The 121,896-nt window shown below is 33.4% G+C and overlaps 14 protein-coding genes across 44 annotated transcripts; 3 read left to right on the top strand and 11 right to left on the bottom strand.

Moving 5' to 3' along the window:
* Positions 1–819: 819 nt before the first annotated feature.
* LOC118038569 (RHOMBOID-like protein 13) lies at positions 820–2,826 on the top strand. 3 transcript variants are annotated; one of them, XM_035044962.2, is made up of 2 exons: positions 820–972; positions 1,068–2,826. In XM_035044962.2, exon 2 carries the CDS (start codon positions 1,432–1,434, stop codon positions 2,239–2,241), a length of 810 nt encoding a protein of 269 aa, XP_034900853.1. In that variant the 5' UTR covers positions 820–972; positions 1,068–1,431; the 3' UTR covers positions 2,242–2,826. The 3 variants fall into 3 exon arrangements, 1 of the variants encoding a protein (XP_034900853.1); XR_012168518.1 differs by having other exon boundaries at positions 882–2,423; positions 2,601–2,826; XR_004685782.1 differs by having other exon boundaries at positions 882–2,457; positions 2,601–2,826.
* A 1,205-nt stretch (positions 2,827–4,031) lies between these two features.
* On the bottom strand, positions 4,032–7,384 carry LOC118038568 (protein ENHANCED DISEASE RESISTANCE 2-like). The gene is made up of 3 exons (XM_035044960.2): positions 7,153–7,384; positions 5,354–6,306; positions 4,032–4,348 (listed from the first exon to the last, which is right to left on the bottom strand). Coding segments are annotated over exons 2-3 (948 nt in total). The 5' UTR covers positions 6,301–6,306; positions 7,153–7,384; the 3' UTR covers positions 4,032–4,347.
* A 2,855-nt stretch (positions 7,385–10,239) lies between these two features.
* Positions 10,240–12,145, top strand: LOC118038573 (protein STRICTOSIDINE SYNTHASE-LIKE 13). Its single transcript, XM_035044966.1, has 4 exons — positions 10,240–10,694; positions 10,985–11,269; positions 11,359–11,526; positions 11,746–12,145. Exons 1-4 carry the CDS (start codon positions 10,327–10,329, stop codon positions 12,143–12,145), a joined length of 1,221 nt encoding a protein of 406 aa, XP_034900857.1. The 5' UTR covers positions 10,240–10,326.
* A 3,700-nt stretch (positions 12,146–15,845) lies between these two features.
* Positions 15,846–23,156, top strand: LOC118038570 (electron transfer flavoprotein-ubiquinone oxidoreductase, mitochondrial). Its single transcript, XM_035044963.2, has 18 exons — positions 15,846–16,372; positions 16,526–16,602; positions 17,069–17,175; positions 17,833–17,914; positions 17,997–18,105; positions 18,582–18,628; positions 18,729–18,803; positions 19,162–19,278; positions 19,545–19,613; positions 19,850–19,942; positions 20,184–20,286; positions 20,615–20,739; positions 21,237–21,286; positions 21,416–21,482; positions 21,835–21,914; positions 22,292–22,420; positions 22,516–22,582; positions 22,877–23,156. Exons 1-18 carry the CDS (start codon positions 15,985–15,987, stop codon positions 22,958–22,960), a joined length of 1,869 nt encoding a protein of 622 aa, XP_034900854.1. The 5' UTR covers positions 15,846–15,984; the 3' UTR covers positions 22,961–23,156.
* Positions 23,157–24,434: 1,278 nt separating this feature from the next.
* On the bottom strand, positions 24,435–28,969 carry LOC118038572 (probable transcription factor PosF21). The gene is made up of 5 exons (XM_035044965.2): positions 28,828–28,969; positions 27,717–28,736; positions 27,058–27,190; positions 26,759–26,843; positions 24,435–25,059 (listed from the first exon to the last, which is right to left on the bottom strand). The coding sequence occupies exons 2-5, from the start codon at positions 28,397–28,399 to the stop codon at positions 24,683–24,685; spliced, it is 1,278 nt and encodes a 425-aa protein (XP_034900856.1). The 5' UTR covers positions 28,400–28,736; positions 28,828–28,969; the 3' UTR covers positions 24,435–24,682.
* A 1,223-nt stretch (positions 28,970–30,192) lies between these two features.
* LOC118038574 (F-box protein SKIP16) lies at positions 30,193–35,611 on the bottom strand. Of its 9 annotated transcripts, none has more exons than XM_073405935.1 (8): positions 35,293–35,611; positions 34,356–34,503; positions 33,781–34,262; positions 33,142–33,351; positions 32,906–33,000; positions 32,223–32,329; positions 30,957–31,486; positions 30,193–30,719 (listed from the first exon to the last, which is right to left on the bottom strand). In XM_073405935.1, exons 1-7 carry the CDS (start codon positions 35,494–35,496, stop codon positions 31,482–31,484), a joined length of 1,251 nt encoding a protein of 416 aa, XP_073262036.1. In that variant the 5' UTR covers positions 35,497–35,611; the 3' UTR covers positions 30,193–30,719; positions 30,957–31,481. The 9 variants fall into 9 exon arrangements, with proteins under 9 accessions (XP_073262036.1, XP_073262030.1, XP_073262029.1 ...); XM_073405929.1 differs by having other exon boundaries at positions 30,193–30,561; positions 30,637–30,719; positions 33,781–34,503; positions 35,293–35,610; XM_073405928.1 differs by having other exon boundaries at positions 33,781–34,503; positions 35,293–35,610.
* A 1,416-nt stretch (positions 35,612–37,027) lies between these two features.
* Positions 37,028–48,367, bottom strand: LOC118038575 (flowering time control protein FPA). Of its 6 annotated transcripts, none has more exons than XM_035044971.2 (7): positions 47,990–48,367; positions 45,531–45,776; positions 45,067–45,141; positions 43,822–44,738; positions 42,364–43,345; positions 41,943–42,225; positions 37,028–37,421 (listed from the first exon to the last, which is right to left on the bottom strand). In XM_035044971.2, the coding sequence occupies exons 1-6, from the start codon at positions 48,293–48,295 to the stop codon at positions 41,959–41,961; spliced, it is 2,793 nt and encodes a 930-aa protein (XP_034900862.1). In that variant the 5' UTR covers positions 48,296–48,367; the 3' UTR covers positions 37,028–37,421; positions 41,943–41,958. The 6 variants fall into 6 exon arrangements, with proteins under 6 accessions (XP_034900862.1, XP_073261732.1, XP_034900866.1 ...); XM_035044975.2 differs by lacking the exon at positions 37,028–37,421 and adding an exon at positions 37,487–37,826; XM_035044972.2 differs by lacking the exon at positions 37,028–37,421 and adding an exon at positions 38,040–38,551.
* A 1,958-nt stretch (positions 48,368–50,325) lies between these two features.
* On the bottom strand, positions 50,326–54,700 carry LOC118038577 (hydroxyacylglutathione hydrolase 2, mitochondrial). The gene is made up of 8 exons (XM_035044976.2): positions 54,534–54,700; positions 53,679–53,861; positions 53,362–53,565; positions 52,985–53,108; positions 52,240–52,340; positions 51,616–51,690; positions 51,427–51,525; positions 50,326–50,663 (listed from the first exon to the last, which is right to left on the bottom strand). The coding sequence occupies exons 1-8, from the start codon at positions 54,585–54,587 to the stop codon at positions 50,517–50,519; spliced, it is 987 nt and encodes a 328-aa protein (XP_034900867.1). The 5' UTR covers positions 54,588–54,700; the 3' UTR covers positions 50,326–50,516.
* Positions 54,701–56,164: 1,464 nt separating this feature from the next.
* LOC118038578 (calreticulin-3) lies at positions 56,165–60,458 on the bottom strand. Its single transcript, XM_035044977.2, has 13 exons — positions 60,187–60,458; positions 59,893–60,088; positions 59,545–59,803; positions 59,364–59,420; positions 59,218–59,265; positions 58,847–58,933; positions 58,696–58,753; positions 58,196–58,263; positions 57,565–57,657; positions 57,413–57,469; positions 57,230–57,301; positions 56,880–56,912; positions 56,165–56,518 (listed from the first exon to the last, which is right to left on the bottom strand). Exons 1-13 carry the CDS (start codon positions 60,419–60,421, stop codon positions 56,507–56,509), a joined length of 1,275 nt encoding a protein of 424 aa, XP_034900868.1. The 5' UTR covers positions 60,422–60,458; the 3' UTR covers positions 56,165–56,506.
* Positions 60,459–63,924: 3,466 nt separating this feature from the next.
* Positions 63,925–69,298, bottom strand: LOC118038579 (uncharacterized). Of its 2 annotated transcripts, none has more exons than XM_035044979.2 (4): positions 67,189–69,298; positions 66,455–66,763; positions 65,647–65,741; positions 63,925–65,083 (listed from the first exon to the last, which is right to left on the bottom strand). In XM_035044979.2, exons 1-4 carry the CDS (start codon positions 68,125–68,127, stop codon positions 64,234–64,236), a joined length of 2,193 nt encoding a protein of 730 aa, XP_034900870.1. In that variant the 5' UTR covers positions 68,128–69,298; the 3' UTR covers positions 63,925–64,233. The 2 variants fall into 2 exon arrangements, with proteins under 2 accessions (XP_034900870.1, XP_034900871.1); XM_035044980.2 differs by having other exon boundaries at positions 65,647–65,738; positions 67,189–69,296.
* Positions 69,299–79,753: 10,455 nt separating this feature from the next.
* LOC118038580 (protein TRIGALACTOSYLDIACYLGLYCEROL 2, chloroplastic) lies at positions 79,754–83,213 on the bottom strand. 3 transcript variants are annotated; one of them, XM_035044981.2, is made up of 6 exons: positions 83,076–83,213; positions 81,911–82,864; positions 81,469–81,798; positions 80,583–80,698; positions 80,268–80,358; positions 79,754–80,159 (listed from the first exon to the last, which is right to left on the bottom strand). In XM_035044981.2, exons 2-6 carry the CDS (start codon positions 82,433–82,435, stop codon positions 80,067–80,069), a joined length of 1,155 nt encoding a protein of 384 aa, XP_034900872.1. In that variant the 5' UTR covers positions 82,436–82,864; positions 83,076–83,213; the 3' UTR covers positions 79,754–80,066. The 3 variants fall into 3 exon arrangements, with proteins under 3 accessions (XP_034900872.1, XP_034900874.1, XP_034900875.1); XM_035044983.2 differs by having other exon boundaries at positions 81,911–82,603; XM_035044984.2 differs by lacking the exons at positions 79,754–80,159; positions 80,268–80,358 and having other exon boundaries at positions 80,583–80,709.
* Positions 83,214–88,794: 5,581 nt separating this feature from the next.
* Positions 88,795–90,725, bottom strand: LOC118038581 (large ribosomal subunit protein eL38z/eL38y). The gene is made up of 3 exons (XM_035044985.2): positions 90,567–90,725; positions 89,284–89,467; positions 88,795–89,001 (listed from the first exon to the last, which is right to left on the bottom strand). The coding sequence occupies exons 1-3, from the start codon at positions 90,567–90,569 to the stop codon at positions 88,979–88,981; spliced, it is 210 nt and encodes a 69-aa protein (XP_034900876.1). The 5' UTR covers positions 90,570–90,725; the 3' UTR covers positions 88,795–88,978.
* Positions 90,726–96,837: 6,112 nt separating this feature from the next.
* On the bottom strand, positions 96,838–98,588 carry LOC118038582 (protein SHORT-ROOT). Its single transcript, XM_035044986.2, has one exon. The coding sequence runs from the start codon at positions 98,424–98,426 to the stop codon at positions 97,101–97,103; it is 1,326 nt and encodes a 441-aa protein (XP_034900877.1). The 5' UTR covers positions 98,427–98,588; the 3' UTR covers positions 96,838–97,100.
* A 7,402-nt stretch (positions 98,589–105,990) lies between these two features.
* LOC118038599 (uncharacterized) lies at positions 105,991–111,089 on the bottom strand. 13 transcript variants are annotated; one of them, XR_012168295.1, is made up of 11 exons: positions 110,935–111,089; positions 110,653–110,838; positions 110,151–110,393; positions 109,993–110,069; positions 109,497–109,625; positions 109,267–109,309; positions 108,706–108,737; positions 108,524–108,612; positions 107,786–107,927; positions 106,819–106,902; positions 105,991–106,491 (listed from the first exon to the last, which is right to left on the bottom strand). XR_012168295.1 is itself a non-coding variant. In XM_073405594.1 (11 exons), the coding sequence occupies exons 4-10, from the start codon at positions 110,065–110,067 to the stop codon at positions 106,436–106,438; spliced, it is 501 nt and encodes a 166-aa protein (XP_073261695.1). In that variant the 5' UTR covers positions 110,068–110,069; positions 110,151–110,393; positions 110,653–110,838; positions 110,935–111,089; the 3' UTR covers positions 105,991–106,329; positions 106,410–106,435. The 13 variants fall into 13 exon arrangements, 7 of the variants coding, with proteins under 7 accessions (XP_073261695.1, XP_073261697.1, XP_073261698.1 ...); XR_012168296.1 differs by having other exon boundaries at positions 105,991–106,329; XM_073405594.1 differs by lacking the exon at positions 107,786–107,927 and having other exon boundaries at positions 105,991–106,329; positions 106,410–106,491; positions 108,524–108,605.
* Positions 111,090–121,896: the final 10,807 nt, after the last annotated feature.

Raw genomic sequence — 121,896 nt, 5'->3', positions numbered from 1 at the left:
GATTTTTCAACAATAATAAATAAATTAAACTCACGACATTTAAAAAATTAAAAAAAAATAATACAAACTTAGACCCATGGGCTGAGTTGGAAAGCCCATGCACCAGGGCTATTTGTTTAAATGCCCATTCTCATGTGGTAGGGATTTTTTTTTATTTTACTATTTTATGTTTGGTTTAAAAAAATTAATTTGAGATGACTTTTTAATAAAATATTAATTTTTATTGGTTTTATTTTTTAATATTGAATTAATTTAAAATTAAAATTAAATTTTTTTTTTTAAATTATTCCCGTGAATTTCAAAAGTCGGCTCAAGTTAATCTAAATGGATTAAATGTTTTATTTATTTATTTTAGTATTAGATCTAAAATATCATTCAATTTATAATTAAAATTTTTTTAGAAGAGATATTACTGATATCTAGATTTTTTTTTGTATTTTAATTTTTTTTTTCTTGATTTATGAATTAGTGTGGACAAATGTAATAATAAAAGCTAAAGATTGAAAAAAATTACTCTTCAAATAAAGTTAAAAATCATATTTTATTAGGCAAATCATTAGTTTCACATGGATTTAGATTTTGGATATCCAACCCTATCAGATTTGGAGTAACTATTTAAATACTCATTACTTAATTACACAGCAACTATTTTTTTCTAAAAAAAACAAAACCTAAAACACATAATGTCCATCATCAGTGTCCGTTCGCAAATAGCTCCTAATCACAACTTGTGCGTTTGTCATGTGTCGTTCAAACACACAATGCAAACTACACGTCATTTGTCCTTGATTGCCACCTTTGGGCCATAGGGGACAAGCATCAATGAGGGGAGCCATGTCTCCTTGCTGTTCAAAAGGTGTGTACCATATATAAGCTTTCAAAACCATGACACCTGTGCAAAAGACAGAAACACCCAGAAAGACAGAAAACTAGAAAGCTCAAGCAACTTCTCAATCAATTTGAAGCAAAAAGGTGACGAAATTATCTCTCTAAAAAATTTCTTTTGTTCTCTTACTTTTTGGTGTACAAAATCTGAACTTTCTTTTCTATTATTGTTCTTGCAATAGGAATTTCAGAACTTTAGTACCATTACCGGGATTTGCGTGTAGAATTTACTTGTACTTTATGAGGAATTAAGTGTGAGAAAAGGGTTGGTGTTTGATTATATAGAAAATCCCGATTTTTATTCATGTTGGATTGGTTAGATGTGTAAAGTTTAGGTTTTTTGGTGTTATTTTCATTTGGGGTTATTCAAATTTGATAGATTTGAAAAGGGTTTGTGTTGTCTTATAAAGTTTTGATCTCTGAGGAGAACCCACTTTTTTTGGAGCTTTGGTGGATGTTTTGGTTGTGGAAAAGCTCTATCTGGTATTGCGTTGTTGAGTAACTTGTGGTTTTTAAGAGAGGAAGTGAACAAGGGCTTTGTCATAGATGGGGAGGCCATTGTTTTATGAGATTGTGGAAAAACCAGCTACAAGTTGTATAATTGGAATATGTAGCGCTATATGGTTTTATATACAGAAGAAAAATATCGGGTACTCTCATGTGGGATTAAGTTATGAAAATGCAGTTGAAGGGCACCATTGGAGGATAATTACCTCTGCTTTTTCACATATTAGTGTTATTCATCTTGTTTTCAATATGAGCGCACTTTGGAGTCTAGGGGTTGTAGAACAGTTGGGGCACATTGGCCTTGGAATGGCTTATTATCTTCACTACACACTTGTGTTAGTCGTATTGTCTGGGGCACTAGTACTGGGGATGTACCATATATTGATACAAAGATTCAAATTAGAGTATTTTCGGAGAGTGACGGCTGTTGGGTACTCTTGTGTTGTATTTGGGTGGATGACAATTCTTTCTGTGAAGCAACCATCCTCGAAGTTGGATCTTTTTGGATTCCTTTCACTTCCTATCAGTTTTGCGCCTTTTGAGTCATTGATTTTTACATCAATTATTGTTCCACAAGCGAGTTTTCTTGGCCATTTATCTGGAATTGTTGTTGGATATGCTATAGCATGGGGTTTGATACATGGGATGAACAATTTCTGGGCAATATCAATGCTTGGATGGATTGTGCTTTTTTCTGTGGTCAGTTTGAAGCGGTCAGGTGCTTATGATTTTGATTTTATTGAGATTGAATCTGTTATGGATCCTTCCCTGCCTTCTGTGCGGTTTCCTGGAACTGGTAGAACATTGCAGATGAGTGCACTACCAGTTGAAGGTGTTGAAATCGTTTAACTTCTGTTAAAGATGTTATCCCCATTTGTTAACTAGGGGCTTTACTTTCTGAAGAGTCAAATCTCGATACTATTTAAGTATGCTCTGTCAAGCTGGACTTTTACACTGGGATTTGTCGCATCTTCCCGGCCATCAAAGCTCAAGCTGGCACTCATTTCTGCTGTAGACTTGCAGATTTACAGGTGCAGCTTTCGCATTCAGTCATTTATTAGAATGGTAAATGCTTGTTGTTGTAGACCAATGTGGTTTGAGATTATCGGCCATTGTTTTGTCCTCTAGTTCCTTGTTTGTTGTACTGCAGCTTTTCTTACTTTTGAAATTCTTTGGTCTTCTGATCTCGTGATTTTCTTTTTTGTTAGGCACAATATTATTCAAGAATGATGAAAAGGAACTTGTTCACAGATCCGTTGTAATGCAATGAAGATATTACTGTTCTATGTAACTATAAAGCTTAAAAACTGAACATGCTTTTTTGTATTCAATCTTTTGTGCATCAGTTGTCGCTCAACTCTCAACTTGTATTTTGCACTCTGACCATTGTTTGACTGTGATGCATAAGTTTTCTTTTCTTTTCTTTTGGATGAATGCTATGCTTATAGTTATTTATTGCATAAATTAATGGCTAGGGCATCTATGCACACAATGGTTGTTTGGACGATGTTTCCGGATCACTATCAATCATCATATGCAAAGTCGCATCCAATTTAGAATCGGGGAGGCACTGTTTCCTACTTGGCTATGGCAAAAAAAATTGCTGGGAATGAGACTTTCCTTCGATTTCTCAGTCTGAGATTGATGAATTCTTGGATTATTCATTTACGAAGCACTCGGGTTTTGGCAACAAAAAAAAGGGGGAGGGGGCGGGGGCGTGTTTTGATCTGGTAAACAAAACACTTGCTGAATGTAGTGATGGCAGCTATTCCAATCGTTTATATTGGATATACTCGACTTCAATGCTATCAATGTCATTGTTTAAGGGTCTCCTGCGGGTTCTCATGGATTCTTTTTGCATGGAGATCACTTTGCTCGGTTGTCCTAGCCTTGAATTCTCATTGTTGAATGGCCTTATCATTCAGATTTTAAGTATTTCCTGATGGAACAATTAGTTCAGCTGATTTTTGTTGTCTGCTGGATTATGCACTGCTTGGGTTAAAAGAATCGAAAATACCATAAATTTAATAAGCTGTTTCAGATCTTTGGACCGAGCTTACCTAACCTCAAAGCTCTAGAATGGCAGCATACTTCATCATCTTTGAGTGCCATCTATAGTGGCTAAAACTGCTTTGATTGCGTTGCCTGAGCCCCACTAGACACAAGAGTGATAACAATCAACATAATCCAATCCTTATATTAAGCTATTAAGCCAGAAAGAAGGTAACGTGTGGAGTCCAACGGGCAACAGTAGACAGATTACATCAAAGCTGAGATATGTTTCATCCCTACCAAAGGTGACGCTGACAGTAGCTCCTGCAGATGGCCATTGATACCCGAAAATAATTGACACAAAGTTTCAAGTTTTGCCGTATTACCATGAAGTTTACAGCCAACTACACAGGAAAGGGGCTTAACAAGCTCAACCAACTACACAGGAAAGGGACTTAACAAGCTCAACGAAAAGGCAATCCATAATAAGATGCAAGAGGTCTAGATCAAGAAACAGCAAGGTACCAACCACTAGGACCACAGCCTGCGGCAGTGGAAGAGCTTGAAGCTAATCGAGGAACAATTCCAACTTGCTAAGGAAGGCTACACTGTCCTGCCTCGATCATCTCCTCATAACCCCAAGTTAATAGCAGAAATGAAATTGGCAAATTCAACTCAGCTTTTTGTGGAAATAATACTTTTGAATTACAAATGTATCAGAATAAGCTATCAACAATTTTAATACTTGCCAATAAATAACATGACTCTTTGACTGCTCGCCCATATAGTATATTCATAACTACAACAAATTGAAAGAATAAAATGGCACGACTAGGACTAGCAACCAAGCACTTGAATGCAGTGAACATTGGCTACTTGTTACCACTTAAATCATTCTGTGACTTCTAGATTAAGCAACTCCAACACCCACATATACACTGTCCACCAGGAACATCTGATTCATCTGCAAATATTACAGTTCATCAAAGGATAACAGTTAGTTCAATGCTCGACCACATTGATTGGTTAAAAGAAAAATGGATGCCAATTAATAATTTTAGAACCAGCAAGGCAAATAACTTTATAAGAATAGATTATGATGCACCATGACAAAAGTATCACATGCATGAAATGAAATATCTGGAACAATTCTTAAGAGAAATTTGATAATAAACGAGAGCCTTAAAAAATCTGTCACATGAAGTTTCTGCACTTCACTTTTATAGAGTATCTCAGAGCTTTAATCAATCTTTAACTAATTGCACAAGAGGCGCAGGATAAGTTGGATGCAGTTATTGAGACAAGGTACGTGTGGGAATATAGCCAATTTCTGGAGTAACCGGATTTTGTAAATTAGGGAAATGGTCTTGGGAACGGACACTGATGACGGACTTTCATCAGGAGGAAAATTTTCCAAAGCATGGACTATGAAGTAGGATCGAGAATGTGGTGATTGATAATACTTGCATACTCAACCAAGATAGAATTTGACAGGAAAGCAATAATTAACACAAGGAAGAACAACCCTAGTACTGGTATTAGAAAAGGAAAGGCGAGCATGAGAACAGATTTGGAGATAAGGCATTGAATGGTTTTGCATGTTATACAAGTATTATAAGTTAACAACCTCCAGATGATGGAAACAAATCATAGATTGCGTGCATCTTAGGTTTAAATACCATCAATCAGCACATGTCAATATGACATACAAATGATGAAGTTGCATGCAAAGAGTTTAATTACGCATGCCAGATCCCTGTCCATCTGATTTCTGAAAAGGCAGATATTCTATGGATAAAGCCACCATGACATTATAATAGTCTTCTTGTGATGCAAACCAAAGATATTATTGAAATCTTTAGATCTTTTCTGTGAGCTCACTTTTACATGGCCCGAAACATACCAAAATTTAAACCTTCACTCATTCAAATGTAAGAATATGAAGGTAATTGCAATTCACAACTCTTACCATTTCTTTGTGTCTTCATTGCCCTCTTTGAGCTCCGAAGTTTCATTACCATGGGTTGTGCCAGAGGCAGAACTATTTTCTTGAGCCCCTGGCACGGGATGAAGGAGTTGAGAAAACCCCTGTCCAATTGACTTCCATAAGCGGGTCGGCAATGAGGACTGCAAATTATCGGTACTTCCATATGACAGTTCATATAAGGAAGCACAAGCAGGGTTTAGATCAGAAAATCTGACGGCGCCTAAGAGTCGTTCTGGAAGCTCTGACTCACTTTGAGCCTCGATGAGAAAAGCCAGGTCAACAGTCAACATTGAGATGTAACCAAACGCCAAATGAACTATTGCACTTGCAACCATTGAAGATCCGATATCCACATCCACTTCGAAGAAATTCTCTGCAACACAGTACTTGGAAGAAAGGGCACGCCCAATAATGCACACAGCCTGCTCTCCGACTGCCTTTCTTACTATCCAGGGGCCTTTGACAATGTTGGCAATCAGTTTAAGCCTTGAATTTCTAAACCCATCATCACCATTCAAGAACTGATCAACTAAAGATCCCTCAGGAAATGGCTCTGTGGCTACAAAATACGCCACAGCACTATAGTTGTCCTTACCCGGGAGTTGTAGATTAAATGCCCAAACAAAAGGCTTATCACCATCTGGAAACTCTTCTTCAATAACCTTCCTCACACGGTTTTTTTGATTCTTCAAAACCTCTGCAATCTTATTAGACCCTTTAATCCAGTCAAATCCAAGAGGCTTTAAAAGATATTCTCCACCAGGGATTTTAGTCTTAGTTGTCAAATACTCTGGACCTCTTACCATGAAATAGTCTCCAGGTGGAGATGCCCAGCCATTTGAACAATTATCTGGATCAAGTAGTGGAAAAGCCCCCTCTGATTTTACTCTCTCTAACCATTGATGCTCCCCATCACCGAGGCTGGCCATATGACTCTGTTTGGACCAAACATATCAATTAACCAAACGTGACAAAACAAAACCAATAATGGGAAAGATCAGACATGTGCAATCTGTGGCACAGTTCTATAGATGCTCCTGCCAACTCTATGAAGGTAAAAAACACCCTCACGTCATAAAACAAAACATGCATTGAAATGACTAAACATTACTCTCTCAAACCCATCAAAACATAACCAGATAAAGAGATCGCTATTTTCAGAGTCAAGAATCTCCATACTACATTAGTCACTGCAAAATTTTCTTTAAAGGGTTGTTCTATGAGCTTTTATTGACCTGAATAAAAATCTTATCATCAAGAACTAATAATTCATCGTATATATCAACACGTATAAGTGATAAGCTTTGGTACATATAGTTATATGAACACAGTTTTCATGGAAAATGTTTCCAAATCTACCTCGCTTTCATGAAAACAAATTCACATGAACTAAACACACAACAACATCATTGAAACCAGCAAAGAAACCCCACCAAACCAAAATCCACAGCATTTGCCAAGAAAGTAAACTACACTACACCAATTACATCTAAAACCGCAAAAAGAATCAACAAATTATCAAAATCAAAACCAAAACCAAAACCAAAACCAAAAGAGCCACCATTAAACAAAAAAAAAACCACACAAGTAAACATGCTATTATCTACACAAGTGTAAATTTAGCAAGAAACCCACAATGGGTAGCTACAAAATCCTACCAGATTTGCAACCAAAAACATAAATCACTCAATAACTAAAATCCCCACAAGCCAACAAAAAAAAAAAACAGAAACACCAAAGAAATTAAGCTAAAAAAGCAATTAAAACCACAAAGTTCTAACCTTTTTTGTGGAGAAGACAAAGGGTCACTCAAAGAATCAAGATTTCTGAAAAAAACCCAAATTAGAAACAGAAACACAAAGGGTTTTGTCTGCTTGATTTGTCTTTACAAGGAAGCTTCAAAGACAGCCTTCAATAAAGGTTAAAAGTTGTTTGCTTTTCGTTTGTATGGATTTTGATATTCCTTGCGAAGAAAACTTGCTCTGTTTTGTTATTTACTGAAAACTGGCTAAAGCAGTTGGTCTTTGAGAGTGCGAGATGATTATGACATGGAGGAGATACCGGATAAACCGGTACCAAGTAAATTTCTGACAGATTTAATGATGTTGACCAATCAGAAAAGCTCCACGTCTCTCGGGCTACTTTGATTATCTCAAGTAAATTGTTGCATGGAAAATTAGTTTTGATTAACATGTAAGTTAGTTCTAGGATATTTGATTATTGAACTAAAAAAAATACCGTCCTCACTTTCAAACTTTAAAATCCTATAAATGCTTGGAAGAAACAGTTCATTTTTTTTTAATTTTTTTTATTTGCAACCGAATGACAACAATTTATTTTTTCAATTTTAACTTTAAGAATCTACATTGGGTTGACAATTAAAATTGGAACCGAATTCACTAAAAAAACTAATTTGCCGAAGTTTGCAATCGAAATTAACAGAAATAATTGAAGAGAGGAAATCGCTATTTCCCTTCTTGTAAAATATTGATCAGAAATAATATTTTGTTTTTTTTTTAATTTTATTTTATAATATTATATTTATTAAAAATTAAATTTTATAATTTATTTTATTTTTTATAATATTATTATAGTTGGATGCATCAAGTAACAAGTTTTGTGCATTAACTTAATTGACTCAATTTTTTTTATTTTTTTTTATAATTATTTTTCTTTTAATTTTATTTTTTATTATTTGAATTGCTCAAAAATTATTTACAGGCAGTTTTGTGAATTGGATTGATGATGTTAACCCTGCTCATCTTTCTTTCTACTCGATGAGACATTAAGTTGCTGATTAAGAGAGACAGGTAATGTACACCGAGACTTGTAGCCCAGCGGTGATAAGGATTTTCTTGTTTTTGTATTTTGGGTTCAAATCTCAATGTGTATGTTTGTCATTTTTATGGTGTTTTACATGTTTACTGGGTTTGCAGAATGTTCAGTGAGCCTTGAGATTAATCTTGGTGCATAAATCGAAAAAAAAAAAAAGAGACAGGTAATGTGTTGCGCAGCATGTGTTGAGAGAAGATATACGATAGTGTTGCAGGTTTTTTTAGTTGATTTGGGATGAACAAGAGTTACCAAGGCAGTAGTTGGCTTCTGTTTCGCTACAGAAAAGACAGTTATAATAGAAAAGCACGTAAAAATATATATAAAAATTGTTTTTTAAGTGAAAATCACTTTAAAAAAGCTACTTTCTTAATCAATCTAATTAGAAAGATTTAGTCACTCTGATGACAAGAACCTGGCTGCTGCATTTGAATGGAGTTCCGAGCTTTCATCAGAACTTTCGGTTTCTTTCTTCCAATTCGAATTTGTGCATTTGGTTTTGAAATTGAGAAATTCAGATTATTCTCATTGCTGCCGGATTTTCGAGGTAATTATAAATCAAGCAGTAGCTGTAGCAGCAGAGAGAGAGAGAGAGAGATGTGAGACCATTACAGAGAGTGGGAGTTAAGTTGAGGTGTTGCTCCTCCTCCATTGTCGTAGATTGTAGTTTTTTTCTCTATATAATGAAATTGGCTGCTCGGCCTGGACATAGAAGATTGCTGAACCACATAAAATTGTTGTGTTCTGGGCATCGATCACAGTGTTGAGGGAACTTGGACTAAACTACTGCCTGTCTTCGATTCCAAAATCAGATGCTGGCATTCATCCATTGGATGTTCAAGTGATGGATTTCTTAGAGAATGGGAACCATGTCTATCCATCCTGCTATTCCTTTTCAGCTGCAATATGATCTCTGTACTATATTTAAATCAGTAGATGGGTTATTGTTTTTATGCTGATCATTCATTGTTTCAAATAACATTCAAGTAATTGACATTTTACTTGATGGATTTGAAAGTTGTTCAGTTCTTCGAAGCTGTTGAGGATATTATTCAATCTACTGGAAATAATATTAGTACTGAAAATAAACATGATCAGGGATTGCTATCATGATTAAGGATTAATATTACTAAAGATATTCATGATCTCTGATGATATCTACAATGAAAATAATAATGATATTAAAAATAAATATTTAAAGATTATAATTATGATCAGGGATTCCTGATACTGAAAAAATCATGATCAGGGATCGTGATTTCTGATCATACCTGCACAAGAGATTTTTAAAACTAAAGATAATTATAATCATATCTGCAACAGATATTCTAGAAATTAAATGTATATTTTATCATTAATTGTATCCTTAATTATAAAATTTTTTGAATCAAAGATTGTAATAAATATAAGACCATAATGTAATAGTACAAGATACTAAGAATGTATATTTTTCTGTATCTCTTATTCTACACATCTGTCTCTTTATTCTTCCTTTCTTGAGAAACCAAGGACAAATACAGAAAAAAAAAAAAAAAAAAAAACAGAAACGTATTTGATTAAAGAGATGGAAATGGAACATAAAGTAAATGCCTTTTTCGTAGTTTTTAAGTAAATTTCTATATTTTCAAAACAGGAAGTATATGCCATATCTATATCATCTCTGTTTTTTTGTCCCAATACAGTAAACAAGATACCCAAAAGCTTTATCATGATGAGGCTTATCCTCTGCAGTTGTCCTATAAAAATTGTTTTGTACAAATTGCATTGCTTGTGTATGCAGCCAACTTACTTTCATCACTAGTTAAAAAGACTCCATTCATGGAGGCAATGCTTGCATTTGAATGTTTCGATTGAATTAGATTTATGGGTAAAATTCTATTCAGTTGCCAGAGGGAAATCATAATTTCTGGTTTGTATCTCAACAGTAAGAAGAAATGCAAATAACATGGCCAACAACAGACAACCTACTTCTGAACTCAATGAAATCACGAACACCGCATGCTCTCTACTTCCTAACATATGAAAATCAACTAAGTTGTGTCCTAACGATCCACCATTTACACCCTCACTGGATCTTTCCTTCCCGCAACACACATTCTCTCGATCTAACCAAGTTCCTCGAGATGGAGAAGAAAGGATCGCAAAGAGATGGGACATTGTTGCAGCATCCACTTCTCCTAGTTCTTGCTCTAGCTATAAGTTTTGTTATAATGGATCCGTTTAAACTGGGACCTTTAGGAGACCATGATTTCAAGCCTTTTAAGCATGACCTTGCCCCTTACAAGCAAGTCATGGAAAACTGGCCTAGAGACAATAGAAGTCGATTAGGGTCCGGAAATTTGGAGTTTGTCGATGAAGTTTTTGGCCCTGAATCGTTGGAGTTCGACAGCCTGGGGCGAGGCCCTTACGCTGGTTTGGCCGATGGACGCGTTGTGAGATGGATGGGACAGGATGTTGGATGGGAAACCTTTGCACTTGTTTCCACAAACTGGTGAGTTCTACTAATGACTTGATGAAAACAGAGAAAATATGTATTCATCTACTCTGAAAATTCTTGTAGATGTAGATGGTTTATAACTTGCATATACGAAAATTCTTGGCAATTGGAGTATATGCCAAGTAATTAGCTTGTGTTGAGGGAAAACTTTCTCTAATGAAGTTGCTAATTAAGATCAATAAGTTAGTGAGTCAAATCAAAGAAATCTGGAACATGAATTTGTTCTCTCTTTTAACATCTCCTTGCTGATATATACTAACTATTCTTCGAATTGGCTTTGAAAGGTCAGAGAAACTTTGTGCTAGAGGAGTTGACTCGACCACATCTAAGCAATGGAAGCATGAGAAACTGTGTGGTCGTCCACTGGGTCTAAGGTTCCACAAAGAGAGTGGAAATTTGTATATTGCTGATGCTTATTATGGCCTTCTGGTAGTTGGGCCTGAAGGAGGGCTTGCTGCTCCTTTGGCAACTCATTTGGGAGGGGACCCAATACTCTTTGCAAATGACCTTGACATACACAACAATGGATCCATCTTCTTTACTGACACCAGCAAGAGATACGACAGAGTGTAAGAGTACACAAAAATGGAATCTGTTCTTACAAGATTTGGCTATTTCTGTACAATTTTGGAGCTGTTGATATGACTTTGTTCTGCAGGGACCATTTCTTCATATTGTTGGAAGGAGAATCCACTGGTAGGCTTCTCAGATATGACCCTCCTACCAAAACAACTCATGTAGTGTTGGATGGCCTCGCATTTCCAAATGGAGTGCAGCTATCTGTGGACCAAACTTTCATTGTCTTCACCGAGACTACCAATTGCAGGTAATGTTCATACATCCTTGTAAAGTTGTAATTCTACAAAAAAAAATTTCAATATTGTATGATCCAATTCGATCGTTTCGGCGAATGTCTAAAAGAAACCAAATTGGTACTCCATTCAAAGATTGCACTATGAACATCATGGACAGTAGTGCATGATGAGTAGGAGGTTATGACAAGCTTGGTCATTTGGTTTAACATGCATGGCAATGAATGCCACAGGCTAATGAAATACTGGCTGGAAGGACCGGAGACCGGGAGGGTGGAACTTGTCGCAAACCTGCCTGGTTTTCCGGACAACGTAAGACTTAATGATAGAGGCCAATTCTGGGTTGCAATAGATTGCTGCAGGACAGCAGCACAGGAGGTTCTTACTCGGAATCCATGGATGAAGAGTGTTTATTTCCGGTTACCAATCCAAATGAGGTACTTAGCCAGGATGATGGGCATGAAGATGTACACAGTCGTATCCCTCTTCAATGAGCATGGAGAGATCTTGGAAGTTCTTGAGGATCCAAAGGGTGAAGTGATGAAGCTAGCGAGTGAAGTCAGGGAAGTAGAAGGGAAGCTGTGGATTGGAACTGTGGCTCATAACCACATTGCTACCCTCCCTTTTCCTTAAACAGCACAAATCCTGATAGTTATTTTGTTCATCTTTTGATTTGGATTTTCCTTTATTTAGCAATGGTTTAACAAATTGAAGACTCCTCTGTCACTTTCCTAGATCTGTACCCCCTTGATGTTTTTTTTTTTAATTATTATTATTATTTTATTTTAGATTATTCATCCCTTTGTGATCAAGATGTTTTGTTAAATTGTTCGACGAAAAAACCTGGAAAAAAACCCGAGTTATTGAGTCACTTGTCAATAATTTTTATTAAAATTATAGTTTTTTTTTTTCTTGCATGTTGATCAAGAAGCATTTAAGCCATGTTCGAACAAAGTTATTAAGAACATAGTTACATATAAAGTAATTAGTTGGGTTAATATTTTGCTTTTGTTTGATTAACAAAAAATCCAATTATATTTAAGCTCTCAATTATAAGTTTATCAAATCAATTTGTTAATATAAACCGAGTTTAACCACTATTAAATTTTAAGGGCATTTGGAAACGTGTTTCTAAAAATTTTTTTAAAAAAAATTATTTTACTAGAAATTAATATTTTTTTATGTTTTAGATGAATTTGATATACTAATCTCAAAAAAAATTAAAAAAATATCATTTTAATATATTTTACCATGAAAAATATTTTAAAAAATAACTGCAACCATACTTTTAAAGAGACCCTTATTTGCATTTTTAAGTTATGAAAGGGTTTTTTTTATGAAAAAAAAAAAATATTGACTCAAAATAATACTAATAAAAATTGATTTTTAACTACAATCACAGACCACATGTTATTTCTTCACCTCTCAATATAATTAATTCTCTGCGTAATTAGAAAATAACTAGATTATTCACTGTAAGTCAAGTTAAATTTCTACTTAACATAAAAAATATATTTAGATATTATTAATGTTTTTTTCTAGTTAAAAAAAATTAAACTATTTAGGGGTTGAATTTATGGATTCAAAAGTAATCCAAATGACTTGTAAGAATATAATTTGATTCAAAAAAATTTCAAGATGACATTTTTTATATTAAAATAACAATATAGTGGATTAACTCGGGTTAACACAAGTTAACATGTCAAATTCATAAACCAAGTTATGAGATTATAATAACCCCATAAAAAGAAAATCAAAACAAATTATAAAGCTTAATTCTTAATCACTCAAATATTGAATAATAAAATTGAAAAAAAATCAAATAAATAAATATCTAAAAACACAACCCGAGTTAACTTGTTAAACTCATGATCTGGGTCATAAAACCGAGATTACCCCATATAAATTAAATCAAAATAAATTATAAATTTCAATCTTCAATTCTCAATCAGTGAAGGATGACATTAAAAAAAATCAATTAAAAAAAGAACATAAAAAACAACCCGAGTTAATTCATTAAACTCATGGCTCAAATCATGATACCAAGATAATTTCATAGAAAAAAAAATAATAACTTAATTTAACCCGAGATAACCTGTCAAATCTACTATGCTGGTTATGAGATTAAGATAATATTATAGAGAATAAATCAAAACAAATCATGAATCTCAATTGCTAATCAACTATGTCAGGTCCAATATTGAATGATAAAATTTATAAAAATTTTAATTAAAAAATAACATAAAAAATAAGTAGAGTCAACATAGGTTAACTTGTTAAACATTATTCTTTAGTCATAAGGCTGAAATAACCTAATAAAAAATAAATCAAAATAAATAATAAAGCTTAATTCTTAATCACATGTAATAGTAAATGATGAAGAAGAAAAAAAAGTCAATTTAAAAAAAAAAAAACTTAAGGCATGTTTGGGAACGCGATGCAAACCGCGTTCCCAAAAATTTTAAATTTTTTTACTATTTTATTTGCTTAATATATATATATATATATATATATATATATATATATATATATAGATTGTTTTGATGTGCTGATGTCAAAAAATATTTTTTTTTTAAAAAAAAAACTTTATTTTAATACGTTTCTAAACGAAAAGTACTTTAAATTGTCATCGCTACTACAATCCCAAACAATCCCTAATAGTTAACTAAGTTAATCTATCAAACCTGCAACTTGAGTAATAAGATGAAGACAGCCAAATAAAAAGCAAATCAAATGTTGAAGAATTCCTAATCCAGATTGTGAGACCGAGAAAACCTTTAAAAAAAAAATTAAAGAAACAACCTAATTTAATCGGGGTAAAAATACCAAAACTTGTGACCTTGATCATGTGAACAAGATATCCTCATAGAAAGCAAATTAAAACAGATTATGAAACTCAATTCTTAACCAACTCAATCTTGAATGATAAAATTAGGAGAAAAATTCAATTAAAAAAAAACATAAAAAATAACTCCAGTCAACTCGAGTTAAACCGTTAAACACTATTCTCATGTCATAAGGCGATGATAACCTAATAAAAAGCAAACAAAACAAATCATAAAGTCTAATTCTTAAATAACTTAATATTAAAAGATAAAATGAATAAAAAAAAGTTAATTAGGAAAAAAAAACTTGAGTTAACTCATCAAACTTATAATATATATTGTAAAAGTGAGATCACTAAATAAAAAAAAATTAATATTATAAAATAAAGAATAATTAATTGAAGAAAAAAAAATACAAATAACCTTTTGCTTTGTGAGGAGAGGTAATGAAAAACCCTATCCTAATTAGTTTTTTTTTTTTTTAATTTTAATTAATGATAATCTTAGAAAAATTATCTCCCACATTGTCTAATTTCATCGAATGGATGAATCTAATTCATAGAATCTTTAGATAAAGACTAGGTAATTCACTCATGCAATGCTGTAAATTGAATTAAATTATTTTTAATGTAAAAAATAATATATTAATATTGCTAATATTTTTTCTAGTAAAAATAAATTATTTATAAATTTATTTAATGTAACTCGATTGTCATGATAAATCTAAAGATAATCTAAATAACTATAAAAAAAAATAGTTTTAAATTAATATAATTATCTAGGATGAGATTTTTTTAATAAAAATAAAGATAATAACATATTGAATCGATTTATATCAACTCGGGTTAACTTGTCAATTCATATGCTAAGTCATGAGATTATGATAATTATATAGAAAATAAATTATAAAGCTTAATATCCAAAAACATAATGTTAAATGATGAAATTGTAAAAAAAATCAATTAAAAAAATAACCTTAGTCAACTTGAATTAATTTGTCAAACATATAACTCGTAATAAAATCAAGATAACCCAATAAAAAAACAAATTAAAACAAATCATGAAATGTAATTATCAATCAATTTAGTGTTGAAAGATGAAAAAATATATATTAAAAAAACAAAAAATAATTCAAGTTAATTCGGATTAATTCATCAAAGTCACGATACAAGTTATAAATAGAGATAACATTATAGAAAGAAGATCAAAATAAATCATGAAATCTAGTTCCTTATTAATTTAATATTAAAAAATAAAAATTAAAAAAATAATTAAAAAAAGAAAAGGAGGTTCACGCGTAAATTTATATAGTTTGAATTAAAATTTTAGAACAATCTCATAAAATATTAAAAAATTTATACTCTAATATTAAATAATAAAATTAAATTTATAAATATATATTTAAAAAATAAAAATAAAAATAAAAAAAATTCAAGCGTATAGTATGATGAGAGGAGATTATAATAATAATAAAAAATCCTCCTTATGTTCACCACCTGTCATAATGGGTCACATCCATGATCCAACATGGAAAGATGAACATGGAACGTCAGCTCATCATCCTTAACCAAACAAGCTGTGCAATAAAAAAGATTCAAACTTAGCTTCTCAATCACCACATTCTATCCATCAATCAATCATTAAATTATGCAGAGACTCATTTCACTTCGTTCAAAGTCCAATTCTCTTAAATCTTTGTTCAATCCATTGAAATCACCTCAAAAACACTCAATCTCTGCAGATTGGTCTTCTTGTTTCCATCAAAGCTGGAGTCTTATAGCCTCAAAAGGATGCTTCAACCGGGTTTTTTCATATGGGCTTTGGCCAAGTTGTGCTAAAATGAGGAATTTTGATAAAAATCAAGGTTTTGTTAGGAGGTTTAGTAGTGAAGCTCAAAGGGAGTCTATAGAGTATGATGTTGTGATTGTTGGTGCTGGACCGGCTGGATTATCAGCTGCAATAAGATTGAAGCAGTTGTCTAGTGAAAAGGGTGTGGATTTATCGGTTTGTGTTGTTGAGAAAGGCCCTGAAGTAGGTATTTGTCTAAATTGCCGGTAGTATTTTTGGCTTCCGAGATTGTATTAGTGTTAATAGAGCTTTTGAAATGAGTTTATTTAATTCTTTTTCTTTGATTTTATTTATTTGTATGGCTCTTTTTTTTTTTTTGGGTTATTCAATGTGGTTGTAGGTGCTCATATCTTATCCGGCAATGTGTTTGAGCCCCGAGCACTGGATGAACTTCTACCGCATTGGAAAGAGGAAGAGGTAATTTTTCATTGATTGTCTATGGCATTCGTTGCAATTCTTGCCATTGTTTTGAAGGTTAATATGATATAAGATTTGTATTCAAGAATACATACAAGAATCATACAGTTAACGATGGGAGTATAGAATGAAGCCTCATCCTGCTAATGTTTCTTACCGGTTCTTCATTGATTAAATGTAGTTGATTTGTGTTTCAAGTTGGATGAAGGATTCAATTAGCAATAAACTTTTATTGAATATGTAATATTTCTAGCAGACTTTATTTTGGTTCCAGATATATTTATGATTCCTTTTTATTTTCTTAAAACTTTTGCTTGGTGTATAAATCTGACAGTAATTGTGTAGTGAAGCTTTTAGCTGTTGCTAAAAAAGTACACTGAAGTAGAATCAATACATTGCAAAATGTATCACCACCACATACCTCTTTTGATTCTTGTATGCATTCTTTGCCAATCTGGGTTTGCAGGCACCAATCAATGTCCCTGTATCTTCTGACAAGTTTTGGTTTCTTACAAAGGATCGTGCCTTTTCTCTTCCATGTCCTTTTGATAACAAGGGGAACTATGTTATAAGGTAATTAATGTGATGTCCTCCTGTTTTGCCTGGAATATTTGTGTGATGATGCAAATCTGATTTTATACGATTCTGAATGGTTTCAAATCCTGTTTCTTTAAGATTTTGTCTTTGTTTCCTTCGCATCATGAATGAATTCTTGAGAATTTATGCAATTTACCTGAGAACAGTTTTACAAATAGTCAGACTGAGTACTTGATAATCTTTTATGTATATGAAGTTTCTGTTGGGCTGGGCCATATACTGTTCATGCCATTGTCATAAAGTTTTTTTTTTTTTTTTTCTGACTTTCTGAACAATTTTATTAAAGTTTGATTATCAGTCTATGGTGGAGTCATTGCAGCCTAATTGACACACTGCATTTGATTGTCACACCAGAAAGGAGGTTGTAATTCTGTGGAGTAACCACTTCTTGACTTGAATTTGAAATTGATTCTGTTTGCATTGTTGGTTCACTTCTTTGGAAAGGAAGCTGGTCATGTAATAGAGTCTTACTGGCTTGCGAGAACTTTTAGGTCATCTTAACACTTTGCATCTTAAGATATCTGACTAAACTGTCTCTTCCTTTGTCTCTATTTTACAACAATTAGTACTTGCTCTGCAACTCTTCTTTTTTTACTCTGTCAGTTCATTGTCATTGTGGGTCCTCTGATGCAGTTTAAGTCAATTAGTGCGTTGGATGGGGATAAAAGCTGAAGAATTTGGAGTTGAGATATATCCTGGCTTTGCAGCAAGTGAGGTACAGTTAGTTTGGCTCTCGTATTTTTCTCAACAATTATATCACTGCAGGAATGTATTTACAAGTTATGCAATTTTACCAGATCTTATATGATGCAAATGACAGTGTTGTTGGCATTGGAACTAACGATATGGGAATTGCCAAAGATGGTTCTAAGAAGGATACTTTTCAACGTGGTGTAGAGCTGAAAGGTCCGACACCCTCTGTTATCTAAAATCCTTGAAATTTTACCAGATCTAAGGTGGTTTTTTTCCTGTTTTTAGTTTCAGTTAACAATGAAGAATTGAGCAAGAATTGTTCTTTTTTACCTCTTCTCTCTAGCCTTACTATATGGAATTTAATAATGCATCCTATGAGTATTTCTATTCCAATCTGGACACATGACTTTACCCTTTTGGGTTTTCTTTTCAATAAGGCCACAGACCACTCTTAGCTTCCAACAAAATAAGATGTCTATCCTGCCTTTCCCTCTTAAACAGCCATGAAATGAGAGCCAACGTATCATTTTCCTCAATGACCTTAGATACACCTCGGATGGCCATTTAATCATGCTCATTTGTTACATTTATATCAGACTTCAATCTAGTATGTTTTTTTTTCTGAGAATGACTAGTATTAAGTTTTCTGTGGTTTAATTAATGGTTATAAGGGTGACATGAACATGCAGGTCGCGTAACGCTTCTAGCTGAAGGTTGTAGAGGATCTTTATCAGAGGTTTGTAGAAATAAGTATTTAGCTGTAGTAGACACCGTTAAACTTCTGAGCTAACCTACTGATAATTATGCTAAGGCTGGTCTTATATTTGTTCTAACAGAAACTAATTAAAAAATACAAATTGAGAGAGAAGGGGCATGCTCAACATCAGACTTATGCTTTAGGAATTAAAGAGGTAACCTATCTTCAAGCAAATTTTATGTTCTACTGCCTTTTTTAACTTTTCAGATTTCTATTTTTCCTTTCCCTTTGACGCAACAATGTCAATTTTCCTTGTGTTTACACTAGAAATTGTAACAAAGCACTCACACTAGTTGTATAGCCACTAAGGTTAGATATATTAATGAAATTATAGTTGTTGCAATTGTCCTTGTTTTCATGCTTAGTTCATAGTATCCTTCAAAAATGTTTTGATTGTTATTGATGGATTTTTTGAAGGAAATTTTCTTGGTTTAATGCCATACATGAAGTCTAATCAAGCCATTTTCATTCATCTAATTTATTTTGATCTGTTATTTTATTGGTTCGATCAGGTTTGGGAAATTGATGAGAGCAAGCATAAACCTGGTGCTGTTCTTCACACGATAGGATGGCCTTTGGATCAGAAAACATATGGGGGGTCATTTTTGTACCATATGAAAGATAGGCAGGTAATGTGTTTTAATCAAACTCTAAAAACAAGACGAGGTTTTTGAGTGTTGCGTTTCTTGCCAGATTTTTATTTCATTCTTTGTCCTGCAAAAGTAATTGCTGTTCAAGTTTTAAAAATCATTTGACAATACTGTTCTTTCAACAATTTCTCACCTTGGAGCTATTTATCACCTTCTTTCAACAGTTTCTCACCTTGGAGCTATTTATCACCATTTATTTTGATAACTAAAGCTCGTAATTATATTTACCTCGATTGATCAAACAGGTTTCAATCGGATTGGTGGTTGCTTTGAATTATCACAATCCTTACTTGAACCCTTACGAGGAATTCCAGGTGAACCATATTTACAGGTCTTTTGTCAAGCTTTGCATTCAATATCTCCCATTTTAATTGTAGGGCATGTGCACACGGATCTAGGTTATCATATCATTTAATGCTTCTCCAGGTTGCTTGTGTTATAAAATAGTCAAAAAATGTTGTCTTATATTTCTGGCTTTTAACTTGCTCATCCATGGAGCAACAGTTCTTGGAATCTTATTCAATTTCCACTTATTGGATTTTGTTCTTAGAAATTTAAGCATCATCCCGCCATCAGACCCCTTCTGGAAGGGGGAACTGTAATCCAATATGGGGCTCGCACTTTAAATGAAGGTGGTATTCAGGTGAGTCGGTAATCTCTAATTTATAGGTGGCTTGCAATCTAACGCAATTTTTGTGTGCCAAAAACAATGATTTACAAATCTCTTGGAAGGTGTACATGTTTGACACTTAAATTTGGAAGGATGCAATTCCAAAAGTTCACATAAACTATGGATCAAACTGTTCATGGATATACGAGGCATAACATCTTCTGTCCATTATTAAATGCTATACAATAAGAATATGATGCTAGTTAAATTTCAGTCCATTCCGTATCCAGTTTTCCCGGGAGGAGCAATTATTGGATGTTCAGCTGGTTTCTTAAATGTACCAAAAATAAAGGGAACACACACTGCAATGAAATCAGGTACCAATCACATTAATCATACAGTTTGGCTTATCTTCGCCTAACTTTCCTATTTAAGTATGTTCTGATTAGGGCATGTTAATCAATTTAATGAACCGTGTGATGATGCAAAGTTTGAATTAAATACTGTTAGAACACTTTAGACTGGCAAGTTACTTCAAAGGTTACAGTAAATAGATGATCTTCCTGGAGTATGTCCATTTGTGGTTGTAGTATGAATCTAGTTTACCAACTTTCCTAGAAGAGAAACAGAGATTTCAGAATATTACCATCCATCTTTTAGGTAACAGTGAATGTCTAATTTATTTTTCTTGCTTTCTTCGTATAGGAATGCTAGCAGCAGAAGCAGCATTTGGTTCTCTTAGGGAAGGCACAAGCTTGAAATCATATTGGGAAACTTTAGGGAGTTCTTGGATATGGGATGAACTCCACCGAGCTCGAAACTATCGACCCGTATGTGCGCCAATTCAATCCCTTCTTTTCTTTACAAACAATGTTCTGTTTGTTCACCTACAAATAGGTCCGTCTACTATTGTGAGCTCTGTACTTAACTTATATGACTCTTTTAATTGATGAAGGGACCTCAACTGAGCATACATATGTTACCTGAATTATTTATTTCATAGATTACTATAGCATGAAATAACATAGACTCGTGCAGACAGTATATAACAGTTTTTTTAAGTTGTTATCGGCTTGGTTGTCAAACACTAGAGAAACCACTGTATGTTCAGTCTGCATTGGCTTGGTTGTCAAACACTAGAGAAACCACTGTATGTTCAGTCTGCTTAAGGCTGTATTTATACAGTGCACAATGATTAATATGGTCCCTTAATTGTGCAAAAACTATTGGTAATATGGAGTTTGATTGAGTGAATAAGAAAGGGTGTTTGTTGAAGTTGCATATATAGGGAACCCTTTCATTCTGAAATATGATTTTATCACTGCAGGCTTTTGAATATGGGGTTATTCCTGGACTGGCCATTAGTGCATTAGAACGGTAAGATTTCACCTTACTGGTTTTGTACTTTAATCATTTATTTCTTGACTGCTTGACCTTTGAAAATTTCTAATTATGTAATAATTTTTTCTTTGCAATCTCATTTAGCTGAATTTTTCTGTCTGGCAGCTACATACTAAAAGGAAGGTCCCCATTCACACTGAAACATGGGAAACCTGATCATGAGGCAACAAATGTAAGAAGACACTTCTTAGGAAACAGTTTGCTCTATCACACATGGTATTTTAATTTCTTCAGCAATCGAACACTGCAAAGATGGGGAATATAATTTGACCATCCTAAGTTTGTTGCTTTAGCATTATCACTTTTGCTTTAATGATGTGCTCAATAAATGTCTACGGAGTTACTCTCCCAGTTCTATGTGTCAAAAAGAGTGAAGAGCAAGTGGACTCTGAGTGAAGAGGAAGTTAACTCTTTTCTTTCTTTTATTATTTTTGAGTTTAAGTAACACTATAAATTCTTAGTATAGACTAAGAGTAGGAGATGGAACAATTGAATGCTGACTGATGAACCCTCATATTTTTCAGGCTGCACGGTTACACTCTCCAATTGAATATCCAAAGCCTGATGGAGTTTTTTCTTTTGATGTGCCAACCTCCCTCCACAGGTTTGTAAATATACACTGTGATTATTCTGTTCAGTTATCATTCAATTTTGTTGGGTGGATAGCCTTGTCATTTTCCAGGATCGTTACCATGGGGATGCTATTATTGTTGACTTTTCATGAAGGATGTGCTTTTTGTAGCATTTCTAAATTAATTACAAGAACTTGTGGTGAAATGTTTATTTTTAGGATGCTATGAATATAATACATAGGGGAAGGGTCTCTGCTTCTTATGACTGGAAGGAATAACATATTGTAATAAAGTTCCCATTTCTTTGGGCTCCGTTGATGTGGAATTTATAGCACATTTTTCTCCTTTTCTTTTTCCTTCCAATTCCCTTTTCTTGTCTTTTCTCATTTTATTTTTTTTGCTTGTTTAGGAGCAACACTAATCATGACCACGATCAGCCTGCTCATCTTCGTTTGAAGGACCCCAAGATTCCTGAGACTCTGAATTTGCCAGAATATGCTGGACCAGAGTCACGATATTGTCCTGCTCGTGTATATGAGTAATACACATTCTTGATATGGCCTGCACTTTAGGTTTCCTTTTTCAAATGGATTGTATATGTTATAATTCCTTTCACTTTTCTTTGAAACACAGATACGTCTCCGATGAGAACAGTCAGCTGAAGTTACAGATCAATGCCCAGAATTGCCTGCATTGCAAGGTATTGTTTAGACCATTTTCTAGCTTCTTCTTTTTTTTTTCCTTTTTCAGTCTGTTTTGAGGGTTCCATTTTCTAGCGCTTAGAAATTACCTCCAGCCTCCGGAACCATCATAAATTATAAATATGAAATGATAACTCTAATTATAAGCTAAAGTGATGAATTTTCTTTTTTCTGTAAGCATTGAAGAGGTAACTTCAACCAGAAAAGGATCAATGTTGTGCTTGTCAAATGCCTAATTTGATCATTCAACTTCCTTCGTTTCTTCATTAACTTTGCTTGAATACTATTTTCAGGCATGTGATATCAAAGACCCAAAGCAAAACATTGAATGGACAGTGCCAGAAGGGGGAGGTGGCCCAGGCTACTCAGTCATGTAGATTATTTACTCTGTGACCTTCATTGAAAAAGGACATTTCATGTATAAGTTTTCAGAAACAAAGCAACCCTAAAATAAAGAGTATTTTCCTGTAAATACCTCACAGGAAACAAGCAAAGCTTGAATCTCATGATGCTGATATATTTATTTGATATCTTGCATAGTTGACACAGAAAATGGAAGATCCCTTGCTGATTGATTGATTGTATTAGCTATAAATACAGTATCAAATAATCAAGAATGATTAACATTATCGAAACTGACTTGAATCCTTAAGCAAGCTATAAAAACCTTTTTTCGCTATGATTTGAAGCCATGCTATTTAGGCCATTTCTCTATGTTGCGCATTTGCAAAATTTTGTCTGAGCACTGATAAAGAAAAGATTGTCAATACAATCTAAGGGAGTTGCCATGCAAACTAGCATGAAAGACTTATATCATTTATTTCTGTTTTTTGATGGATTGGGAATATAGTTGTCAGAAAAAAGTCTAGCAACTGTTTTTATTAAAATGATTTTTTTTTTCTTGGTGTGTACTAGATCTTTATTAATCAGTTTTTTAGGTGAATATTTATCTATTAATTTTAATTACACTTAGGTTATGCTTTGACTCCCATATGTTTTAAGTCAACTTGTAGGGTCAAATTTAATAAGTATGATTAGGAGAAGAGCTTAATCTCTTGTTTAAAGTCTTACCAAGCTATTGTCATCCCAATTCTCAAATAAATTCATTCCTAAGGTAATTATTCCCGAGCAAGTAAAGATACTAATCAAGACTTGAGTCTAATTTCTTTTCAAGCCAGTTTGAAACCAACAAACATGATAATATATATATATATATATAGTTTGTAAATCATTTTCAATTCCTTTCTATATATTCACCAAAATAATCATCAACCAAAAGAAATAAACCAGGAAGGAACGATGAAGGTGATGTAGAAAGCGGGGCCAGTATTAATTTATTAGGTAACAATCCCTCCAGACAACTTCATGAGCTAGTTGCAGTCCCCATCCACTTTCGCCAACAATAATTAGGCAACCTAAGAACATCTCCTCTTACGTATTAAACTTAACCTCCGACGACAAAACATTTTCTTACATTACATTGGCAATTTAGGACCCACTTTTGTCCTTGCTCTAAATTCTGTCACTTCCATTGCAGCTCCAAGTGGGGAACTGGATGGCATAATACAGTCAGGCAAGTACCATGAGCACCGCTAAAAACAACATAACCCTTTCTGTTTTCTTTCTTTAATGGGGTGTTGGGTTCAAATGCCTCTTTGGTCCACACTGAAAGCAACGAAAACGAGTAACAACCAGCGAAATTTGTACTTCCCATTTGAGACTCTGGTATAGAAACAGAGGTGACCAAGCACATAAACATCAATAAGAACTTGCATGTGTAAAAACCCATATCGGACAGGAAGTGGAGTTTTATGGGTTTTGGTGGGGTACAACTGAGGACACACCTACGAATTTCGAATCAACAAATCGCCAACAAAGGCCCATGATTGTAATAAAGGTTCTACATAGACTATACCATATTAAACACTTAGAGCAAACTAGAATATAGAGCTGCCTAGATGAAATGTAAGGTAGAAATGTAAGGTAATGTGTATTAGAAGGACTGGAGATAAAAGTAAGGGAAAATATCCTATGTGACAACAGATTGCAACTAGTATGTAAACAACAGTAGAGACCATTAAGTAGCTGCCTTCTCTTTTTCAATCCTTTGATGAAGAGGAATTAGCCTCAGATCCATTGTCTTTCTGACTTGAAGAAGTCAATGATCCTCTCATTTTCAAATCCCCACCTTGTTGCTGCTGCTGTTGCTCTTGCTGCTGTTGAAGTTGTTGCTGCTGAAGCTGATGTAGCTGGAACTGCTGCTGCTGCTGCTGCTGTTGCTGCTGCTTCTGGGAATGAATTTGGAGCTGTTGAAACTGTTGTGCAGCTAAGAAAGTATGCATTGCTTGATTATTGGGGGGGTATAATTGCTGGCCTCCTCCAAAAGATGCATAGTTCATCATGGGTCCACCATTTGGTGTTTGACCAGTCAGTACCTTCAGATGCTGAATTTCTTCTTTCAGTGCATCATTCAAGGCTATCACAAAACAAAAAATCATCATTAAGGCCTGTAACAAAAGAAGTTGAATCTGAATAAATTCAAAATTAATATGCACAACCAAATTCATCAACGGCCCTATCGATGGAAGATACAGGGTACAGAAGCTGCATATGGATGCAATTGCAAGTTTATGAATGGCCACGTGAGCAAATTTTGCCTATGCTAAGACAGAAGTGTCTCTACCATGTGTCAAATAAAACTGGTGCAAAGTTTATCGACTTGCTTCTATTTAGCAGTTCTAAACAGCTATGCCTCCACTAAGTGCCTAACAAGTCTTACAAATGAGGAAATGCTTATATTTGGAATGCCCACTCAAAGCTAGTTCACGTCACAAAAAATAAAAAAGGCGATTCACACCCCCAAATGAGAATAGAAACTACCTGCTCCCAATACAAGGTATAAAACTCGAATAATAAGGTTAAGTTAGCAATAATTTTTGGGCATTCACGAGAAACCATTCCACAAAATAAAGTGCTTGCATAAAATTTGGAAGTGGAAGAGCTACTTGAACACCAATTTATAGACAACAATCACTTCTGCAATAAAGTATCCATCAGCAAGCTTACTATAAAAACAAAATCCCTATAACTCAATGCATAGCATCCTTGAGATCTTTCACATGCAACTCAGTCTACACAGGCTACGTCATGCATCATCTTTGGAGCTTTAAATTTATTTCCCCAATGTAGTATACATTTCTTATTGTTATCCATAACTACCTATATCACAACAGTATCGCATCCCATGCCAAGCACACCATTAGTTGAATGCTATCAAGTGCCAAGTGCACATTTTAAGACTTGAAAATAAATAATACCCAAAATCCCTGACTCTAAGACGACTGAAGTATGCACATTTTGGAGGACAATTTCCGAGCTGAAATAAATAACACCTATTATCTTCCTAATTTAGAGAAGTCAGCTCAATTCCCAGTCCTAGGTCTTAATCCAGGGATGAAACATGTAGCCCACAACTGTGGTTTTAATGCATGCCCTTGGCCATGCAAATATCAACAAATAATTAACCAGTTGACATTTTAATCAGCCATGTAAAGAAACACAGCTGATCCCGTATTTAACTCAACAAAAACAACTACAAAATCCTCTGGCATGAAAAGTGTCCTAAATGACAAGTAACCAAATTAAAAGATTATGAACATTCCTGGCCACTAGACAGGGCATATTACAATTCCTTTCCTGATCAAATGAGTGAAAGAAAGGGGAAAGTTTAGCAATTGCAGACGCCATATTGAATGACAGTTCTAAGCAAAATCTAGATTGTGTACAACACAGAAAATGCATAAGTGGAAAAAAAGATGTAGATCACAAAATAACAGTGTTTACAACCAAAAAAAGTTACCTATATATATATAATGAAAAGACTTCTGTTTGTGGCAATATGTAAGTCGTAGGATGATGAATATACACAATTAATACCAAATACCCAGACCATGCACACGCTGACATTGACAGTATATTGCTATTAGAAGATACGGGCATGAAGAGATAAAATAGGGCAACATTGTTTGTGGATCACAGCATGCACTCATATGCTTTTTATACATATCAAAATGCCTCTTCATAAAAACCATATACAAATAACACAAATATTAATGGAAAAAAAACATCAACTAAAATTGGCAATTGTATTTAGAAAATTCAGGGGAGACCCTTACCATCTTGCAAGTGGACCTGCTGCTCCATCGTTTGCAAACGCAGTTTCAGTTCACTATTTTCAGCAGTCAGGCCATTTGTATCCCTCTATCAAATCATAAGCAGCAATATCAATTTGACATGCATTAATGTGTTCCCGATGAAACATTACTTATTAAATTAACGTATAGAAAAAAGGTAACATAGGCTATATTAAATTAACGTATAGAAAAAAGGTAACATAGGCTACAACTTCCATTGGACAATCAAGTCAAACCAAATACAGTTCACAAATAAATAAGAGTGAGCTTATGCAACTTGCCTGAAGAAGAGTCAATTGAGCAGACAACGACGTCGCTTCTGTTTGGAGTGTCTGCACTTTCCTTTCAAGTTCAGCTATGTAACGCATCTTCCTCTCCTTGGACCTTGCAGCAGATTGCCTGTTGGCCCAAATCCTATAGATGGAACAGAAATGAACATGTCTGACGTCAATCTAAAATAAATAAAACAATGGAAATGTCTTCTCTCTCTTTTTTTATAGAAGGAAATAAAATAAGAGGGATGAAAGAGGAGAGAGATGAGTCCTTTGCAGCAGGGGAATTCAAGACCATTTTTATACAAGCAGAAAACTTCATTTGAGCTTAACAAAAATTCCATGCTATCTGTATAACAAACTATTCCGAAAAGAAGTCCTGTATATGCCAGGTATGTTCACTACAAGAAGTACCTTATGAACAGTGAGTGCAATTAAATTCAGTGCTTCATAAGACTATTTTTATGGAGCCAATAACAAACTCAAGGATGCCCCATAACAAAATGTTTCAAAAACATTAAATTTCATGGAACGGGCACGAATTTTTAATTTCACGCGAAACAGACATGATATTGCTACCACTGAAACTAGCATCATGAGTAATCCCATAACTTAACAAACCACACCTTGAAAAATAGAAAGATTTAAGAGAATGAGAGATGGGATACCTTTTTGCACGCTTGGGATCTATAAGTGCAAGTTCAGCTAGCTTCGCAGCAGATACAGCTTTCTTAGAATCTGCAGGAGAGGCCTCTTCAGAACCTGACATGAGCATCTCCGGCTTGATAGTTGTTGAGCCATCCATTGACTGGCTATGTTGATGCCTAACTCTAGGCCTTTCACTTGGACCAGCACCCAAATTCACTGTAGCAGGCAGTGGTGCCATTGCTTGTGCTCCCATTGCTGGAGCCAAAGACTCCCCAACTTGAAAAGTAGATGTGGCGGAGGACGAATTGAACTTATCCATATCAAGGTACATCGACAACAAATCTTCCTCAGTTTCATCAGAAAAAGTTGGCCCATCAGCACCACCACCCACGACACCAAGATCACTATCAAAGCTAATATCATCAGGGAGAGTGAGGATCTCAGAATGGGCCCGACGGTGGCCCAAATTCTTTGGTGGGTTATCAGGCATTCGGCTGATATCATGACTAAATCGATTAGAATCCGATCCATGACCGAAATGATTAGGGTCTGAACTACTACCGGGAGCCATTGGAGGAAATGTAGAAGGTGATTGCTCAGGTTTCAAATTAAAGGAGCTCCCAGAGGGTGAAAAACTAGAGTACCTGCCTGGAGGTGGTGGTAAACCACTACTATGGTGGCTAGCAGATTTATCCTTGTCCATCTTAATAAATCACAAAAACCCCAAAACCCTAATCAAACTTTTGGGCAGCTAGTTCAATAACTCAAGAAGGCACAAACAAAGAGTCCACAAAATGAAGATTTTGCACGCAACAAACAGGGAAATGCCAAAAATTCTTGATTTTGAAGCTACACGACATTCAAACGCCTAAGAGAACACAACCAAACCCTAATAAACACCCAAATTACACTTCAAAACAAAAGATTATCCACTCTAATTCCCACAAAACACTACAAACTAAGGACACGCAAACAACAAACCTAATAAAGTATCAAACTTGACACAAAGTCTCTAACTTTATACATAACAACAACAAACCCTGTAAAAATGAGAGAGATCTGATTAAAACGAGAGAGAGAGATTCCACAAAACAGGAAGGGAATATTAAAAGAAATGAAAAGCAAGCAAACCCAAGAAATCAGACAGCTGAAAGCTCCTTGGGATTAGTGAGACAAATTTCCAGGGAAAATCTGATAACTTTGAAGGAAAATATTTCAGACATGAATTCTCTTTCCCATAGAGATTTTGGGGGCCTTTAGATCTTCTAATTCTAATTTTAAAAACAAAAACCAAAAGGGTTAAAAAGGTCAAAAACAAAAGGAGAACTATTCAACTCACCTCACATGCTCTCACCATACCTTTCGTGTATACATATATAGTATTTCTTTTATACACCATACATGTATTTATACACATACATAATATACGTATTTATGTAGAAATAAAGAATCTTCGTAGAGGGTGAATGTAGCTATCAAAATTATTGAGCTTTACCCGTAGTCAATCCATTATAAAATTCAAGTCATGAATATGAATATATTTTATTGCATTATGTAAATATTAAAATATGTATATATTTGAACCGGTTGTGATCCCAGTTGTGTTACATTAATATTAAAATATGTATATATTTTATTGCATTATGTAAATATTAAGATATATATATTATATTAAATTTTAAAAATTTTAAATATTTCTGTATATATCTATATAATGCAAATATATATTTTGGGTTAAGTTTTGGGTTAGGTTGTGACAATATTTGTGTTTTCTGTATTTATCTTTTCTGTACTGAAATATTAATTAAATTTAATTTAAAAGGAAGATTTCTTAAGAGAGTAAATGGGGGAATAAGTTGAAATGCACCTTCTCATGGTATGTTTGCGACAATTGCACGTGTCATCCTTGGAAGGTTCTATCTTTGTGGGTTCATTTGGAATTTCTAGAAGCCAAATTCCATGTGAGAAGAAGACTATTTTATTATGACTAGGATGTTTCAGACCCCCGTTTTCTACACTTTCAACTGTATTTAAAAAGATAAAATTAAATAATAAAATGGAAAAAATTAAAATAATTCACACCACACGGTCAGTAGAATCTATTGACTTTTTTCTGTACTGTGATAAAACTATGTTTTTTTATAAATTTAATTTTTTTAAGAATATTTTAAATTAATATTTTTTAATTGTTTTAATAGGCTAATTGTAAAAAAAAAAAATTATTTTAATATATTTTTAAATAAAAATTACTTTAAAAATAATAATCTTGCATGTGGGGGAGGTTGTTCACAGTCAAAGATATCAAGTAGTCGTTTTGCCTTGTATAATACGTAAATTTTATAAAATTAAATTGAGAAAAAATAATTGAATAAAAATAAATCCATCCTGTATTTCTTTGCATCCATGCCGCTTCCTTTAAAAATTTTAATTTTTTTCTTCAAATTAATTTTAAAATATTTTAAAATAAAAAATACTTTAAAAAAACAAATATCATCATAACAATAACAAACCCTACCACCTCCATAGAATTCTAAAGTAAAATTTACTGAACTTGCTCACAGTTCTTGAGAGTTGAGACTCCAATTGAGTTTTAGAGTATTTATCAAAATAATATTCCCTCCCAGCATCTTACATAAGATGAGGAAAGTTGTGTCGTTTCATGTACCTCACCATCTTATTGTGTTCATGTTAAGAGATCCTACTGGTACCATGACCACCCAACACTCCAAAACCAAGGACTGTCTCCCTGTCTTCTGATAGAAGAAACAGAAGGCCCGAGCTACCATGGTGGAACCCGCAAGGAAGAAGAAGTCAACTCCATTGGCAGATAGAAGAAACAGAAGGCCCGAGCTACCAAGGGGGGGCCTGCAAGGAAGAAGAAGCAAACTCCATTGGAGAAATTCTAGTGCAATGACAATAACACTACAGAAATAATCTTACTCAATGTGACTCCCATAGTGATGCTCTTTGCCTGTTGCTTCCTCGTCGAAGGATCTCTTAGATACAAACCCAAGGAATAGGCCCTAACCCCAATTAAAAGCAAGCTCAAAAAAATACTATCATGAAGGCATGTAGTGCTAGAACACCCAACAACTTCTCACGTACCTTGGCAACTACCATTTCTGCAAATCATTTGCAGAAAAAATATTTGCGAAGGCATATTGAAAAAATAGTTGCGAAGGCATATCAAAGTTGTTCGGAGCTCTAATACTACTTTCATTTTTTTCAGCCAGCTCTTCAGCAAGGCTAGGAACAATTACCTGGGTTTACTGTCAGAGATCCTTCTGATGAGGCAGCAGGCATCATTGTAGGAGCCGCAGTAAGATTATTTTTGCAGTGATTACCAGTATTTTTGTTAGGATTATTTTTGCTGTGATTGCTATAGTATTCTTGTTATTGCGCCACAGTTGCTCACATGGAGTCAGCCTTTTCTTCCTTGCGGGATCCACATTGGTAGTTTGGGTCTTCTATTTCTTCTATTTGCCAGAAACTAAAGTTTGGAAGACATGGAGGGAGACACTTTTTAGCTAAAGTTTCTGCTTCTGGATGTTGGTTTTGAACTGGGATTTTGGTTTTGGAGTTGTGTAATGAAATGTGTTTTCCCGGCAGGAAATGCAATAAGGTTTTTTCCAAGACACCAGGGCTTTGTTACAATTATTAACAAGGAAACGATTGTTCTTTATTGAGGACTTTCAACCTGGTGAACGATCATCAGAAAATGTAGTCTGGCAGTTGGAGGGGAAACCGGGCAACTTCAGCTTCAAATGGCCTTCCTTGTGGATCTGTCAATCTTGAGGAACCAAAACGAAAATAGAATTAAAAACGAAGAAACAAAAGGAAAAAAGAATTACAAACAAGGAAACAAAGCAACATAGTTTTGCATTAGAAACTACTGTAAGAAAGATGTGATTATTATTGCTAATATCATTGTCAGACTAAGATGAGCAGTTTTTAAATTTCTTGTTCAATGATTAAACTAAGATAAGCAGTTTTCAAATTTCCTGTTCAATGATAAAACCCCATTAAATAGGTTTTAGCAATCACAAAGCTACAAAAATTCAAAAGACTTCACTTCCTTGAGCAGTTTTCAAATTTCTTGTTCAATGATTAGACTAAGATAAGCAGTGTTCATATTTCCTGTTCAATGATAAAACCCCATTAAATAGGTTTTAGAAATCACAAGGCTACAAAAATTCAAAAGACTTCACTTCCATGCCACTGCAAACATGAATCAAGCATAACGATATGTGAGTTTTGAGGGCACGGCCTGGAGTGCTTCAACAGATACATTTAATGATAATTATCTCTACCAGATTCTGGTATATGAGATTTAAGTGTTTCTGTCATGTGATAACTCAAAAATCAATAGTGTGGCAAATCCACATAGCAATAGAATGTCATTATAAAAAGAAAGCAGGTCATTTTTGCAAGATCATCTCAAATACATCTAGGATTTACAATCCCTGCTCCTGTAAAGATTTGAAAGCAATGTAACTCAGAGGATATCATGGATCCATGCGGAATACCTGCCAGGGACAAATGTGAAAGAACCTTCAACAGAGCCAGTAGGAGATCGCAGAGGTGTGCAACTCTCATAAACAAATTCTTTCTCACCTGGAAGCAAGAGTGGGAACTGCAAACATAAAAGATAAGTCTGAGATTCTGCACATTTTCCAAACATGAAACAAGGCATCATGGTGTGGATTTATAAATTTAACATACAGCAAACAAGTTACTAAATTCACTTTTTTTCCCTTTCAAAAACTGCTTCATATGTAGGCACAGAGAAGTTCTTCTTTTATGTCATGATTGTCACTGTGAATTCCCAGTTCACAGCATATTATCCATGGAGATCAGTTACCTAGAAATCAAACTCGCAAATGGGCAGAGTCAGAAAATACCAAGAGGAACTACAGCAGTTCCTATTTTTTCCCTTCCTTGTTTGGACCAAGAAGTTGCAATAGTACAGTATGATTTTTCCATTACCTAAGCTCATGTTGATTAAATCCAAGAAAATAAAATATTATCATGCATTCATCTCTTTTCTGGAGTTTGGCTGTCCAGGAAAGGGTGGACAACCATGTACAAGTTGCTAGAAGGTAGATATTACAATGGCTAATCCATGTTCAGCACAAAATCCATTAGATTCAGTAAGGTCATGTGCACTCTCCCCAGAAGCTGTCTTAAATCAAGGGAAACTAAGCATTACATAAGATTCAAATCATCGACTTTGTCACCAGTAGGCCCTTTTAGAAGCTCCCAATTGTTGCATCTAGAAGGCCACACAGGTGGACCTTGAGAAGTCTACGAACAAAGTGAAAAGATAAGGGAAAAAAAGATTGATCAAGTGCAGTTCAAACTCCAAATATTTACCCAAGAAACAAAAATAAAAATCTCATTCGAAATAAGTTAGCAATATCAACCCAAGAAATTCTTAAGTGATACCTTGCCTATCACAGCCTCTGAATTGACATTAGATACGACAGTATCATCGGCTCTGATAACCCAGTGCCTCAAATGCAGTTGGCAAGAGCTGAAGCGCATTCCATTGATGATGCATCCTTCTGGTGGAAGGGACATGCGGATTGAATAAGCAAACAAGTATTTTCTAGAGAGATCAACAGCCTCTGGCACAAAAATAGCAGATGCGCGGACCTGGAAACAATTAAAAGCTCTTTTGATCTGATACAGAACTATTTATATAAGGAATAAAAGTAAATATACACAAGTATGAAAGAAATGTAAAATTTTCTCATATTTCTTGCAAAAGTGATAATGATAGTCATAATTCCAGTAGGGGAGACAGTGTATGCAAACAAAAATTGCAGTAGCAATACGTTAACAAAGACAGGTATGAATAAACATATTGCTAAAGAGCCAAAAACATGTTTGTTAGTTATTACTTTGGAAATAAACACATGATATTAAGTTGTACATTCCAAATAAATTTGACAACCATATATTTTCGACAAACCTTGCTGCACAAGGAACAAAAAATCATACCCCGAGCTTGAAGAGGAGAAAAGAAGAAAATAAACACCCTGATATAAAACTATGTGTGCATGGCCATATTCAATTGCTTACCTTTACACCATTGGTTACAGCAGTTGAGCAGAGAGGAGATTCTTCTGGAAAAAGAGAGATACTTTTGATATTTCCTTCATCCCGAAGTTTGATCATGCCATTGTGCAAGCGATGGCCATGCTCTTCTAGCCATAACAACATAGCATCCTGTTGTTGGTCAATGTTGAAATCATGGACTGGACTAATTAATGTCTGAGGTACACATGGGATCATTTCTCCAATTGTCAGAAGATTCTGAGTCCCAACATAAAGTTGGCCATCAGAACAGTTCAGGAAGAAAAACTTTCCAATGTATGAGGATGAGGCAGCAACAACAATAAACTGTGATCCATTGGGTAAGTCCAGGTGGCGTACTATCTCCCGTGTTTCCAAGATCACCTCATGTAGGGGTAATAAGTAGACATTAACCAAGTGATCATAAAAACAGTAGCCACCTATCAGGCCCAATAGACAGTCAGCCGCATCAGTGTTCAAATTTTCACCTGTTAAGTTTTGACCATCATGAAAGCGGTAGAGAAGCCTCGTGGGAAGAGGCAGCTTAACTTTCAAAATTCTTTCAAGCTCTTGAATCTCACCTTCTGATGCACCCCTTCCAAGAGTAGCTTTAACTTCAGGAAAGTTTGTGGTGAACCAGCTATTGAGTCTGTCCCAACAACTTTTAACTCGCTTTACAAGGGACCATGGATACATGCAAAAAGCTTCTCTCCATAACTTATAAGTTGCCTGGAGAGAGAGAGAGTGTAAACATGTATGATGCAATAGGATGATTCCAAAATACGTGCCAAAATTAACAAACAAGGCATTAGTCCAAGCTACAACTTAAGGGTTAGGGCCATCAACTAGAGACCCTCTTTCAGTAATCTCTATCCAGGGATTTACATGAATAACACACAAAGTCCACTAAATTCTTGTAAAAGCAAATGAGCAAAACATACCCAATAGAACTTTGAAAATATGCACACATGTTGAAAAGTTTCAGCTTTTCAACTCGATGAAAGTAAAGCTGGACGCCATCCCACCCAATTTATCATATTTTGAGATCAACAAGTGATTCTCATAAGAATTAACAAAAAAAAACCATATTTCCGTTTTGTTTGTATACATGTCAACAAAGATATCAGCCACAAAAGCAAATTCACAAGACAAAGCATATGATTGATTACCATTCCAAATTCCACATCTTGACAAACAATCTAGTACAAACAACACTACAAAGCTTCAAACTTTTTTTTCGAGCAAAAACAAAGACCCAGAAAGTAAAAATCATTAACAAAAGCAAACAAGCAAGCTACAAGTCCAGGGGGCAAATCAATGAATTGATTCCAATTCCAAATGCCACATTTTGACAAACACTTCTGTACAATCAACACCCTATAAAGTTCCAAACTTCAACAAATTTCTTCAACAGCAAGAACTAACTGTAAGGTTCCAAACTTTACCAAATGTTCATCATATATAGAAAAACTAATAAGAACCCAGAAAGAAAAAATGATTGGATGTATTGTCTATTACCTTAAAAGAGGGTAAAGGGTTTCCATGATGGTCAAGAGGGGCAGATAGATCTAGATCTCGAAGGCAAAATAATGACCAGAGAGATTCCTCAGAGGCTAAATCCTTGAACCTCTTGCTTACAGATGATACTTTTGCTGTCTCTTTTGGACCCAATTTTGTTAAGATTATGTTGAGAGCTAAATCTCCCACTGAATCCAAACCCATGTCTCTGTGTATTCTAAATTTTGTGTAGGTTTCTCTTGCTTATTAAGATGTGTTCTGCTTTTAGTTTCTTGGTTTTGTTTGTTCGTCGTCTCATCGTCTGCAGATAGAAGAGCCCAATAACTTAATTGATTTTGTGTTTTAAATTTTTATCTATTCATTTTAAAATTTTAATTATTTTTTTTATATTTTATATTGTTTTAACTATTAACATAGATATTAAAAATAAATTTTATAAAATAAAAAATATATATTATTTTCATATATTTCTAAACAAAAAATATTTTAAAAAAATAATTACTGGCACAATACTAAAACTAAAGACAAAAACTAATGCATGTGCTTTTTATTTTTTATATATATTTTCAAGCAAACCCCTTACCTAAAATTGATAAATCAAAAATGAAAAATGTCTGATTGAAGAAATGATAATAAAAAAGAAAGATGGTTTAAGATGGAGATAATAAACTTTTAAAAATTTAACTTAAATTTTGGTCGAAATAAAATAATAAATTGATACATGAAATGTCAACTCAGTGACGAATCGCATAAATTCTCCAGCTGGGTGAAATAATTATTATCTAAGGGAAAAATTTTATGTGTTGAGGAGAAAAAAAAGTGATACAACAACAACGATAACAACAATAATAACAGAGTGGGATTCTAAGAAAAAAACAGTGTATAATTTTACACGTGAAAACGTTTATTGTCGGTATAAACAACATGTACAATCGTGTTATTTTGTAACTAATTAAGATGTGTTTTATTCTCTAAAAGCATTGTCGTGTTTTAGAATAATGGTATTTAATAAATATCGTGTTTCTGAAACGCGATAAGATGAAAGTACAATTATTTGACTTAACCAATTGGTTTGTTAGTAAAAACAATCTCCAAAAACTTCTGTAAACACTTGAACCCAATCCAACAGTCATATAAAAAATAGTGGTCATTTTAATTTGTTATTTTAGTATGACGTGATCAAACCTTTTTTTAAACTTAGATCTATCTCATTAGTTTATAAAATCATGGTTTTTATGTGAAATGATCAACTAGTGTCACTAATGATTACAAATTAGTCGATCAGTTAAGTCAGATAATTGGATTTTCATTTTATTGCGCTTCTAAAACGCAAGAAAATAAAAATGTTATTTCAAAAAAAAAAAAAAAAGTCAAAACGTATTCCATCGATGTTTTATGTTTCCTGCGCTAATTTGAAAGAGAAAAAAAAGCCCAATGTTCTCTTGATTTTTAGATGTTTGATTCAATTTAATGTTTTGTATTCAAAATTAATTATACTGCTGCTGGGGAAAGCAGTTGAGAGCCTCGGTTATTTCACTTGGCAGGTAGGTTAAAAAATCTTGCCGAATAACTTGAAGTCTTGAACCTTCAAGGTGTCCTTCTTAGCAATTATTAGCTCCGATCCGACGAGATAGGACCCAAGCATCAATTTTAAAATAATACTGTTTTTGAGTAAAAATTTATATAAAAAAATTCTTTAAAATGAACTCAATAAATCTCACGAAGTCTCACCAAATCAATCAAATAACGTATGAATAACTCGAATTTAGTTAAATTAATGTTCAAACCTGAACTAAATTTGGCTAATAGGATACCAGTACGAGTCTGGAGAGAGAGGGAGAGGAGAGGGAGAGGGAGAGAGAGAGCCTCAGCAGCTAGAAGAAATCAAATCATTGAAAGAAAGAAGGAAAAGAAAAAATCCGATGGCATCATGTTGAGAGAGGGGGACAAAACCCATTTACATTTCCTGAATTGACTACAAACAAAGTCAACCCAACCCAATCCTCCAAACACCAGACAGCTTTGATCTTGCACTTCCTCCTTGATATTTACAGGCAGAATAGCCAATCCTAGAGGTTGATTCTGTACGGATGGATGCCACTTTGAGAGGAAAACAGGGCTCCACTCACCTACACAACACAAAAACGAAATCCTCATCAGGTGCTCAAAGACGCCCATCACTGCCATTTCTCACTTCCAGTCACAGGCACAGGGACAGGCACATAGGCCACAGACATGGAAATATGCTCCTCCTTTATATGCTTAGCATTTGTTTCCTACTTAATTATATGACAACAGCTCATTTAACAAACAGGAAAAGTATCAAATTCTTCTGGGATAGGAGGCTATCAGCCAGATCTCACCCCAAATTTATGTCAATTCTTTACTCTGCTCGAGCAGAAAATGACACCACACCACATCAAGGAGCTTCAAGTGCCACTGCTAGAAGGCACCTCCAGCAATTGCCATCACTGCCATAATTGCGGGTCCGGATAGTTTTGATCGATATGAATTGACCAACGTCGTCTGCCTCGCTTTGATGAGACAGAAGATTTAGCATGTCTGGTACTTTTTATAGTTGCGAGTAGAGAAATATAAATTTTAAAAAACCTATAAAATTAAAGCTTTTTCTTGATCAAGATTTCAAGAAACTATAATGGTCAAATGGAGCCTTAGTCGAGATACACGAAAATCGATATGCGAACAGCAAAACCAACTGAAAATAACTAGGAACGAGCATGTTGGTATTTGCTGGGAGCTGAAATTGGATTCTCATTACTACCATTCTACCATGATATGATTGTTCAAAATATACAGGTTAGAACTATAGCCAAAGCCTGTTTGCTAAAACAAATCATTAATAGAAAGTGGAATATTGACCTCTAATTGCACTCGATTCTGAGAATTTGCTAAAACAGAACGCTAGACCGATGATTGACAATGTTCGTTGTTATCGTTACAATATCTGAAGTGCCCTGATTGCCTTTCGGAATAAACACAAAGCGGTAACAGTCCTCAAAAGCTGTTTGCAGCCAAATATATTAAGGTTTTGCCTCTCCTTACATTCCTCTCTCACACGCACGAGAGATAAAGGAAGAACTGGATACTTGGAAATACCCAGTGAACTAGAATGACTGCTAGCTAATTGGGTTGAGCGCAGGAAGATTTCCAATGACAGCTGATGAAATTGAGTCCTGGTAAAGCACGTCCAAAAACCAAGAAGGATTTTAGCAGCTCCCAGGCTGTTGCATTTATGTTCCTGTCCAAGAGCCAAGGGATGGTCTTGATTCTTGAAATAATGGGGATCTAATAAAATCTATAACAATCTCAATTAAAGATGAACACGGATCAATACAGACATTTCTTGCAAAATCTGTCGCTTATCCCTTTTTGATTGTCCATGCGAGGTTCTAAAGTTTGCTCTGCACTGTTCTGAGTTCATTTCATAAGCTAAAGCAGAATCGAATAATTAACAAGCTCTACCTAACTGTTTTTCTTTACATTAGAAAACCCTAAACTAATTAGTTTATGTTAGACTGAATCTGGAATCAAAAACAAGAAAAGTGTAGTGAAAAGAAAAGGGCTGATTCATCTTTAGCTAAGCTTTGTATCAAATGTATATACTTTAGAGGACAAAGGATCTCCAGTCACCGACAATAATTCAGTTTTGTCTCTTCGCATATTTGGGGAGGGAAACTTTTCAAATACTAATAACTCTAATTTTGTCATGCGAAACCAGTAGAAACAAATTTCCAAGTAACAGCCCTATAAATTAATTTAAGTGGGACAGATCCAACATTTGCAGACCTAACAAAATCGACCTAATATGAATTCCCATCGTGATTAATTCATTTATCTATCACAAACTCAGTAGTGTTGTTTAATGTTCGGAATTGACTCGAATAGTAGTAGTAAGATTACCAATACAGAATATCTAACCGAATCGGAACATAGCTGTGGAGCGTGAGTTTTCATTTTTGATGCCTGCTGTGACACTTATTCAAAGACCTTACATTTACCTAGGTAGTTTATGCAGTTCCTTATCCTTGAAACCATACAAGTTTCTACAGCACGAACATGAACTAAGTTCCTCCTCGTGTAGCATTTTGTAGTAAATGGTTCATTTGAATGGATGCACTAGGTTCTAATTCTGTCAATGTCTGATGTAGAGGACAATACGGTTCTTCCAACTCAGTTTGCATGGGCAAACAGTTGAAAAATAAGTGTAAATGTCTATTTAAAGGTGAAAATGAGCTCCAATATATCAACTCTCATCATTTTTTATATCTATAAAAACTTCTAGGGCATACGTTATTGAGTGTATTGATTTCAAGGGCCTTTTAACAAAATTAAGACTCATTTTAGGAAACATCCTTGGTAGACCATATTTCAGGAAATTCAATAGCAGATGTCTTAAATATTTATGTAAAACCAACTCTTACAAAGTACAATTACATCTCATGGTTGCAATTAAGCAAATCCAACCTAAATTTTGGTAACATATATGAAAAGTCCATGAAAAAGAAAGAGCTACACGGTCACAGAGAAATATAAGCTTAGATAATAGAAATGCAAACAAAAAGGGGGGGCATATGACCATAAAATATAAGCATATAAAAAGAAACATGCATTTAAACAACGAAAGCATAGCCATCTGTTCAGGCATTCAACATTAAGCATCAACAAACAAACAAATACATCTAATCAGCAAGAGAAAAAACTTGATAGCAGTAAAGATGAATGATGATGCACAACATAATATAATACCATAATTGGTCATGCAATGCAAAGAAAGAAAGATTATACGACAGGTTTGATAGAAATAAAAATGACATGCATGTCAACATTGAATGCATCAGGATTCAATGACTAACAGAATTTAAAGCATCAAAAGCATGAAGGTATGTTACAGTGCGCAAAAACTGCAGAGCACCAAAAGAGCAGAGTTGATTGTCATGTTCCATGGGCTAAAAGGCGCAACCTAAGCAAAAAGGCCATCCAAAGAAATAGAATGCTTGGACTCAACCTCTTTAAACAGCTGCCCATTCAGTTAATCTCATAATAAAAAATATTGTTCCTAATTTCATTATCAGTGCCACTGATTGCGAAGTGAACATTATAACCCTCTACCAATATCACCCTCATTTTGCCGCATTATCATTTCCAAGGCATGGTTCAAAATAGAATAACCAATCTGCTGTCATCATTGCTGCTAAGTTACAAGCAAACCTTCTGTCCATAAACTGCAGACATGACCCACAAATGACTAGGAGATAAAAACATCCCTTCCACCTCAAATCCCCATGCATTACAGCATGCAGTTGATTTTATATGGCTTTCCAAGTCCTATTTCTAAGCTTAAAATTCAGTCCCATAAAATTTAACCTTAAATCTATTAAGTGCCTGATTTAATGCTGCATCAAGCACTAACAGATTGCCTTTAAGAAAAAATGATGCTTGCTCTTCAAACTATGATACATTTAGAAGATCGTAATGGAATGTGATTGCCCTGTAGTGGAGAGAGGAATATGTTCCTCTCTATTAAATTGCATTCATTATTTGGTACCAAACATTACCTTGAAGACAAGAATAAATTCCCTTTTTTTTTTCCTTTGGCTGTTACAATCATTTTACAACGCTCACTAGAGTTGAGAGGCAATTTTCTGATTAGAATATAAAAATGAAATGAAACATGTCTACAAATCCCCAAAACTTAAAAAAGCAACTTCTACCAATAGAAAACCAGTTTCAAGGTTATTTTAATCATTGAAAACAAGCTGAAAGCCATAGAAAATCAGCTTCAATGTTAATTTAAGCAAATAAAACAAGCTGAAAGCCAATATCCCAGAAGAGATGATGATTGAATTACCCAATAAAAAACAATTACAGGCACAGACCAAAACCAACCGATTCGACCTAAAACATACCACTGTTCCTTGAAAATAACAGTCTTGAAAGAAACACTGTTGAAGCATAGTCAGCTCTCCAGGTGCCAAACTGCAGCATATGATGCCAGCAATCATCTTCAGAAGACTATCTTCCATATCAGATCCCTTCTATCATTATTACCAAAAATAACTCCAAAAAACTAGTTCTAACTTGATCTAAAATCGTCCATTTCTTCCTGAATGAAATCCCTTGTATCATCAATATCAAATAGAACTCCAATAATTAAGTCCCAACCCAATCTAAAGTAAGTCATCTCTTCCTGGGCACCTTACAGCAACTCAAGCTCTTCCAAACAGCCATGAAAATTCTATTTCTCAACATCTAATGTTACCATCTTAAATGTAATGTACAAGACTACAAGTATGTCGATGAAATTACTCATGTGCACATCGATGTTTTCTATATCAGAGCAGACCCTCTATCAAATAACAATCATAGCAGATCTTGCATTCAAATGCTAATCTATCTAAAAAGGTTTTCAATAGATATGGGCAAATAAATTAAGGGAAAAAAAATACATGAAACAACACAGTGTTCACTTTACTAGATGCTGTACTATACCTGCGAGTTAAGATCATAGACAAATAACAAACACATTAAATCACTTGAACATTCAAACCACACTTACAGCCGCAATATCACTTTATTCTAAAAGGACTTAACAATTGAGTTAATAAAAAAGTCATAGCAGGAATAATTACCTTGATGAGAGCAAACTCATTGCTGATTTCCAGATCCGTGTGCAGCTGGGTTGGTAGCAGTCTTCTGCTGCTGCTGCTGCTGTATCTGGAGCAGGAGGTTGGCTGCAAACTGCAGAGTTGACTGATAGCGCTGATTCTTGTCAGCCTCGACCTCTGAGGTGCCCTGCCCAGATCCAGAAAGAGCAGGTTGGAATTGCTGCACTTGATTGGGGAGCTCCCAGTTCCCTCTGTCTGCAGATGGTGGGATCCCAGATTGGGTCTGAGAATAATTCGTTCCCTGAACCTGAAAACAAGGTATCAGTATGATTAGGTTTCTGAATAATTGAAGGGGGCTACATGGCTCCGGAACATCTGTTCCATGGAACACCCCATGGCCCTTCTGAGTAGCATGAGGGACTTTGAGCAGATTTTTCTGGCTGACCTGTGGAGACAAAGCAAATTGTCCACTTTGAGAAGGCATAGAAAAATTAGTCAATGGTCTGGATGAAGTTACACTCTGATGCGATAGGCTGGCAGTAGAATCTTGGACCTGACTGTTGCTAGGGACCACAGTTGCTGAATGGCTATATGTGTTGGGGACAGATGGGTAAGGCTGGAACTGAGACTGAACCTGAACCTGAGAATTGAACTGGTTCCCCATTTGTAAATGACTTGCATTTCCAGAAACTTGATTATCATGCTTCCATCCCTGAGAGGAAATTCCTCTGTCAGGTGCAACTGAAGAAAATTGTGGCCTGACAATAGAAGAGCCCAATGCTGGTTGATTACTTTCTGAACTAGATGACTGCTTATTGGTGGGCAATAAAGTTGCAAGAGTAGCAATAAGCTCAGGTGTCAAAACTCCCGTGGTGGATGGTCCTGCACTAAGATTTGGCGCATATTCTTGGGGAACTGGTGGCACTGCAATGGACTCTGTTGTTGAAGGATAAAATGATTTTGGAGGAAGCTTTGAATCCTCATGCAAAAACCTGTTATGATGGATTGGCATTACTCGCTCCTCCCCCTGACGAAGCTGATTGTAGTCAGCTTCTGGTGGTGGAATCTGATTGTCTGCATACTGAGAAAAATGGATGGGCTGAGGCAATTGTTCCTGAATTGATGTGTTGCTAGGGACCTGCTGTGGCAACTTGAGAACTACACCATACAAGCGTTCAGGTCCTGCAACTTTCAACACATTCTTTAAGAAATCGGATGGGGGCACAAGAAATAGAGTGGTCCCATCATCAAACTTTGCTACACCAGCCCGATTCTTCAAACCCAAATAACGCAGAAATTCTGTATAGGAAGCAAAATCTTCTTCACTATCCGGCAAGAAGAAGACAATGTCAAACCCAATTGCCTCAGCATAGTGTTTAGCCAGCATATCCAGCCCTGTTCTTGCTGAGCAATTTATGACATGAGGTCTGCAAAGTAGGAAGATCACATGTTAGGATGTGAAAAGGAGGTTATTGCTGAAGTGCTTGATGGAAAATGTGAAATGCTAGTGAGAACGGAGCCATTATTGAGTGACATCATCCATTGAAAGCTAAGTTTGAAGCCAGAGGAGAAGAATTGGAATTTATCAGGAAGGAGTTGGTCAAGTATGTTGCATGTCCAAGAGTTAGCTAAAGAATATTTATGAGGCATTATGAGCAACTTTATGCAAATAATTAAGGTGAGGAGATTTTGTAAATTTCAAGGAAATTTGGCAAGCCAACCCAGCCATGTGTCTCAGCTTCTACAACGAGCAGAAACAAATAATCCTGTAGGGTGAAACTATTCCACGTAAGAACGCATGTGCTATAGGCAAACAAAATTACATACAGGCTACAACATTTAAATGGTTGCGATGTGCAAAATGCACAGACAAAAAAGTGCTAAGAGCAAATTTCATACTCACATCTCTGATTCTATCCCTTTCCCTACTGGGACACAACGAGCATGGCATACAGGCGTTCCACCCTTGGCCACAATCCCACGCCATATGAAATCATTATCAAAATGACCCTTAAACCTACCACCAACTGGACTAAGACTACTATTCCCCTGGAGACTTGGATATGCACCTCTAGGACCCAGCCCATATGATTTGTCCAACCCCAGATCACGATCATCCATCTTTCTAGCTGGAAAAGAATCATCATCAATAGATGGAGCAGCATCAATCCTTGATCGCTTGGCCTCCCTAGGAAACTGGCTGGGATCAAGCACATCCCAACCACTAGAAACCGACCTCATGGATGGCCTAATACCAGAACCAGGAGAAGGAAGGATCCCAGATGCAGGATCTCGAGTGCTATGTGATGGAGCTAAATCGTTAAACTCTCCACCTTGAAGTAAAGTGTCAAAAACACCTTGAGGACCAAAAGGCCGTACTGGCAGGTTAGGTCTATGAATGCCACTAGGTGGAAATGGACCACCAAAATTTCCTGGCCCCCCAGGTTGATCAAACATGACATCCATGGGTGTGAAAGGATGTTCATTAAACATCTCTGGCCGTGGACCTTTAACTCCAGGATAAAAACTAGAGTATTCTTTCCCAGGTGCCAGCCCACTACTTGAGAACATAATTGTGATACGAGGATCATTGAAAAGCCGCCCTTGCAGGCCTTCTTTAGCACGCCGGGCTTCATCAACACTCCTAAATTCCACAAATGAATAATGCCTTGAAGGAAAGCTTTTGATTCTCTCAATCTCACCAAAAAGAATCATGGCATTATGTAGCATTTGTTCATCAATCCGCACAGAAGGAGGATAGCCTACCCACAAAATATTACTGGGTTGACCGTCCTTCCGTCCTCCCAAAGACTGAGGTAGCTGCAACATGAAAAATGAAAATTCAAAATATAATCCATATGGACAGACTACTATCAAACAAAATTTGGCTCAACTAAGTCAATTTAAACATTACTAGCCAACTAAAAATCTTTTCAAATATCATTACGTGAAGCCCAAGTTTCTCCCAAAAAATCATTGAACAGGTCTAGGCTTAATTGTTTTAGTTTGCAGTATAAGTTTCTTAAGGTTGTGAAATGAGTAAAAGGGTATGCAAACAGCAGACATATAATAACTTAACATGCATGATTAAGGAAATGAGAAATGAGAGATTTTGCAGTTGTATTAGAGTTAATTCATGATTTATCACCTGAGGTCGTCTAACTCCATAATGTGTTGCTGAAAACTGATCCTCTCTTGAATCAAGAAAGTCGGGTAACTGTTCCTGGAGACGGTAAAGAAAATGTCAGCTATGTTTATACAAATGAATAAAAGGGAAAAATAGAAAAATACTAAAGCATGTTGAATCCATTTGAAAAAAAGCAATCAGGTGTATGAAATAAAGTGATGGGTGTCATAGGAGGGCAAGCACATTTAATATGTTGCTGGAATCAGTTTAAACACAAATCATTGCTCTAGCTGGCATCCAAATACAAGATTAACTCATAACAAAAGTCGGAGAAATTTGTTGTCAAGAAAATGTTGAAATATTTGGTGGGGTTCATTCAGAATTTTCAACAAACTCTAGTTTGTTTATATAATGGAAGCTCTATCAGTGAAGATTGCCCTCAGCACAATCACATGTATATACACGTCCAAAATATATCAACTTACTCTTCTTGTGGATTGTGATCGAAGAAAATCCACACGAATCTGATCACCACCAATTTTCTTTCCATTCATGTTTTTCATCGCTTCAAAAGCATCTTCCAGTTTCAAATACTCAACATATGCAATCTTTCGATCTCTAAGAAACTTAAAATCCTCAATTTTACCAAACTTAAGAAACTCTTCTTCCAGCCGTTCCTCAGAAACTGATGAGCTTATTCCACCCACCCACAGATACTTGCTAGGTTTGGCCTGGAAAAGAGAGGGAGGGTTAAGAATAGAAAAAGAAGAAGCTCAAGTGACACATGTTCTCGTGGGAAAAAAGATGCCGGTATTACTACTTTCTGAATAGTTAAAACGTAGAAAATGCATCAATAACAACTAAGAAGAAGAGAAAAATATCGATACATCATGAATTCTACAGATCTATAAAAGGGCAACCTTAGCATTGAACAACTTGTTTACAACACTTACAATTTCAATATTTTCTAGTACTATCACAAAAATAACTTCATACTGACCAACTAGTCAGATTTCCATTATAAGAGTACTACAGAAAACAGTCAGATTCTAGAAAACTTGCCACCGTATAATGACTGAGTTAAAACATTAGCATAATAAAAAAATCACTACTAATATCAACAAGGATAGTCCTTTGGTAAGAAAAGGTAATGTTATCTTTCTTTCTACAAGTTTTTCAGGTTGATAGCCATGAAACATACTAAGGCTTTCAGACAAAGTAACTCCATTTTCTTTCCTTTTTCCTAGCCATAATGAATGAAGACTGTGATCTTTAAAAGACGATCTACCATACATGCTTCAACATTATGAATCGCTTAGTAATTGTCTTTGAACTTCCTCCAATATGAAGTCATATTGAATAGTTCGCTTTTGGAAGTTTTATCACCCATAAACCAAATTTCTAATTGGAATATTTTGAAGGCTTAGATGGTATAGTATCCATCATGCAAAGCAATTGATTATACAATTTAGCTAATAATCCTAAACTATTCACGAGGTCAAATTGTATACCTTGTCAAATTCCAGAGACAAACCATATCCGATCTTTACTTTCTTTGCTTGTTAGGACTTATCTTCTTACTCGTACAGTTAAAACTCTTGCATGTACCCAGGTGACAACATTTCAGAGTAAACTTGATATTTAGGTTAAGGATCTAAACGGGGCTTTCCCCAGGCATCCAACATTCAGCAGCCTGCGATTTTGGTTATCCATCTTTCCTGAATTGGCAGAAATGATGACTAGTCGCTCCCACCCCCCCACCCACCAGCCGACACACGATTATGACCTGAAGGGCGTATGTAAAGTGCTAATATTACTTTATGCACGTCTTGGAATGGCAAATTCACGTTTGGAAGTTTGCTAAGTTTCCAGGAAATTGTCCCTTTTCTTTCACCTTCCTCTTGATCATTTTAGTATACTCAATAATCGTGGTAAAGCTCTATCATCTAACTAGCAACGCAAAATATTTATCATGTGAAGAAAGGAAAAACCGCAGAACCTATTGGTCAAAAGATTCATAATTGATCCTATTAGGAAGCTTGTGCGCAGAAATATATTTGACAAATAATTGGCTATCTCATAGTAATTTCACGAAATCCATTGAATTGACTGACTGACTATTGGATTTAGATTGGCAGCCATTGACACTACCGTCAATCATGAAGTGACATTCATTGACGAATCCAATGGTTAGGAAAGAGAATTGGGCAACAGAGAATTCATTTTCCTTCTCTATTTCTTGGTTACGGAGAAATATAATGGGAAGTTGATGATTGCTGGAATGGGATACGAATTTTTTCCAGCAAGAAGACGAGGGAGTACAACTCCGTGGATATGAAATTATTGTTTGAATGCATCGGAAATCGGCTGCGAGTACAGCTTGATATGCCTAATAATGAAGTACGAGATGATCTTCCATTGGAATATCAATGTAGAAATTGAAAATCTAACCCCAGAATGGTTTGAGAAAATGATTTGAAGGTCTTTTAAAATATATATATGTTTTATTCCTTTTAACTCCTTTGTCAAATGTTATTGCCCAATTAAAAAAATAAAAAGTTTTTTAAATTTCAAATTAACCAAAATTTCCTCTCCAAATCACTTAAAAAACCCAATCTTAATTGAGCGTTTCGATTTCAATTTTGATAAAAAAAAAAAAAAAAGGCTCGCACGTTGAATCAAAACGCCCAAATTCGCAAATCCTCTCTATTTATATTATAATTTTAAAAGGATTAATTTTTTTACGGTCGGGGAAGGAAAAGGGGGTTTTTTTGTGGTTAATTCTGTTATCATCATCACCACACAGACGCAAATAAATAATATTACACAACAAATCAATCATCAAATTCAACCCAAAATCCACAAACCCATCATCAGTAAAACCCAAAATCAAATCAAAATTATGAAAAATGATAATAGTGATAAGATGAAAAGAACAACAAACCGGTCTAGCAAACTCGATTTTAATCTGATTTCCACGAAGAGAGCTCCCTTGCAAGGCATCTTTAGCTTGTTTAGCATCTTCAACATGTTTAAAGTACACAAACGCATAACTTCTTGCTGAATACGTCGTTACACTATCAAGCGCACCGAATTGCGCAAACAACTCCATTAGATCTGAATCTGCTACTTCTCTCGATATATTCCCTACCCATAGATTGTTCGATTCTTTGACTTCCGCTGAATTCTGTTGGTCTGTCTCTGATTTTAGCGTTCCTGCCTTGTTTGATTTCATTGGCGGCGGCGCCATTAGAGAGTTTGTTAGAAAATTAGGGTTTTGGCGATTTTGAATAAAATTAATTTGGGAAATTTTTTTAAAGAAGAGAAGCTGATGACGACGAGTGGCTCTTATTTATAGGAGGCGTGAGGTTGGGAAACGGTTTGTCGTTTTGGGGTTTGTTGTTGGGTTAAATTGTGAATAATTTCGAGAGTTTTTTTTTTTTAAGGGTAATAAGATGTGTTTTTTTTATTTTTTATTTTAAATTATTTTTAAAAGTATATTTATTTTTTAAAAAAATGTTAAATTAATATTTTTTAATAATTTTTTTATGATTTTAATTTGATGATGTTAAAAATAAAAAATATTTTTATATATATTTAAGTGAGAAATACTTTTAAAAAACACTTGTATCACAATGCTAAACATGCTAATTAATTTATCATTTGAGTTGAAACTTTAAGATTATATTTTAGTAAAAAAAAAAAACAGAGTTACTTAATGTTATTCTTAAGAATAAAAAGTTAAGAAAAATAATTTTTAAAATGTGAGTTATTGGACAATTTAAAAGAATAAAAAATGATGAGTCTTTTTATTTTTTTTTTCTTTTTATTTAGGTATTCTCACATCCTTTTTAAAAGATAAGACTAGTTTCATTTGAGGTTCATAGTTGTCCCTCCTAATAAGTATGCTTTTTGGATATTGAACTTATATTCTTATTTTTATAAGAATTATGAGTGTCTTAGCTGTTAAACCAATATTTTATTGGTTAAGTCAACTTGTATGTATTTTTAAAGATTTTTTTCATATTTATAATTTGTATTTTTATTTTATAATTATTTTGGTAAAAATAGGATTGGTGAACAACAATGTCAAAATCTGTAAAGTGCTTTTAACACATTGTTCTCTATAATATTACAATGGGCTGGTATTGTTTTTCTGAAAGATTTCCTTTTATTAACTTCATTTAAAAGCAATCTAGTATTAGATCTTGTTCATACAGCCTAAGAATGCAGAGGAATACTTCTGCTAGAAGATTACTAAATTCCACACCCAAATAAATTCCTGATAATTAATTTTTATAATTTATTTGGCAAACATAACTATCCGTGTATTTGTTAAAAAAATAAATTTTTATTTTTTTATATATGATGATGTTAAAATATATATTTTAAAAAAATATTATTTTAATATATTTTAAAATAATAAAATATTTTTTAAAAGTAACCCCTGCTGCAAAACCAAATAATCTCTTTAATCTTGTCAAGACAAACACAAGGTTCAAATAACCTTTTGAGAATTCAAGCGTAAAACATAGTTTTGAAATCCGGTCTGGTTTAGCGGATTGATCCAGAATTAGAACTGAGCTAAGTTGAAAAAAATAAAGGAAAAAAAAATTCGATGTGATCTAGTGACCTGATAAGACCCAACCACAAATCCGTTGATTTTTTTTTTATTATTTTCTACTAAAATAATATTGTATTGATTTTAAAAAAAAAAAATTTAACCTAACTAACCGATCTAGTTAATCAATCAAAACTCAAAACCTAAATTTTAAATCAGGCCGACCATCAGGTGCATATTGTTGGATTCAATTTTCAAGAATACATGAAGTGGCAGAGCAGATAAGGTTACTTCATGACTGCCCCTGTCAAATTGATGGGCATGGTGCCATTAAGTTTAGTGGGAGAAGGGAACAATGTCTGGGTTTTGCTTTATTCGATAAACCCACCCATTCTTTGTACAGTGATTTTCAAAAACTTTGTTTTTTTCCTTTAAATTAATTTATATTTTCTAATTTTAAATAGTGACGACCAAGTTTTTAACTCTCGTCTTGAGATTCCATTTTCTGCGAAGTTTTCTATTCAAAGAACACTGACCAAAGGGATAATTCAGCTCTCCATCTTTGAACAAGAGCAAGGAGCAACACTTGTTGACCGATAAAGTCAAAGCTCTTGCCTAGCCTAACTTTAGTAAGTGTTTTACACCATGGTATGAACCAGAAAGAGAAATGAATACCTTTATGCAATATTTTCAAAGCAAAAAAATGCTGCACCAGTACAAAATTAAACCAATTTCTCGAATAGAAGAAAGCATTTGTTACTGGCAACTGGATTTGCTGTTTCTTGTGGTTAAAGAATCCAAAGGAAATTCAAGATATCATCACTCTAGATAAAATAACATATTGGCAGAGAATAATACATGGCGGGGTCACCTATCCTATAGACAAGCAGATATAATCTTGCAAGTGATCTTAAAAATTGTCCTTTGCTTGGCTGATAACGCCTAACGCTTCTGAATCATTTGCTGTTGCTGGAATATTTAAGGTATCCCGGATTGCTGTGCTTGAAGTGCGAAGGAAAGGATTACAAGCCTTCTCAACCTTTAACTTGGTTGGAATCTGACGAGACAGAAAAATTCACCATTAATGTGGAACTTTAGGAAGATAAAACTTAAAGTTAAATGATAAGAGGAGAAAATAAAACACACAGGACTACCATATTAAGTCAAGTCCACACTCATTATGAAGATTGATAGTGGCTAAGCAACCCAGCTTGCTTGCCACTTCAACCTTTACTGAAACTGATCACCATTCCAAGGCATACAATGAGGAAGCTTGTGCGATTCTACGAGGTTCCAGGCAGGAAATCTAAGGGCGTATAACTTTGAGTGCTTCTATAAAGCTAAAGAAGGTATGTACTGTTGTACAGTAGGTGAGCATTGCAAAAGAGAAGTTAACTTCAAAATTGGATAATTGCATGACATGCAACTGAAATTGGTGCATATATTTTCTATCAAAAAGCAAGATACCTTTCAAAAGTCAATTTCAGTTTAAAAAATCAAAAGCTCAATCATGGATAGGAATGTCCAACACAGTGACGAGCTCCATGAGGGTTCAAGACCAAAGACTGATAAGAGGCACAAATCATAAAATCATTTCCTTTCTAGATTAAAAAAAAAGTCAGAAAATCTGGTGGCGCATCACTTAGTTGCTAAATTATCCTGGTCTTATACTAGACACAGGATAGAGTCCTGCTCTCATTGTGAACTCAAGGTAGGGTAGGGGGTGGGGGGGGTTGGGGTTCAGGGAGCGAAGGCTTCTCTCATCACAGTAGCCCATCATTGGCCCGGTATTCAATAAAGTAAGAAGGCTTAAGACTCACAGTTGGCAAACTCTTGCTGCGAAGATGTGCCACATGGGCTGCATAGGACTGGAGTGCCTCATTATTTGGATCTATGGACAGTGCAAACTTCGAATTACTCTGTCAAAAAACATGCATCATGGCATTTAACTTTGATTTTTAGTAGATAAAACAAGAAGAATATGGAAAACAAATATATAGATGACCAACCAACGTATATTCATGGCCGCAATATATATTTGTATCATCTGGCAGTGACATGATTTTCCTGAGGGATGAAAGCATCTGCAACAAAGAAAATCAGATGCTATAGTATTCAATCATCATGAAATCAGGCAACTAAGTTCTTATCAAATATGCTCTTTTGGTTAAGAGAGGCCTGCTGGGCTCTGGACTACAGTTGGGGGGGTAATTCTATCCCATCCTCCAATGTTCCGCTCATTCATTTCAATATTTGACAACAGGACTGTCCACTTGTGACTATAAAAGATTTCATCCAAACATCCAACTTGCAAAGTAAATACAAAAATAAACATATATTTTTTCAGGAGGCTTTAAAAACACAGAATTTTATGTTTTTTTTGTGGTGGTAGCTTGAGAAAATTTTCAACTTTCAAGTTCAGAAAACATGTATCATTTAACAATTCAATACTCTTTCTAGTTAAAAAGATGAAGTGATATTTTAAAGAATCATTTCACATTGAGGATTCAAGCGCTGAAACTTTGTCTAAATAGTAAGGCTCAATCCAATATATTCATCTCAATATTGCATCATCAGATATTATTTCCGACCTCAAAATTATAGCATAGTGAAGAACGCGTATCATGAATTACCTGCTCAGGTGTTCCTTCAAAAAGTTTGCCACATGACAAACTAAGTAAAGTGTCTCCTGCAAAAATTGCCCCCGAACCAGGAAAGTAGAAACTTACATGGCCTGCAATTAAATGAATGCTGAATGTCAAGACATCTATTGACTCAGTAGCTGCATAACCATAAAGCCTTGTGCTCTTTACTAAACCCAAAGCCCACAAGAGAAGCCAGCAAATATCCCACCATCCCACTTGAAAATACCCAGATTCTCCATGTATGCAATCACTAGAAAGAATGAGGACACAGACAATTTAACCAACAAAAGTGCTACATTTTCTTTCGTTGGCTTAGCTGAAACAACAAAAATTGTTTGTTTGCTTCATTTTTGTATTGAATGCATGCCACATGTCCCCCAATAACTAGATAATGTCCAAGCAGAAAGTCATAAAGATTCAAATTTTAATGGCATGGAGGACATATATCAGAAGGTATAGCCTGTTGTGGCCTTCCAACTGTTTCATATGACTCAGACTTTATATTGGTGTTCTACATATTTCAAATGAGTTTTTTTCTACTTAAAATTCATGTATCACAGGTTCATGCTTCTAGGAAATGCATTATTTTTTATTTTTTTGGAGCTGCAACTAGACGCGTTGATTTTACATGCCTTTTCCAGTTTCAACAGAAGAAACAATTGCATTTTGACATTATAATGGCATGTTTCTCACGAATAGGATTTCCTAATGTAGATTGATAAGGAAATCAAACCTCGGGTATGGCCAGGAGTTTCCATTACTAGCACCTCATGGCCTCCAAACATCCAGTTATCCCCATCATTCAGAACTATATCAATGCCAGGAATCCTATCCCTGTCAACTCCTGAACCAATTACCTACAAACAAAAAGCAAAACTGTAAAAACTACACAATTTTGAGAGCCACTTTACAAACAGGCATCTAGGTCCCTCTTAATACTCAGATGGCAGACACAGCATTCACTGAAAACCTTTGTCTGAGATTTTTTTTTTTTTAGAATTAGACTCAATACAAGCAGATTTAAAATGGTGAATAAAAATGCTGGCTTCTTGTTCTTTATATCAATTAAATGCTTGGGAGAAAAAAGAACTTGGTAACACCGTCGCATACCTTTGCACCATACCTTGCTTTCAACTCTTCATTCCCACCCGTATGATCATCATGATGATGAGTGTTTAGTATATAAGTCAAATTTCGGTTTTTCCGACTTAAAGCATCAATAACAGGTGCAGCTTCAGACGGATCAATAACTCCAACTGTGCCTGTATCCACGTCATGTAAAAGATATGCATAACTGTCCTTAAGACATGGCACCTGAAGCAATGAACGTAACAAAAAACGATATAAGGCATCCATTCACAATAAGAACACTAAATATTTCAAAACTATAACAGAGCTTGCAAAATAAAAACATTACAAATTCTTACCAATTCAATTTGCAATGAAGAAGACATATTGGAAACGCTGCAAAATTGAGCAACTTTAAGTGTTCGACTTGCTCCACGCAAGGTTTTGAACGGTGTGGACAACAAACGCATGAATCCATACACAAGAACTTTTCTAAGGGAAAGTTGTCTCGTGCCTGGCCTTACGCGAATCCCACTCCTCACCTAATAATACGAGAGAAAAAAAAAAAAAAACAATAAGGTCCTAATTCTCAATCTCCACAAATTTTGCAAGCACATCTACTGCACCAAAGGCCAGAAACAAACACCAAAAACCTATTCCATAGAGATGGAAAAGCATCCCCTGCGGTTCACAACAAAAGGCACCAGATGGAAACTAATAAATGGATCATATCCATTAGAAGGCCAAACAATATACATGGAAGGTTAACTTCTCAAAATGATTTCCTTTCATCAAAAGTTCATATGTCAACATACATGTCAACATACAAGTCACCAATCATGCCATCTCCTTCAACTTTCACTAAAAATAAAATGTCCATTGCATCAAATCACGTGATTCTTTACCATCCAACCTCCTGAACTTCTACCATTTGTTCTACTATCACTATCAACACCAGTACAAAACGGTAAATGGGCTTTCTTTAAAACAGTTAAAAAGAAAACTTTAAACAACAAACAAGCAGATAGTGCATAAAAAAATCAGAAGCAAAGATTTTCCAGTATCTCAAATGGGTTAAGACATCAAGATCACTCATTTCTCATAAAAGACTGAAACTTTAAAGTTTAAACAACCACTAAAGCACAAAACATAGAGTAAGATCAAAAGGGTTTGGAGTAAACAAGGAATGGAAACAAACAAGAAAGTAAACCCACCCTAGAGCAAGGAAGGGAAGCCATGGCACAAGATGCTTTGGAGATCATCTGCATCGCTCCCCTTCTTTCTCTTTCCCTCTTTTATTTTTTATTTTTTTATTCTTTTGAGTTTTTTAGAGAGAGAAGAGAGAGAGAGAGAGTTATTGTGGATGTTTGTGGGTTGGCACTTTGGTGGCACCTGTCACTTGAATGATGATGATGATTTATTATTAATGATACTTTGTTGACCAACATGGAAAACAGTCACCTAAATTGGAATTCTAAACACACACACAAGAATAGAATAAATTAAATTAGGGGGAAAAAAAAAAAATTAAAAAATTGATTAAACTAAGAAAATAAAAAAAAAAATCTAAAAAATAAAATTATAAAATTTTTTTTATAAAACCAATTAAATTTTTTAAAAAAATCAACTGTTCAGTTCGATTTCGATTTTATAAATAAAACTGAAAAAATAAAACTAAATTCAAATAGAAAAAAAACGAAAAAAAAAACTGAGTCAAACCGGTTTGAATTGATTTTTTTTCTAAAAAACCAAACTGAACCAAAACTATTGGTTTGAACTGGTTTTAGTTTTTTTTTAAATTGATTTAATTACCTTTTTTAATAAGAACTTAACCGAAAATTATCATCTCTATTTAATTATTATTAATTCAATATGATACTATAATTATTAAGACTCAATGAACTAACAAATATTTTTGAATTTTATATACTTGATAATCTAAAAAAAGATAAATTAAAATATTTGAATGTAATTAAAATTCAATACATATTGTTTTAATATATGATTGATAAAGTTAAGAAAATGTTATAATTTATGATTATATATATATATATATATATATAATCCAAACATTTTTATAATGCTCAATTGGAACTATAGATGTCGGTTTTTTAAATATTATTTTCCTCTTATTTTTTATTTTTATCAATTTTTATGGACTGCAATTTTGTTTTCTTCTGTATTATTATTATTCTACTAGCTTAATTTATGTTGCTTTTGTTCATTGTAGAAGAGATGATATAGTTACACGACGGGGAGGAACGTTAAAAGGAAAAGGTGACGGAGACCCTTTACGTGTAAGTGGCTGTTCGGAGTGGAGAGTAACGTCACTAACTGCTTTATGCTGGGCCCACGTGGCAGATTACGCGTCAAGTCCGATCCATCCTTTCCTTTTCCTTCCCAAAATTACCCTAATCAAGAATTTTTTTCTTAGCCCTAATCAAAGAATAATCATTAGAAATGCTTTCAGCAACAGTGGAACATAACGAGAACACACACACACAGCAAACAAGAACAGAAGATGTTAGGTCTTAATAGTGTTTTTAGGCCATGCTGAGATTCTTGAGAACGACCCGAGATCCAAACCGACTTGGTAGATCAAACCTGACCTGGCTCGGGTCGGGTTTTGTAATTAATAATATATAATTAACTTATTATAACCCAGTTAAAAACCCAGACAACAGACTTTCAACCTGTTCAACACCATAAGAAACTAATTGACTTTTTTTATATAAAAAAAATAGTCAAACTCACCAGAGCACGTGATTTAATCTTTGCTTATTCAATGGAAAATTGAGCCATTGTGGAGATGAAACCCATATGACCTATTGTATAAGTTATCTACTTAGCAGCACAAGTTGCTATCTTTATACCGCAAAAAGGTTTCATACAGCCAAATCTTAACTAATAAACAATCCTGAATCCATTCAAACCATGAGGACTTTCAATGATTAGAAGACTCAAAATTGTCCATCAATTAACCGTCAACTCAAGTTACAAGAGCCCACATAAGCCTTAACTTGGTCAAGTTATTTGGTGTGGTAGGTCTCTTATGGTACAGCAACAGTAATACAACAGGAGGTACAACAACATGACATGCTTGAGACTGAAACATGCTGCCTTTTGAAATCTGAAACTTGATCTCTCTAGCCATTGTAAGATGTTAATGGAAGCAGCCATGGACAGTTTATAGTTCATCCTGCAAAAGAAAAGTTCGGGGGGAAACTAAAGTATTTGAGCTGAAGCATGAGATGATTTTCCAGTGTAGATCATGCATGATTGTTGAGAACATCTCAAGCTGCATACTGTCTTCATTGCTAAGAAATTGATGTTATTACAGCTTACCATAAAGTTGATCTGCTTGTGTTGCTTTATATTGATTGGAAAAGAATATAGGTACCTTTTTTAATAAAATGTGATGGAAAGTAAAAGGCTCGAGCTAAGTAATTCATGCCTACTGTAGAGAAAGCCTTGATCTTTTACCATTTGCTATGAGTTTATTGAAAACAGAGTGAATTCAATTGGGAAAATGAGAGAAAGAGAGCCGAAGATATGCTTACATGGTAATCATCCATGTAGTCCCGAGGATCATGCTGCAAAACAAATTTTTTATGTTATATCAACATTCACCGAACCAATAAAAAGCTTCACAATAAATAAATAAAATGACGTTTTATTTTTTATGATTCTTTAGCTGTTCATCTCTCTTTCTCAAAGAAACATGATGAAAAGGTAATCTGAAAATGGTTTATTGTGTTGTACCTTACTTCTTTTAATGGTTTGGAGCATCATTCATCAAAATGATTCTATTAAATGGATACCATTAAAAAACTCAAGCAGCTGCATTCAAGAGATGCAACATTGAAGTGGCAACTAAGGTTTGATTAGAAGATATCAAGAGATATCATACCCTTCTGCGAGGCTTCCTGTAGCCCCTTTCTTTCCTCCTCTTTTCACCTTCCTCTCTTGCTCTTTGAGCTTCCTACTCATGCAATGATTCAAATCCATTGGATAATGCTAAAAAAGAATGGCTAAAAGTAGAGTCATAGGACAAATTGCAAATTCCCAAAAGCAAGCAAACAAAGGTAGTCACCTCTTCTTCTCGAGCTCTCCTCACTTTCTCTGCTTCCTCAAAGGCATCCTTTTCTATCTGGCATATACATAAAATGAGAATCCAAATACCAAATTTAAGCCATGTTCCTTGGAACCAAGCAGCCATTATGGATTCTAAAATCAATAATTCACCTCTCTATTCTGGAAAACATCTTCTACAACTTCTCTTGCATATTGTGGGTCATCACAGATCAATATGTTGTCAAAAATTGATCCAGCCTTCACCTGCAATGCAATATTTGATGTCATCAAATCAAGGTAACTCAGAGCATTTTTTAGTTGAGAGTATAAATCCAAACTCAACTGAAAACACAATGATGGAAGAGATTAATCTTTCTGCCAGGAATGTACAATGAGAAATTCAAATCTGTTTCAAGGTAAGGCATCTCAGTTGTTTGGACAGATCAAAAGGTTGAGTACAAATCCTAACTCCACTAAGAGGGTAGATATAAGTCAATAAACCAGTACAGCGAAAATGAATTATAATAAATGATTTTCCATCCAGAATGAAAGGCTGGTCGATACTCAAACAAACCAGTTTACCGATACTAGTATAATAAAATCTACTATCTTGATTTCAGATAAACAAAGCCAAGTTAAATATGAGAGGCAAATGTGTTTGTCAGATCAGATAATACAATCATTTGTCATTACAAAGAACTAAATTTTACTTTTTCCTGGTATCATTAATGTGCTATTTTTCCCCAAAACAATAGGTTGTATGAATGATCTCCAGTAGAGGTAAAGAAGTTATGAGACCTACCTGCCAAACTTCGATACCCACATATTTTGTTGGCTTCAGCACATAAAGGTCAGGATCATCTTCAAACTCTGACAAAATGAAAGGAAAAGAGGATTGTAAGCATTTACAAAATGAAAATGGATACTAAAATCAGGCACATCTATTAGATCGACCACATAGTTAGAAAGACAACTGATACAAACTTGTTGGAGGACTAGTTGCCTTTAATACCAGCAAATGTTCCTGCTACAACATAGAAGCTAACTCATTTACTATGCTCTGTTAGCATCCTATATGAAGTTTCCATTTTTTATACAATAAAAGACTTGTCTAAAACCCAGTAGCAAAGTTCACCACTTGGAACATACTGTCTACTCCATTATTTGGTTAAATGCTGGTATAAAGGCCAAAATGCTCATTTTCCTATTTCTGAGCATTTGTATCTGCCAAAATGTTCCAAAGCATTCTTCCCCAAATGAGTGATAAAAATAACCATTTGGTCTCAATGGAATGATTCATACCTGGGTTATCGATCCATGGAGTCTTCCATTTTCCCTTATAGTTAGGGTTCTTGATTTTCTACAATATCAGGATAACAACTTAATTCAATAATCATTATTAATCAGCTAAGATATTTTGTTCAAACTTTTGATTAATAGTATGGATGCACACCTTTCTTTTCCATGGTCCTTTGTAAGCTGGATTCGGTATCTTGGATGGCCTCCATATTCCATCCTCTTCTTCATCCCAATCATCGGGCTATTCAAAGCAGCAATAGAATAAGGCATTTTATATTTTGTCTTCTAGGCCGTGACAGTTAAGTAAACGACAAACCTACATATCTCTTCTTATTTATAACCTAATTATCCAACAATCAAGTTGAATAAGCGAGGGCCAAAAAGAAAGACATTTTCCTAGAGCCTTGTCATTGTATAAAGGCAAGTTGATCCATGAATAGTCTAATCACATGTTTCAAACCCCAATATGGTGAGAACAAGAAAATTACAGAAGAGATTCTAAAATGCGAAAGGCAATGAACAAACCTCTTTAGCCTTAGGATCAGGAATCTCCCGGGGAATAGAATCATATCCCTGCAACATCAAAGCAAATAGTTAAAGTACGAAATGTACCAGGAACATATATAATTCACTATTTCAACCATAGTATTAAGCAGACTACCAGGCAATACCTCTGGTTTGACATCATTAGGATCCTCGATATATTCTCTATCATCCCAGTCTGCCGGCTGCGAAACAGTGAAAGTCAACCTTTTCGGGCTAGACTAAAAACTCCAAACTATCAACAATGAAAATCACCACATTTTCCTGCAAAAAATGGAACCAAAATCCAACCCCAAGTTCCTATCGTACCTTCTTTGCTTTAGTATCTTTAATTTTTGGTGGCGGAAGAATATCCCAATCCGTATACATGGTTCCTGATTCCCTCTCTCTATTATCAACCAACACACTATAAGATGCATCAGGCCTAAGTATAAATGTATAGAAATGAGTCAACTTATCAGTTTCACATTGCAAATCCTTCTTGATAGGATAATTCTGTCCTTGATAAGACAATATAACATGAAGCTTCTTTGTTTGTGTACCGCATATATCTGGTCCAAACATAAAACTGCAAAGACAAAAGACACGGCAAGCTTTAAAGTTGACCACTTTCCAATTCTCAAACCTCAAAAGAATCAAATGGGTCATTTTCTTTACCTATAAGGAGTATCACCACCAAATTTCTTCTGATTAACATAGCCGGAAAGCAGCTTAATGTAACCACCACCACACTCAATATCTTGCTCAAACTTAATAGAATACTGAACCACTAAAGTCCTATTCTTGTTACTAAACTCTGGGGTTATCTTTGCTGATATAGCAAAATGCTTTGCATCATTATATGTTTGAATACCTGAAACACCATATTTCCACACAAATCAAACGAAAAAAAAACTCAAACCTTAGATAACAAAAACACAAAATGATCAAATCTTTAACATGTTATTGTACCTTTATCATCTGGATCACCAGGCCACTTCCCCGCGGTGTACTTAAAAGTACCAGCTTTGCCTTCACTTCTTTTCCAGTCTGATAAAACCCATCTACCTTTCCAACCATCTTCAAAACGTTCCTCAAAGAAGATTTCTGAGAGAGTGAAAGGGAAGAGGAAGAGAGAGTGGACAGCGAAGAGCAAAAATAGTTGCTTTAAGGCTTGAACGACATGTAGTTTTGGCTTGTTCTCCATTTCTGGTAAACCAGTTGGCCAAGTGCCAGTCTGCCAGAGATCGAGTGATAGGTATAGCAGGGCGAGAGAATCTAGTATGAGCAGTGATTTTACATAAATAACCCCTCTACAAATATAAAGTTTTTCAATATTCGGGGTTTTTTTTCTTTCTATGAATTTATTTAAAGTCAAAATTTAATTTCTTAATATTAAGAAAGCTGTTTGTAAGTTAGTTTTAACATGTTTTTTCTTTATTATTATTAAAATTTAATTTTTTTTATATTAAATTAATATTTTTAATGTTTTTGATTATTTTAATGACCAGTTATTAAAAATAAATTTAAAAAATAAAAACAATTATTTTATATTTTTTAAATAAAAAATATTTTAAAAAATAATTATTATTGTATTCTTAAACACTTTTTAGAAAAAAAATTTCTGGAATTTCTAAACATTTTAGTGTGATAACATTTGATTTATATTTAAAAAAGATTATATTTTACATATCGGATCAATGCTAAAAATAAATTTTAATAAAATAATTAAAATTTTCTTTTTCTCATTTCTTCCCTCCTCGCAACTTTCTTCTTTCTTGTTCCCCTCTCTTTTCATCTATTCTCTTTTCAAAACATCTCCTTTTCTTAATTTTAGGTCGATTTCTTCTCTTCCTTTGAAAAAAAAGAAGGTTTTGAAATTGAAAATATAATACAGATTACTTCTTGAATCTAGTGATTGATGCCACTTCAAGTTTTCAACAGTTGGAGTGTATCTTGACTTTTATTTATTTTACAGTGTGATTGTGAATATTTTTTTTTAATTTTTTTTTATATTAAAATAATTTTTTTATTTTTTAAAAATTATTTTTAAAATTAACATATTAAAACAATCCAAAATACAGATTGAACAGTGTTTTTAAACTCAATAAAAAATTCATGAAATTCTGAGTAATTGTCCAAGATAAAAGGCATCATAGAACAACTTTCTCTCACTCAAACAAATGGCAATTTTGAATCATTTAACATTATGTCATCATTTTGTAGAAATCAACTAGTTTCATTCCTCGTGCTCTGTTAATGGTATGAATTACGAGGTGTCAATAAGGTTCATGTGAGCTTATTTTGCAAACATTAGGAGTAATCTCATGTCGAAAAAAGTTAACTTGGTATGAATAAGAACAATAAAAGAAGAAAACCTTAAATGCTGTTGTTTTCTTGGGCACACAAAAAAATAGTTAGGCAATGGAAAACTTTTGATAATGTTATCATAACTAACCTAATGATCAACTTAATTTTAAGCATTCTAACCTGATAACCTAATTACATGTATAGCTCGAGAATCAAATTAATCATGTCAAATACATTTGAAAAAACAAATACAACTTGAATGATTAATAATAACATGAAACTGATTAAAAAGAAAATTAATATATCATATTTAATTATGTTAATTTTGAAATAAAAATACAATGAATCACTTTGTCGACTTAAGTTTAAAACAAAAATCATGACTGGTTAGGGGTATAATTACAATGCGTTAAGATAGTTGGTTAGCTTTTTTTTTTTGTTTTCCTTTTTTTATTTTCTCTTCTAGTAGGCCTTCATTGAACTTCAGTTAGATGGAATTCAAGACTAAATTGAAGAGATTTTTTTGAATAATTAGAGATTAAATTGAAAAGAAAAGAGTTTAGATGCACGTGAGATGAAATTCAAGACTCAATTGTGCTTATAAAATCATGAAAGTAAAAAAAAATAAAAAAATAAAAAATTGTGGTAGCTGGTCCTCCCACACGCTAGGGCATGTTAACCAAGCTCTAGCTATTGTGGGAATTGTATTTTAAAAAGTATTTTGTTTTTTTTTTTTGTCTCTATAATTATCCCAACATGTTTTTTTATGACATAGTAGCGATTTATTTATTTATTTATTTATTCTCCCCTTGAAATCCGCAAAGTTATTTAATAAATGAATGAGAGAGCAACTAAAACAGCATGCTTCAAGTCATCAAAAGCATTTAGAATAATATCTGAAACCTTCAAAGCTTTCTTTGCTGCTCTGATCACTTATTTTACCATAACCTCATCTTGTTCTGTTGTGAGAATGAAGCTGGGGAAGTCCTTTAGATGAAAATCTATCATCCTTGGAATCCTCTCTATTTTGGTCTCTAAAAGCCAGTTTGTACAAGTTGCTGCTTCTGTTTTTTGGGTTGAAAAGCATCGTAAAAAGCATAAGCTTAGATAAATTAGGCTACGACAAAATAATGCTGGTATACTACTAGTTTTGTTTACTCAAACTCTAAGATTAGAGATAATTATGATATATTTTAAAATATAATAATTCATAAAATATAATATAAGAATTGTCGCAGCACGCGGAAGAATTATGGAAAAAGAACAGATTTCTAGCATCTTTCTTTTAAATAGGAGTAGTATTATGATCACTAGAAACCCTAACTGGTAACAGAGATTTTATGGCTATTGGTTAAAAAAGAAAAATTCTGCCTAAGGCAGACTGCATTGCTGGTTTTGTCTTAAAAAATGTTTATTAGTTTATGCTATGACTGACTAGTGAATAAGCTCGAATAATTCCAAAAAAATTCAGCTGAAAACATCTCAAGTCTAATTAATTTGGATATGATCTCAACTTCAACAGGTTGGGCACAACTAATTTGATCCATTATAGAAGTAGGTTTGTAGAACGTGCTGGTCAAATCTCACCATAATCCACCAGTTGTATTAAAAATTATACTTGTTTTTATGCATGTGTATAGACTTTTTGTTAGACTTGAACTTATTGATACATATCCTGTATGAATTATGGAGTAAGTTTAGGATATTTTAAAGGAGTGATGCCTTCTTCTATGAGATGTTTTATAATGTGAATAGGCTAAGAAACCATATAGGCTTGTAATCCACAAGCAGACAGTAGGAAGTTTGAGTTCCTCCGTAGCTACAAGACTGAAGAACATGCCAGCAAGCATCCGAGACTATGCAAGTCTCTAGCGGGACGACTACGTTTGGTGAATTGAGCTTAGCAGGAAGATCAGGAAATGGGACTCAGATTGACAGTAGGAAGGTTCAGTTTGTTGTTTGCAGGACTTCAAATCTATGTTTTATGTGAAATTAAAATTATTTCAGTTTGTTGGCTTCAGGTGCATTCTGATGCCAATTATGGTGAAACATACCACTTAGAATGACATTGGAATTGGAGAAGTCCAGCAGTCATTATTCTTCAAAACATTCCTCCATTTTGTTTTCTAGACCATGACATCAAAACAGGATTTGGATAACATGTTGATGACAGACTCAGCACCTGCATTTGTTGTTGATTGGCAGAAATTGATCAACTGTACCATGATATCTCTTTATGCTATCTATCCTTGGAGGTTGAGAAGCTTGCCAGTTTACAAAACTAGCACCCATTAAGTTTCAAATTCGCATTGGAAGTGTTCAATTTCTTGAGCTAATTCATATCCACAGAATGCAAATACGAGAACATGTAAAAGGGACATATTCTGATAGAAACTTGCATAAGCATTCCAAAAGGAGATAAAATATTGATTTTCCAGCTGATGGAACTGTTTATTGTGTAGCTTTCAGGGAAAAAGACAAACAAATTCCTGTGAGGATAAAAAAAACCCTGCACTTACAACAAATGCTTTCTTTGATAATTATTAGTGATCTATACCTCAAACCCATGTAGGATTTATGTACATTGATTAGAACACTGAGCTCCTAAGCCCACTTGGTTTGGTTGCTAAGGGGCACAGCTCCAATGGTATGTTACTATTATATGCATCACCAACACTGCATGTGGCCAAGCTACAAAAACTAATAGTATCACCTCTTTGTTTTAGTGTCTACAGTTCGGATCGCCAGTGATGATTGTGATCCACCACCTAGTGCTGCAGCAGCTGATTCAACGTGTGTAAGAAGATACTCGTAAATCTTCTTTCTTAACCTGTCAACAGTCTCTGATGAAACATGGGGTGCTTCTGCTTCATCCTTGTTCAATCCAATCTCATCTAACCAGTCATTCACACTTTTAAGCTGCGTCAACATCCCTGCTATTTGGCCATTATCTGACAAAGCTGAGGTATCCACATCGGCATCCAAGAACCTCTCAACAAATCCCAAGAACCAATCCTGGGATTCCATCCGCAACATTTCTGCCAAGTCCACTGCCTCGTCAAGGCCATTTCCTTTGATCCACTCTGGTGGAGGTTGGGGTGGCACCTTTTGAGTAATGGCAGAATTATCCCCTGGTTTGCGAAAAGCTCCTGTTGCTACAAGCTTGGAGCCAACCACTGGACGGGCTTTCCCTTGAGTTTTTGTTGAGGTATTCTTCGAAGAATTTTCAAGTACTAAAATGGATTGATTGCTGGCAGTAGGCTTTGTACCAAGAGAAGGAGTTGTAGAATCTTTGGTAAACACTGAAAAGGACGACAGATTGGTGGTCAGTGCAGCTTGGACCCAAGAGGCTGCATGTTTACGTCTATCAGACATGACCTTTAGTGCTTCTTCAGATGGATTGTCATTGGAATCTGGGGATGAACCAACTAGAGTAATTTTAAAAAGAGAATCGGCAATCAAGTGAGAATTATTCAAGTTCGCATGAAGATTTAAAAACTGCTCCACAGCAGGTTTTGGGTTATCTTCCTTAGCAGAGCAAGTCAGGTCCGCGTACATGCTGCAAGAGAAAAGAGACACAATACAAAATGTCAGAAAAAAATAATTAAAACTGAAATGTTCATACACTAGAAAAAAATTGAATATAGATTACACATCCGAGATGTCAAATCAAAGAATCCCCTGAAAATTACTTTTCTCATATTCTCAATATTTTAATCATGCAAGTAGAACTCAAGTTGATCTCGGTTTGTCCAACATTTCTCAAATATGGACTGGATGCAGTCCAAGCTACAAAGAAATCAGAAGTGCAACTAGAAAGTTTTGACATTTTCTTCTTCTTTTTATAATTAACCACGCTGTTTGCATATAACTACTCTTTGATTCATAGAACCTTCAACAGTATTTGCTATGAAGTTTCATATTAGCCCGGGAGTCTTTTGATCAATGCATGAGTTCATTTTTCTTGCAATTGATGCCTTATAGATCAAATGAAGCTGTCTTCATTTACCAAGACGACTGCATCATTCATCCTAAACCAAGCTATACAACTTGAATGCTTGCTACAGCCTAGTGATCTAATACTTCTACCCTTGTTGCTACTATTTCTTTGAGTAGTTATACCTTAGACATCGAAGTAAGCTCTCTGCAGCAGTTGCCTCTTGAATAGCGTCTATTGCTGCCATCTGTGCAGCATCTCTATGCTTCACAACTTCCTGCTATAAAAAAGGTGTACAGATATGTGAAAATTGAAAATATCAAAGTAATTAAATTTAATAAATCTTCTAGAAGACCAGAAACCAATTGAACTAAATGTTACAGATAATAACTGTGGAATCAAAAGAATGGCTCTTAACCACTAAAATAATTAACGTATCAGCAGTGTCCCTAGATTATGTGGAAAACTTGCATTTCCCATGAGCAAATCACTTAGCTACAGAATGTATGATGTGGCGTTGTATTATACATTGATATTTACTTACAGTCTGTAAGTTACAGATGACTATGCTGCTATGAGCAAACAGCTGAAAGCAGAAGATCAAGGTTTAAGTGGCCTGAGGCCCCTGCCTCCCAGGTTCAGGCCATGTATTCTGTTATCATTAATTCAAAACTACTTCATGAAGAAATGCTGGCTAAAAAGTACATCACACTTTCTGTTTTGAATTCTTTTGATGATGGGATTGTTTGGGAGCGACACATTTGGACTTTCAACCTCCTTGTCAAAGGAGGTGTGGCTACTATGTTATGCTCGGGCCATGCATTATATTATAAAATAGCTCAACAGAATGCTCTTAAGCAGCACAGTGATTCAGCACTCAACAAACAGGTAACGTTAATAAAGTCTAGAAACTCAATCATATATAGCACTATCTTTTTTTTCTCTCGGAAAACAGAAAGAAAGCCCATGAACTTGTCAAAATTGAAGTTTTACCTTTCCAAGTTTGGCAAGAGAAGAGGGTAGTGAACTCCATGAAACACTTCCATCAGCCAGTCTTCTGCTATTTATCGAGACCTTGACCAGATTTCCTGGTAACCCATTGTTAGCATGTTCTGATGATTTCTTTCCAACACTTGTTCTTAGCTTATTTGACTTGTCTTGTTCATCCAAACTTCCATTTGCAACATTTTTCTTGGTAGATATCTGAATTTTATTCTCCTCTTTAGACGACTTGGCAGATACTTGGGCCCTATAATCCTCTTTAGATGGCAATCTCTCACTTGATGTACTTTTTCTCGGAGTCTGCCATGAACAATTAGCTTAGATGGCGAGCATGATAATTCGACAAGCATGAGTTGGGAAACCAGTGACAGTGAATTGGAGAATTGCAGTAAAAAGCACAACATTTCCAAAATCTCCTTTGAGTCCCATAGATTCAGGACCTTTTGGGTCACACAAAATCAGGACACTAATAAGAGTGAGATAAATCAATTCAACAGTTTACCAATCAGAAAGGATTTAAGTTTGAAAAAAAGGCTCAAGTACTGAATATTTAAGAACGTTGAAAACCGATGATCAAGAAAAGAACGAAATCAGACTTGGCCTGCCTGTTACTCCAAATTTATGACAACATTTTACATCTAAACTGAAACAGGACATTTTTTCAAGTACATCTCAACCAAATCACAGTCTGCTTAAAGACAAAATCCATTTATAATGATACTTACAGAAATACTCCTAGCTTCAGGCTTTGAATCATGTCTGGCAGCTCTCAATTTCGAATTCTCTCTATGCTTCACCTCCACATTCCCCTCCCAACTTTTCCTCAAGGCTTTTGCCCCCAACTCAATCCCCTGAACAACATTCTTGATCACCGGCTCCCTCCTTGCAGTGGGACTGGCCCCACGAACAGAGCTTGCCTTTTCTACAATCCAAGGTGATCCCTTGTCCAGTCCCTTAACCTTTGCCTGCAGCCGAACCCCATTTGAAAACTTCTCAAATGAAGTAGGCAAGGAATAACAACTAGTCGGGGAAGAAGGAATTGATCTTGAACTCGTTGACTTAAATTTTGCCACAGATTCCTTCTTCGAATCCAGATTTAGTGTAAGTTTTGACAATTGAGACTTTGATCTAGTCAGAGTCGTCTTCTTATCTGACAAAGCATCCTTATTAGAATTACCATTCAGTCTAACCCCCACTGATTTATCCTTTTCTCCAACATTCGATTTCGCACTGCTCAAAACACCCCTTCTAGGTGATTTGGCTTTCCCCACGTGATTATTATTGAGAAAACCAGGAGACTGTGTTGCTACAATATCTTCAGGGCTCCCTACACAAGGGTGCCTCCCTGGTACTGGCCTAACCCCTCTAAGAATAGGTACTGGTGAGGCTGATTGAAGCCTTTCAACATGAATAAATTGGCCTAATTGGATTTTATCACTAAGAATTAAATCATCATGCTCATCAGGCAAAGACACATAAGTCGCATGAGATGAATCTGATACCTTAAGATAAAACCCTTGATTAGCAAATAACTCACCACCTGCTAATGCTGGCACAATGCTCACCACTTGCAATAAAGATGACCTGTGTTCCCCAGCAACCTTGACATCTGTATTCATGTGCTGCAAAAGCTTGAGTAACACTCCAGGTACAAGACTTGCCATTTGTTAACAGGCCTTCAGTTTGCATCACTCAAAGGATACCACAGATGGAAAACTTGAAGAAATAGGTGAAAAGGAAGAGTTTTTGCCAATGCCCAGATACTCTGAGGATACCCCAGATGGAGAACTTGAAGAGATAGTTGAAAAGGAAGAGTTTTTGTCAATATTTAAAAAAAAATGCAAATTTGCAATCAAAGATTTTTACTTTTCTTCAGAAAAGGAAATAAAGGATCACCCTTTAGACCCAAATGAAATTTGTTACCACAAAAAGCTTTAAACCACATATCAGTTTCAAAAAAGTGAGAGAAATGGAATGCTCAAGATCCAGATTAGAAGAACAAACAAGATACCAACCAATACATAAACTAAGAGCAAAAACAAGCCCCAATAATCAAGAACCTAACTAAAAGTAAATATTAGACACCAAAACGGAAGGCGAACGGTACGACGGGGGAAGCCTGCCTAGCAAAACCAAGCTTGGAAAGACTACCAACCAACAAGATGGAAACTTTTTTCAAGAAAATACATTAATCAATAATAACAAAACAAACCCAGGAACTGAAAACTCCTTTAAAGATGCTTTCAGAAGCAATAATGGTGTCCAGCTTGGCAGAGGCAACTGAAGTGCGTGCTCAAAAACTCAACAACTCAGAAAGAGAAAAAGGAAGACTCATAAATAAGATTTGGTCTTCCTTTTGCTAATAACTCATTACAAGAGACAACCAAGATAAGGAAAACCCAAAGGCAAGTTTGCAAATTTATTTTGTAAATCAAAATGGAGTTAAAAAAGGCAACCTTTTTTTTTAATACAAAGCACACAAAGAAGCTAAGCTAGTTCTTGACAGGTGCAGCATGTAACATGGGATATGATATCATGTGATCATAAGAAGCTGAAATTTTTGCAACATACCGATGAAAAGCTAAAGAGAATAATTGATGATGCCAGGCTTAATGTATGATTGGTATGTATTGCACAATCCAGAGAGAGAGGAGGTGTCAGAGCCTGACACATTGACATATGCACAACAACTTGTAATGTGTCCAAGAAAGAAAGATGAAACCTGACCCACTTCGACTAGCTCTCTTTGATTGGATTGAGGATTTCAATCCATGAATATAAAAAAGGATTTGTAGATTGTACTTAGTGAATTGAAAGTGTTTGTTTTTGTGGATTTGGACTCGGTGAAACAAAAGTCTCTTGAATTCTTGCAGAAACTGTTAGAGGAATATTACTGTCATATAGAATGCAAGGATTAAGTTGCTTATTTTGTCAGTAATCAATCTATGGAATTTTTTAAATAATTAAATTTATTCCTTTATAATTCCTGAATTTTAAAGAATTCGATGCTTTTAATTTAACATTAGTCCTTGATAAAAAAAAAAAAAAAAAAGTTTATGAATTAAATGGTATGAACTCATTAAAGGTAAGAAGATGAACAGTTTTTTTTTTTTTTAACTGCATGTAAATGCATTGAATTATACACATACTTACAAATATAGTTTATGACTTGATGTTGTTTGAGTAGTTTTTTTTTAAAATATAGTTTGGATTTACAAGGAATGAACACTGGCTATCTTGAGCATTAGTGAGCACTAGGTGGAGGTGGTGTTTAAAAGTATTGTAATGATTGTTTTTTTTAAAATGTTTTTTATTTATAAATATATTAAATTTTTATTTTTTTAAAAAAAATTATTTTTCATATCAACACATTTTAAAAATATATAATTTTTTTTTAAATTTTAATAAAAAATAAGTTGGCTCATAAATTTTAAAACAAGATATATTTAACAACAAATACATAATCTTGAAAAACGAAAACTGATTTAAGAATATCATCACCGATTAAGTTATATGTAACATTCAAAGAAAACTAAAAAATAAAAAATAATAATTTTGGATAGTGTATGTTATGCGTATGAGAGTGCAAATGGGTGCATGTGCTCCGCAATTGGGGGTGTTATTTACAAGGTAAAGGTTGTCGGCTACCTGAAAAGGTTGTCAAATCCCTAAGATAGCATGGCAGTTGCTGTTCTTTCTTTTATCATGTTTCTATTTTTTTTTATTTTTTTTATTACTCTATTCTATTATCTTGGAAATAACTAGTGATTTTATTTTTTTCACCGATGAGTCATATGACTCACGAATCAGTGTCAAGGCATGGGGTAGATTTCTTATATTAAAATAATTTTTTATTTTTTAAAAAATTATTTTTAAAATTAGCATATCTAAATGAATCCAAAATATAAAAAAAAATTAAAATTTTTATAAAAACATGGTTTGCACTGGATTCCAAAATGATGTCAAATTCTTGTTGCTAAACTTGGTTTGTATATAAGCATAGTAGTTATTAATTAAATCTTAATTGAGTTTTAAATTGTCAATTTAGAATTAATTTAGTTTAATTTGATTAACCTAGTAAATTTATTGGCCTTATTAAAACTCGGCCATAAAATCATGTTAGTTTTTAATTTTTCACAAATTAATATTGTTTTGATCTTTTATTTTTAAAAAAAAAACACTTAAGTTTATATATCAAATACATGATTCAAGTCTTACCACATCAATCCTCTAATTTGGGTTAATAACTATGATTCTTCTTCAAAACTTTAAAGAAAAAACAACGAGAAAAAAAGAGAAAGAATTCGTGACCCCATGTTGCAAAAGGAAGAGATAAGCACTTGATTACAAAGGTAAGTATTCCTTTCCTTTAATCTATAGATCCGTAGAAGGCATAAAAAAGGAATAAATCTTAAATATAAAAGTTTACATTTTAGTCCTGATGAAATCTTGATTTTTTAATTACATCCTTCAAATCATTTGTTTCTTAATTGCATATAAGAAATCATGTGTTTCTTTATAGTTTTCTTTTTATTGCCTTAGGTTTACTTCAATTTGTGTTTATAGATTAGGTCCCAAGTTCTTGAACTTTAGTCCTAGCTCCTTGGATACAATATCATGCTCAATTTTAATAATAGAAACAATTTTTTTTGTAAGTAAATAAGTGTTTAAGGGCATGTTTATTTTTAAATTTTTAATTTTTTTTTCTTTACTTTAAATTAATATTTTTTTTTTGTGTTTTCAGATCATTTTAATGTACTAATATCAAAAAATAATTTTTAAAAATTAAAAAAATATTTTAATACATTTCCAAATCAAAAACATAATAAAAAATAATCAGTATCTCATTTTCAGATATTCTCTAGATACGAATAACTTGTTGAAGATTAGGTTTAAAAGGGCATTAAATGTTGCATGAGGTGTCGATTTTTGTTCTTAGCGGATTCACTTCTCATGGGTCTTCTTTTTAGGGTTAGTTGGTTTTTGCCCCCACACCAATTTGGCTTCATCTCATGCAATCAAAACATATGATCATGCTTGATTTGGTTTATCTTCCTCGACAGAATTTGCCCCACAAAAAAATTGTAACTGGTATGAAGATTTCACCTCACAGTACAAACATCTCATCGCTACTGCATTATCTCGTCATGGTTCATTTAGATTCATGGCTTGTGTTGCTTCATTATCCACAATATTGATGGGTGTGCCAGCTACCATGTTGATTTCTTGGATTCCACAACTGGGGATGGACTATCTGCGGGTGTGTGTTTGATAATGCGTTTTAAAAATATTTTTTGATTTTTTTTTTATTTTAAATTAGTATGTTTTTTTATGTTTTTAAATCATTTTAATGTGTTGATTTCAAAAATAATTTTTAAAAAATAAAAAATATTATTAACATACTTTTCTGAGTGAAAAATACTTTTAAAAACAATAACTACACTTCCAAATATACATATGTTACCATAGTAGTTTCTACAGTGTATTTAGGACAACTTTCAAAGCATCCATTTTTATGAGACTTGCCTATTCTAAGATTTTTAGGAAGATTTTCCAAATTAATTTCTTGATTACCTTTTTCATCAAATGTGTAATATTTTGGTGAGAATGAGTAGAGGTTTGAATGGAGTTCTTGAGTTTGGATTTTAAACTCAGCTGGGTCAATTTAAAACATGATCTAGGTTAGGTTTTAAAACTTTTATAATAAATTTGACCGATGAAATAATCTAGATAATTCGATAAATTAACTTGTAACTTGATCAAGTTGATAAAAACTATGTTATTTTACGGATTTGCTTATTTGGACAAGATTATGTGTGATGACAGGAATTGTGAACTGATAAAAAAGAGAATTGCAGGATGATTTTACGCAATCAAGACAGTGAGCAGGCCAGACATGGATCGCCATGAAAGACAAAGCTGAGCTCCGAGGTCAACCAAGAAAGGGGCGTTTTACTTGGCAGAAAAGGAATACTAGAAAACAATCAAGCGTGAGACATCTCTGCGATGTTTAGTTGCTGACAACTGATATGGCCAAGTCAATCCACAGAATCCCTAGCGTCTGCAATGCTGTTGCAAGGTTCTATTTCTCATAAATTTCAATTATTTTTTGTTTGGTTTAATTATTATTTATAAAAATAATTAAATTAAAATTTTGTAAAATATTAAAAATAAAACTAACATCATTTCAAATTAACCGGTTTTGGTTTCAATTCGGATCGATTATTTTATATTAAAAGTAAAAAATTATATTGTTTTTTTGGTTTTTTTTTAACTTTTTAATGGGTTTAGTTTTAATTTAGTTCGGTTTTTTTATTTTTTTAGTTTGGTTCGGTTTAGTTTTTATGTTTCAGGTTTATGAAATTGAAATCGAACCAAACCAAATATTTTTTTAAAATATTATAATCAATTTTTTTATGATTTAGTTTTTTTTTGTTTTTTTAATTTAATCTGTTTTTTTTTCCCGTAACAACAATAACAATGGATGTGTTTATTAGTGTTTTCTTGTACTTAATCAAAAAGTCAAAGCAAATATATATATATATAAAATACTTGCAAAGAACATAAAAAAAAAAAAAAAAAAGGTGGTTCATGTTTTATTTATAGTTAATAGAATAAAGTGGGAACAACATAAAGGGCTTGCATAGAAACTCAAGATTCCGGATTTGGTTTGGATTAAGTTCCAAGTTAAATAGAAAAAATGATGGAGTTTTTAAGTTTTTAATTACCTAGTTGAGGTGGGTGTTTGTTTACGCGGTAGCTTCTACTTTTAAAGCTAATCGCATAAACCAAGCGTTTGGTATCATAAAAAAAGCTGTTTTTTATTTGGCGGGTCTCATAATTTTTTCCATCAAACCATGGTTTTGCAAAAATAGCTGGGAGCTGCTTCTCTTTATTTATCTGTGCACTGTTCGTAAAAGTGCTTATTGCAGGTGATGACAGGTGAATTAAAATTCACCTTGACACTGTTCACTCAAGAAGTAAATAGTGCCCGGGTGAATTATAATTCACCTGTAATACGAGAAGAATTTTTTTTCACTATTCACATGAGCATAATTCATTGGACCGCGTTCAACCAGGTAAAAAAATTTTAATTTTTTTTAAAATTATGTTTTACTCAAAAAAATAATATTTAATATTATTTAATAACACTACATAAATTAAAAGAATATCGCATGATGACGTAGTATTTGTGGAATTTGAATCACAATTCTAATTTTGTTTCTGATGATATTTTACCTGATTTTGTTGCACGCTCAAAAAAACCATGGAACCTATAGTCCTTATCGGATAAATTTTGTACGTAATGAAATTATAAATAGTTTAATGGAATAATAAATAATATTTTATATAAAGTATTATTTATTTCATGATGTAATAGGAGTAATTAATTCTATAATATTTAAATTTAAAATCATCAATATTAATATATATTTTTTAAAATTATTTTATAACCTTAATTTCAAAAATATTCTTAACCAAACACATTAAACTACTTTTTCTTCAACCTTAATTTCAACCACAGTCTTTAACCAAATACCTATTTTTTCAAACCAACCTCAACTAAAAGTACTTTTTATAAAACAATTTTTTTCAAACCACAACCATAACAGCTACCGCAATACTAAACACACTAGCAGCATCTCCAAAAAGTCTTGGATTTTTTTAAGAAAAATTGTTTTTTATATATATTTATATTTTTTAATATGTTCATATTAAAATTAAATTTTAAAAATTAAAAAATACTATTTAAATAAAAAATACTCCAAGTTGCAAAAAGATAATGTCATCGTGACATCCTGTACCTAACTTGAGAGCTGTCCTAAAGCTTTGTTTGTCTAATCATTGCAGCCATTAACGTTAGATTCTAAACTTCAACCATTTTTTTCAACAAATTCGATGAACATAAACGATGTGAAAGCACAAGGAATCTCTACAGATTACAAGAAGATGAAAAGAATCTGTCTTCCTTTGGGACCATGGCAGCAGCCACTGTAGCCTCGATGCAAAATTTTACCTCTTTTTTGCCATTAAGGTGTTTTTTTTACAATTTTTACCACCAAAATCCAGGTTTTAGACCTGTTGTCTGCATCATCCTAGGAATTTAACTCATCTTTTTACTGCAGAGTATAGGATCACTGGTGTGATTGAAATATATATAGCATATGGTTTTAATTTAGGAGAAGTTGATATGGCAACATCGATGGAGAGCCCATACCCTTCTGTGTTCATTCGAAGGAGGCATGACTTTGATTGGAAGACAATCAGGAGAGAACAAGGTTGCTTATAATTTCTCTTTTGCTTTACTTGTTTTTTTTGTTAAAAAGGAAGTTTTTCTTTGATAAATCTCAAGAATATGAAGATATATTCAATGTTATTAGACATACCATGATAAGCTAGGCTAATCTAGTGACTAGTCGATTCGAGACTTGATTTAAATAATCTGAATTACATGGAAGTTAACCATGCCAAAACTTGTTTTTCTAATAATTCAAATCTACATTGTTTAAACTCTTTTTAAAAATAAAAATATTGAAATAATATAGTTCTAAAATGACTTGAGTTAACTTACTCAACTCATAACTTAAAACTAGGAATAAAAAAAAAAACCAAAAAACCAATCAAATTGAGAAAATAAAAAAATAATTGAAAAAAAAGAACCGTGAAAAAAAACAAATTAAAATTTTGAAAAAATCGATCGATTTGGTTTGGTTTCGGTTTTATAAGCTTGAAACCAAAAAACCGAATCGAACCAAATTGAACCTAAACCAAAAAAACCGGAAAAAACAAGCTAAACCGGAAAAAAACAAACTAAACCAAACCAAACAAAAAAAACCGAGCTAACCTAGTTTGAACCGGTTTTTATCCTAAAGAACCGAATCAAACCGAAATCGGTTGGTTTAAACTGATTTTGGTTTTTTTTTTTAAAATGTTAATTTGATTTTTTTATATATATAAAAATTAAACTAAACTTAAACTAAAAATGATCACCTTTTCTTGAAAACTCATAACTTAAACCGTGGATCGAATATTAGACTGGGCAGATTAATACTTTGGATGTAACAAGGCAAGTATCCTATACAAGTATATATAAAGGTACGGTGTAACTCTTAAGCAAGATCAAGTATATTTTTTTTTCTTTTTTTTTTCTTTTTATCAAGTAATAATTACTAATCTTATGATTGCCGACACATCACACATGTCATACATCTCTGTTTGTGACTCATTACCTAATAATTTCTTTGTTCCTCTCTCTCTCTCTCTCTCTCTCTCTTAATTTCTTGAGCATTTGTTCAACAAATTGAAAACAAGGAATAAAGCAATAAGATTAAGGGTTAGAATATGGTAAAGTGGTTGTGATTATTTGCTGATTTAAAGTTAATTATAAATAAAGCAAGAAGGTTTGGTTTCTTGACAACACTCATTTGCAATGTAATCCCTAAGCAAAAAGATTAATAATGTTGATTAGTCAAGAACCCATCTCGAACAAAATCCCGACACTTTCAATTGATAGATCTCTTCTTCATGATTTTGTTCATATTACCTTCTTTTTTTTCTTGATATATATTTTTTTCCCGTTGGTTTGGATTTTTATTTAATGCTACTATATTAGGATAATATAGAAAAAATAACAATTTATTAAAAAAATTTATTTTTTTTAAAAAAAAAGTGACTTGGATTTTACTTATAGTAAAATTAAAAAAATCATTTAATTTAAGTGTGTGTGTTTGGTAATGTAATAAAATTTATTTTTTAAAAATAATTTTTAATTGAAAATCTATTACAATAATATATATATTTTTATACCAGTACATCAAAATACTTGAAAAATATATCTGATATATATTTTCAAGTGAATTTTTTTTTTAAAAATCACTTTAAAAAATAGGTTCAATCACAAAAACAAGCACTCCCTACAACTTGAATGACTTTTCAATATTAGTGTGGATGACATTTAAAAGATATAGTTTAGTTATTGTTTTGAAATAAAAGAGACATAAATGGTAAAGAAAAAAATATATTTAATTAAAGAGATAGAGAAAAAAATCAATAAATCTATTTTCAAAATAGTTTTAAAGTGAATTTTTGGATTTTTAAAATAGAAAGTATAAAAGAAACATATCCCCTCTATTCTCATTAATTTCATCTATTTTGTCGTAAGATAGTAATCAAACGCTAAGAAAAATTGTATTTTTTTATATTATCATCTCAAATTCTAATTCCAAAGAATATGGATATATTCTTAACACCTAGAAAAAAAAATAATGATGATGACATATGGAGAAGTCCCTACCAATTATTTTTGGGAAGGCACATTGACCACGCATGGCTAATTTTGTGTTCATTTTGCAGAAACATCACCATCGCCCCCCACCAGCTGAGGCATCCTCTTATTACAGCAGCACTAAAGTTAGGCAATAATGGCTCATTAAACTATTTATACAAATATTTCTTATGAACAATTTAATTATCAAAATAATAATAATAACACCAACAACAATAAAAAGAAGTTGACATCCTCTTAAAGATTTGAGATCAAATCTCATTAAGGTTTCAGACAAGACAAATCCAAAGGTTGGTGAGCCTAATCAATAATCATTTACTTGACATATAATTAAAAATTTTTATAAGTATAGATTAAGAAGTAAAATGACATTTTCTTCATTTTTTTGCTCTAATTAACACTCCATCGATTAAATATATAAACCATTGCGAGGTCAAAATGAAGACAAAATCTTCCAGTAATCTGTAAGATTTTGTTTAAGTTACTAGTGAATTTATTTTTTATTAAGTTCCTATGCATTATGTAAAAGCAAAATCTTCATTTCATATTGTAATTAGAAGTGTGAGTGAAAATGCAAAAAGGAAAGCAAAGTTATTAATTCTACCAAGACACTCGAGACGATCGAGTTAATCTAAATCAATCAGAACTCATTGAATCAATCAGAATAATATTTTTTTAATTTTATTTTAAAAATTAAAATAATATTATTTAAAAAAAAAAATTTTTTTTTTAATACCAAATAGATTTGATCGGGTCATGATTAACATGTTGAGTCAATCTTTTAATCTAATTTTTTTTTTTAAACTCAACCAAGATTAAAAACCGAGTTCCAAATCGATTTATTATACCGAACTGAATTTAATAATTATGACAAAAAAAAAAAAAAACACGCAATAAGAAAATCCCTCATTTGTTGTGTAGCATTTTGCTTCAAAAATCAGACATTTATGTTTCTAAAAAAATTCACCATAAATTTGCAAGTAATTAACGAAAAAACACAGCAAGATAAACGTGAAAGGAAGCTAAAACTTAGAACACTACAAAATGAAAGAAATCAACGGAAGAAAAAAGGGCAATATAGTCAAATAAATACGCATAGACTTGGACATTGATCGGTTGCATGGTCAGAGAAATGGTGCTGCAGTGCTGGCTACCACCTCTTCAACGGATAGCATGTGAATATTTGTAACTACACCGACTTTCACTTGCGAAACAAATAATTATATACACTTGTATTTTCTGTGTATTTATTATTGTGCTGGAAGAGTTTCTAAAAAGTGATTTTTTAATATTAAAATTATATTTTTTTATTTTAAATATTAGCATTTCAAAATTATTGAGAAATACTTAAAAAATATATATATTAACTTGATTTTTTTTAGATGAAAAATAATTTTAAAAGCATTTTAAAAAAAAAAAATAAATATAATATTAATTTTAATCCATTAATGTTATTTGATAATGTGGTTCAAGGTGTCTTAAAAGTAAATTCAAATTTGATGGGTGATGTATGCATGATTTTTTTTTAAGTCTTTTGGATTGATATTAGAGTTGATTAATATGGTGTACAATGTTTTTTAAATTGAAAATACATTAAATTAATTTTTTTTTTTATTTTTAGCATTGACACATTAAACCATAAAAAAATATTTTAAAAGCATTAATTTGATTTTTTTCATACAAAAAAAAAATTAAAAAAGCATAAACTTATATCTTTTATATTCTAAAAAATATAACATATCATATTCTTCAAATTTAAATCATTAATTTTAAAATCAACATTTATAATTTTTATTTTAACCATTGATTTTGAATTCAATAATAAAGATCAAGGAAGATATCGTATCAGGTTCTTAGAAGCATACGAGTAGCTAAATCCAAGATTAGGACTTGAATTTGAACTTTATACTATGTTTTATGATTACTAATAGACTACAAGTTGATTGGTGTAAATAAAAGCCCCCCTTTTTTTTCATTTTTTTTTATGTAGCCAACCTTGACAAATTAAGAATCACAAATCAAGGAAGACAATCTCTCAATAAGAACCCTAATTCTGGTTTTTATTACTGAATAATCCCTCTCGAATAGTCTCTTTCTCCAAAAACGATTACAGCTTTTGAAATAGGTTTGAAACCGAAAGAAGAATCAGAATTCTTAAATATATAAGATAAAAAAAATAAAATCCAAAATTAAGGCTGAGAATCCGAAGATGATTGGTCTCCTCGCTTATTATTTTTTGAGATTGCAGTTCGAGGATTACATTTTGGGGTGGTGTTTAGACTTGTTCTCTTCACATTTGATTCTTTCAAGAAGAGAGCTAAATGGCAAGAAAAGAAAGAATTATGGACGAGGAATTCTTGATGATGCATTCTATTTCTTCTAATATGGACTTAGTTATTCACATTTACTCCAAGATACACGTGGAAATTTCTGATTCTTTGAATAAACATCTTGATCCTTTCAAGAAGAGAGCTAAATGACAAGAAAAGAAAGAATTATGGACGAGGAATTCTTGATGATGCATTCTATTTCTTCTAATATGGACTTAGAGACTTGTTCTATTCACATTTACTCCAAGATACACGTGGAAATTTCTGATTCTTTGAATAAACATCTTGATTCTTTCAAGAAGAGAGCTAAATGGCAAGAAAAGACAGAATTATGGACGAGGAATTCTTGATGATGCATTCTATTTCTTCTAATATGGACTTAGTTTTGGGGTGGTGTTTAGACTTGTTCTATTCACATTTACTCCAAGATACACGTGGAAATTTCTGATTCTTTGAATAAACATCTTGATCCTTTCAAGAAGAGAGCTAAATGACAAGAAAAGAAAGAATTATGGACGAGGAATTCTTGATGATGCATTCTATTTCTTCTAATATGGACTTAGTTAGACTTGTTCTATTCACATTTACTCCAAGATACACGTGGAAATTTCTGATTCTTTGAATAAACATCTTGATCCTTTCAAGAAGAGAGCTAAATGACAAGAAAAGAAAGAATTATGGACGAGGAATTCTTGATGATGTATTCTATTTCTTCTAATATGGACTAAGTTTCTTGGTTGGGAAGTAAAATCCCACGGAAAAAAATTTGAAAATATTCAGAATGCCAATCAATGATCTCGTATAACAAAAATGCTTTCCTCTAAAAAGCATTCTCTTGTCACTTCTAGGTAGGCCATGGGAGAACATTCAACAAGTAGTCTAGAATGAGCCCTTCTACATCAATAATGCTAACACAATGAGGGAACCGTTTCAGGCCATCTAATCAGCTGTTGAAGATAGCCATACCATTTTCGCGGTTCATTGGCTTTTATAATAACCTGCTGAGGGACTTTATAAGTGCTTTCAAGTTACGTCTTGTAGCCTCATCACCCGTGAATCCCAGAATATCAGAGCTTATATTCTGATATGGTTGAAGAATACACAGAACAGGGATAAAAATAATTAGACAACAGCACTCATGATTTCTGCATTATCGGAAAACGGAATAAGTTTCAGATTAAGATCTCACCTCAATGTTTTTCATAGTGAAAATCAAACTGTAAATGGACTTTTGAATCAACTCAGTGTTCTCTGGTGTCATAATGGATGTATGTGCCCTTCTGAGGAAAAAAGAAGGTCTAAAATTATGAGCTAGCGAAAAAAAGTAGGATAAAGATGCAGCAAACCTAGATTTCCATATAAAAAAAAAAAAAAACACCACCACTTTGTTTCTTTTGGGTCATATTTGGATTTTTCATGTAGGTCGCCATCATATTTGAGTGTTAAAATGGTAAACGTGAGACATCAATAAACATTCTAAGGAAAAGTGTTTGGGACAATTTACCTTAAATCTTCAGAGGCTTGTGATAAGTTTCTGGTTAAATCCTCAACTTCCTTTAGCAGGCCACTATCACGAACCTCAGACAGCAAAGGATGAATATCTTCAGTCATGGCTTTAATCTGAGACATCACTACATCAAAATCAAAGCATGCATGGATAAAAGTTAAACGTTGACAACAAACATGGAACAATTTCAATCACGCAGAAGGCAAAGTACATGCACAGGATACATGCACTACCTTATACCAATCAATGTCCAAATTGCCTACCTGTCAAAGATCATAAGGCATATATGACAATCATGCAGGAGTTTCAGTGATATGGAATGAGTTCATCTTTAAGTTTTCTGGTTAGATGAAATGTTGCACTCTCACATTCCATAATGTAGTTCACTCATTTACAGGGTAATTACAAATTAATGGCCGACAACTGTAAACCTGAATAGCGTTGTCATTCACAGGATTCTATTTGATCATTCAAATGAACAAGCAAGAAACTAGATGGTTCCTGAACACCTAAACTGTAAATGAAGTTTCTTAAAAGTTTTACAAACCCAATGCTCAAGTTAAATCCTTCTTTCTTTTCATCAAAATTTTAAGTAGTGAAATATTATCATCAATTATGCACTTCTTTGGGTCCTAAGGGTGCCCCAGCAAATTCTTTGAACGGATTGGCTCTCATGCAGCATATTTTATTAAGACAAATGAGGTCTGCAGAAATTTCACTAGACAGCAGGTGAAATTTAACTAGTATGAGAAGAAAGCCTTCACTTTCATAAGAACCATGTTGATGATTGCAAAACTGAGACAGTTATTTAATTAAAAAGTGCATTCATGACAATATGTTATCCATCGAAACTAGAACAAAGCATAGGTAGGGCACATCAAACCTTTGTAAGCAGTGGCTTTGTCTCTTCAATAACAGCAGCAGCACGCTCAGCCAATGAATAGCTCTTGGCAACACCAATTTCCTCTACTTCTCGTCCAATACGAGTGAATATCCCAACCAAGGCATCCAAACTCACCCCTTGATGTCCCTTTAATTTTTGCCTATCACAAACAATTAGACCTTCTTTAACACATTCAGCATCAAGAGGTCCAACAGAAGGTGTTGGAATTGGATCACGAGGAGTGATATCAATCATCGTTTCCATGAGAAGACCAGACTGGTTCACCTCAATCAGTGAATTTTTAGGTATGAAAATTTTATCATCCTCAACCTGAAAAATACAAGGGAACACATTTGACTAAAAACAAAACCACAAACCTCAGCATTTATATGTCAGGAAGAAACACAAAAATAAAAATAAAAATAAAAATCATTAATCTAACCTCCACAACAGCCTCTATACTCTTCAAGGAAGGATTAACACGGATAACTTCACCAACAGCGACCCCTCTAATCCTAACCTGTGTTCCTGTGCAAATACCACTAGCTTGAGCAAATTCAAGCACAGCCGTGTACTTCCTGAATTTAGACCGCAATAGAAACCCCCTCAACCAAGCCAAACTGAGTGCAACAAGCACTGCACCAGACACAAGAAACAACCCAACACCACTTTCCCAAATGCTCCTCCGACCAAACCCAAAATCACTTAATGGCTTCAATGTTTGCCTCCAGATATTACGAGGAACCTCCAAAATAACTGCAAGTGCATTCATTTTCTCCGAAGAAGAGGGTGGTTGTTGGCTATGTCCTGTATCTGCTGACTTAGCTCGCACCCCCATGAATTTCTTTTGTGGTCTTGCCGGAAGAAAAGGCAACAAGTTTGAAGAACTATGAGATACATTAATCAATGATGACGAAGATAGCATAGGAGGACAGTTTGAAACCTGGACTAATGACTTCCCAACCATCTTTCTGCACAATCACAGCTCAATGAAAGCTTTTATGACAATGCCCCACAACAATGGTACGAGTTGATATCCTCAACAAAGACTTATCCTTTAACCAAGTTTTGAACTAAAATTTACTCTCATAACATTCTTCAGTAGCTGAAATCTCCACCAGTCCAATTAAGGCAACTACAAAACAAAACCCTTTTATGTGTTTCCCAGAAATAAATAATCAATCATAAATTTTGCAAATTTCTATTCGAGTAAACTAAAATACCAAAACAACAAAGCAAAGTTCTAGTCTTCAACTCATAGAGAAACCCTTTCTTTTCATTTCCCACTTTCTCTCAGCAGCCAAACAGATATAGCCATTCAATTACCAATCTTAAGCACTGATCATTCTCTTCATAACTACATCTTCACCAACCATACACTCAACGTAAGATTCCACTACAAAAGAATAATAGAATAAATTCTCAATTTGAAAAATCACAAACTGAGTTATTCAAATTTCAACCAGTTAAACAAAACCCATGATTCAAAATTTCAACTTTCCTTTACAAGTCAAAGCATTTTCTCAGTCACCAAAGACTAGTGCACATATTGATAAAAGCAAGGCGGGTATATACACACACAAAATTAAAGAAGGAAAACAACTTACCTTAGAGAGCTGGGTTTTTCTTTTTACTGATATTATAAGAATCTGAAGTGAGAGAGAAAGAGATTAGATCAAAGAGACAACAGGAGTATATGTTATTCAAACATGTGGAAAAAGAGAGAAACGTTTGATTCGCATGAAGATTTGTTTTCAAAGTATTCTGCTGCATTTTTTTTTATATATAAATATATTAAAATAATATTTTTTTATTCTTTAAATTTTATTTTTAATATTAACATTTTAAAACAATCTACACATATAAAAAAGTAATTTTAAATAATTAAATAAAATTTTAAAAATTAATGTTTGCTATAGTAATATCTCATAAAATTAATGTTTGAAAACGATATTTTAAAAATATTCAGATATTAACACAAACTTTTATTTTTATTTTGTCTTTAGCATACCTTTTTTTTTTTTTTTCCTTCCAAAAACTTTTGACATAGAATATCCTTTCATTCTCGACCTGCATCAATCACTGTCAAGACATTCTTGTTTTTTTTTTTTTTTTTTTTTTTTTTAAGGTATGTTATTAAACATTTCTTTTTTATATCATTTTAAATAAATATTTTTTTTTTATAACGAAGAAAAATATTTACGTAACAAGAATGATTTCTAACTTAAGCAAAAAAATAGTTAAGATTGCTAATTTAATTTATTTATATATGTATTTTAAAGAGTATAATTGACTTCAATTATATTATTTAATATTTTATTCCAAATAAAAAAATTATAATAAGTTATTAATTAAATTCAAATTTTTTATAGACTATTTAGAACTCTCCAAATTAAATTCAATTTGAAATTTTTAATGAAATTTCATTGTTTAGAATTAGTCAAAAATTGAATACCAAATATAATTTAATCTTTAAGAATAGGAGCAAAAATAAATTAGAAATCAACCTTTTAATTTACTACAAAATTTAATACAAAAACAAGTTTTTAAAAATTTCTTATTGCTTTATGATATTTGTGTTGGGCGGCATTCCATGTTGATGGTGTTTGGGGTGAACACTTTTATGTTGTTGTAATAGGGATTAGTTTTATATTCGTGTTGTTGGCTTCTATTTTGTCTATCTACGATATGTTGCTTTTAAGGTTATTTGCTGCTGGTATTTTTGTTTTTATTATTGCTTTGCTGTTGTAGGGGATTCTATTACTACTTGTGTGCTATGTGGATTTAGACCAAAGCATGCAATTAGTTGTGTCCAAATATGTTACGCTTTCATGTTTGGGGAGGGTGGCTTCTGGGAAACGTGCATGGGTAGGTGTGATTTGGATAAAGTAAAAAATCTTGATACATCATTGTTAGATGGTTTTGCTGTGGATTTTTGTTTTGCTTTTAAGGTCTTTGCGCATATTCTGAACTTAAAGGCCACTTAAACACCACTAAGGGTCTTCCTAGAGCAAGGTTAAAGTGATTTGATCTGTTCATAATTGTTTTTTGCAAGGTTCATATTCTCTTTTCTTTCAAGCTTTGGTCTTTGTTAATTGCACTGTCAGTTCAGTTATAATTGATTGTTTAATTGGTTTGCCATTTGTTTTTTGAGGCCAATTTTATTTGTTGTTCATGTGTTCCACAAGAGCCTTTGGTCATCTTTGATTGGCCATCTTTTAAACTTCAGAACCCTTATGCTCTTTGCATCTTGGTAGCACCTAAAGTGCAATCTTGGTTAGTAAAGGAATAACAAAATGTTTAACTTAACCAACCAATCATTCAAAGCAATGCGTTAAACTTAAAAAAACATTCCATGTTGCACTAAATGAATGATTGAAATCAAAAGGGTAAGCTATGAAAAGAACAAATGTAAATTGCAACACAAATTGGCCAAATACATAAATATGGGAATTTAAAGCACAAATTTGATGACCATAAAAAAAGAAAAAAACACAGCAGGAACAATTTTCAAAACAAATGAAAAAACAGAGAAGCTGGTCACACAATCCAACAAAGCAAAAAAGAGAAAACCATTAATCTTCCAGATCATAAATACTTACACATACAAGCAGAGTAAAGCAAGCAAGTTTTAATCTCAACAACGTAACAACCCAACCAAAAAAAAAAGCCTAGAAAAGCTCAACAAATTTGCTAAAAACAGAGGCAACACACAAATTAAGTATGGTGACAATACAATGCAAGAAGGGAAAAAAAACAAAGCAAAGCAAATAGAGTAACGTATACAAGTAAAAGTACAATGAAACGCAAGGAAAGATAAAAATAAGGCTAGCCACCCTGCAAATAATGAAAGAAACAAATGCAAATTCCAACATAAAATAACATTAAACACCAACTAAATCTTGCAGAAAAAACCAACATTAATGTAGAAGTTGTGTATGAAAAGCACTGCGACATGAATGTTAAAAACAACTAAACAAAAGAATGACAAAAACATGAGCTAACCTTGGTAATAGAAATAATCTAACTGAAGGGCAACAAGTTCAACACAAAATATGCCACACATGCAACATTTAAAAACATATAGAATCTGAATGAAATAACACCCCAAAAAATACATCCGAAAAAAAAACTAAACAAAGATAACAAGAAAGGCAATGGACAGAGAGAAAAAAAGACTAAATTGATGGTGCAACAACCAGCAAGAGAGCAATGTAGGGAAAAAAAAAAAAGAGTGCAACATCCAATGGCCAAATAAATGAACAGACTTTAATATAAGAGAAACAAAAAAAGAAATTCAATAACCTATTGGAAACCTCGAAACCCACCTGCAAGAAATACAATTGCCATGTAACTCTTTAGAAATGATCATTTCACCGCTAAAAAATAGCCAAAAAAAATTCCAAAAACATCTCTAGTAGAAGTCCATCACATGCATTGAGATAGATAAAGTAAAAGAAAAGGCATTTGGTTGTGAACTAAAAAGGAATAGGGAAATTTTAATTTTTGGTCAGACAAAAAACAGAGCATAATTGTTTCACAATGGATCACATGCAAAAAGTGCAGAATATTATCTCTAACAAACGTGACACTATTTCTCAAGCAAACCACAACAGCTCTTCCAATATTGTAGAGAGGCCAATTGTAATAGTAAACATGTGTTATTAATGATGTCACTGCCCACTTATTTAATGCACAAATTGACAACAAATACAGGCTAAAGAAAGGGTACTACCCTACTTATTTAATAATGCACAAACCAAAAAAAAGAGTATACAAGTTGAAGTAAATGTTAGAATCCACGATTGCATGAGTATGAATGAACAATTTTTTCACAACATGATATAGTTTTTTTTGTTAATTAGCTTCCTCAAAATACTTTTTTGAGAGAACCTCTTAGAATAAAAAAAAAGATAATGTTAATTATTATAGAAAATAAAATAAATCAAGTTTTCTTTCATCAAACATGTGAAATTCAATTGAATTCAAATTAAACACCATAATTGAATTGAATTATAATAAAAATTGAATTTTAAAAAATCTTTTATGAATTGCATTCAATTCAACAAATAATTTGGTTTCAAACAATATATTAAAAAAAAAATTCATTTCGTTTTGATACAAAGAAATTTAATGAGAGTTTCAATTTTCTTATTAAGTTAAATATCTGTCTTCATTTTTCTTATTAATGAGATGGTAGAGTTAAAAATTGATTAAAAATTATTATTTTTTAAAATAATGATATGATAATCATAGAGTTATTATTAATAATTAGTAGTTAAAGAGACATAATAATCATAATACCATTGTATATCACTGTAAAAACGAGCAATTACTCTATCCTTCTCTAACGATGAAGTATTTTTTAAACTTAATTTATTTTAGAAGGAGGATTTGAAATTGATAAACTCCTAGTAAGTGTAGAAAACTCATTAACCAAAACTAAAACCCCTTAATAAAACATTATAACTCTATGCAAAAAAATACAATTCACTTAAACAGAATAAAAATGATTTTATTTTTACTCTTTTATAATTTTTAAGGATATTGAAATCTTTTCACATAACTTATTTGTTATTTTTAAATTGACTAGGAATAAGAAAATATTTTTTCATTTTAATTACACAGTAAAATAACTAGAATATCATTGGAAAAAAAAAAAACAAAACTTGGCATTTGAGAGATATTTTTGTATTTTTATAATAACTTTTTATATCATTTCAAAACCTAAATCTCATTTTTTAAAAAATAAAATAATTCAACCCCACATCAAAACACACCAAGTTTAATTCCTTCGAGCTAAAATATGAAACCTTGTATCAAGGCAATGATGGGTTTTTTATAACAGAAACGAATAACAAGCAAAGGTAGCAAGAACTCCTTGTCAAACCCATTATTAACTCCACATTAATCAAATCATTGGATAGTTCATAATATACTTTCAATAGTTTATTCTTCTTACTTTTTCCTGTAAAATAGCACTACGGAAGAAGTCTCTCCATTTCTCACACTCCTTTCATGAACAAGAGCTCTTTTTTCTATTATTATTATTAGTACTTAGTAGTAGTATTTTTTATTTATTTTAGATATCGAGTAGCTTGATGTGACTGTAAATCATGAACTATTAATCCAAAATTTAATTTAAATCAGGTTTCACTTTGAATATTAAAACGATATGTTTTTTTTTTTAAATTATAGTTTAGATTGACTTATTAATCCACACAACTATGGTTATGGTTTTTTGAAGTGAATTTTATCCCTTAAGGCCTCAGGGTTTCTACACATTATCCATGAATAAATCCTCCATGTCTTAAGGCCCTTCCACTCCTATTACAGTCCAATCTCCAACCTCTATCCTCATTTGCTGTTTGCAAAACATGACACAACTTTTGACCCTTTGCCTGCAAGTTCTAACCCGACCAACTCCAACCCGAACTTGGGGGCACCAACTCACAGCCCGATTTCAGTTCATGTTCTGATTTTTTTATTTTTTTTTTTTTTTTTTCTCAGAACCCAGAAATCGATGTTAGTTTTTGCACATGAAGCTATCACCCGAAATTGGCGTTACCATGCAACCCCAAAGTGATACCCGAGTTAGTGCTTGTTTGTACCCAAAGTTGGTGTTTCCAAGTCGAGTTATTACCCGAAAATGCTAGGTTATTGCCCGAACTTGAAAAGTAATTACCCGAAATGGGTGTTCACTGGCCAAGTCGTGACAGGTTATGACCCAAACATCGCAAGTTTTTACCCGAAATCGGCAAACTGTTTTCCCCCCCTGAAATCTGTGCCTCCACGCAAGTTATTTACCCAAAAATCGCATGTACAAGCCATGCAATAACTCGAAATCAGTGTTGCCATCTGAAATTGGTCTTTGCACACAAAAATGATACTTGAAAGTAAGTGTTAATACTAGCTATTTAACATGTGATTTATAATGGGTTGTATTTTTTAGTAAAAAATTTAATTTGTAGGATTTTCTTATTTTTGTTAATTTTTAAACACATGTCACATGAAAAAAAACATTAACAATGACTAAATGACATATCTTTTCCATTTATTTTTAAATTTTTTTTATTCCTCATTAACAAATCGACCTTACTGGAAAAATATACAATGACGCTTAAAAAAAAAAAAAATTAGAATCAAAATGAATTTTTTTTTTCAACATTAAAGTTTTGGCCACGCCGTTTAGAGTTTGGTTTAATAGCAAGTTATTACCCGAAATTGACATTCCCTCGGAAAAGTATCACCCCAGATTATGCTATGTGAAGCACTTGAAACACGGAACTGGTGATTGAACAAAATTGAAAGAAAAAACTACAAACGTTTGGAAAAATCTCAGGGTGACATTAACTACCAAATGATCCACAGAAACTTTATCATAATGAAGCGCCAAGCCAAAATCCAATACTAAGTATTTTAACCATGAAAATAGAACACAAAATAGGAAAATTCTTGTTCATATCTCTCCTAGAAATCAGCCGACAAGCGTGGACCGGACAGCTATCTTTCACAGATCTTGAACACTCAAACCTGCAGTGGCAGAAAATAACATGATGGAATTAGAGAAACAGATTACCTATCATAAACAAATGGAAGAAACAACAATAAAAGTATCTGGCTATCTTGAGATAATAATCGACGCAGATGCATACATGCCTAGTTTTTTTTAGGACTGTCTCTTCACGTTCTTTCTTTTTGGTTATTCTATCTAAAGATTTAGGCTGCGTATTTCATAGTCATGACACTAGGAGAAGCATGGAACAATGAATCACTGAAAAATAACTTCTTAAGGAAGATTTTTTGATGACTGACCTGGAGGAAGAGATTGTTTCAACTTGTCTGCCTTCTCAGGGTCAAAGACACAAAGAGTGTAGAGGTACTTTGAGCAGCGAACTTTGAACTTGACCACATCTCTGCTCCTCTTGATCTTCACAGAGCGTGCATCTTTCCTTCTGGCAGTAAGAAGGAAATCCTTGATCTCGTGGATCTGCTTAGGCTGTGTATCAAGGACAGCAAACAAGGACAGAATGATTGAATAAATCAACAAATAAAAAGGTGTATCAAATCAAATATCACGTGACATGATTGACAACACTAGATTAAGTACATCCAACACTCTTGCAACCATTCACAAAAACCAGAAGAAATCACTCAAATATCTTTCAATGTAGAAGAATGGACAAAATCACCAACCGATACATACAGATTTCAAGCTCTATTCAGTGACACTCGAGATTAAGCAGCTGAAAAAACTAATTCACAATTACGCAAAAGGTATCAGTTTTAAATGAGAGAAGAGGTCTGCCTATAGCTTAGGAGCAATTCTTCCTTTTTATAAGAAATAATAGGACCACAAAACCATTCATGGAAACAAAAATAACAAGGCAAAAAATGCACTCAAATTACCTCAAGACTACACCCTGTTTTTCTATCTCCATTTCCAGGCTCTCCTAAAATAGACAACTTCCACTGACCATCTAATTAGTAACCACCCTGGCTTTCAAGAAATTGTACCTTAGACTACATTGTCTTCTCAGTTCCACCCCAGTTCCCACCAGTTTTAGTTCCCTCAGTAAAACATTAAAAATATAGCATAAGAAACTACCTTCAATAATCACATAGAAAAATCTGCTTTAAAACCTACCTGACGATAGACAAAGCTAAGAGTACAAAAATGAAAAAATTCCATAATACATACCAAGTAATATAACTTTCTTTTCCACACATACAGCTACTATTCACATTAACTAGTCACCAACTTCCTTCTCTTCAGATCCAACTACAACTTCAATTTTTCTTGGTTTCATCCCTCACACTTGTAAAAATCAAGAACCCAACAAACAAGCCTAAACACAATGATTAAAAAGTCCAAAACTTACTCATATTCTTAACCCAAGTTTCAATCTTTCAAAACTGTTTTTTCACCATTAAAAACACAGATAGCAAGAAGAAACATGACCATTTAAAACACAGCATCCTTAAAAATAAAAACACAGATGAACCCATCCTTCTGTCTAACAACCAAGAAACATGATCTCTACAATAACCAAGCAAAAAAACGCAAGAGATATGGAGAGAGGTTAAAAGGGTATTACCATTTTGAGTTTTTCAGAGTCTCTGAGAGCTCTTCGTCTTTGCTGAAGTCTCAGCACTCCCCAAACCCTAGCTCTGTTAAGGTGGATAGATATAAATATATATATGGTGAGTTACAATTATCACTTGCCTTTAAACCCTAGAAAATTTATTGTGTTTGTGGACTGTTTTGGCCCTGTACAGTTGATTTTATTACGCCAGTGGTTATACTTTCGGGCTTCTAACTTACTAGGCCTCTGCCGTCTGACCCAAAGGCTTTAAGTAGTTGAATTGTAGGCCCAAACTTAATAATAAAAAACATTACGAGGTGTTGAGTAGGGATCCGAAGGAAACCGGTTCTGGTCCGCTCCAAATATCTTAATTTTACCCGACCAGATAGAGATTAAGGGGAGGATGGGCTTTTGTGCCCTAATCTATATCCATGCAGTTTTTAATTTTGTTAAATCATATTACACGTATTAAAAATATAAATATTGATTGATAATATCATTGTCTAAGAAATAAAAAAAAAAAAAAGTTGAATTAGAAAACCCAGACTAATAAAAAACATCATGGAATTAAAAAAAAAAAGAGGAGAGAATTTATATATAACTTTTCTTAAAATATAATACATGAAAAAAAAAAAGAAATTAAAAGATAGAATGTAATCATGAATAATTGATCAGGAGATAGGGATACAATCCATAAGAAAACAGAGTGAAAAGGAAAAATGTGCCATTGACCGGATTTGATTGATGAATAATTGAGATACCATGAAATCACACAAATATTGTAAAAAATTTGACAAAAAAATCTTAGATTTTTAATCCTTTACTAAAACTTAACATGAATCCCCAAGTTGTTCATAAGCATGCTTTTTTTTTTTTGTCAAATATTTTGAAATTCTTATAATATTATTAGCTTTCACTTTATCTATATATTATGATATTATTAGCTTCTTTTTATAGTTAAGATGATAAAATTTAGGATAGGATCTTGTGTGTCATTTTTCTCTTGTTTTGGTAGTGTGGTATACTTGTCTAATCAAATGTGCATGTACAAAATTGTAATTTGTTATTATGTATATGTTCCTTTTGATAATGTATGCTTTTTAATTATTTTGACTCTTAACCCAACTCAAGTTTTATAATAAAATCAACTTAGAGTTAATCTTGTTGACCTTTTTAAAATCTAGTTTGATTTTAAAATTTTTATTCTTTAAATTTTAAAAATTAAAGTAACGTTGTTTTATTGGACTCGAGTTAATCTGCATCAATCTATCTAATTTATAACTTGAGTCCTGATAAAGATTGAGGGTAAACCGTGTTTGATAATTTTAGTTATTATGAATGAATATGAATAATGTGAAGTGATAGAAATCTAGGGGCAAATAATTGCAATAATTTTTTTCTATTTATTCATAATATATATGAATATGAATTATGTGAAGTGAAGAAATCTAGGGGCCAATAATTGCAATATATTTTCCTATTCATCCATGAAATATAGATGCATGTCTCTAACCTTCACTTTCAATTTGCCTCCGATTAATTTGGTGAATGATTGTGAAAGAAAAACTTTGAAAACATCTCTTTTGACAAGAGATGGGTAGTGGTCCGTGCGGGGGCTGATTAGAAAAAAGATTAGACACGCATTCACATTGACAACCTTTTTATTTTGGTGGATTCAATAATCGATATATTTTAAGTGAATTTTTATATTTATAAAAAAATATATATGACGTGAATATTTGCTATAGCATAAAAAAATTACTGTGAATTATAATAATAAAAAAATATTTTTAAACCTTCTTCAAATTAAGTCAAAAGATTAAGTTTAGGGTAAAATAGTTTTTTCTATGATTTATTTATTATTATTTTTTTAGTGAGGGTACGAACTACAAACATATTTTCATCTTTTTTTTTTTAATGAAAAACCTCTATTGTCCTTAAAAGAAAAAAATTCATATATTTGGTTACTAGGGTTTTTTTTTTTTAGAATCATGTGTTTTGTACAGTTTAATTACTGACTTACCCTTTATGCCACAATTAATTAAGCCTTGTTTTGGAAGCATTTTCATATATATTTTCATTATTCTCAGCACCGTAAAATCATGAAACCAACCTTATTTTAGAATTTATTTAGGCTTTGTTTAGGGGCAATTAGTTTTGTGTTTCCACATAGTTTTTTTTTTTTAATTATAAGCACGTTAGTTAATAGTTAAATTGATCTTTTAAAGTAATTTAAAAATAAAAAAATAGAAGCTATCATGTGCGTGGGAGAGGTTGCCACGCTTTGGTGCTCGTGCACCTTTATATGACGACTAATGTTTTTTTTTTTCCAGCATGTTGCTTTTAGGTAGAACAATTGTCACCGTAAAAAGCTTTTTTTTTTTTTTTTTTCCTTTCTCTTTGCTCTCTCCTTCCTTGTGAGGCATTTAAAATTTAGAACAGTCTTATTGTTTGTGTGTATTTGTGGTACTCGTTATTTTTTGATTTGTTAATTTTTATTCTTGATTTTTTTGTAAGTTTTTTTTAATTTTTTCAATTGCACCCTTCAATTTAGAATTATATTTTTCAAATTTGATTTGGTTCTTTTTTTTTATTCATTTTTTCTTGCCTTTTTTTTTTTTTGATAAACTTTCAATTGATTTCAATCTTATCCTTTAATCAAGATTTTTAATTTTTTTAGATTTTGTCCTCATTATTTCTGGGTGGTTTTTTCTTTTAATTTATTTTTCTGAAATTTATTTTTATTTTTTAATTTATCTCTACAAATTCAAATTATTTATATATATTTTTTTTTTTTTCAAATTTAATTCTTTTTTATTCTTCAAATTTTTTTTATATATTAGTTGGTAATTAGTCGTACTCAAACTTCAATATCCAAGCGTTCAAACGACATTGTATCCACGACAGGGAGACATTCCTTGGAAAGAATAAATCAAGAGTTTCAAAAATGAAATAGCACACATGAGCTATAATTGTAATCTACTTTAGCTAGCTAGGCATGAAAAAGTCTCACCCTATATATCAACTAAGTGAGAGGAAATTATTCCATCAGTGCTGCTTTTTCTTTGACATGTAAGTGGTATTAATAAAATAACATTACATTATTATTTTAAAATAAAAAAAATAAAAATAAAAAGAACATATAAATATTTTTATTTTTTTTAAGTATAGAAAAAAATTATTTCAAAGACACATTTATTTTTATTCATTGGACTCCACAAAAAGAAGTGTGTCAAAAGCCTATCACAATCCCACAATCGGATCTGCATGTATTAGAATGGTGTTAATTGAACTTACATGGATACTCGAAATCTCAAATGTATAATATATTATTTTTCTTATGAAAAAACCCTAAGATCTTTATTGAAACATACAATATCTCATATATGGATTTCATGAAATATTGTTACATTAGGCAATTCCCATTTATCTGTTAATACGATATGATCCGTAATGTTATTGGTATGTATTAACATAATGTTTTTGTTAATATATTTATGGATAAATTGTATCATCCATGTAATTATATTTATAAAAATTTAAATGTTATTATACTATTTAATTTTTTTTTATTTTTTTATAATTTTCTAAGTATATCCCAATAATATATTCCCGTCGATGGTTTTTAATGAAAAAATTAGATAGGTAAATATTATCATAGTATATTAACAAAAAAAAATTGTTGGTATTTTTATTTATATTTATTAATTTTGTGATAGTTAATTTTGTTACATTAGGCAATTCCCATTCCTCAACAGAGATCATCGCACGCATTTGATCCTATACAACATACCTATCGAGTTCCCATACTGAATCTATGTCCATATCGAAACTCAAGATTAATTCGCATGGGGCTATATATACTTATTGTTTTAATTAAATCTTTTCCATGACAAAGATTCTAGCTAACCCAAGCATCCAGCTAGGAGAACCAACACGCAAGATCAGCAAACCAAAGCTATCAAACCTATTCCTTCCTATGACTGGTTTAAGTTCTGAGTTATGAAATAAAATAAGTTAAACCATATCGATCCGTGTATTTTTATTTTTCAAAGTAAAGACATATTATTTTGTATTTTTAAAAAATTAAATATATTTTAGCTGATTTGATTTTATTACGAGTTGACCATGTCATACTGGATTAATTTTAATTTGAGAGTCAATTTAAATTAGATATCGGGTCAAATCAACGAGTTACCAAATTTATCCATCGATCAAGTCAGGTCAATAACACTGTAGCAAGCAAATTATTTGAAGAAGTTCTTATTATGTGTCCAAGCGTGTTTGACGGCAAGTGTATTTGTGTGAATGGGTTCTTGAAGAGAGTAGTTGAAGGTGAAAAATGGGAGAGGTCCTAGCTATCTAAATCAAGAAAAGTTGTTTTCCACTATATAATGTTGGCCTAAAGTTTGTACACAAAAGTATGGCAATTTAAAGGCAAATATGCTATTCAAATCACTAGACATGAAAGCAAACATGGGATCTGCTTGGTTCTCATCTGTTTGCCACCAAGGTCTCTTCCTGGTCCCTTTTCCCTTCCTTTATGTCAATTTATGCATATATTTCCTCACAAATATGTCCTCTCTTTTATCCCTTTTCCAATAGCACAGTTGCTCTTCATTTTTGTGACTCATCATACAGAAAATAACAAAGGAAAACAGGTTCTCTGAAAAAAACAGAACCCCCGTCTAACCCTTTTGCATTAAATGATAAGAAATTGTTTTTATGATATGCATATCGAAAATCCAAGCAATAGATTAGGTTAAGAGTGACATGAAATTAAAAAAATCTGACCTAATTTAGATGTTCAAGAGACTGCGGCCACACACTGCCGTCCTTTGCATAGCTGGTGAAATCTCGTATTAGTATAGTATTTCTGGGCTAATTCTCATTAGCAAGACAAGCACTTGTCATCTACTTGCCAATAAAATAACCTGAGTTGGGTAAGAAAGTTTCTAATTAAATATCAAATGGCAATCATGGTAGCCACAAAGCATCAAATATCATCACAGGGAAGAGAAGATTCTTATGTTGATTTTGGGACAAATAATTTAATAAATTAAGTATATTCATGCATCATTGAAAATGTCATCTCCTAGCTACTCTCCAAATTGGTGATGTAGGGATATGCTCATTGCCACCATGCAGATAAGTTCTATTAGTTTAATCTTTTTTGGACCCAATAAACTATAGGGTACTTGGATTCGTTATCATGATGTCATTTATTTAAAACTTATAAATGATCACATTAATGATATTTAACCCTAATGTGCAAAAAATAGATAAAATAATAATAATAATTCATTTAGGTGTTTAATCTTATACCTCAATTAACATACTTAAAACCCATTGACTTGTAGCTTACTTTCTTTGGTTCATCAGAAGGTTTGTTGGATCTTAAAGCTATTTAACGAGGGACCATCCTTTTCCATTAGACTATGTGTGTTTAGTAATATTGTGTAAAGTGTTTTATATAATATATATATATATATTTTTTTTTTTTTAATTTTTATGTTATTATGTCAAACTATAAAAAAAAATATAAAAATATTATTTTGATTTTTTTTATATAAAAAACAATTTTAAAAAACAAAAGCTCTCACAGGCACTTCAAGAGATCTTGGATTCGATCATTTTTTTTTATATAAAAATAAAATATAAAACAATCAAACATTTATCTTTTCATTTAAAAAAATCAAATCCATAGATCAGAGGCTTAGGCATTAATAAATGGGTGCTCTTGCAGGCCGCCCGCAATCAATAATGAATTCCCAAATTAATTTTTAATGAGTCAGGCATATGCATCACCACCGAGTTAGGTTTTGGTAGACATTAAATATTCAAATAAGAACTGAAGAAGGATCTTCTACATAATTTGTTTCTTGTGTTTGCCATGGGAGTTGCAGGAAGATGAAAACAAGGACAGCAATAATACATAAGTTACACACCAAACTCTTCCCATGCATATTTGAGCTTACCTGTTATGAGCTAATTTAATTATACCAACAATCCACTAAGGATTTGTCAATATACATTAGGACATAAAGGAAGGGACTAACAGAAAATTCTCTCTCTCTTTTTTTTTTTTATAGGAACTGCTATATATTCTTGGATGGATAGAACTTGATGATCATATGATGGATGCGATTAAATCACCACTTTCTATGAATACATGGATGAATTGCTAATGTTTCTTACAAATTGCCCACTATGGGATTGCAGAGAAAGATATTGAGGAGGCAAGGCCAAAAGGGAAAGGGATGCCATGGAACTGCAAAAGAGAGGCACAAGTGCAAACACCTTCAAACAAATACAATTATCTAGAGTTGTTGAAAAGCAACACAAACTCCCAAGCATATAACATAAGAAAAGAAAAGTTGGAGTGCATAAGATACAAATATGCATGAATAAGAAGAAGAAATGAAAAGTGAAAGTAGTAGTACTCTATAATTAATTATCAATATGTGTTCATGGCTCGCCGTTCCCATCTTGTGAATAAATTGCCTTGAATCTGAGCATGGAGATGGTGTTCTGGCCATAACCTTTTTAGGGTTTCCATGCACAAGCCCATACTACAGGTTCCTCTTTCCATGTTAAGTAAACTCCTGATTCATGATCTCCTTGAGGGAGCACGAGTGCCCACCCAGCTTTGTATCTCTTAAGCAATGCCTTGACATCATCGACAACATCATCGCTGAATCCAACGGGGGAAAACGCCTCCCTTAACCTTTCAGACCACTGGACACCCCGCTCTCTTCTTTCACACTCTCCTCCGCCAGTTTCTTCATCACAAGCCAAAACCCTAACTATGTTCCTTGAACATTCCCTCTCCAACATCAATCTCTCATTACTAGTTGGGACAAAGCTCTCCTCTAGCATCTCAAAATATAGTGTGTAATACCTCAGGCACTCTTCAAAGCACTTGACGAAGTCATATCTCGAGCTGGTGAAATCAGCTTCTTCCTCAACAATTGTCACAACTCGAGGGTTGAGTGATCGGAACAGCTGGATTACAGAACTTCTTTCATCTACTTCAACTCTTCTCAATGCCCCAATGCAATTAATCGCGACTGCTTCATCTTCTTGAACACCCAGTCCTTCCTTTGTGAGCTCTCCTACATGATTTAGCACACTAATTACTTTAAACTCGAAGGGCACTCCCATTAACCTAGCAAACTTCTCCATTCTTTGGCCTATTTCTTTCATGACTGATCTTACAATGCTAGCAGTTACCACAACGGTGAGCTTTAATCGCGGCGTCTCATCATTTCTTGTGGCTAAAGCTTCTAGCAAAGTAGGCCACTGTGTGCAAAGGGTATTGCTGATATCAATTATGTGAAGTTTGCTTTCCCCATCTAAGGCCTCCAAAATTGCACCATTTGAAGCTACATGACCGAAAGTAGTCCACGGGCTTACCTCTTGGAATTTTAGTATCAGTTTCCTAGCTGAATCGAAGGAGTGGCTCTTTTCAGCTACTGTTGTTAGGGTTTTGAAACACCGTTGACCAGACTCGGTAGCCTTACAGAATAGAGCTTGCAAGAAATAAGATGCCAATTTCTGATCACAATCTCCATAAGGAGAGGCAAGCTCATTTAGCATCCATAGAAGGTGGTGGATCTTGCTAGAGTCCTTCTCTGAGATTGCTCTTGCACACTCACTAAGAAGCTTTGATGCCCACTTGTTTCCTCCTCCACAGGCCTCACCGGAGTCCGAAGACCGGCTTGTTGATGTATGGCTAGTTTGAGGCTGATTATTGTTGTTGCTGCTGCTATTGCTTTGCATGTCTATAGCTGCTACTTGATCATTGCTTTGCAGGTGGGAAGGAAAGAAGTGTGTCAGTGTGTCTTTTGGACTGAAGAGAGTTATGTCCATGGGTGATCGGCGAGGCCCCCCTTGACGACTCTAGAGGCAGAACCTTTGCTAAACTCAAATATCATTTGAGTTCAGACATGGCCAAGTACAAAGCTATATTGATATAGATATCCATAGTATAATTATATCTTGGGGTGGGGGGTCATAGTCATCCCTATTTTGTTAATGTGAATAATTTCTTGTGTATTATATTTGAAATATTCTTATATGTATTTTAATTTGTTTTAAGCTAAACTCTATGGTGATTACTAGGTGCATGGTTTACCTATGCAACCTCTATGTTGTCATTAGAAATTAAGGTTAATTTTTTTGTTCCTTAGTATCTGAACACACAATTATATTGATTTGTTCATGGCCTATGGGTAGAGTACAAGAAACATTACATGAGTTTAATATAATATTGTCAAGAACATCAAACTATTCTACTATTTACCTTCGAAGGATGCGATCTCCTGATGAAAACTTAAGAACTTTTCAGAAATCATAAAGATGTTTTGTGGTGGAAAAATCATAGCAATACCCTACAAGAAAATAGACAAAAAATTTACCAGAAACTTTTCGCCAGGTACAACTTTATATTTTGATCAAGAGGACTGCTAATAAATGTGCAAGTAGAAGCTTTCTAGTCATACTTGTTGAAATAATTAAGATTAAATATAAAAAAAAGCTAGAATTCTGAATAATCTGTATATTATGAAGTTTATAGGCTTAACTTAAATACAAATAAAGTATATATAAATTAAACTAAAAGTATTATTCTACCTTTAATAAATAAGACTATATAAATATTATTTAACAATATTAACCGAACAAGCAATCCCCTTATTCCAATAATCTATTTTGCTAGTCTAGCGGTGCAATTTGGCCACCATAATAGTAATAATTAAGCTTAGCATAAAGCCATATTAGTTTTTTTAACCTAAAAGTCTAGCGTAGGGATAGAAGAGACAGATACAATAAGAATAAAAAAAAACCATACTTTCTTGTATTTTTTATTTTTTACTTTTTTATTAACGCATGTATTATTGCCAAAGTAGGCAAGGGGATAGAAAGTTAGCATACAAAATTAGAGCAAAACCTAAAAAACAACTCTAATCGCATCAAATTAACAGCTTTAACCTAACCTAATTAAACTATCGAGATAAAGAAAACAGTAGTTGAAACTAGATAGAAGTTAGAACCATGTTAGCAAAATAGGAAACCTTAGAAACTCTCACAGCAGCAAAACTCAACGAAACTACTAGAGATTCAAAAGGCAACCCAACAACAACATAAAGAAAGCACCATAGAGAAAGCAGAACACAATCTGTAAGATCATGATCTTCACAATAAGCTTCCTGAAGTATCATTTGGAAACAACTTGCCCACTGCAGAATACATTTATATCTTTTTTTTTAATTTGAATTTTCTATTTTGAAATGCTAATCAATGGAAAAAAAACTAATTACTATTAAGGGCAGCGAACACATTAAATGCCGGGAAAAAATTAATTAGGTCAGTATCATCTCATGCATGGTTTTGGCAAGGAATAAGACATTTATTCTCAGAAATAAAACATCCCTATGCATGGATTTAATCCTCATAACTGTTCAATAGCAACTGAGTAGTGTTAAAGGGAAAATAACAAAGAATAATTTTTTTCAGTTAGCACAAACAAGAAGATTATGATAAAAGCATAGTAGCACTTTAAAAATAGACTAAATAATTGTGACTTTAATGCGACTTGATTTTAACTAATTAAATCAACTGATACTCAAAAGTCTTTCATTTGCCAAAAACTTTTTGCACCTTTTGCCAATTATATATATCATTACTGTGAGTCATTAACATAATTATTGTGATTACTATATATTGATGATGAATATTCATGCTCAGCATGACGTAATATATATTTATATAAAAGAAAAAAAAAGTTAATTCCCATTAATTCTACATGGATGCATCTACCTTTTCTTAATTATTGGCTTAGGAATTGAGGAGCTTGAACTTGAGCACTACGATTCTTAGACCCACAATCTCAAATCAATTATCATCAATTATGTATTATTGTAGAATTAGGTCATAAATACTTGTAGAGCTCCAACTTTTATTAGTATATTAATTAGAAGACTAAACTAACTACTCTTGATTTTGCCAATGAATGACTAATGGCAGCTATTAAAATGTCTTTATTTAAGGTAATTAGCATGTAATATAATATCATTTGGGTTTTTTAATTTATCGATGTGATTCATGTTATTTTATGCTTAATTTTTAACAAATAGAATAGAGATAGTAATATTTGAAATCATGACCGCTTGGTCAACAAAGTTCTGATATTATTTCATCTAAAAACTTAAACTATTAAATGAGATCCCAAGATATGATTTATATTACTCTCTAAAAGTGCATAATGTTTTACAAAAATATTTTTTTACTTGAAAATATATTAAAATAATTTTTTATTTATTTTTAAAATTAGCACATTAAAATTATCAAAATATACTAAAAACAATTAATTTAATATTTTTTAAGATAAATATATTTTTAAAAAGTACTAAAAAAAATAATCACTAATATTATATTTATTTTTAAGCTATATTAAAGATATATTTCTCTGCATCATACTAATCAGACTAACACATTTAAAAGAAATTCATTAAAAATTGCTTTCACGATTTGTATTAAAAAATTTAAGCATAGCTTATCTTATAATATTCATTAAGCAACCATGCGCATCTTCCACTTTTTTTAAGACATTAATTAAACATTAAATTTCCGAAGTCAAAAAAGACATTCAAGTACATGAAAATGTTTCTTTCACAGTCTTCTCTTAATTCTTAATGTTTTATGTCAATTCAATCCTTCTCAGCTTTGTTGAAATTCATGTGTTAGACCATGACCCAAGCTCGTGGAATATTTATAATTAATCATATTAGTAATTAATTAAAGAGGCAAGTTCATGTCAGCACACAGGAATATTGTTAGGTAGCAGAGACATCAAAAATAAATTAAACCCGACTATAGGTTAAAGCTTGCAAACCCCATTAAAGTTTGGTGAAGTTTTTATTAAAGCTGTCAAGTACATTTTTGCATCACTGTACGTAAGAAAAAAAAAAGCATGAAATAAAGCAAAAAGAAAGAAACATAGCAAAAGAGAGATAGAGAGATGACTGACATGAAAACTCAGCATAAAATATAATAAATGAAATAAATCATGTTCTCCTTTATTTTACAATAGTAAAAAATTATATTTATAAAAAAATTATACAAGTTAACTTATTTTAATAGATCATGTTTGACATGTCAGTAAATATGGACGCTTGAACTAAGAAAATTTTCGAACTCAAGTCGGTGTATATTTAGAGTGTGTTTGGCATTGCGGTAGCTGTTATGGTTGTGATTTAAAAAAAGTTGTTTTATAAAAAGTACTTTTAGTTGAGTTTGGTTTGAAAAAATAAGTGTTTGGTTAAAACTGTGGTTGAAATTGAAGTTAAAGAAAAAGTAGTTTAATGTGTTTGGTTAAAAATAATTTTAAAATTGAGGTTATAAAATAATTTTAAAAATATATATTAGTATTTATGATTTTTAATTTAAATATTGTAGATTTAACTATTGCTATTTTATCATGAAATAAATCATACTTTATATAAAATATTTTTTTATTATTCCATAAAACCATTTACAATTTCATTACATACGAAATACATCAAACAAAAACTATATTTTTTATAATATTTTTAGCATGTAATAAAATTAGATAAAATATTATCAGGTATAAATTTCACTCTAAACTAATTTATTTTTTTAAAATGTTAAAAAAATAACACACTAAAAAAAATAACACACACTAAAAAAAAAAAAAAAAAAAAGACGCAGGCAAGTGAACAGTGCAAGAGAATTGCACTGTTCACTGGTTTTGAGTGAACAGTGCAGTTCTACTGCACTGTTCACATGAACAGTATACACTATATACTGTTCATGTTAATTGCACTGTTCATTTAACAGTGCAATTAACATGAACAGTAAAATAATGAACAGTGCAATTAGCATGAACAGTAAAAAAAAAGCATAAAATTCCTGCTTTCCGTTTCCTGCATTAAAAACGCAAAATTCAAGTGGGCCCAGTAAACAATAAATTTTTTTTTTTTTTTAACCAAACGGCTGCGCGTTGCGTTTTCCATGAAACACAGCCGCATAGTAATGTGGTGTAATGAGTTTTTTTTTTAATTGAAAATATATTAAAAAAATATTTAAAATTATTAAACAATAACTAAAATCATTAAATTAATATATTTTTAGATGAAAAATAATTTAAAAAACATTTTAAAAAATACATAAACTAACACAAAATCAATATAAATTGTCTTTATCCATTTTTGTTAATCTGAGCTTAGGTGGTATCTTCATATACCTTGAATGCTACGATACTAGTTTAACTTGATTTTTTTTTGGAGAATTTAAATTAAAAAAAAACATTTAATTAATGACTTTGTTTTAATGGTGCATATATAAAACCAAAATTAAATGGTATCTAATTAAAAGCATATTATTCCATACAAATGATTAAACAAGAGGACAGCGGGGAGGCTGCTGTTTCTCCATCCAATCATTGGAGAAACTGTGCATGTCTTTGCCTCAAGTCTTTTTTATTATTATTATTATTATTTTTCTTAAAAAAATATATGATTTAATTTTATGATGATTGCATTCATGTGGTCCACGATATTCTAGCCCACATTGTCTGCAAGTGGGTTTTTCATAGCTTAAATAAAAGTTCAATTTGCAAAGAACTTTATGTAAATTAAAAACTACACTTCTAATTTGAGGGTTAGAGTATAGTTATTAGACCTGAGTTTGTTAAAAAAGGCCACTAGATAACGCTTCACGTTATAAATATTTTTTTTTGAAGGACAACGGAAGTATTTTACTTTTCTAAAGAATGAAAAAAAACCCTTGTACCTCTATTTAAAAACAAAAATAATAAATAAATCACATGAAAAAAAACAACATTTTACCCCGAGTTTAGTATTCCTCTTAGCTAATTTGATGAAGGGCAATGCAATACACGTTACACTCTCTCCAGTGCCGCAGTAAATTTTATATTTTTGGTAAATATTTTTCATTGATCCAAGCAGTATACTTCATGGTTGTGAGATTAGTAGATGATCGTAAAGGTAACAGTTTTGTTTTTGTGTTTTAAAAATATTTTTAAAAAAATTTGATTTTTTTTAAATTTTTTATTAATTTTAAATTAATATATTTTTAGTATTTTTAAATTATGTTAATGTGCAGATATAAAAATAATTTTTTAAAAAATAAAAAAATATTATTAATACATATTTTAACATAAAAAATTATTTAAAAAATAATAACAACCACACTGCTAAATAAACTTTCAAATTGATTCACTGACTTATCCACAAAGATCAACTCTACATGTCTAACAATTTGTATCCCCCCCTTGTCTGACAGAAAAAAGAAGGAAAAAAAAGTGAAAAAAATAAGAAAGAAGTCCTCAAAAGTAAAAAAGCTGACCTCAAACGTGCGAGGGAACCTTTATAAAGTTAAAAATCTCATATGAGCTCAAACATACAGGCATTAATCTCCTCCTCCAAGGATATTAAAGTGGTGATGGGAGTTTAGTGTTTTGCTTACGTTCATTACTATTTAATTATCTTCTTGGATTTTGATTCTCAAGGAACAACATCTATACAGATGACGACCATCACCATTATCGCTATTAATAATAATAACTATGGTTTTAATTATTTAATAAATAATTTAGTAATAAAAATTTATGATCAAGAAATTTGTTTTTTTGTTTTTTTAAATTCCAACCTTTTAGTTTCTAATATAATAATTATTAAAAATTTATATGATTTAATTTCAGAGCTCTGGAATTAATTGAGGTACGTATAAGTTATTTCAAATATTAATATTAATAAAAAAAATTATAATAATCATAATATTAGATGATAAAACTGAAGAGGCAACAGGGGGCATGTTATAATAATTTATAACGTACGTAGGAAAAGTAGAGTTTTGGTAGGAGGATGTTACATGCCTCCATTAATTCATCAATTTCAATTTTATTATGTAAATTTAGCTTGTTTTCTTTTGGGCTGTTTGAGAACGAGGTTCAACCTGTGTTTCCAAAAAAATTAATTTTTTTTGGTTAAAATTAAGTGTAGTTTGTACTTTTTGGATCGTTTTGACGTGTTGATGTCAAAAATGATTTTTAAAAAATGAAAAAAAATCATTGATATGCATTTCAGCACGAAAAGTTATTTGAAAAACAACTATTACAACACTGCCAAACACGCTCTTTATCTTGATGATCATACATGTCATGTATTGACGATGCACCGAGATCAAAACTTAACTGTAATGATGCGGGCAAAGGATCTATTCTTGTGATTTTTGTAATGTAATTGCTATTAATTCGTTATGAGTTTTCAACAACAAGAAGAAAAAACTTATCCATTCAAGCTATTTAAAAAATAAAAAAATACATAATTAATCATGTTTGAGTGTAGAACATGCATCAATGAGGGCAGAAACTTGGATCCTCCTATTATTTTGTACCTTTTAAAAATTTTATATCAAGATATTTGTTTGAGATTATAATAATACAATAAAAAACAAACCTAGATAAAAAGCCACCTGGAGAGGAGATATGGGATCCTAGGAGATAGCCATCCCATTGTATTGTCTAAGACTCATCAAGCCTCCCGCTTGAATCAAAAGAAAAACAAGCGATTAAAGGTTATAATAATAGTGCACAATGAGGTAACTGGGAAGAAGATGGTCTTGTTATCTTATTTCAAGTGAAAAAAAAGCCACCACAAAGCCCTACCAGCTGATTCTATCTTGACAAGCATCAGATTTCCACAGCTCTTGCAGCATTTCTAGCCTTCCCACTGAAAAAGAAGAAAAGGAGCTTAACGTGCAAAGAGGTAGCTACAAAAGCATCGCCGAAAGCTGTTCAGTTATTTATCATCTGCAAATGCAGAAAGTTCTCTGGACAATATCAAAAGTTCTATGATAAAGCAACCAGTTCTTTTTCTGAATTGTTTTTATCTGCAGAAACTAAACGATAGAGCAGATCAATTTGGAGATAGTGCTGCTAAAAGTAAACTGTAATTTGCTTCAACACCGACAATGACCGGGGAGAGACTGACCGACGATGGACTACCTAAAGCACCTAACAGGAGTGCAAAGCAGGTAACATCAGTGTCAGATCAAAGAAACCCTAGTATTTGTGTTTGCAATCTTCTCCATGCAGCTCTCATTGTTCTGTATCTTTTAGAAATCTTGTAGCAACTACGCATTTAAGTTTAAACAAGAGGACGAACACCACTTACAAACACAAGGAGATTTAACCACATCAACCTTATTCTAAAGGAAATTGATGGAACCATGACACCAACGGTGTTCATGAGAAAATGAGTGACATTCATGCTAGACCAGGAGACATATGGGGCTAATAGATTGACAATAGAAGAACTTCAAATATCAACAGTGCTAAAGCAATAAATCCAAACTGCACGACCATTCAGATAATTAGAGAGAAGTAACAAAGTGAGGGGAAAACATCAATTGTCCTGAGCCGGTGTATGTTGCATGCTTTTGAGAATCCTTAAAAATGTTAACATCAACTGTCCCCAAGATAATCACATACACTAAATGTTAATGGAGGGAGGGGTTGACAAGGATGGTTCATTTAACAGTTGTAATATGCACAAGTGCTTGCCGACTGCGATCAGCCCTTGATCTGCTACTGCCTTGAGATAATATTGATGCAATCTTGGTGCCATCATCAATCAAAATTTTCAAAAATTCTTCCAGGTTGCCTGAATAACCTGTACCGTGACATGTCACACTCTATATAGGTTGCTTCTCGACCTTAATATAAATACATCTGTCACATAAACAAAGAACATGTGAGTACGAGGCAGGACATGTTACCGAGTGATAGCTACTTAAGGAATGATTGCAAACCTATGATATCTTTCCCATACGATACATCAAGATGTGCATAGATACCACCAAACCAATGCTAGTGCCATAACGATTATTGCCCCTGACCAGCCAAGCTCAGAAATAATTTCTATTCAAGTTTTAAATCAAGCAGAGATTGAACATCAATAAAGATCAATGATCTCTAAAGTCCCAGGCAGTATCATGAGATGGAACTGAGCACTGCTATTAAGATATCATTTCTTTGAAAACTTTGTATTCAAGTTGCTATCATGATGACAATTTTACAGATCAAGGACACCACTAGGAATGCCCCCTCACACAAACTATGCTTCAATCCCTTTAAGTGACCATCTTCCATGAGTAGTTCAAGAAATCCTATAAACTGAAATGACACAAAAGGAAAGCGAGGGTAGGGCTAAGGCATTACTATGAGACAGTATATAGTTCAAGGATGCCAGTCGAAATGCCCCCTCAAGCAAACTAATGCTTCCATTTCTTTGAGTGAAATGAACTGAAATGAACAAAAACAATGGGTGAGTTGAAACTTGGGCATTGATAACAGGGTCAGGTTCTGTGTCAGCAAAAAGCCAACAATATTTGCATTGTTACAGGACGTGTTTTTAAGGACAAAATTTACAATCCAATAATAGGTTTTAGCACTAACAGAAACAGTTATATGCATGCTTTCCTAAAACTACCATTAGCACCAGTAAACCAGCTGCGAGAGAGTTGGGAATGGAGGGCCGTGCCACAAAATCTAGATGGTGGAACTGCCTACCTTACTGTTTGTCAATGAGTGGAGGGACTTATAGCAACTGATTTCTGTGAACCTCTTCTTTTAATTTTCAGCTCAAATAATATAATCCGATGGAAAATGCTTTTCAATAATATATGGGCACTTTTGAGTAGTCAATTTAAGAACACTGAAAGTCAATTGTTAATTCCACTCTCTTGTACAAACCATGCAAATCTCACAATAAGCTACTCTGATAGCTGATTGGATTCACCAATCTGTCGATTTCATGAGGAATCCATCGTTATATGCACTCAGATTAGGAGTACTCAGCAGCGTACCAAGATATTGTACAGAGAACAGTATAGAATAGAATAGGGTCTTAATGGGATTTAGGTGCCCTTATACATTGCCTTTGGTGCTCTCTCTCTTATCCTTCTCTTTTGGATGTCTTCTCCAGATTTTTGGAATTTGTTCTTTTATCCACAAGAAAAAGGAGGCCTCAATTAGCATAACTTTCATGTTTTTCTAGAAAATGTAGCATGTTTTAAGCCTAAGCCAACCTTATTCACCTGTACGTGTTTTTCTGTTTCCTAGCAAGTTATCCATCAATGCAAGTATACATGAAGTTACAAGGATCATTACAATAGCATAAATATACCTTCGTTCCATCCTTAGATCAACGTGCTGCTCCATAACCATCAACTACCATTATCCCAAAGACAGCCCCGTGTTGTGGAACAGCATGAATGTTTTGCCAGCAAGAAGCAGCTATTAAGCGATTTATGACAACCATTGCAAGCCTATTTTTTTGTAGAATTTAGTAAGATAAAAGTGATGATAATATATTAGATATTCACCAAGCATGCAATGGTAAGGCCAACAAAAGAAAAGTCCATGTGTTCTTTTTGGTCATGAGAAACTCAATTCCTTAACAAAGGACCATAGCCCTGCACAACCATGTAACTTGCAAGACACATCCATTTTCTTATAATAAGTGACGCATTTAGCAAGAGTTTTATGGCTGTTTGGTTGTTGGAAAAAGTTTAAACCTTTGACCTTATAATTTGCAGAAAGAGTTTTCAAATGCATATCAAAGAGGTTTCGTCTTCATTTCCTCAAGAGAAACTTATGCTTTGGCTTTTATTTAAAACACAACATCCTAGCTATAGCACTAAGATTACCACTATAATATTGAACCATAGTACTGCAAATGGAATTGGAAAGTGAATATCTATGTAACAGTGGTCGTTGAGTGTGAGTGGGCGATGTTTGTGTCACTGACAAATCTAGAAATGAATGACAAGTCTTGCAAAGCGGTTAGTTGTAAGATAACTTCCATACAGAATAATGAAGTAAGAAATCTAGTTCAAGGACTGAAATCCTAAAAGGTACTCACCACTTCCACCAAGAACGCCCCAAGAGGTTAGTGGACTGAAATCTATCGCTGCTCCTTTCAGCATGCTTCGCCAAGGCACTGCCTTTGATCTCAAGCCAATAAATAAAAAACCTCCGAATCATGAACCACAATATATTTAGAAAATCAAGCTTGAAACAATTCTACAATTGGCATGCATAAACCTGCTCAAACATATAATGAACTGAGAAGACAGCTGCTTCCTTGACAGTTTGACAAAAAGGGAAAAAAAGGTAGGAAATGTACCCACAAAGAATGCTGAAAATCAACCTTGGTTGCCACTACATGAGGGGTCTAAAGGCAACATGAATATTAAGTCCAGCAAGCAAGAAATTGTTCCCTTTGTACAAAATAATTCTCTCACGGATGACTAAATTGGAACAAGATAAATAGATTACATATCAGTTATTAAGAAAAAACAAGGTAGATGATTGCTCTCCCTAGAATAGTCATTGTTTGCATTTTAATAGATAAGTAAATTTTGCTATGAGCTTTCTCTACTGTGACTTTCTATTGAATCCAAATTTTGAACAGATCAATTCAATGCAACCCAATTTCTTATCATAGGGCCCAAAAAAGCTAAAAACAATCTCTTGAGATAGCTTACGGCATGAAACAATTCATTAGGTACCATGATCTTACATTCAGATTATATGGAAAAAAGAAGGATGAGAGAAGTGTCGATCTTGGAATAGGTAGGGCATTAGAAACTGTTCAATCAGTACCTGCAGTACCCAGTTGACTTTGAACACCTCCATAACTCAATCCCTGCTAGAGACACCAAAATAACCAGAACTTTCAACTCTAAAAGCCATTTTACAGGTATGACTATTTCAAAACATGATCCACATGATAAATATTATGTCACATCTGTATCCCAAAGATCTCCATTATAAAATTAAACTTAAGTCCCACACATGAAACATAGGAATCAAAAGGGTCAGGAAGAACTCACAAACAGTATGCTTGCCAGAGAAAGGTATGGCTGGGCAGCCAGTTTTGAAACACAGATTGCCAGGACACCATTAGACACTTCCTTTTCTTCTGCATATAATTTCCTATAAATCTTGACACCCGGTTTGCCCTGTTATACAATTCAGACCTTATAAATTCAAGAACGCAATCACCAGTAACAATGTTTTCAACAAGTCTCTCATTTCAAACAATACAGATTTAAAATGATTTCTGGGAGCAAGGAGTGTAATGTAAAGATTCTTGCACAAATGCAAACCGAAATATTTAGAAGTTTACAACCCAGTAACGGTTATGCATAAATAACAGATACCCTACTCCTTATCCCTAACTAGCCAAACAAAAATCTTGGATTTTCCCAGCATTATAGGCAGTTACGAGGTATGACAGCTTATTCTAGCAAGTCATCCTCGCTATGTCTCAACTGAGAACATCATTTCGACAGCAACGCATAAACATCAACACAGAACTAGGTTTACCTTCTTCAACAGTTTTAAGTCCAGGAAGGACTTTCTCGAGACTCTCAGCTTGCAACATCTTAAAAAATGAAGCATATCTGTGAAACAGATGAAAGTATATAGCCCATACTGAAAATATAAATGAATGAATATATCTCGACAATGCGGGCTCAACTCACCACAGTTTTGTTTATGAGTATCACATCTCCCAGCCCAATTCTATAGCAAAACAAACTGAATATAAGCTACAAAAATATATAAGAAAATAAAGACATTCATCCACTTTCTTGCAGAGAGTTCTTCAAAGGTTGCACAATCATAAACTTGCAAATATTCATGATGATGTACTTGAAGCATATGGCAAACCATCTACATTATGTAATCACCAGTAGCACACCTTCCTTCGACTGTTTTGCTCCCATCTACACACACAACCCCAGGTTACAAAAGAAAATGGCTTGAACCACATAAACAGCAGATAATATATTAAAAAAATGAAAACTAAAAAAATGGAAAAACCACATATCAAAGAAACAAAAACAACACCTTTCAAGAGTGAAAAGTAAGGTTCTTGAACATGAATTTCACAAAATACACCCTCCAAAACCCGACAAAGAAAAACCCGTAAATCACCAATCAATATTAATTAAAAACACTCAATAACCAACAGAAAATGCTTACATTTATCAATTCAAGTCCCTTTTCTTTAATCAACTGATTCCAATTCTCTTATTTCTACTTCAAGTTACTATCTTCATCACAAAACATCATCTTCACATGAGTTCTCCATAAAGCACCACACTTTACAGAATGATACAAAGCTAAACGCTTTATACAAAGGATATTGAGCGACCCCATCAAAAGAATCTGCAGTCCATTCAATTATTTATGCATAAAAATCAAATCTTTAATCAAATAATTGAAAAAAAAACACAGAAAACTTTTTTATACGGTTTTCATTACCCGTTGCTGGACAGTTACATGACATGACATGTCATTTGGGTCTTCTTCTAGGAGGTCAATGCAGAACTCTTTGGAGAGTCCCAGATTGAATTCTAGCGTTTGGTTAACGTGGGATTCAAGAGTGAATTTTAGCAGGTCTACGATGCTGTCTCGCTATCGATTCAAGAGTGAATTTTAGCAGGTCTACGATGCTGTCTCGCTATCGATTCAAGAGTGAATTTTAGCAGATATATTAAAATAATATATTTTTTTAATTTTTAAAATTTATTTTTGAAATTAACATATAAAAAAATTTTAAAAAAATTAATTTAAAATTAACAAAATTAAAATTTTATAAAACAATAATGAACTGGTACTAAACATATTCTTAATTTGTTGAACATATTTTGGGATTAGAATGTGTTTGATATTGTGATTAAAATATGTTTGCTTAAAATTTAAATTTTTAATTAAGTTTTTAGTATATTTAGATTATTTTGATATGCTGATATTAAAATTAGATTAAAAAAAATAATTTATTTTAAAATAAAAAATATTTTAAAAAGCAATTATTATCACAATCTCAAGCAAGCATTCAATGAACTTAGTTTATATTTTTTATTTTCTTAGGATGTTTTAAAAATACATTTGTTAAATATAATTTATTTTAACGAGTTAATTCGAAAAATTTATATTTGAGAGTTCAATCTGAGTGTTAAGTTGAATTATAAAAAGATATTAACTTGAATGGATTGATTTGGTCATACCTAATATAGACATGACTGCATTAATATCAAGATTAAAAAAAAAAGTAATGTTGTTTTAATAATAATAATTTAATAACCCATGAGTTAACTTAGGAACTAATGTCCAATACCTTTTTTTTTAGTAAGATTTTAGATCAGGTTTGAAAATTATGTCTAAAGTATACTATAATAATATATTTCATTATCAAAGTTTTTGTATCTTAAAATACTAAGTTTTAATATATTTTTATCTAAAAATATTTTTAAAATATTATAAAAATCTCAATAAATTTATTTTTAACTCCGAAACATCTTCTAATCTATTTAAAAACTACAAGTCGATTAGAATAAAAACACTCACAAATCATAATTATTTACAAGATAAAACTACCATCGAACTCCATTTTTTATAAGTTGGAAAACAGAGGCAGTGTTCTGTGGCAACTGGACAAAGAGAGTTTCCCAAGGAAAAGGAGAAGAAAAGTCGAGATTTAAGAGGCTTTATATGTGACAGAAACCTTGGAGACAACAACTCAACCTCGAAGAACTTGGTCTCTGACTTGAGGAGTTCTGAGTTCTAAATTGATTTGATTAGTATTATTTTCAAGCAAGTAGAATCCCTTTTGAGCTAGGAAATAATTTACAAAAAGAGCAAAAACTCCAAGATAAGGGGCGGGAAAGAGTAAAATGAACGCAAAAACTCCGAGATTGCAAATGTCTAGATAAGGAAGAAGATCATCATTCTCTGAGCACATATTATGTATTTTACAGCGGAGGAGTACAGAGTCCGCCGATGCTCAGCCCGCCGTGATTCAATCTGTTCAGGAAGAGAGCCTCAAGACTGCTACCAATTCCATTTGCCATTCAGGATGGTATTTTTGGTGGATGAGACATTTTAAGAACATATGGATGAATTACAGATCGTCTCCCTATATCACTCGTAAAATCCACCGGACAAGAATCATCATAAGATGAGCCTCCATCTTCAACAGCTTTCTCACCTGGCATTATCTCCTTCACTGCCTTATCTACTGCTTCACTATTCACACATGCTTTGTTGAGCACAGACTGCACGACGCAGGGTCACTCCTTTTGGCCACCACGCAGACTCAGCTGGAAAGCAACGTAGAGAGAGCAGGGCTCATAATGTAACGCCGATAAACTACGTCTAGCAAAACATAGTAAAGTTATTACTTAATTTAATAATATTAAAAAGAAAAAACTAAGTATCATTCAGTTTATACAATGTTTAATTACTTGACAAAACCAATTCTTGCTTCCTGGATTGGAACTGTGTAGACATCTACCAACATGGGGTGATTTGTCAAGTAAAAGTATTATAATTTTAAATTGTTCAAATTAAATGTTTGATTTTTGTTGGAAGAAGAACATGTGTGGTATAAGATCAAAATAATAATGCAAATTCAAAAATTCAAGAACAAAAAGAAGATTGAGAGGAATGTATATTTTTATTAAGTTATTCTCTCACTTTTTTTATGTTGCTTTCTAATGTTAAATTACAAGCCTTTTTATAGACATAAAAATCATAGTCAATCAAAGAATTAAACTAATATAAAAAAAATCATAATCTGAATAAAAAATATATTTTGCTAATTGAAATGGTCAACCATTTGAACTTATTCTAACCGGTGGACCGGTTCCTTTTTTTTTTCAAAACCAAAATCTGATTTATTTTCAACACCCATTAAACTTGATTTCTTCATAACTCCCAACATATCTTTTATCTTGATAAAAACATCATATTTGAGTGACTTTGTGAATATATCTGTTACTTGGTTTTGTGTTTTCACGTTCTTGACTTTAACTTTCTTGTTTGCAATGTAATCTTGTATATAATGAAATCTTCTGTCAATATGCTTTCTTTTATCATGAAATACTGGATTTCTTGCTTGTTTGAAGTCTCCAAACATCTTTGGATTTCTTGCTTGTTTGAAGTCTCCAAACATCTTTGGATTGTTTCTTGTAAAGATCAAATCATCAACATACAAATATACAATAAGAGTATCATTACTTTTTTATTTTTTATCTTCACATAGATAGCATATTTATAAAGGCATTTAACAAGTATATTCTTTTAAAAAAAAAGCCATCCCGCGGGGCTTGTTTCAATCTATACAAGGCGTTGTTCAACTTTAATATAAACTCTCGATTAAATTCTTTATGAAATGTTTAAAAATTTTAACCTGAAAATAAAATGAGTTAAATTAAAAATTGAGGGAATTAAAACTTAATGACAAGGGAAAAAATTGAAATGAAATGATAAGAGGAGAAATCAATTAGAAAATCATGGGGGGGGGGGGGAATTGAGAATTAAATGAAAGATGGGGTTAATTTCATTGTGAATTGAGACCTTGAAAATGGTCGTAGAACTTAGAGAATGAGAATCATTGTGATTGGTTGATTTTGCATATAAGGGGTAAATTAATGGAAAAATACATTTTTATCTCATTACACTACTATTGTTAGTGTGAATTATGATAAATGTTTGTGATGAATTGGAAGTATATACGACTATGCTAATATTGTGGAATGTAAATTTGGTATGGATTCCTACCATAAGCATGTTTTTTTCTTGAAATAGTTTTTGATTATTTTTAAATAAATATGAGCTGGGTTGATAAAGTTTTATAAAGTTGTATTTAATGATGTTATAATGTAAATAACATGGTAAGGATTGTTTTGAATGGTGAGAAATTGAATAAGAATGTTCGGTTTATTGTAAAGCCATATAAAGGAAAACTGGACAACCTTGTCTTTTAAAGTATAAAGTAGATTAAGGCATGAAAATGATAAAATTTAAGATACTTTTCTTCATAGGAGTTATAACCTGAAGTGTTAGTTTTCCAGCAGGATTGACATTGCTTAATTTGGAACTCTAAAAATCCAAATATAGATCAAAATCTGAGGGGAGGTCAAGCTGGAAATTGTAATGGACAATTTCAAATCTTAGCTTTCATAAGAAACAAGTCATGCCCAAAACTGAATTTTTATAACTTTAGTTACAATTATAATAAGAAACAGTGTTTTAAATGGTTAAGATAGATTGATCGGGGTTGGCTAACATTTATTTTTGTTTAAGAGTTGTCGTAATATTAGAACTAAATTGTTAAGGTAGTAAGAGTGAAATGAAATATAATGATGTATACCTGTTGGTACAGGAGAGGTCTTAATATTAACAGTGGTACATTTATTTTTATAACTTTAGCAGCAGGGGGACGTGCCAAGAGCTTCAACAATAGGTTGGTGTTTAACACTTTAATTCTTTTATTTATCAAGTTTTTAAAAGTAAATCAATTATCAATGTAGAATTTTAATTTCATGTGGAAAAAAATTAAAGATAAAGAGTTAGCTTTCCGGTAATGGGACTAAGTGCTCACTAATAAGCAAAGGAACCAGCTTCCTGGTAATGGAACTACGATAATGAGCTAAGGAACTAGCTTCCCGGTAAGGGGACTCGTGCTCAATAATAAGCATGGGAGATAGTTTCTCAGAAATGAAACTAATATCCGGTAATGGGTGGAGGAACTAATTAACTAGTGAGGAAACTAGCACCCAAAAAATAGGTAGAGAGACTTAATTGCCCGACGACAGATTATCTCCTAGATATGAAGGATGAAAATAAATATCCAAATGCGTGAGCGAAGACCCAAAAATGGGTCGGTAACTCAGGGTTAAGGGTGACTACAATTTGTATTGAATTAATTAAGATTAATTGGTTTGTAAAAGAAATAATTGACAATGAAATAATATAGTTGCAATGAAAGCAAAATTTAAGGCTGTTTGTTTTGTTTATTAAGTAACTTTGCCATATTTATGTTGAATTAAATTAAAGGTACTTCCCCTTTGAGCAAATTGAATAAATATATAGGATCTTATTTTGTTAAAATTAATAATTATGTAATCTATATTTCTTTTTGTAATATCTACTTGGCATGTAAGAAACGTGAATCTTTTTTTTTCCTACTAACTATTTTAAATTAGAACATGTTAATCAATTTTATGATTTATAAACTATTTGTTATGACAAAATTATGAATGTATATAATTAACTTTATGATGTTTTTATGATAATCTGTATATTTATTTATAAATTTATATGATAAATAAATTACAATGATGGAAGTGTTGGAATATGGGATTGAATGTTATTTTAATTCCATTGATACAAGAATGTCCAAGATGATTGGATGATGTTTTAAGTTGTGTTTTGATGATTGTTAAATTGAGAACAAGTTCTAGTCGATAATGTGGAATCTCCTGGTATAGAGGAGACTTTTGCTGAAATTTCAGTATATAGCTTGATGGGACCACAAACATCGATACATATTTCTTGTAGGGGTTGACTTGCTCTTGAATGGTAACCTCATTCGGAAAAACTCTTATGAAATGCTTACCCTTTAAACATCCTTCACATAACTGATTTGGGTGTATAATGGATGGTAGACCCTTCAACATCTTGTTTTGTGCCATCATCTTCAAGCTATCAAAATTTATATGCCCAAATCTCACATGTCAAAGCCAAGTCTCATCCTTCACATATGCATTTAGATATTTAGGTACATCCATCTTTATGTTTAGTAACAACATTCTATTAAACATAACACTTATTATAGACATTTTAAGGTTTAATACCTTACATTAAAAAGATTTTTAAAAAAAGTTCAAGTATTAAACAAGAGGAAAATTGATTGTATAAAACCTGACAGATTTAATAAATATGGGCATGTAATTGTTCATGAGCAGAAAAGATGAAAAATAGAAGATAGTACAAGAAGGTAGTGGATCGAAGACTTTGCTCAGTTTCTATGTCTCTAGATGGTCACTCTATTAGGGGTGTTCACGGTCCGGTTCGGTCCGGTTTTAACATAAAAATTCAACCAAACCGGAAAATACTATTTCTTGTTAATATAACCCGAACCGAACCGAGAACCGGTTCAAACCTAACCGGTTTTGTTCGGTTCGGTTCGGTTTTTTAGCCTTAGAAACTAGAAAAACCGAAATCAATTAAATAAGAGAAAACTTGGCCGAATCACAATCATTGGACAAACTTGGCCGAATCACATTCAAAAAAATCCTTGTTGAAAACTTTGAATCCAAGCTCTTCGGTTGAGATCTGAAAGATCTCCTTAATTGAATCACAATCACTAGATCTATCCATATTAGCACAACTACATTTTAACAAAGATTTCAATAGCATCCCATAAAGTAGAGAGTAGAAAGGCAACAATATAAGAGAAAATGAGTTGCTTTAAGCCTTCCTTGTGCACAGAGGAGAGGGGAGAGGGAGAGAGGGAGGGGGTAGGGCCATTGGAAAAGGGGAAGGGGGAGAGAGAAGCGGGGAAGGAGGGATGGGTGGGGTTTGCTAGAAAAGGAAGGGGGAAGGGGGAAAAAGGGAAGGGGGAGGGGGAGCAGCTGGAAAGGTTTGGGGGGGCGGCTGGAAATGTAGGGTTAGGGTATTTATTATTTAGGTTTAGGATGTTTCCTTTTATATATTTTTTTAGATTCAATTAAACCGGTCCGGTTTGATCTGGTTTAATCGGTTTAAGCCTTTTTAAACCAGAACCGGACCGGACCAGGTGGTTTTTTTTTTTAATTTTTTAATCAGTTTATTCTGTTTTTTCTATCGGTTTGGTTTTTTTAGTTAATGTTTTCTCAGTTTTTTTCGGTTTAATCGTGTCGCACGTCAAAAAAATCCGCGTGCAGCATCGGCTGGCGATTTTTCATTCTGTTTTGCTGATTTGGTTATTTAGAGTCGCCACCTAGTAATTCATTGAGGGCTACTAGGAAACCTGATGTACTGGTCTTGTCAGAGATCGCGAGTAAGGGACTGGTTATGGTTAGGGAAGGTATTAACACCCCTAACACACCTTACCTGAGGTAAGCTGCTTTGTGGACTTGATGTGTTAAAAGAAGTTTTAAAAAATTCGGTTCTTTCATCGAATTTTAGAAAAATACAACTTACATGTAAGTTCATAATTCTTTATCTGTGATCAAATCAGAATATTAAATTCTTCTTTATTCTTGCAATTTTATCATAAAAAAAATCATTCATAAACAAAATACACACCACATATTTCAAGTTTCGTGGACTTGATATAATTTTAAAAATAAAATTTTAGCCAAATTCTAAGGCTTTGATAAATCAGTTATTAGTTCCCAGAATATATGTAGATACATGTTCTACATTTTTATGGAAAATACAACATGATTTTTATCTGTCCTTTAGATATTTGTGCATATAAATTAAATTCATTTTTTCTTTTACATCCACATTTACATAAAATACAAACTAAAAAAAAACCCACAAAATTAACCAAATATTACAATGAAAATTACAAAACAATCTAAAACTATTCAGAACAGTGGCAAATGGACTTCTAGAGTTGCCGGAACAGTGTTCAGCAGAGTTTTGAGAGCTGGAACAGTGGTGGCACGTGGATCTCACGCACCACCGCCACTGGCGGCGCGTGGGTCCACGCACCGCAATGAAAAACAACCCAAAACAGGGGGGTCTGCAACGACCTCCTCCCCCTTTCTTTCCTCGCCGGCGCCGACCTGCAGATCAAGCAAAGAACGCACACCAGTCGATTTTAATTTTTGTTCTTTGTTTTTTTTTTTTTCTCGTTTTTTTTTCAAATCTGCTTCTCTCTTTCAGCTCCGTTTCTCTTCCTTTGCTGGTTACAAATCCGGCGATGGGTCTGTGGGCGCCGTGTCTCAGCTGCTGTTCGTGACTGCTGAAGTGGTCGGCGGTGAGGGAATGGACGAATGGATGATCATCGGGCTCCGCTCGAAATGGCGCTCGATCTGTGGGTGTCGCCGTGGGGGTTTTTTGCCGCTGGAGGTAGATTTGCAGACGTTGCTGGAGGAAGAAGGTGGATCGCTCCGAGTTTGACGGTGGAGCTGTGGTTCGGCCACCGCTGGGGAAGGAAACCAAAGGGGGAGCAGCCGTTGCCGGTGGGGAAGGAGACTAACCCCACGGATCCAAGCTGGGAGGAGGCAGCAGCTGTCTTCAACAGGGAAAGGGAGGCTTCGGCTGAGGGGAGAAGGCTGGGTTTGTGGAGAAAAAAATGACTGGCTGTCTTTGATGCAGGGAAGACGATGGAGAGCTGAAAATTAGAGGGCTGTGGGAGCTAAATGATACCAGAACCGGGGAGGGGCGGCTCCGGATGGGTGAGGGAGAAGACCCTTTGGCCGGATCTGTCGGAGAGAGAAAAAATTTTGAACCCGGGGAGCTGCTGTGTTTTTTTTTTTTTTGGGTAGGAAAGGGTGGCTGCCTCTTCTACGAGGGGGGAAAAATTTGGCTCCTAGGGTTTTTTTTGTTTTTTTGGGTTCCCTCTCCTGAAAATTACCAAATGACCCCCCTTAAAAATGAGTTTTTTGACCTATATTTATAGGTAAAATGTTGCCCGGCCGTAAATCAAAATTGGTCCCTCAACTTTCTTTTTTTTGTAAATTTGATTTTTCTTGTTTTTTTTTCTTGTATTTTTAAAAAAATGGAGCAAAAATCAACATCAATTCTATGAGAGAAATAATGATTTTAAAATGACGCGTGAAAAGTCGAACGCGTTTCAAAAAAACAATTGAAAATTAAACTTCTTTTTAGAAGACGTTGAAAATGCTAAAAACAATTGCAAATATATTAAAAACATATTTTTTGGATTGGAATTTTGTGTTTTGTCTTCACTATTTTTTTGGATTTTTTTGAAAAATTTATTAAAAAAGGTGGGGTCAAAATTTGGGTAACAACACAGATGCCCCAACTCTTCTTACAATGCTTAACAGCAAAACTACTCAATGTTTTGCAACTTTTATGTAAAGATATAGAAAAGAAAATGATCTTATTATCTTGGGCGAACATGCCCCTTTTGAAGAAAAGTGGTCTATTTCTCAGGGGTGACCGGCCCACACAATCACATCTAGTCTACTTTCACGGCGCGACCTGCCCACACATACTCAAAGTGGTCTATTTTCAGTGGGCGACCTGCCCACACACTCACACTAGTCTATTTTTCCCGGCGACCTGCCCACACATACTCACTCTAGTCTACTTTCACGAGTGACTTGCCCACACATACTCACTACTGGTCTGTTTTCAGGGGCGACCGACCCAACACTCTCACACTGGTCTGTTTTCAGGGCGACTTTCTGCCACACATACTCACTCTGGTCTATTTTCAGGTGCGACCGATATCCCACACCTCACATTGTCTGTTTTCAGTCACACTGTTTTTTTCAGGGTCGGCGATCCTGCCCTATACACTCCACACGCTGGTGAGAAAACCTGTTTTCAGGGGCGACCTTCCCTTTTGCCCGTCTCCCATTGCCCCTGGTTTACCTGAGATCCCAATATGGTGATGCTAACAAGAACAAAAATCGGTGGTGTAGCTCGATCAACCTGAAATCCCATCTAGTGATTGTGCGTTGATTAGGCTTAAACTGAGTATCCCTTTGCCTGATCCCTTTAACCATAACCAAGGTATGTGTGGTTAGACTGAACTGAGATCCCTTCGCCGATCCCCTTCAACCAGAAACAAATCCTTTCCAATTGGTTAAACTGAGATCCCTTGTCGATCTCCTTTAACCATAACCAAGGAATGTGTAGGGTGGGCTAGACTGAGATTCCTTTCGGCAATCCCCTCTAACCAGAACCAAAATCCTTTCCAATTTAGGTTAAACTGAGATCCTTGTCGTCGATCCCCTTTTAACCATAACCAAGGAATGTGTAGGGTTGGGGCTAGACTGAGATTCCTTTCGGGAAGTCAAACCCAGAAGCCGAAAATGATTTCCAAATTTTAGGTGTAAACGACTCTTGGTCGAATTAAAAAATAACCAGAACCATATAAGAATTCCTTTCCAATTAGGAACCAACAGTAACTAAATGGTTAAACTGAGATCCCTTCGTCCGATCCCCTTTAACCATAACCAAGGAATGTGTAGGGTTAGGCTAGACTGAGATCCTTTCGGCAATCCCTATAACCAGAACCAACATCCTTTCCAATTAGGTTAAACTGAGATCCCTCGCGATCCCCTTTACCATAACCAAGGAATGTGTAGGGTTGGGCTAGACTGAGATTCCTTTTCGGCAATCCCCTCTAACCAGAACCAAAATCCTTTCCAATTAGTTAAACTGAGATCCCTTTGCCAATTCCCTTTAACCATAACCAAGGAATGTGTAGGGTTGGGCTAGACTGAGAATTCCTTTTGCGGCATCCCTCTAACCAGAACCAAAATCCTTTCCAATTAGGTTAAACTGAGATCCCTTCGCGATCCCCTTTAACCATAACCAAGGAATGTGTGAGTAGCTAACTGAGATCCTTGCTGATCCCCTTCAACCAAACGAAAATCCTTTCAATTAGGTTAACTAATAAGATCCCTTTGCCGATCCCCTTTACCATAACCAAAGAATGTGTGGTTGGGCTGAACTAAGACCCCTTCGCCGACCCCCTTCAAACAGAACCAAAATCTGTGTGGTTGGGCTGAACTGAGAATTCCTTCGCCGATCCCTTCAACCAAAACCAAAATATTATGTGGTTGGCTGAAACTGAGACCTGCTTCATGGATCCCCTTCAACCAGAACCAACGTCTGTGTGGTTGGGATAGACTGAGATTCCATTCGGCAATCCCCTCTAACCAAAACCAAAATCATATGTATGGTTGTGCTAGACTGAGATTCCTTTCGGCAATCCCCTCTAACCAGAACCAAAAACCTGTGTGTGGTTGGGATAGACTGAGATTCCATTCGGCAATCCCCTCTAACCAGAACCAAAAACCTGTGTGTGGCTCGGTCAACCTGAAATTCCGTATGGAGATTCCCTTTAACCAAAGCTACATGAGATCCCATATGGCGACCTCATTACTGGAACTAAAAACTGTGTGTAGCTCAGTCAACCTGAAATCACATCTGGCGATTCCCTTTAACCAAAGCTACATGAGATCCCATCTGGCGACCTCATTTAACCAAAACAAAAGAATGTAAAAAAAAAAAGGTCTTATTGTAATGGGTGACCTACCCAGGTGGAAAGAATATGAAAAATGGTATCATTATGATGGGTGACCTACCCAGATGGAAAGAATATGAAGTGTGGTCATATTATAATGGGTGACCTACCCAAATGGAAATAATATGATGAAGGGCGGTCTCATTGTCATGGGTGACCTACCCGGATGGACAAAATATGATGAAGTGGTCTCGTTGTGATGGGCGACCTACCCAAAA

Source organism: Populus alba, chromosome 17, assembly GCF_005239225.2.
Source record: "Populus alba chromosome 17, ASM523922v2, whole genome shotgun sequence".
In the NCBI taxonomy this organism is placed as follows: domain Eukaryota; kingdom Viridiplantae; phylum Streptophyta; class Magnoliopsida; order Malpighiales; family Salicaceae; genus Populus; species Populus alba.
Note: the sequence above shows the minus strand (reverse complement) of the source record. Positions and strands in the feature narration are given on the sequence as shown.

Excerpts from the sequence above, each read along its gene's own strand:
- LOC118038569 (XM_035044962.2), top strand. The coding sequence starts at position 1,432 with ATGGGGAGGCCATTGTTTTATGAGATTGTGGAAAAACCAGCTACAAGT.
- LOC118038568 (XM_035044960.2), bottom strand. The coding sequence starts at position 6,300 with ATGGCCAGCCTCGGTGATGGGGAGCATCAATGGTTAGAGAGAGTAAAA.
- LOC118038573 (XM_035044966.1), top strand. The coding sequence starts at position 10,327 with ATGGAGAAGAAAGGATCGCAAAGAGATGGGACATTGTTGCAGCATCCA. Across the intron at positions 10,695-10,984 it reads GCACTTGTTTCCACAAACTG|GTCAGAGAAACTTTGTGCTA; the intron begins GTGAGTTCTACT and ends TGGCTTTGAAAG. Across the intron at positions 11,527-11,745 it reads ACCGAGACTACCAATTGCAG|GCTAATGAAATACTGGCTGG; the intron begins GTAATGTTCATA and ends TGAATGCCACAG.
- LOC118038570 (XM_035044963.2), top strand. The coding sequence starts at position 15,985 with ATGCAGAGACTCATTTCACTTCGTTCAAAGTCCAATTCTCTTAAATCT. Across the intron at positions 17,176-17,832 it reads AAGGGGAACTATGTTATAAG|TTTAAGTCAATTAGTGCGTT; the intron begins GTAATTAATGTG and ends CCTCTGATGCAG. Across the intron at positions 19,614-19,849 it reads ACCCTTACGAGGAATTCCAG|AAATTTAAGCATCATCCCGC; the intron begins GTGAACCATATT and ends TTTTGTTCTTAG.
- LOC118038572 (XM_035044965.2), bottom strand. The coding sequence starts at position 28,399 with ATGGACAAGGATAAATCTGCTAGCCACCATAGTAGTGGTTTACCACCA. Across the intron at positions 26,844-27,057 it reads CTCAATTGACTCTTCTTCAG|AGGGATACAAATGGCCTGAC; the intron begins GCAAGTTGCATA and ends ATGATTTGATAG. Across the intron at positions 25,060-26,758 it reads GCAGGTCCACTTGCAAGATG|CCTTGAATGATGCACTGAAA; the intron begins GTAAGGGTCTCC and ends GTTTTGTGATAG.
- LOC118038574 (XM_073405928.1), bottom strand. The coding sequence starts at position 35,496 with ATGGGTTTGGATTCAGTGGGAGATTTAGCTCTCAACATAATCTTAACA. Across the intron at positions 34,504-35,292 it reads ACCCTTTACCCTCTTTTAAG|GCAACTTATAAGTTATGGAG; the intron begins GTAATAGACAAT and ends CTCTCTCTCCAG. Across the intron at positions 33,352-33,780 it reads CTGTAACCAATGGTGTAAAG|GTCCGCGCATCTGCTATTTT; the intron begins GTAAGCAATTGA and ends AATTGTTTCCAG.
- LOC118038575 (XM_035044971.2), bottom strand. The coding sequence starts at position 48,295 with ATGGCGCCGCCGCCAATGAAATCAAACAAGGCAGGAACGCTAAAATCA. Across the intron at positions 45,777-47,989 it reads AAATCGAGTTTGCTAGACCG|GCCAAACCTAGCAAGTATCT; the intron begins GTTTGTTGTTCT and ends TCTCTTTTCCAG. Across the intron at positions 42,226-42,363 it reads AATTTGCTTTGTCTCCACAG|GTTCAGGGAACGAATTATTC; the intron begins GTCAGCCAGAAA and ends CCTTGTTTTCAG.
- LOC118038577 (XM_035044976.2), bottom strand. The coding sequence starts at position 54,587 with ATGCAGATGATCTCCAAAGCATCTTGTGCCATGGCTTCCCTTCCTTGC. Across the intron at positions 53,862-54,533 it reads CTTCCCTTCCTTGCTCTAGG|GTGAGGAGTGGGATTCGCGT; the intron begins GTGGGTTTACTT and ends TCGTATTATTAG. Across the intron at positions 53,109-53,361 it reads AAGCAAGGTATGGTGCAAAG|GTAATTGGTTCAGGAGTTGA; the intron begins GTATGCGACGGT and ends TTTTGTTTGTAG.
- LOC118038578 (XM_035044977.2), bottom strand. The coding sequence starts at position 60,421 with ATGGAGAACAAGCCAAAACTACATGTCGTTCAAGCCTTAAAGCAACTA. Across the intron at positions 58,754-58,846 it reads AAGGACCATGGAAAAGAAAG|AAAATCAAGAACCCTAACTA; the intron begins GTGTGCATCCAT and ends CTGATATTGTAG. Across the intron at positions 57,302-57,412 it reads GGAGAGCTCGAGAAGAAGAG|GAAGCTCAAAGAGCAAGAGA; the intron begins GTGACTACCTTT and ends TTGCATGAGTAG.
- LOC118038579 (XM_035044979.2), bottom strand. The coding sequence starts at position 68,127 with ATGGCAAGTCTTGTACCTGGAGTGTTACTCAAGCTTTTGCAGCACATG. Across the intron at positions 66,764-67,188 it reads CTGAAGCTAGGAGTATTTCT|ACTCCGAGAAAAAGTACATC; the intron begins GTAAGTATCATT and ends TGTTCATGGCAG. Across the intron at positions 65,742-66,454 it reads CTCTTGCCAAACTTGGAAAG|CAGGAAGTTGTGAAGCATAG; the intron begins GTAAAACTTCAA and ends CCTTTTTTATAG.
- LOC118038580 (XM_035044981.2), bottom strand. The coding sequence starts at position 82,435 with ATGGTTGGGAAGTCATTAGTCCAGGTTTCAAACTGTCCTCCTATGCTA. Across the intron at positions 81,799-81,910 it reads GTATAGAGGCTGTTGTGGAG|GTTGAGGATGATAAAATTTT; the intron begins GTTAGATTAATG and ends TGTATTTTTCAG. Across the intron at positions 80,160-80,267 it reads TCACTATGAAAAACATTGAG|AATATAAGCTCTGATATTCT; the intron begins GTGAGATCTTAA and ends CAACCATATCAG.
- LOC118038581 (XM_035044985.2), bottom strand. Across the intron at positions 89,002-89,283 it reads GAAACAATCTCTTCCTCCAG|GTTTGAGTGTTCAAGATCTG; the intron begins GTCAGTCATCAA and ends CTGCCACTGCAG.
- LOC118038582 (XM_035044986.2), bottom strand. The coding sequence starts at position 98,426 with ATGGACATAACTCTCTTCAGTCCAAAAGACACACTGACACACTTCTTT.
- LOC118038599 (XM_073405594.1), bottom strand. The coding sequence starts at position 110,067 with ATGCTTCATTTTTTAAGATGTTGCAAGCTGAGAGTCTCGAGAAAGTCC. Across the intron at positions 108,738-109,266 it reads AAGTCAACTGGGTACTGCAG|CTGTCTTCTCAGTTCATTAT; the intron begins GTACTGATTGAA and ends TCAAGGAAGCAG. Across the intron at positions 106,903-108,523 it reads GGGCGTTCTTGGTGGAAGTG|TTCATTTCACTCAAAGAAAT; the intron begins GTGAGTACCTTT and ends TGTTCATTTCAG.